Genomic DNA, 144,179 nt, shown 5'->3' on the forward strand with positions numbered 1-144,179 from the left:
TACAAGCCCATGCATTTCATAAAAATCTAACTTAAAATTGTTAGGAAACAAAATTTTAAATAAAGCATATACAGATGTTTCTGGGTGTTCAAGTGGACTGGTTAGTCTAGAGAAATATTATTTGCAACATATGAGCAGAAGCATTGAGATTTTCATGTGACCATTTCTTTAGCTCTTCCTCTTCCACTCCTCTCATGAAGATAAATCACAGCTGAATAACTCTATGGATTGAGTCATAGGCATAAGCTCATAGCTGAACTCATAATTTCACTTTCCATTGGCTACATATTTATAGTACATCCCTTTTATACTGTTATTAAAAATAAAATAAATAAGACTACATTTTAAAAATGTAGGCAGTATAACTACTTAAAAAATGTCCTTTATCCATTTAATATGCTGACAAAAGTAAAATTTCTGTCTACCTAAATTCTTTTTTATGATTACAAGGTAATTCTTGTAATTCCCAAATGTTTTTGAAAATTACTAACTCTCATAGAAAATTTGGGTATTTCTATGTAATGAAACCACTGGAGAAATCACAGAGAAGATGCAACAGATTAACATGAAATAAATATTAGAGATAATATTTAAAAGGCACACAAATACTTCAAACACATACAGTTTCAAATCTTTATTGTTTTAAAATTCTACATGTCTTTTACAATTACAATAATTTGTTACTTAAATGACTCTTGTATGGTTAATGTACAATGAGTTTTTTCCTGAAACTCAACCATGAAATACAATTTCATCAATATGATTTTTCTAAATAGATTAATACAAGACTTCTGTTTTGTTGGGAAGAACAAGTGCTTCACTTTGAACAAACGGCACAGGTGTCTTCCCTTCAGAATCTGTGTGATCAATCCATCGAAAGTGCTTTTGAAGATTGCAGATCTAACTGTGACTGATTTTCAAAATCAGTCCATCAAATTACAAGGGTTTTTTAACATTAAAGAGCATTTTCATGTAATGAAACAAGCTGCAGTAGTTATTTTTATTCATCTACTGAGGCAAACTCATGTTGAAGAAAAATTATATGATTATCTGCATGCAATGAACACCCTCTTTAAATAGTTGATGAATTTTACACATATAAAGAATCTGTTAAAGAGTGCAAGTACTTTGATAATGATTTCACAAAAGGACATATGCTGGTAATAATGGTAACTAACATTTAACATCTAAATACAAGCTAATGTATATTTAACAGGCAATTAACATGGCAAACAAACCATGTTTCATGTGGTTGCCCTTCGAGAAAATGAACTCATTTGGTCCACACTCTTAAAGTTATCTGGGTAAAAAAATCGAAGCAGTTAGGGCCAGAGTTTTTGATGAATTTCTTGTTTCTAAAATGTCACCTGTTAAAAAGTAAAAGCAGTACATCAATGATGTATCTTGTCACATGACCTCAGTATAAAAAGATGGCCTGGTATTGGGAGCGATGAACGAGCACTGAAGGATGAGTCAAAAAAAGAATGGAGACAGAATGAACTAAAACATTGTTTTGTTATACTTTCTTGTTCCATGGTACAGCTTTCACTCTGTAGAATTTTGTACCCAAAGGAACTTTGAATCTGTTTTGTGCCTATAAAAAAAAGAAAAAAAAATTTAAATGTGGGATTATTCTACTGATTTTTGTGTTTTTAAGCCGAAACTGATTCTCATTATTCAGTATTCAGGAGACCCTCAGGAGTCTGGCAAAGCTCTGGGCAGTGTGGATGCAAATACCTAACCCACTGCTCACTCACCTCTTCTCTGGTTCCCCTACTCTTGCTATTCACTGACTCAAAAGAAGAGCAGGAATAGCAGAACTTAGGACAATTTCCATCTAACTTCTTATGCAGGGAGAATTTGTCACAAGTGTTTTTGATGCCATTATGATTTTTTGCCTTTTCTTTTATACCCCTTTTACATACCTTTTTATAATTTTTTTGTATTCTTAAGTGTTTTTTAGCCTACATTCTTAGACTTATTTGTCAAGCTGGGAGACTACACATCTTAGAAGTGTCGTAGTTGGGGATCAGAATGCCCCAGACACCAAGGTCCTCTCCAGAACACATTTTGTAAACTGAGATAGAACCATCCAGGGGAAGGTTCCTTGGGGAGAGGGGGCTCACTCGAGCCTCTCACTGGGGAATCTTTGATAGATGTGCTAATTAGTAAGACCTGTAATGTTATACCAAATCTATCGTGGGTGTGCATTGCAGTGTGCATTTTAGCGCATTCCACCTGGACGTGGTGCACCTAAGGATCCTTAAAATAAATACCGAGGTAAAACCCCTTTTTCCCTTCTAACCGTGTTTGATCCTTGATTTCAAGACCAGGAAAAGGCATCATTACAAATATTAAAATTGACTTTTTCTCTATTAATCATAGATGATTTTTCATTACTATTTTCTTACCTTTTTTGCCTGGCAATATTCCTTTTCCATCACTTTTCCTAGCACCCAAGGTCTCCTAGATGCACCTGATGCTAAAGAGAAAATATATTTAATATTTTGGATAAGCAACTACAGGTACCAGGATATTACATTATATTTTCATTAAAAGCAGAAATTCTTTAAAAAACTCAGTTTTTTAAATAAATAAAAACATTAAGTAAGATCAAGTTTAAATGCAACATTTTGGTGGCCCTTAAAACAATAATTTGCAGTACCTAAGTCCACACCAATTTTAACCTATCACAAATACAACTAGTGTACTGAATTTCATTTTCCCCACTTCCCTGATGCAGGAACAGAATGAAGACATGGTTTCCTGAAGTACTGAGACAGAGACAAATGTGTCCCTCAGGCAACTGGTGTGTTGTTTGTTTTATGTGCAGTTTTCTCAGATTTGAGATTAACTCTGTTCAGCAAGTGGTAAGGAATGGAACAAGCTAAGTCCATTTGAAAACAGGTCAGTGAATTAGCTACTCATAGTAACATACAAACTGAAATGGCTTTTACCTTATACATGTAAAAAACCAGCAAGGAAAGCCTACCATATTTCACACAGCTATGAATGCACTACTAATGCCACAGCTCAGAATGTATTACATCTGCAAGCCAGACAGGCACTTTCCCCTTATGTTTCACAGATGACACATGGCACAGATCCTTCAGCAGACTCAGAATTCAGTTAGGCCTTAGTGGTCTTCTGGATACTACACAATTAAGATCTATCATCTTTCCTCGTAAGTGCAAGCTACAGTGAGCTTGCTCAGGGAAATTATTTGGCAGCTTGTGACATGCAATAACATAGAAACTTTCACTGATAAAGTAGAATTAATATAAATTTTCTTTTGATGCATATTCTTAGACATTTCTACAAAGTTGGGAGCACAGGTGAGTTTGCAAAAAACCATGATAGCTCAAAGATATTCCCATGAATCCACTTCATGTAGCTCGAGGCTTAGTGCAAAGCATCGTTATTTTTCCTCATTTAAAAAGATTTCAATTTAGCTAAGTTTAGATAGCTGCCAAAAACAACCAATAAAGAGCCTTGAAGATTAAGGGAGAAAAAAAGTAAATGTGCCAGCAACCTGAACAAAAACAAATAAATACTGAAAGTCTTCTCTGAAAAATTTTAATAAATACTATCTTAACTTGGTGGAAAAACTATGAGCAAAAATATTGCTTGCAAATTCCCATATACTGTTGTCTACATTTTGTTATTTATTATTCATGCTACTGAGTAGACAAAGAAGCCTGATGGGAACGTTAACATACTCTGTGTGTGTACCAAATTGGCATTTTCTCCTTTTTTTTTTGTTTTTTACAGCTTACTTTGAAGATGCAGGTATTTTTCCCTACTTTTCCAAGACCCTAACATCTATATAAATTTTTAATTAAACATGTTCTGCCTTGAAAAATATTTTGCATCAGAACAAGTAGCAAAAGCTACAACGACAGCTGACAACTATCTATATTACATGCTTCTTGTATTTATCACATACATATTTATAAAATCACTTAGTGTTAGAAAGTTAAGAGTGTTATTTGTAAGAGGAGATAATAATTAGAAAAAAATCTGACACTTACCACACTCACCTGGTTTGAGATCCAATGCAGCAAGGGACTCTGAGTGCAAGAAATACAAGGTTGGACTAACAGTAAACAACACATAGTTGTCATGCCTTTCGTCCAAGATAATGAGAACCAAATCGCCAACCTGAAAACTGGGGAAAAAAAAAAATCACAGAACTTAACTAAAAAAAAGCATAGAAGCTTGAAACTACATTAATTACACTACATTTTTTCTCCCATGGATTGCCTGAGACAGACTTAGTTGAACGGTAACAGACATTTCCACTTGCTGCGCCAACTTACATACATTTCCTATTTTCTGAAGTCAACAAAAGCAGGCTATCTTTAAAAAGTGATTTTGAGATGTTCTACACCCATCAGCTCAAATTATTTTTCTCAAAAGACCTGTCAGTTTTGCTTTAAAATATAATCAGAAGTACCTAACAAAATACTAATGTTTCGATCTTGCATTATTTTTATTCACTGGTACTTCAGTTCACCATCACTGCAGTGGTGTTTACAAACATTCTTTTGATGTTTTAAACTGAAGCCAATTTGAACACAGAAAAATACAGCAAAAACATTTATGCAGCTTTCAATCTTAAAGTTTTAAGCACACAAGACAAAGAAGGGATGAAGTGTTCATCTTTGATCAAATGATGAAAAGCCAAAGAAACACTGTGGCGACTACGTAAAAAGTTCTAAAACTCTGCTTTTTCCTGACACCAAGGTAACACAAGAAGCCACCAAGTTCTCATGCAAAGTTTCAATAACAGAATTCAAAGAACAACTTCTGTCTCCAAGCTTCTTGTTCCACAGTGCAAATGTCTTACAAGTAAATTATTCACCCATTAATGAAATGAAGTCTAAAATGGCTACAAATTAAGCATTAGATCATGAGGGGACTCTAAGAATAAATATTACTACTACTTTGGGGATGAGGGAAGAAGTGCAAAGAAAGTGAAAAACTTCCCCAGAGAAGGAAACTACAGATACACAGTCAGTCAACTGAGTAAATTTAGAGAAATTTAGGTCATCATCTTTGATGTTCATTTTTGGATTAAATAAACAATACTCCAAACTTTTCTGCCTGGACTTATTATGAAGATAGGCTATAGTGACTTAAAATCATCTCTATTAGACAGATAAATTCTTCTTTCACAACATTTTCCTCCCCAAAAACTACCAAGACACTTGCAATTTTCAGATGCTAAAGGGAAAAAAACAATTCTTCAAGTGCTGACTTTGTTACAGCAAAAATGGAAATTGGTGTAATTCAATAAACATTAACAGAATAATCTGTGCCAGTTTTCTTTCTAAAAAGGTTTTTTATATTAGTAAAGTAATTTATAAGCCTAATATTAAGAAGTTGTTTGTAGCTTTCATATTTTAAAAGAATACTTCTGTTTCCAGCAACAATTCTACATGCAACTGCTAACAGATTGAGAATACCTAACAAAATGTTTGAGTTAATTTTATTTCATTCTGTCAGAGCAAGCCAAGAACTTTGAAAACTTCAGGAAGGTAAGACTTCTCTTGAAATATAATACAGCACTATGCATATTCAGAGTGAACAGATTTCCTTCTACCTTTTCTTAGCATGACTTCAAGGTTTAGGTGATGGCTGAATTATAGAGATCTGTGCATCTTTTCACCACAGAGCAAGAACAGAAGAATTGTAACATTAACTACATACTTATTTTATTGAAAACATATCCATCTATTTATATGAAATTTAACATCTACTTACTCTCTAATTGCTATTTTTTCAGAATGTCTTGAGGATACTGACGACATGCTTTGGGACATCTATAAAAAAGAAAAAAGCTATAAAGTACTGGCAAGCTATGATGAAATGTATATTGCAGGTAAGAATATGGGAAGGTAATTTTTGATCAATTTCAAACAGTGCCTGTCTTGCAGATTTTATACTCACTCAGAAAACCCAACATACTTTTTGTCATCCTGTTCTGTATTAAAGTTTGGTTCTTTGTGGTTTGTTTTTGGTTTCCACTATAGTGCTTTTTCTTTTAACAGCTACCCTTGATTATGAAATTTCTTGCATAACTAACTTCTCCCTCATTATTTAGAATGGGGAAGTGCTTTTCAGATCAGTGCCAGTGAAGATTCATTCTGAGCACACACAAGACCTATGATCCATTCTAACACAGAACCCAAGGGCATTAGAAAAAGCTGATGGTAGAACACTGGAGTTTAAACATGTTTATTACAATTAAACTCTAGATGTTGAACTCAACATGGTCTCTCAGTTTTTCTAGGCACTGTCACAAAATATAAAGCTTATTGTAATAAACAGAGCAGCACTCTCTGGAATAAAACTGGAGTCTATAATTCTTTGTTTAATAAGACCAAACAAAGGCTTCATTATGTGAGTTTTTGGACATAAGAATTATCTCCTGTATGTATAATATTTGCCTTTAATTCTGTTTGAATTAATTAATACTGATACATGGGCCAACTTTCAATAGGATAAACTAGACCTAAAAATTAATAAAAGTGTACACACAGTTTCTACAATAACTATCATAACCTGAAATGACAATGGGTAACACTACTTCTACCTCTGCAGGAATACCTGTCCCAGTGGAGGCAAGTAGCTGGAGAAGCTGATCTGATATAAATGTATCTGTTCCATTACCCTCAGGTAACCTCCTTACAAAAAACAATTCATAATTGCTCCACAGAAACTCTGACTAGAGGTCCTGCAGATTTTCCATACATTCCTACTTCCTGGACCATTGTTACATGCTATTCAAATCTAGATTGCTCATACTTGAAGTTTAGCACATGATTTTTCAGCTGTAACTCAAATATTGTTCCCTAGAGGGTATTTCCCCCCTATTGTCAATCTTGCCCCCGGCCTTCCCCAGAGGCAGTACCAGCCTGTCTTGGTATGAGCTTGAAGACTATTCACAGCTCATGTTCTTCATTTCTTCAAAGAATGGGTCCAAACTGAATGCAGTATATCACAGAAAGCTCTCAAATTCTGAAGACACGTTCAGCAGTTTTCTTTACAGGATCCAAATTCAGATTTTTTTTTTTTTGTTAGAGGCTACTTTTCTTTCTTGAAAAAGTTGCAGCTAGCATGAAATTTGTCAAATTTGCTTAGACTGTTCACAAAAGTGTTTGAGAGGTCTCTTCATATATAAAGACCAGGTATTTTCTTGCTGTTCTTTAAAAATGGAGTAAGTGTTAAATTAAAACACAAAATAGCTTGATTTCTGTATTTTTCCTTGATTTCTAACTACAAGAATAACAGAACAAATTAGAATGCTGAGAATAATTCCATTAAAACCTAGTAACGAATGTTTTCTGAGTACAACTGTAATAGCCTTTAGACTGAAAAAATGTTTCCCTTTCTCAGTAATTCATTTACTGTAATAAAAATCCTGTAATAACATTTCAAGTATTAAAAGGAGTTCCTTTTTTGTTCCTTGCAGAAGTAACCCACAAGTTCCTCTGCAAAAGCCAGTAACCTATGAAGATTTTCTTTTTCACACAGAATGCCTTCTGACCTCCTTATTTCAAGTATCTCAATAGAAATAAATACTGGTATTTAAGTGTTGATGCATATTGCAATTTCAGAAGTGCATTTAAAAGGAAGGGCAGAGCGAAAGAAAGATGAAGAGACAAATAATAAACTTATCTATGAAAAAACTCGTTTTCTAAATAAGGAATTGAAAAGATAAGAAGTTCCTACGCCCAGTTAGAAATCAAATTTGAATCACTTTAGAGACCAATGAACCGCCAATTTCTCCTACATGGTTTTGTATTAATCATAACAAGAATAATCTTCTATTTGTCTTGTACACAGTGTTTCTTCCATTTTATTTTACTCTGAGATGACAAGAGATCGAGAGTTTGATTCAAGAAATCTACAGAGAGGTTTAGAAAACTGTCCAATGTGTTTTGAGTTTTACTGTAGTATGAAAACTACACCTAAATAAATTCTGTGCACTGCACTGACATTCTGAATTAAAAACGCTCCTTTAAAAATTATACTTTTGGATGTCTTGTTATCCTTTCTTACACCTGGTATGAAATGTAACTTCCCACTACACAGATATCAGTTCCTACCAAACTTCTAGGTATCACCTGTCACTTAAAGAAAGTGAGATCACCATGGCCAGTCCACCCAAAGGATGTGTCTGTTTCCTATACACACAGGAATTATTTTAAGACTTAAAATTGAGACCTGCTAACAAGGATAAACTGGGAATAAAAAAAAGGAGAAGAATTTATAGTCCAGGGCCCTCTGTCACTACATTATTTTTCCTTCCATAGGCATTTACTGTATTTGAGCATTTCATATGGTGGCTGCCTGAACTTCCAGCTGCTAGGCAGAATTAGTTTCACACCTTACAAAGCTGAGAGGTGCAGTTTTCCCCAAGCCAATCTAGAAGTTATTGCTAACATTCCCAATTATGCTTAAAGTGCAGGCATATTTACATTCTTGTAAACTGGCCTTTGATCTACTGTTGCTGAAAAATGAGACATGGTGCCCTGGAAATTAACACCCCCTACCCCAAGCCTGGATGCTCTGTGTTCTTTGGGAAGAAGTCACTCTCTGGTCCTGTGAATCTTTTTCCAGGAGAAGACTAAGGTCAGGTACCTCTGGAAGGTTATGAGGTTATCTATTTACCACTTGCCTTAACACTTATAACATTTCTTAAGTTAATAAAAAAAACATTTTTAGATTTTAACAAACTTAAATTTTTAAGCTTGTCTTATTTTTTCATAAGGCTTAAAACATGCATTGCACAAATACTTACCAATCTTTGATTTAATCTCTTATTTTCTTCTTCTTTCAACTGCAAAGTCTAAAAGAAAATCTTAATCTGATTAACTGGTTATTATACCTCATACAGTACAAACATAAAAAAAATAGTTATTGGATGACTAGAGCCCAACTACTTGCATAATACCACATCTTTCAGTGCTATAACAATCATCAAAGTATCTTTTGAAAAAATACATGCAAAAAAAATTTAAGTCTAGCAATTATCCCAGTACTACAAAACCCACTGCTAAACTATGTTTACATCCATACTCATACTTTTCTTCCAGTTAGAAAAACATGTCACTGATAGAATGGCAAAAGAAATGTAATGTATTACTATGTTATAGCTTCTGCTCATGACAAATCCTATATAATCAGATGACAGAATAAGGCATGTATGTGCTTGTAGTCAAAAACATCCAGGCAGCTGCATCATACCGTCTCACAATCCACTAACAGAAAGCATTCCTGTTCTTTATTTGGTCACAGATTTTAATCCAAGTGATCCTAGAAAGCCAAAAGCTAAAGACACCTTTTTTCTTTTTTTTAAGTAAACTTTAAAAGACAACTGAGATGAAGATAGATATGACTGAGCAGTTAAAAATTACTAGAATCTGAAATACTCCAATGTAACTACTAGGGGTTAATCTCACATTTTACCAAGAATAGAGCCTACAACACCCACTTCCATGAGAAACTAGTCAATCAAAAGAAATTGCAACTTTTTTTTTTCTACAGAAATTCTCTGGATCAATGATCTGTCACTCCTAAGAAGTGGTATTACACTGGAGTCATTCATACTAAAGCCTACATAAACACAACAAAGATAGGCCAAGAGTAATCTTTTAACTGTTATCTTGAATTACTTCAGTGAATTATACTGATCCAAGAGTACAATGAAAAAACATTCCCTGAAATCACATTTGTAATCATACTCATAATCCTTGCAGACACTATATTGCATCAGAGTATATAACTGACCACAGCACAACTTCACATGTACATATTTTTTAAGTATTTAGTTGTAACACTTAACCTCACAATCTACTCACTCTTTCTAACAACATTATCCTCTGCTTTTCTTCAGACATATGGACATTTTCACTAAAAGAGAAAGAAAATGGATAGGTTAAAAATGAAATTTTTCTTCATATCAAATGTTATCTTTTCCATACCCACCTGCCATTGTCACTCAGTGAAGAGTGTTATGTATTTGCTAGCACAGAGGGAACAGCATAGAAAGAAACAGTAAGAATCAGCATCAATATTTCTGGTTGGTGTTTTGGATATTTTTTTTCTTTCAACCAAGGAGGTTCTTTACTGCAACAAGCCAGTGAATTTTCAGCAATCAATTAGTTTATCAAGCTACATGGGGGCATTTCTTGGTATTTTGCATCATTTTCAAGACATCAGGATGAAAGATACAGCTCTGCATGCTTTGACAGTTAACCCCCAATATTGCAATTCAGCTCCATGATGTCCCATTTTCCTAGTCTGTAGCTTAAAGGCTACTGGGGAGTAGCCTGAAGTGCCCTAGTACGCCCTGGTAGAGACACTAAAGTGAACTTGCTACTTGTTGCCATTTACGGGCAATAAACTGGGCAATGGGGCACAATATAACAATGCTAATATCCCACGTAATTTCTTAAGAACATAGACAGTAATTTGTAAACCAGTTATAATTTTAAAAGCAGTTTAATAGGGGAGAAACAATTTATTTTCTAGTCCAAATAGATTTGGTTGCAAAAAGAAAATTGACAAGTTTTGGGACAAAACATGCTATAAATCCAAGCAAAATGCTCAGCAAAGCAAATAGATTAAGCCATACCAATCATTACTTCATTTCAGTTAGAAGGCTGTTTAGCTCTCATGTAATAGGAAGCAGTCAACAGAAGCCTGTAAAAGTTTCTGTCTAATCATACACTGCACCGTAATTTTTTTTTGTCCACAAGCTTTATTTTTTTTGTACATCTGTTCTCAGAGTGCAGGACTAGAATGATTAGAAACAGCTCTTTTTCTAAAGATAGGATACATCCTTGTTTTATTATCAGTGCAAGTTTAGTTTGGCAAGCACAAACTGCTTTCATCCTCACTTCCACAAAGCTATTTAGTGCTCTGGGTATGTGATTGTGAGTCAGGCAGCATCGGTTGTGATGGACACTGACTAAACTTAATGTAAGTACATTTAACAATTCTGCTTTTACTCCTCTGGTAAAAACCTTGCTTCTCTTTTGTGTTTCCCAGTCAGGTTCATTACTTCCATGAAAAGTATGGAGAAGTCTGGGGTTCTTCAAAAAGCTAGTAGCATTGAAGTGAGACACTGTTCAAAAGATACACCAGTAACATGCAGCCTCCCAGCTCATTCACTATTACAGTTTTTCTTCTGTTTGACTTCCATTTTGTATACTTAGATAAATTCTTTTATGTCATGATTGTGGTGCCAAGTTTTGCCTTGAGGCTGCATACTTCAAAGTCATCAAACCCACACATTCCTGATGATTGTGACACACATTTACATTTAAAAGAATATTTTCAGAAGAGCATCAAAGGCAGGAGGAGAGTTAAACATGCTCATCTGTACTTCACACCACCCAAGAGCACACATTTCCAGAAGGAGAGCATGCTCTGAGTATTTCTACTCTAATGACCCATACTTACTGCACAGCCATCATACTGGTTTCCATCGTGGAGTCCATTCTTCCTTCAGCCCCAAAGTCAGCAACCAATCTGTCTGTGTCAGTGGGCACATCAGCTGCACAGGCTCCACAAGCTTCTGACACTGCTGCCAAGTAGGTTGATGGAGAAAAATTACTACTTCTCAGTTTATTAACTTCTTCTTCAAGCTTCTTCTTCTCTTCAAGTAAGCGAGCACGATCTTCAGAAAGTGTTTCAATCAAATCTACGACACAAATAAACAGAATTTCTTTTAATTACAGCAGCACTAAGGCTGAAAACCAATCTGTAGAGAATGGAACAGTCCTATTCAAGAAGATGAATACTTCTTCAGAACTTTGCTTACCCTTATCTTTTTCTTGCTGTTGTGTAAGCACTTTTAATTTGTCACTAAGATCATTAATTATGTTTTCTTTTTTCATTTTCTCTCTTGCCAGAACAGTGTTAAAGTTGGTCTGAAAACAGAAAGGAAGTATTACTGAAAAAATAAATGTACTGTAAAAATGTAATACAAAATAGTACAAAAGCATGCATTTCAGTTTTCTGCATTATAATTAAAAAAGAAATTAAAACTTTTTAACTTATTGCTTTGGTGAAGAGATAAAATGCCTGTACATTTTATTTTTATGTTTCTCTGTTAAACCTTTTTTTAATTAATTTCATTTTTAACCCTCTAGTTCCCGCAAGCCTGATACATTAATTTAAAAAATTCTAAGTTGTGGGTTTTTATTTCAATATAATACTTTATATTCCAGTTAATGTAAAACAGTTGAACATTCTATATTTGAAACAGTTACTTGAAGGATTAAAACTATTAAGATAAATCTGAACTGCATCGAGATATGTGACATACAATGAAAAAGAAAAATACTGTTATCAATACACTAGACACTGAATTAAAAATACATTTCAAGTCGTGCATTAATTCTTCAGAGAACAATTAATTATTGCAAAAGGTACACACGAATCCTGGTTAATAGCTTGAATAGGTGAACATAAAAAGAGGCCAGCATAGCCTTCAGTACCAGTCTGACAAATCTTTCTACTTCTTCAATCCTCCTACTGACCATTATGCCCTAGGCCCTTTTAGGGTGCTGCTGAAGAGACAAAACCTGCCAACAATCATCTATTTAAAGGATATTTCAAGTTAATTTTAATTTTTCTGTGAATTTTAAGATTGTCTTGATATATGTCTATCAACTCTCAGTCTTAAAATGCAAACTATTTGGTGGGCTACACACCTTTCATAGGGCAGAGCAGCCTTTGTTATGTGTCTGCATAACAAAACTCTCATACCACAAGCATAAGTGACACCTCTAAGGAAACTTCACAGAGGAAAGAAAACAAAAACCAAAAAGGACAGAGGCAAAACTAAATACCCAAAACATTCAGTAACCAGCAGAGCCAGTGAAGTGAACTTTCAGCACTGACTGATACACCGTTTTTCTGGGTTTGGGGTATTTGTTTGCTTTGGCTGGAGTCTGTTTGGGGGGAAGGTTGGGCTGTTTGTTGTTTTTTTTAAAAGTTCCAGCTTTCCCTGGAATTTGTTGTCAATGCCTCAGAACCTTCCCTTCCATGCTCTGCTGAAAAAATGAAGAATACTATTAGATAATGGGGAAAATGGAATACTGAGGAATACTGCGATGAAAAAATAAATCTAATGATTACCAAAGTAGGAAAAAATTCCTATTAGATTTACTACATAAGGTTAACTCCAGTATTAACGCTTGAAGGCCAAGAATTTCAATAATATTCCTTTCTTTATAACCATCTGTAATTTTGTGTTCCCTGCACCCAGTGATTCATAGCATTCATTCACCAAGCTGGCTGATCACCACCCTGTCTCTTTGTCCTTATTTGATCCTACCACAGCCACAGTAAGGAGAGGTGCTTAAAACAGAAAATCCTTTCTCAGTGTTTAAATGCAACAAATCTGTAGATAATAGCTGTTACTAACAGAGATTTAATTTAAGAACTCAAGACTCATCTACAGAAACTAAGAGGCTCATGATGTTCTGAAAGGAAAAAATGCATGGATACAGATGTAAAATATTAATCCAGTGCAATGTGATTTTGTATCAAGATGTGGCATGCATTGTGGCTTTAAGTTTATTATGTAAAATGCAACATACTTTGTTTGAACCTCAAAATACACCATATTTATGCTTTGAACCTCGAAACACCACCTTGTCCACACTAATAAACTTTAAAAGCCAGTAAGCAGCATCCCAAATCAATCAGTATTTCAAATAATTAATTTAGTGTTGTCCACAAATTTTGTAATAACTGGTATCTTTCTGCAGTTAAAGAGATAAATGAATATAAATTCCAAGCACTTAAGCAAAAGAAATCAGAAAAACTGAATCTGGATTGCCAGTTGTTTGATAATTGGTTTGGCCTTTTGGTTTGTTTTCAGTGGGTTTTTTTTGTTGTTTGTTTCTTTGTTTTGGTTATTTTTTAATGCTTAAATGTTTGATTCCATTAACACATCATATTCTGGCTTCAGATAAGTACACAAATTTAGAATGTGGAAGTGTTACACAGCAAAAGAGAAAATGCTACTCTAACTTCAAAACACCAAAAGAACACAACTGTCATGGGAGCAAAAATAATTTAAAAAAAATCAGCTTTACCTGCTGCTCTGCAGTGAGAGATGTCCTGATGTTCTGCATTTCTTCATTCTTTCTTTTCTCTTGCTCTTCAAGTTGCTCTAAGAACTTCATTTTTTCTTCCTGAAGCTTCTCCTGAAGTTCAGCAACTAAGCTTGATTCAGCAGTTGATTCAGCAGGAGGACTTAAAAGAAATGTTTAGGCTTTAAATTTTCAGCATATACCGAGCCCCACAATAAATGAAATAAGCACACACGCAAAAAGTGAGAAGTTTATTTTGACACATTATTTCTGAAATATTTAGTAAGTACTGTATTACAATTAAGCCATTACTAACTTCAATTCTACTTTTTAATCATGAGCATCTCGCCAATTCTTACTCTCAGCCATTATGTTTTCTCAGTATAGCACACTGGCTTTAACTTTGAAGTTTTGTCGTGGGGCAGAACTTTTGTTTATACTTTTTTCTAACATAACAGAAGGCGTGGAAAGTGATAAAAAGAACAAACAACGATCGACTTCATGAAGATGCTTAGTATGTCAAAATGCAAAGCCTTCAGAACTATCACAATGAAAACAATTCAGCAGTAAATCCGATGTTAAGGAATCCAGACGTGAAATTCCAAACTCTGGACTGCAGAACCTGAAGGACAGCACTAATGATCGTGAAGGAAACCATAAGCAGTCACAGAGGCAGGAAGGATAATGACCTTAAATGGCTTTTGAAACAATGCTACATAGGCCTAATATTTTTCAGCACTGAAGCAAAAAACTAACTGCACTCTTCTCTGTTTTGGCTTGAGTTATCAAGAATCCCCCCTGGAGAACTTTAGAATAGAGAAACCCCTTTTTTGGGCAACATTTCTGAAAAAATGTATTATTTAAATTTCCGTTATTCATCTACACTAGAATCATACTTAAACCATATTGACATTAAAATTAATCATATTTAGACCCAAAGCTCTTAGCTGAACTGTGCCAAAACAGGAATCATCTGCCTTTCAGATGGGCTGCCTGGACTACTGACTGCAAATGACAGCCAAGTAAAGGATACTGCTGTTCTGCAAAAGATGCTAGCACATTACCAGTTTTTATACCTCGTCACTGTAACAGGCAGTAGGGTTAGATATTTAATCTGCAAAGGTTTTAACAACTACAGCAACAGTGACAATGCCTAACGTTATTGTTTTCAAGATACCAAAAGCATATCTCTTCAGATTGGGGTTTCTTTGCAAGCAAACATTTGCACTATTCTAAGATGACAAAGGATGTACTTAATAATACTGTTACTGCTCTACCACATGGGCACATACTGAATATACAAACTATTGTGCAGCAGCTAAGCAATCAAAAAGCCCATAAGAAGCTTTAAATAAAAGAGTTCTGAAAGCCAGCTGAAGTTCTTGGAGTGGCTAAAAAGCCTTTGACATTCTAAAAGTCAGAAGTAAGATAAGCAGGGAAAAGAAAGTCATGAAACACTCAGGCAAATCTTTCTTTGTGCCACTGAGAAAACATTTTCATGCTTGATTAAATTTCAGTTTATTTCTAAATGAAGCCCAGATAAGAGAGAGAGAGCATGTGCTCTATGGAGAAGCTTCACTACTTATGATGGTCTGACAGAAGTGGCTGGAAGATACCAAAGCAGTAATTCAGTTTTCAAAGCAGTTGGGACTCCTATTTCACTTTTAACACTCTTTACAGTATTATAACTCTTTTAACTAACCAGCAGAGTGCTTCAAATTGCTTAAAAACAAATCATTAAAGAAATTGTGGCTTTCAGTTGGCTAGTACTACACAGTGTAGAAAGAGTAACTAGAATTACAAGTGCATTGCAGTTTTATTATCTTTCCTAATCAAAATTACTTCGTTTTCAGACACACCAAACCCCATTAATTTTTATACCATGGTAATGCATGGATAGCAAACCTTTCTTGCCTCTAAATATTTTTTTTTAGTTTTCATGGAAGTTCAAAAACTAAATTCCTGACACCAGTGCAATACCCAGGTCAAATTTAACAATCCTTTTCTCTGTCTGCACCTTCTGAATGGCTAATATAATACTAGTCTTGCAGAAAACAACATTTATCTGGCAAACATGCCAAATAAAAGTTGTTGTTACCATTACAAGTTAACTGCTAAACAATGAGTGAGGATAACAAATCAACTGAGTTACCGACAGCTTAGGGTTTTAGGAATTCAAAAATCAAACAACTAAACAGTGACTTTGAAATATTAGGACAGATTTACTTAACATGTATTCCCTTTGGAGATAAAACAATAGAATGTCTTGATTCCTAGAGAAAAAAAACTAACAGCAGAATAAAGGCATAAAAACAAGCCTTAGGAGGCAAAATGTATTTCAATGTCACACTAAAAATTAAATTACTTGGCAAAACTTGTAACAAACTAACAGCACTTCTTTAGATTGAAGCAGATAGTATTTCTTTGAAATACATTCTATGTTTTATCCAGTTTGGATAAGAATACACACAGCTGTGCTCAAAAGTTCAAATTTAAGTGTAGGTGGATTTTTAAAATGTCTGATGACACAGCTACATCTTTTTCCTGTTGAGTCAAGTTCTTCAAATTTCTACAATGCGTTAATACACAGAAAAGGAAAAGAACACAGAATTTATCATTTTTCTTCTCATTTCACTATATATCATTAAGTGAATATTTTCTTCAATTAAGAAGGGCTGTTCTTAAGTTTCATTATATCCCGATCTTAATTCAAAGAAGCCGTATTATCTTGATGCATTTTTTCATACACTGACATGCAAACATAGACACTAAAACAACATCATATAATGATGGATTGCTCCCATGTGAAAATCCTGAGGTAGCAGACAATTCCAGTGAAGCAGATATTCCCATTTCCCTTAAACTATGCTGTGGGACTCTGCATGACCACTCCTCTCCTACCTTTTTTTGTTTAACATTACATTGATATTTGAAAGTTAAAAGCTAACTGAAGTCTGTACTAATTTTTTGCAGTATTCTTGCTTTTATGCCGATTCTGTCCACTTTATTGATCTTTTCCCATTTCACATACCTAGTATAGCCAAATACCTGGGAAAAAGTTCCTCTATTAAAATGTTCTACAAACAAGATCTATCCAGTGCGTTGATTCACACTACAAGAACATAAATGACAAATGCTAGCATTTAAAAAAAAAATTTGTTACTAAGCATTGGTCACATTGAAAAATTTTACTATTTCCATTCTATAATTTCATCATCTAGGCTGCTGGCAGGCATTACAAACTGCTAAGTACATAAGAGGACACAGAAAGAATAATTCTATGCATTCTTGGCAAGGGAAAAATATATTTTTCTTTTTAAAATGTAAAATCTCTGCAGAAATTAATGAAGAAAAACAATGATGTTAGGATGTTCTTTAAGATTATGTTGCACCCTTGTATTTCATTATGAAGCTCAAACTGAAGGCCCTAAAATATGTACGTGGGGCAGCAAAAGTTAATGGAAGTCCATGTAACCATGGCACAGTTCTCAGTCAATCCTGTATAAATTCCCACACAGGTTTTCATGCCACCAATCTCACTAACCTGGTGTACAGTTAGCCAGTAAAGAAAGTTATCAGGCTAACCTAAAAGCCAGCCACTGCATGTTCTCACAGTGCCAAGACCAGAGCAAGGATGGGAAAGGAGAGAGGGGCTGAGACCAGAAAGATCAGAATTTCAAGTAACTTGCTATTGTGGAAACACTCCTTCAATGTAACATTAAAAGAATGAAATAGAACAAACCCTCATTGCTGTCTCAAAATAATACTGTGTTACATATTTTACAGTCTTTGAGATTAACTACAGCCATGGGAACATCACTACCTGGAAAATGAAAGTAACTTGTGTAGAAACCAATACAGATAATCACTATTACAAATACAGAAATTTTACTTACTGGATAGTGTGTCATGAACATACTACATTGACTACTTTAAAATACTAGGAAAACACAGTAACTTAATTCTTACAGTACCTCCGATTCACTTGCATCTCAAGTTGTTGTATTCTTTCCAAAAGCCCTTTTTCAGCTGCTTCCCTCTGTAATTCAAACTCTTTACAAGCAGTTTGTACTGCATCCTCTTTTTCACAATTGAGCTTCTGAATGAGCAACTGCCTGTCTTGCTCTTGGTTAGATACTAACAGTTCTTTCTCTTCCTTTAGCTTATGGATAATAGCTTCATATTTTTCCTGCTGCTCACAGAGAGACAACTTTTCTGTTTTTTCCTTCTCTAGGGCACTCGTTTCCAACTCTAACTTACTCTGTAGTTCTGTTATTTGCTCTGAAAGTCTTTTTTCTGCCTCAGCAGTTTTTTGATGAAGAAGCGTTACTTTATTTAATTCAGTTCTAAGCAAATTTGATTCTTCTTCATATCTATTTACTAGCTCAGAAATACACTGATCTTTCTCAATTGTCATCAGAGTCCTTAGTTCTGATAAGCCCACTTGATATTCATCACTACTAATTTGTATTTTATTGTTTAATTTATCTATCTCCTTTTTTAAGCTTTCAGTTTCCTTGTCAATTTGAGATCTTAAGGTCTCTTGTTGCTGGTTTCTGCTTTCTTCCAAAAGAAGCTTCATTTCATCAGTTTCTGCCTCTTTCAGGGCAAGTTCAACTTCTAATTTGCACCTCAAATCAGACAGATCTGAAACCTTGAGCTGTAACTCTTCTACTTGTTGTTGTTTCTCTTGCATAACTACGTCATGAGATTCCTGCATTTGTTCAAGTCTATGCTGGTTCTCTTTTTTTAATTTATCCAAACAGTCCTTGTGCTCAGCTACAACCTTCTCAAATTCCTGTAAATGCCTGGCTTGTAGGTTGCTTTCCAGTTCTTTTAAATGGCTTTGCTCTAAACTCTCAAGTTCTGCCCTCAGGAGTTGTAGTTGCTCTTTGTTTTCAACATGAAGTTTTTTCAAGTCTTCAAGTACTATTTCACGTGACTGTCTTAGTTCCTTAATTTCAGAATTTTGTGTCTCCATTTGGCATTCCAATTCAAGTAATTTCTGGTCTTTTTCATTCTGAAGGCAAACTACAGCTTCTTTCTCATTTTTTACTATTGCAAATTCATTGTTCTTAGTCTGAAGAACTTCCTCAAGGCCTAATAGGTCACCTTTTAACTTTTTGATTTTCTTTTTATTTTCTTCACCATCCTCCAATAATTTATTAATTTTAGTTTCATATTCACTCTTCAAACATTGTAATTCATTTTGATGTTTATCATTTAGTGTTTTTTCAAGTGAAAGTTTTACCTTCTCAATCGTATTTACTATTTCTAAGGAAGTACATTTTAAAGAATTAGAAAAGTCACACTGTTCTTTTTGTACAAGTGTTCTGAAATGGCAGAGATCTTCCTTTATACCTCTTAAATGTATCTTTGAGTCTTGAGCAATAACCCTACACTTCTCCACACAAACACTGAGAGAAGCATTTTCTGCTGAAACATCCTTTACACAAGAACTTGTATCTTGCATACGTCTACTGTCTATTGCATTGATAACTGAAGAATAAAGAGATTCCACCATCATTTCCGGGCTTTGTGGGTCACTTATTACATTAGGAGACACTGGATTTTCTTCTATTACAAATTCATTTACTGCTGACATAAAGTCAGATTCCGGACTTTCTGCTAATGAATCCAAGTCTAATGATCCTTGCTTAAGAGCTTGCTCCAAGTTCGGATGGGCAATAGTTTCAAAATCAAACGTATGAGCATCAATGCTGTCTGGAGACAATTCTTCTAATGGAGCTGGGGGACACACAGGAGGACACAGGGGACCCTGAAGACTGAGTGATGGAGGAGTTCTTGAAGAGGTAGCAATTGCGGTTCCTGTAGTACTTTCTATCCTTGGTGTGGTAGCAGATTGTGGCGATGCTTGACTATTGGAGGCCTACAAGTTATAAAGCAAGAAATAAACACTTAAAGTGATAAGCAAAACTGTTAATATTAAAAATTAATTTAAAATTATCAGGCAAAACAAGAACTTAAAAAAATCAGCCTTATTATTTGCAACAGTCCAAAATATGTACTACTAAAACTTAAGCAAAAATTGCAGAAAATCAGGGAGATCTTCCATTAAGTTTCAGAAAAGCATCATTTGTAAACACATAAATACTAAATGTTCACCTAGCCAGAAGTCCTATGTAGAGTGCACCCAACTGTATCTTACCAGTCAGAAACAGGCTTTGGTTCCTAACAGCCTATTTATTTCAGTTTTCCTAATAATTTTGTTACTAAAACATTTTTATTCTATTATTGCCAATACTATTATTGAAAAAGCAGCCATTTTTAAAATACACAACTAAGGTTTACAAAATCTTTACTACAACAAAACTGTTGTATACTAACATATCAAAAACATGTATCAATTGTTCTGCATGTGAATGTAGAACTAGTACAGTACAATGAAGGGCACATTCTAATTAAAAGCAACATTCTGACTTTTCAGAATGCAAGACATCACAGCCAGATTGGATTTTTTCCCCTTTCATGTGCTCCCATCGCTCCCAATTTTAGTCATTTTGCCTTTGGATACAACCAAAACTGATTCTGTAGCACCAGATCCTTCAATATTCACCTGCAAAGCTAATGGTTAGAATAATCACCCAGAATAATCTACGAGTAACAGCAGCTTGTGAATAAACATCAGTTAAAGCTTCTCCACCTTCATAGAACTGTCCCCAAGAAATTCTGATCAGTTGCAGTGATTTTGATCCTTAAAAGGTTAAAAACTTAATTAATTAGAAAATTGATTTGATTAGATAACATTTTAAATCTCATTATCATCAGTTATTGTTTAATACTATACCAATTATAAAACAAGATCTCCAGTTCCAGTGCATACCCTGCTCTGACCTGCATGTTCGAAGATCAGTCTCTGGTATTTCAAAGACATCATACATTTCTATATATTTCTATATTACCGTGGAAATTATACTTCAAGAGAATACTGCTGAAGTTTTATTTATCATAGCTGTAATAGTTGTAACTCAGGCCAAGTTACCTGCACTTCTGTGCACCTGCAATTCAGTAAAACTCCATTCTGAAATGCTTTAAAAAATAACTAACATCAGCCTTAGAGACTATGCAAACAGCCCATGTTCTGGGATGTTCAAGCTTTTTGTATGTAACAAAACTCAATTTATCTTACAGCATGATGTATCTGAAAGATATATTCAGTTACAGTTTTTCTTAACTTCACAGTTTAATAGATTAAACACAGTAAATTTACTGCTTGCAATTTTTTTTTGACAGAATAAGCAAAGTGTATAAAGTCTTCTTCCTTTACTACCTTTATAACTACCAGAACCGGGCACAAATAAATGATCAGCCTATACTCCTTTAGTATCTTATGCTATCACTTATTATTTACAACAAGGAATATAAAAGCCCTAATGCCAACAATACACCTGTAGATTCTTAAGACAAAAATATAAACCTTAAGCTTCAGCAAGTGCAGAACACATCCTAGTGCAAGCCAAAAGCAATGTACAGCCTCAGTATCCACCAAGGATGCATTCCTGAAAAAGTTTGTAATAGGAGGGATAGTGAAGCAATTTTTCCTAGGAAAATTACAGTGAAACACACACAGTTAAAATACATAAGGCAAATATCTGTGACACACAGAATTAAGGCATAAGCACAGGATCATCAGGATCACAAACTGGAACAGATGCAGAGTTTTCTGAATGTATCAGTGCTCTGAAAGACATCAGGTGCATTGTCTGTAACACCATAGCTCAACCAATACCTGCTCTTCCATCCTTCATCACTAAGAACTTGTTCGATTTTATTCATCTAAGAAACGTGACCATGTTGAAAAGAAACAGTTGCTGAACAAAAAGTCATGGGAATCTTTCTAGAAGAAAATTCCTCTAAGATGTTCAGTCTGAGTGTTGGAGATTTGTTGCTGGTGCTCTTCTTCAAAAAGCCAACACTGCCTCCAGCTGATAATTCTGGGATCCTGCTCGTGCCTCTTTCCCAAACCATCCATACTGCCTCCATGTGTTTAAAATGTGAGTCTAGTGCTTTTTACTATGTTAGTTTTCACTAAGGAAATTTCTGCCATCCATCGAATTTAGCCACTTGACTGGTGACAGTTAGTGGAGCTTGACAATAAATGTTCAGCAACAGAACTCCAAAAAACCCAGAAGCGGCAGACTTTGATCTACTGCTGTATAAATTGCCATTTTTTGCTTTCTCGAGCTTTTACAGTGATTGGAACTCAAAAAGAGACCCTATCGTCCTCTGTACCACACAAATGTTCTCTTAATGGAGATCCAGCGTGTTTAACAATTCTCGCTGTGATTTAAGAAGAATCTATTTCCAGTTTCAACACTTATCTGTTTAGCAGAGTTGCATTTGCACCTCAGCTTCCCCAGCTTTTACATCTTTATGAATCTAAATCATACAATAATTTTGAAATACATTGTAAAAAAACCTTGTGGTCATTGTATACAAAATACTGTATTTATGAAAAATGAACAGGACATGAGACAAATAAAAGGAAATGCTCCTTTTTAAATGATTCTATTAGCCAGGTTTAAGCATTTCCCTTGGGTTTAATTTCAGCTTGTTATTTATTTAAAAAAACTTTCAAAAATAGATGTTGAAGGGTACTCTGTATGCTGATACATGCCTGGGTTCAAAGCATGCTTCAAGTGACAAACATCTACCATTAATAAACTAGAGGTTCAATAGTAACAAAAACTAGCATCACAGCTATTAATAAGCACACTCTAAAAAAAGCACTTTAAAGACTTTGAATATGGGAAAGTCCTACAGAAATCCATATGCAAAGGAAAGATGGTGTCTACAAAATAAATTTTGGCAACCCTGCAGAATCATCCCAGAAGGTAAAGAGTAAGGACGTACCATAAAGAAAAAACAAAAATAATTGTCACTCTGTGGAACAATAATGAACTCTGTTTCCTCATGACCTGGGGCTGTAACATGCTACATGCCTCAGCAGTGGCTGCTGTGAGCTCGGTGTCTCGTGAGCGTACCAGATCACTGCTTAGAGAAGAGTTAAACCCCACATTTTGAGTGGCTGAAACTATATAAAGACTTTGTTTACTGTTGCTCTTTCCGTGAGAAGCCTGTGCCTGCCATCTAGTCTGTTTCCAATCTACAGACAGCAATGTATGCACGTCATCCACTAATTTCTGAAATGACAAAGGAAGAAGAGTCAAGAGCAAACAAGAAAAAAATAAAAGAAAAGAAGAACTAATTTCCAGGTTCTCAGGTACTGCAGGATTACATGCCTTGTTCTAATTATGTTACTACAAAAAACATAGGGAATGGGGCAATTCTCTGAAAGATTACAAGCAGTGTTTCAATTTCAAACTCATCTAGAAGAAATGGTAGGTTTATGATCTGATTTGAAAATCCAGCTTCTCTTTTAAGAAAAACTTTTAATACCAAAGGATTGCATATGTTAACTACCTACTAACATGGAGAAGACACCTTAGTCATCTTACCCAACTCCTATGGGCACCTTAGCTTTTCCTGGACATCTTTAACCCAATTGCTGATCTTCTTAAACTTTGCATTATGAAAATAAGAGGGCACAGCAACATCTTTGATATGAGGCTATTAAATTACAAAGAATAAGCAGAAAGTCTTAAAAATGAAGAGGTTTCAAAGTATTAACAAATTAAACAAATACCCACAACGTTGTCCTTTAATTATTCCAATGTAATACTAAAGTAAAAAATAATCATTAACATTCTATGAACTTGAAAGCTGAAATAGTAAGAGTTATAGGGACACTTGGAAAGAAGTACTCAACACCCCCAGTAAGGTATTTGATCTCCTCTGACTTGTTCTTTGCTCGCTTGTCTGCAGTCACAACTTTTCACTCCTGCCTAAAGCAACTATTAAAAGACAGTTGCTGGAGCTGATGCAGTAGGATGAACTTCCATTTGATCAAGACAGAATTCAACTGCTGCACTACCAGCTACCCGGGGAAACTATCCCAGTTCAATCTGAAGAATCAGGCTTCTGCTGCCACTGGTATGGAAAGGGAAACGCTGTGGTTGAATGTGTGTCCTTGGTAGAGTACAAGAGTAATAATACGGGCAACACTCAACACCTGCACAGTTATTGCCAACTCTGCACCAAGTTGGGAGGATTTCTCAGTTCACAGCCAGAACACGTGGCTGCATGAAGATCTACGCATCTTCAGGACAATTGTTACATGTTTGCTCATCCTTCTAATTATTTACTGTGAATTCCCAGCAATACCAAAGATAAAAAAAAGGAACATTTAAAAAATTACTTCAGTAATTCAACACAGGCAAAAGTAGTATAATTTAAAAACACACTTCTATATTATCTTAAGAGCAAAGCAACACAGAGAAAGACCTTGCGTTTTTCATCAAGTAGTAACAAGAACACTGTCTTTGAAAAGAAAAAAATCACTGACAAATCTGTTTGCTCCAATTCCAAAAAGAGTTCAAATGAATCACTGAAATGACACACAGAGATGGGCATTTTCAAGATGACATCATGAATGGCCCAGCTTTGACTGTGCAATGCAATTTACTCTAAGAAAAGAGACAATTATCCAAATCTGTCTAAGCATCTGACATTTCTGTGTAAGTGAAGAATCCAAATTGGTCAAACCACAGCAAAAGAAAAGAGTGGGAAGAATATTTTCCTGATTTGGCAAACATCTTTTTCTGTACTGACAGAGACTGATAAAAAATTCTCAGAAAAGCATGTCTGAACAAAGAAGGAGAAACTACAAATACGTTAAAAAGGCATATTTCCTGTTTATTTTCCAACAGTTATTATGCGTATTTTTAATTAAAACTTAAATTTCACACTCTTCTGACATTGCAAACCTTAGTGAAAAAATTAATTCATCGGAACAACTGTCACTATCCTGGTTTCTTACAAGATAAATTTCAGGATAATCCATGATGGGAGCGAACTTCTATATTTTAGAGCAAGGTCTGTTGTAAGGGCACGTTCAGAAAACGCCAAGATTTCACAGAATTTTTTTATTTCCAGCAATTTCAATGGCTAATACAATGGTCAGGCCCTAATATTCTTATTCTTAATTGCTGCTCATTTGAAAAACAATCTTCATAAAGAGAGAAAATAGCTGGGAAATTACTTAAGTGACACACCTTTTCTATGTTACAGAACAAAGAGCAGTCCAGATTTCGTATTTTACACAAATAAAAGATTTCCAATAAATCTCCTGTCCAAACCCCAGAGAAAAAAATAGAGAGAACTTCATCTCACTGGGTATAAGCAGGAAATTGCTATTCAAAATTAAACACGCCCATAATCTTAGCTGTTACATAAGATGCTTCCAGTCAGCCAAGTGCATACAATTTACACCACAGACCATAGCACAGCTCCTCCCAAAAACCTACTGATTTTCTACAGCAAAAGAAACCCAATTTGAAGCAGTCAACTTCACAAAAAATCTTAAGCATTGCTAAATTCACGCAGAGTTTCCCGGAGAGAGGCCACAGTCAGAAGCTAAAAGGAACCTATCTGGTGTATTATGAAAGTTAGAGGCTGCATGCACAGAAGCAAAAGTGATTGGCAGAAACACAGTTTCTAGGGGAAGGAATCTGTTTGACAGGCAGTGAAACTAGGAAGAGATCTTTTTACCATCTGTTCCTTCTATACTCAAAGAAAAAGACTGCACAACAGCCAACCAAAGCCCTAAAATCTTCTTAACTGCTTGTGCCAAAAGGACCTAAGAAACAATGCAGAAATCTAGAGAAGTAACAAATTCACTGAATACAAACTAAAGCAATGCAGGCAGAATGCACACATACTGCAGACAAAAGATTTGAAAATTATAGAAAACAAAAATATAAACAGTGCAATTCTATTTCCACAACATCTGTGGAATACAACTATCTGTTCAATATTCTTAGAATATTTACTAGTTTGCAGTTAGAAAGGAAACTTATGCAGTTAATCTTTACATCAGGAAAAACAAAGATGCATTCTAAAGTGTTTGATAAAACAATATTATGAAAGTATTCTACTGTTTTAAATATAACATTCTCTTTATTATTGATAAAGAAAAGCAAAAATACCTTTTGTTCATTCAGCAGGTCTGTAATGGTTTGTGACATTTCATCCAAACTCTGTGCTGCCTTGACCAGGTTATGTAGAGCACGTACATGCTGGTGAAGAGGTTCAAAGTCACAAAGTATGGGAACCCTTAAAAATAGTACAGGATTACTTTTTTTCCACATTGTTAGTTTAATATTCCAATCTATTAAATTATTATATGTATATTTCAACAACATTAAGCTTCCCTCTGTATAAGGTCTGTACTTAACGTAAGGTCTTAATTTCATTTATTTTATAAAGAAAAAAAGTCTACTAAGACCCCCTGGTATTTGTGTTTAAAATGAAAAACTTGGGAGCTTTTAAGGAGTGCATAACAATAAACACAATGATGAGCAAGTAATTCTAGTCTTTCCTCCCAAGGAAAACACTTCCCAGTAGTACCTAGAGTTACAATGACAGTAACAGAAGTGATTAAATCTCTAATTGAAGCACTTCTGTTTGCAAATTGCTCTATTCTTGTCTCCAGTTGGATTCTCTCCAATCCAGCTCTTCCTTTGAAGAAGCAATTAATTTTCTACTATTTTATTTCTGTGATAGGTAACCTAAATTAAACAACTGATTAATGTGTCGTGATCACATTTCAAGTGTTGCAAGATAAGCTGAAAACATGAAGTAAGAGTTCATTTAAACTAACAATACAGTAAAAGCAGATTAGGCTTCAATGTATTCTGCACTCTCTATTCAATATACAGGGCAAGTTGCATCCAGTGTGTTTTTGTAAAATTAAGATTTCTATTAATTGCTCAAACACAATTTCAGAAGATTGAAGCACAGTAAGTAAATTAAAACATCATTTTAATTATGCAGCTGAGAGGTTCAGTGCTAATAGAAAAGGACTCTGTGCTGGGCCTCAGTTTTGTTTATTGCCTGCTCTTTACATGTTAAATGAAAATACCAAAGAAAGTTCTGTTCTCAAGTTTCTTCTGAGATCAGCATCTACCCAAGGTGTATGACAGCTTTTGCCCACTGGAGTTGCAAGTTCACCACTATCCTCTGTATTTTCACCAAATGCAACCCCGAGCCCAGAAACCACGAGGAATATGACATAATCCCACCTCTATTGCCATCAAGTGGAAAGCTATGTCACTACAATTCAAACCAGCTAAAACATCTTAGTCAGTGATTGGTTTTCTGACAAAAACAGGGTAAAATTCTTCCTGAACTCAGTAAAAACCTCCAGGAAGGTTGTAAAATTCTCACAAATCAAAATATCAGGCAAACATTAGGAAAAAGATCCTACAGTTGCACTTTTTTCCCCACAAAATTGATGAGGAGCAAGTCTAGGAGCACAAGAGAAATTAAAATGGTACATCAGCTATAACATGACCTATGGCAAATCCACTGTCAAGCTGACTAAGCTCACTACACTTGTTAACTCCACCAACACCACCATAAAGATAGACAGGAATTCTGAATAAAAAAAAGAATGCCAGTCCAAAATACAGGTGAAAAAGCAGTGAATTCAGCTCATGCCTTATGCACCAATAACAGGTATTAGGCTGACACCATTGGTGAACCTGACAGATGGCAGCAAAGCATCGTCCTCTTGCATTTACCTTTGTAAATGCAATCCCAGCTTTTTGCCTTGGGGGCAAAAAAACCAAAACAAAACAAAAAAAAAAGTAATCTCAGCAAATCTCTAACTGCAGATCTCTTTTAGGAGAAGGATGATGATACATGCAACATCTGAATGTGATCATACTGATAGATCTCCCCTCCTAGGCAGAACAGAACTTGCCACTGCCCATTTCTGGCCCATTATTTTAGTTGGTATTTCTCCCCCTTGACTGCTCTGAGTTTGGAACCTCAGGCTAACAGTCCAAAGTTCCAGATAAGGAACTAATCCTGTAAATTGCTTGTGAGACAAACCAGTAGCTTTCCTGTCTGCATATGCATGTCTGCCTCATGGTTGGGAAGTAAGAAACATATAAATAGAGCTTCTACTCAAAATGATGTATTTCCATAGACAGCAGAGGCACTTAAGAGAATACACTTTTTAGTAAAATCAGTTTAGTAAAATCAGAGAAAAAGTAGTAATTGAATATAGAAGATCTCTATGATCTCATGCTGAGCTAAAGACATTTATTTTATTTCCTCCAGAACACCACACAACAAAGAGCAAAAGAAAAAAGGATCAAATCTCATTCTGATCTGACAAAACCTAGTTATGAGTTTATTTCAGTTTAAAACTGATGATGATTTGTTTTTTTTGCTTTTAGCTATGAGGCAGCTCAAAGGAACACTCAAAATCCTTTACATCTCAATACAGAATAGGTATGCACAAATCATCAGAGCTTGAGTATATAATGTATATGCATTAAGTCAGTGAAGTTCACTGCTTAAGAATGGTAACAGATCAGAAAATACCCTTGTCTGTTTTTATGGAAAATGACTTAAGGGGGTAGAAAACTGATGGGGATGGGACCCCCAGGAGAGTTATTTCTGTAACACACAAAGTGTAAAAAGGTGCTTTACCTGAGTAATGGCTGTACTTCTGAAGGACAGAAAGACTGCAAAAACTGCAAGTCACTCAATGAGATATCTGGAAGCTCACTGTCAAATCTGCGAGGTTTTCGTGTCTGCAAAGAAGATGTTAATTTACACATTGTTGTAAAGGTAAGTATTAGATTACTAAAGAAGGATTTAAAAGAGCTTCATAAATAACACAGAAAAGTTAGCAGTAAACTGATCTCTTTCTCAAAAGATTTTTAATTTTTAAGAAACCATGTCTGGTCCTGTTCCCCTAAAAAAAACCCCTTACATTTGTAATGACTAACTATCCATAGTGCTTGGGCAGCAGTAGAATAGAGTATTTCAGTTGGAAGGGACCCACAATGAGCATCTAGTCCAACTTCCTCCCTACTACCAAGCTTCATAAACATTATGGACATGTTTATAAGTTAAGGGATAAGACATGGCACTGAAGATTTATTGTGCTGCTACACATACAAATATTAATTCAGTTCAGTATTTGAAACATTGAAATGAGGAGTGTTCTTATTTTCAAGTACCCTTTAAATAAAACACAGCTGCAAAGGAAAAGCTGAAAAGGTTAAAAAGGCGAAGTGAGATGGCAACATTAGAATCAGGGAGTTAGCTTGCTTCAATTAACCAAGCTATATCAAATCAAAGCTAACAGGCAATGCTTAATTACAATGCCCTCATGTTATCAGCCAATTATGAGACAAAAATGCTTCTCCACTCATCCAGTGATTATCAGAAAACATGGAAACCTTTTACTTGCTTTTACCATCCAATTAATTTTATTGTTCTATTATTCACAAGGCAATTAGATGAACAAATTATTCCTCCTCGCTTCTTTTTTCTGACCATTAAGAACAGGGTTTTTTTTTCAATACCACAGACTAAAAAAAGACTGCTAAAAAGGAGAGTTGACATTTCCTCTCCCACTGCACTGTTACAAACCAATGTTAATATAGGTCACCTGAAATGGCAAGAACACTAGCTGCCAGATTTTCATTTGTGTCACAGCAATGTGAAAGGCATATAGCTTCAATGAATTAAGCTCAGGTTTTTAATTTATGAAACTATATAGAAATTAAACAAACCCAAATATATGAGTACATACACAAAAGGATGGAGGCCAGGAGTCAAGTCCTCTAAACAAACGATTCCTTAGAAAGGACTTCCCTGAAGAAAAAACACAAACAAACAACTTATTTAAAGGAAGAAATGCAACATTGTCTCAAGAGAAACCAATTGAAGTTACTGCAGTTTAATAGCTGAAGTACATTTGAAAGAACTACTACTTATATTGCTGATTACATAAAATTGCAAATGACCACAGAACATCAGGCAAAACCCACCATTCAAGCAGAACTCCCTTCATGGAAGCCTCTTTTTCCTTAATGTTCACACAGGCAAAAGCTTCAACTTATTTTTGAAATTTTCACTGTAATCCTCCTCATCGCCTTTCCAAAAAAATTTGATAAACTTTTGCTCAATTTTCTCATTTTATCTGTCTATTCAGAACATAAGTTGCAGACTTTGCAGAGAAAGTAATCAGAATTCTTTGAGCAGAATCCTTATTTTTAATTTTTTTTTTTCAAATACTTCTGGTGAAGGTCTTTAGACATGGGTCTTAGTTCTTAGATTTTTCTGGAGTAGTACAGAGGAACTCATACCAGGAGTCAAATATTCAGTAACAGTTTTAGAAGTGTTATTTAAAAGAACAATAAAGCTCACAAAGTATGTTTAAGCACAAACTGCATTCAAATGTGATAATGAGAAATCTTATGTTTTACAAACATTAATCACAACTTTCATGTTATTTTGGATAATCTATATGAAATAGTTAAATGATTTTATTGATAGAAAAATATTTTGTTTGTAATAGACCAGCATGCACATCCTACTTAAGTAAATTTTTTTTTTCAGGTATTGAAATTAGAATATAATGAAAATATTTTAACTACAAAAACAAGAGATATACTTCAACACAGGTCAATTTCACAAAGACAAAGTACTTACTAAAGAGTTTACCAAAAGATTCCCTTTTTGCCTTTTCAGCTTCATATAGATGTTTCCCATCTTTTATTAAAGCACCTGCCCACTGTGAAAGGGGAAAATACGTAGTTAGTTGTAATTTATATGCTGATACAAAGGTTTGGTCACAAAGTTTTATTTACTTACCTCCCTGTAGTGTTTTATGAACATTTTTCTCCTCACAACCTCAACAACAGCTAAACAGTACATCTGAGGAACAGTGCTGAGAGCCTCTACAACTTTGACCCTTTCTAGGAGCTCTGTTACAAGACGAAGCAGTGCTTGTAGTTTCTCTCCATCTTGGTCAGCATGAAGCATTACAAAACAACACCACCTACAAAAGCAGATTACACTTTAGAAGATCCCATCTTAGCAATTTTTTTTCTCATTTAGATTAGATTAGCAACATGTCTGAATGGAAATGAACAATGGATGAAATGAACAATGCCATCATTTCACATGGGACAACAACAAGCTAACAAAGTACCAAGCTATTCAGAATTCAGTAGTCACCTTGCAGATTTCCATTAGTTTCTCACAGTAGAATATCCACATTAGTGATCAAAAATGAACATCTACCACCATTTGAGTTAAGACATTGTTTTTGACAAGTTCTTAAGCATAAATAACCTTAGAAATAGTAATAATACAACTTTCTCCAGTAGAATTTTAAAAAGCTGATACATCCTGAGAAAAAAAATGACTACTTTTTGTTTATAAATCTTAAAAATACTTATTGAAAAGCTTTAGCAGGAGGTATTAAAGGTCGGAATGCTGTCAAAGAAATAGGAACACAACACTGCTTGGGAAGTTCACACAACGTACTCACGCACTACAAGCAACAGCCCTTGGAACACAAATTCTCATATCTTGTAACTGCATCTTCAATTCCCTTAATCATACAATCAATAGGTAGATTTCAAGCACAGACACCAACATAATTAAACCACAGGGTAACTACTGAGAAGGTAATCAACTGGTGTGCTTGAGGAGAAACATTACAGCAACTTTGGCACCAGAGAAGACGTAAGGTGGAGGTATATCCCACAAGTAATAAAAACATATAAAATTGCTTTTATTGACAGAACTGAAGCAAAAGTGAAACAACAAATAGAAATGAGTCAACATTAAGCAATCAGGAATATATACTAACAGAGACACTACAAGATATGCACTCTTGACTTTTAGTAATGATTTCCTTAAGACACACAATCCTTAAACACCTTGCTGCAAGTGGAAGTAACATGAAGTTGAAAAGTTTTAACTTACTTCAGTCTGACTTGCAGATTATTTGCAAGCTCCTGTTTGGCAGTGGTACATTTCTGTTTAATATCTAACAGTTTTCTATGATTAGTTAACATAATCATCAGCTGATTTGCATGACTCAAACACAAATCAGGTAGCACAGAAGGATCTTTCAAGTTCTCAGCTCTCTTCTGATTTGCCAAAAATCCCTGGAGGAAGAGAGACATTTGTTACACAAGCTTTGTGACAATCAAAAAGCATGAAAGTGATACATCTTCTCTAAGAATGCAAGTATTTTAACAAACTTACTGCAACCATTGAGAAGTATAACAGAATGATATATGAAGAAAAAGCAAGTGTCAAAGCTGCTTTCTTTCCATTCTATAATCCAGTCCAAACCAATCTTGTTCTGTATTTCACTACCAAATAGTTACCAACACAACCCTAATAGAACTTTACACAACTAGCCAACACCAGTGAAAGACCACAAAATTTAATGCAGCAGAAACATAATTACTAGGATGGAGGGGATCAACCATCATTCAAACTTCTGCTAACAACCATCTTCCTAACTTCTGGCATTTGCAAGATTTGACATCAACTTAGAGCATGTTCAAGACTACTGTGGGCTAAAGAATTTGTATTTCTTGCATAAAGAAATTCACACATGAATCTAGCTCTTCTCGAGAGCCAAGATCACAGCCACACATCTTATTTGCATGCAGAATGCACCCTTACATCATAAGTAAAGGAATAGACAATTTATAAAAAGAAATGGCAAGGATGAAGATTTGAAAGTTGAAGTCTCTGCCAAGTCTTGAAAAGGTACAAATTCTAAATTTACAGTAGCATTTAAACAAGGTGACGAAGTCTCTTTCCATCTGACTGTTAGGTTTTTCACTCCAAAGTGGGATTGGTAAACTTGAGGTAGGCTCTTCAGCCAAGTGAAGAAGGAAAAAATAGCTAAAAGCACCGCTCACAATATAGGGCAACCAAGCACAGGGATGGGAAGACTAGCTTAGCCATCGCGCTAAATTCCCTTTGATTTAGCACTGGCCTATAATATGAACACCGAAAGACCGAGATTTAGCACAAACTTGCTTCCAAACTTACTCATTGAATTTTTCTGGAGACAAGCTCCACTTTTAAACAATGCTGACAGAAGTACTGATAGCACCCACCTTTACATACCAGACCAAAGAGGCAACAGGGAGCCGGGGTCCTACACAACTCTCAGCCCAGCATTACCCTCCTCAAAAGAGGAGGGTCTAGCTCCCCTCCCCCCAAAATTGGGAGGCAAGATGGATCATTTATTCCTACTAATAATATACCAGTGTGCAACCAGGAGTAAAAAACTCATGCCTTTCTTCAGAGTCCCAGCTCCAAGGTCATGGTGAAAATCTGAACATCGTCATGTATTGCCAAATAGACCTTGATTTACTTTCAGTAGCAAACAAGGCATTAAAGGACAATCTTAACTATCAAGTTAACTGAAGCTCTTTACAGAAACTGTATTTAATAAAATAACTTTCATATGACACTGGAGTGTTTTTTGAAAATAGGAGCTACATATTTGATATTTAAAATAGTCTTTAATTTCTTATCACTTAAAATTACACTGTTCAGTGAAGGCACACTCCTCTCTCTCCTCACTACAAGACTGATGATCAACCATTAACCTGTTCCCTGATCTTGTATCACTGAGTGACAAATTACCAAGAATTCAATATTCCCTTCAAAATTGAAACTGACACACTTAATTCTTGTTCCGTATATCCAAGCAAAGTTCTATTTCCTAGCTGTAGCTTTAAACCATGTGAAAACATGACAACACGATGTAAAAACTGCCAGTATTTAAATGTCAAATTATTAGGAAATAGCATCTTATTGACCAACCCCAATGGGATACGTTGAAAACTATCTTGCATAATCACATGCAAATGTTCCATTGTAATTTTAACAGCATACACACATGAAAAATCTACAATTGTGTATTACCTGAGCAAGTTCTTTTTGTTCATTCACCAGTCTGCTGCAGCTTGCTATCATCTGGTCCAATGCATAGAGTCTATCCTCAAGACCTTTAATAGCCTTCATGTTCTGATTATCTAGTTTGGCGATAGTTTGGCGACATTCTGCCAGAAAGGGTTGGATGATCCTTGGATCAAGCTAAAAAAAAAGTTTATTAGTTGTTGACACACTGAAAGGTGATTTAATTTAGTTAAATGAGGTTTTTTAACCTCAATTTTTTTTTTTTAATCGAATGTGTGACTACTTCTATCATCTGTTTCAGAAGTCTGAGTAAATGAGTATGTGGATTCTGTATCACAGCACGAATTTTTCTGAAGTATTCCAACCAGACCATCACTGAAATCTGAATCCTTACAAAGGGAAGAGACACTGGTTGAGGGGACAAGGCGAGGTGCAGAGGGAAGAGGCACTTTATAGCTAATGGGCAGTTTGACCTGGGATAGAGTCCATACGGCTACAATCAAAACCAATCATGAACGCGACTCAATGGAAAGTGCAGAAGGGAGGGTAATGAGAAAAAGCTGCAAGAACCATCAATCTTTTCCCACTAAATAAATGTTTTAACTAACTACTTAGACAAGCAGATAATTTCCAAGCAACTGGAAAAGACCCCATAGAAAAACAGTATAGTTGTCATATTTTTAGCTAGAGGGTTTTTTCCCTAACAGAAACACATTTTAAAAGTTATTTCATAATATTCCTTCATAGACCATTGTCCAGAAAGAAAGAAGTATTTGAAACATTAAGAGTCTACCAATGTCCACAGATATTAAGGGTTACTCTTCAAGCTTCACTGTAAGAGTAGTAAATTAAAATTAAGAGTTCTAGAAACAACATAGGTAAGTAATTGCAACATCTTATGAAGGTCAGTGTAGTGTAAACCTGCAATATATTAGTCATGAACACAGTAAAAACCATTAGGTGTTACCAGAAGATGAACAAATTTGCCCAAATTTATCCAAAATGCTTATGGTATTTTCTTATATGAGAATCTAGTGAAAAGGATGCTATTTGTGAGGTCACATTGGCTGCCACAGCACTGGCTTCTTTCATCAACATGCAGGTTTTATCCCACTTACAGAACACACAAATCAACCTTCAAAAAAGAAAGCATTTATTTGACTCAACAGTAACATAAGTAAAAGTGTTTTTCCCCTCAATCTACCACTTAACTAAGTTTTCACACACAGCACTTCAGTCTGGAAACAACCTTCTTGGGTTCTTGGGGGGGGGGAGGGAGAGAGGAATCTGGGGAGTAGAAACATTTTCAAATTAAGGAGCACCTATAAAGAATAAATCTTCCAGTTACTTCAAACAAAAAAAAAGAAAAAAACCAACCAACCAACAGCTTAATGGGAAAGTACCAAAAACTAGTAATTAGCCCAGAACTCCTTAGAATAAACAACCAGTGCAGTTATTAATGTGACAAAATGCATCCAGATTCTCTGAAAACAAAGGTTAATTTTTAGTATTTGATGTCTTATGAATCTTGGTCTTTTCTCAAGTCACTTGTCCATCTTCAAGAAACAGAAGTATTTAACCAGATTGATTTTACAGGATTCACTTCACCGCCACCCTATTCAGGATTACTCCCTGTGACATCCTGAATTAGTCCACTGCAGCATCCAGAAGAGTTTCTTAACAAACAAAATACTGAAGAACAATATGGTGGGGTTTTTCTCTTTTTACCTTCTTAAACTAATGGTGTTTTATCTCTTTTTACAAAGAATGGCTATTCCTCTCATTCTTTTCTAGCCTGTTTCCTCCATCCACTCTTTTCATCCCGTCTTTAGCCTAATTGCATCTGCAGGATCCAGCTCTACTTTCATTGGTAGATAATATTGCTCTCCTCATCTTTTCAAAGTATCTTCCTTTTCTAGCCTCTTACGTAAATGGCAACAACAGCACTTAACAAAAACATCTGGTTAGCTCCTACTTACCCAGTGCTTTTACTGTAGCCTAGGTTTCTGCAATTAGAAGTGTCATTTTGTAGAAACATCTAGAGGCTAGAACCATCCGAAACTTAGCAGCACTCTGTGCAACACACCAGTTATGCCACGACTACCAGTAACAAACGTATAAAGCTCTTACTCTGGTGCTTTAAGCTTTCAGGAAAATCTTACCTGAATTCAGTTTTTCAAATAAGAAGTGCAATCACAAACCATTTGTATGGTTCATATTTCCAAGAAGGAAAGGGCATGGGGAAAATGCAGTCAAAACCATTTTTAAAAGTTAGTGCCATTTTATTCTATTATTCTAACATTTTTTATACTAGAGTGTCACCGCAAACTGCAAGATATTTATTTAGGATTTTCTTTTCCTTTTCAGCAGCAGCCCACTTCTGTTTTCAACTAATTCTAAATCAATGGTAAGTAAAGATGCAATCCTTTGTCTGTGCTGCTATCAAAACAGAGTAAATTAATGTTTTCCTAAGGAGAATCAGGAACGCTTTACTTCAAAGCTTTGGGGTTTTTTTGTGAATCAAAATGGACCAGGACTGATCAATAACAACTGCTCTGGTGAGTCAGAATACTCTGACTGAAGCATTTTCCCCACCTGCCAATTCTGCTTATGTCAAGAACACAGAAAGAAACTTCATTTTTTGCAGGTTCAATCACAATTTTTCACCATAAAAGTTGACTAAAGTAACAAAACAATTACAACAGTCGAAAATTTCTGCCTAATCTTAGATAAGACAAGGACAGAATAGACAAACACAAGACAGCACCTCTAAAACACGTGGTATGTGTCAGGTAAGACTACAAGCTGACCAAAAAACGTAGAGTATGTACTTAACCAAAGTGTTCTTTGCATTTTTGTGTCTTTTGGATCACTACAGTTTATTTGGAAGCAATTGTTTAATGTCCATCTCTTCAAATACTGATTTTTAAAACATACTACATTTGTGTTCTGTTAATATTACATAGAAATTGAATTTATTGTCTCACAACCCACCTAGTGCGTTCTGTTGCTCCTGTTTTAAAATAGTAGAAAGTACCTTACAGCATTAACTAAACAGGAGAGAGGACTGTCTCAGACTTCAGCAAAATAGGAAGTCTTTTACAAAATCAATTATTGTTTTCACTAAAGAAAAGAAAAACTTGTCATGTCCAATCTTTTCCTTAGCCTTTTCTGTACTACTAAAATCTTAGACAGCCCCTAATATTAAGCCAAATTCTCCAATTACTTTTAAGACACAATTGAAATATCAATGTACAGAACCAGCCAGACCATGATGTTCTCTACAACAGGTGGGTTTTAGAAATCACTGATTCAGTCTTCCAGTCCTACCTTAGAGAGGAAATAAAGTGTCAAAGACAATATAAATTGTTTCCTTTGTTCAACCTATGTCGTGTTGCAATAGTATATTATACATACGAAAACAAGGCTAGACAATGCAAGAAGTATCAGCTACAGTGAAAGCAAATGAAGGAAAACTATAGGCAAAAGAATTTTAAAAGGTTTTAATGCTCACTGATTAAAATGATAATTTTGAAAGTAAAGTGAGCACTGTTGTATTCTTCCAGCAGAAATATAAACAGACTGAGCCCTTCTGAGCACATCTGTATCAGCTAATAAAGAATGCAGAGATATAGAATATAAATTTATCCCAATTGACCATATGAATTTGTTCTATATTTTAATAAAGGCTTATCTATTTTGAACTCAAAGAACATTAATTTTGGTCCAGGAAAATCTTTACTTTTATTATAAACATAGTTTCTATGAAAAAGGCAAAGAAATAATGTACCACTTTGCTTATACACTACAAGAAGTTTTTGGCTTTCCAAAATAAATGGCTAGCTGAGAAATAAGCAAGATAACAAGCATTCATTGTAAAATTATGTATCTTCCTAAAGATCAGATTCTTAACAAGCATTCATTGTAAAATGATGTACCTTCCTAAAGACTGGATTCTTAAACTCATAAAACACTTTCCCCACACTTATCCCTCCCCGGTCTCTGCTTTGGCCTTCATTAAGAAAGTTATCTGAGAAATAAGTTACAAAAGAGCTGAGTTCAGTCACTTCAAAAGCACCTCTATCTGGAAAAAAGCAGCAGCATTCAGTGGAATGTAATTTGATTTTTAAAAAATTATTAACTTACCCTGCTCATAGAATCAAAACATTTTCTGACCAGGGATTCAACATCATTAGGTCTATCTTGAACATTTATCCAGTCTAACAAAGACACATTGAAGGTAGGCTGATCATCATCTTTCAATTCTACTGACATTTCATTGTCCTGGACAGTAGCATTTTGACCAGATTCCTTATCATCTTTTACATTTTCAGGCTCTGGGCCTTCCAAAGCTGAATGTTCAACTGACTTGCAAAATGACGCTAACATTGATTTACTGTTCACTTTAGATATATCAGGATAAAGCACCAATTCAGCAGATTTCCCATCCTCAGTTTCTTCACTTTCTGCTCCTCCGTGTTCAGGTGAAGAATCCAGTCTTCCTAAACACTCTCTGTAACTATGTCTTGTCAGGCACTCCAGCAGTGGTATCTTGGCCATGATAGAAACAGCGGAACCCAAGCTTTTATTAAGAAGTGAAAAGAAAAACCATCAATATTTAGAAGCCAACACAACACAAAATCTTAGCTAAAAAAATCGCAATATGAACTGCTATTCATTTTAGAATTGAAGCAGATTTCAAAGTTATTTTGCAACTACCCTTTAAAACTACTGTGCTGAGTACCAACATCATGGAAAGACAGCTAAAGAAATCAGAGTTTTTGCTCTTTTCCACTGCTGAGTATGACATCTTCTAAACTTCCACTCTTATTGGCTACATTGCAATGAAAAGTTATAACTCAAAATAAAAGTTTTAAGTTATATTGCAATGAAAAAAAAGGGTTTGATAAACTGAGTCACACCCACTTTCTTCTTTGTTTAAACGCACATCCGGGACTTATGTTTCCTATGACATGGATATCAATGTTTATTATCAAAGCTTTGAGTGTTCTCTGTCTGACTACTTTTGCAGAATTTGAATAGTTTCTATTTGGTAAAAGCTATGAAGCTCAAGGGTTTTTTTTAAAGATAAAATATATTTATGATTTTTTTAAGTGTCCAGTATCTATGTATATTCTGCAAAGAAAAGCACTCATAGAAACACCACAACACTATAGTGCAAAGATGTGAAAGATTTTCTTTGAAGTAACACCCAGAGTTTGCAGGACACAAGTACAGACACACATACACACACAATATATATATCTAGATACATGCCCCCCATCCCATTCAAAGGGATACAAATTCACTCAAAAGTTTGTGTTATGACTTCATATTTTCATCACAGATTGTACTTCTTAATATCAGTTCAAGTTATTAAAAATCAATTAATTCAAAAGTGTAAATAGGTATTTAAAAATTCTAATGTCTAAATTTATTATCTCATTTTTTGTAGTGCACATGTGGAATGACTCCAGCTCTTAAGCAGCTGTTCATTAACAAGTTTATCTTTCACATAATTCAATACAGGTTTCTTTGTGCTGATAAATGCAAGGAAAAATGTCAGTTAAAATAGTAACTAGCACAGAACAAAAAGAACACTCTCCATGACACACAATCAAACAAACACATGCTTGTTTAATCAGAATAAGCACCAGACATAAAACACTTAAAAAACTAAGTTTAAAATAGAGTAAATTTAGAGATTAAGAATGAATTTAATAGTAAACCTACTGTGTAAGTTTCAATTTGATATCATCTATGGACTGCAAATAGCTTGAATACACATTTTCAAACTTGAAAAGCAGCTTTTGATAAGAGTATGTACAATCTTCCAAGTTGGCCATTATGGCAGCCCAGCCTTGATGCTGAAGATGTTCATCATGTACAAGACCTTCACAAAAGGAGCAAAGCTTCTTGGCAACCTCATACATTTCCTGAAAAAAAAAATCATCAAAATACAAATCAAGCTATTGTTGTAACTTTATTGAAGATTTTAACATAAAAAGTATGAAATTTAGATAGCTCAAAAGTTGTACACCTTAAAACGTAAAAAAAACCCTAAACTTTTTTTAATTTAAGAATAAAGGAAGTTAATTAGATGACAAAAAAATCAAGTACTATTTATTGAGAAGTATCTTCAAAACAGAGAGGTGAAAACTGTAGTTCCAAAACCACCTTGTAAAATTAATTAAATGCTGCTAACATAAAATACTCAGGGCACACACACAAGAATAATAACCCTTGTACTAATAATATGATAGAAAAAACTGACAATCAAGGTCCAATAAGGAGAACCTTTCTGATGAGCCAAGCAGAAGCTCAGAACAAGACAATGAACTGCACAGTCAGCAAAAGTGCAGGTGGATCAGATGCAAGAAGAGATGCATGAGGAAACAGCAGGGCAAATAATTTAAGTCTTTTATTGATTAATAAACCAGATGCAACATGATGAGCAGCAGTACAGTGTCCACAAAACTCTAAAACATACCCTGACACTTGGCATCTGCAAACCAATGTGGAAGTTTTTCTGTTAAAGTACTGGATGACACAGAGGCATTTTACTCCCATATGAGGGTGAGAATTTACCACCACACTAGGCAAAGTTAAAAGAGAGACCTACATATCGTAATTACCAGATCTTACTAAAAGTGTATTAACAGCAATGCCCATTATAATAAATTCCAAAGTTGTAATTAGTAGGAAGAGCAACTATTTTAAGTTTAGCAATTTAAGTAAAAGGCTGTTCCCCTCAAAGGACCTACTAAAACACCAAAAAGTAATAACAAAAGTCATGCAATAAATCCTTCAAGCTCAAAACTTTACCAATAACACACTCCATGGAAAATATATTCCTGAGCATACCTGTACTTTAGGTTTTAGTATCTACCAAACCTACAAGAAAAAAGTCTTTTCGCTTTTTGAAGGTTGAGCACACTTTTAAACCAGGACTGAACACAACTTTGCTGTGCTATCATAAATGTGAGAAAACCATGCCTGGAAAAACAAGTTACACAAAATACAGTGAGAGAGTAGTGTTAAAAACCTAATACACCTGTGTATTTCAGAATCCATTTGCTGCTGAACATATGGTTAGCAGCATATATGCACACTCAAAAAAATTTGGGGACCAATGACACTTACCTTCTGAAATAAACCACTAAACTGCATTTTAAACAAACATTTTAAACAAACATTTCAGAATTCATATTGACAAAACCTGAAAGTTATGAACATCCTCCCTGTTTCAGAAGTCCAAGCCCTGTTTCAAGCAGCTTGACAAAATTCTACTGTCCTTCAAATTACTGATAGCTAAGCAGACAGTGAATATACAAAATACTTATATATGCAACTGCAGTGAAATCCACAGTTGCTCTTACAAACTCCTATCACTTTGTAGTGAAGATGTTACTTGTCTTGTTTTCTGAACTTTGGCAGCTTCCTGTGCATGCGAGAATGATGATTTCCGGTTTGAAAAGAATGGTTATTTTAATTGCTGCAGGAACTCTCACTTCCTAAGTCAAAAATCAACCAATAACACAACTGGAATGGTATCCAGACAATGCTGAAATCTGCAAGTCAGTTTCTCCAGATTATCCCGAGTTTGGCTATAAAATTTAAATGTACATAAGCTGACCAATGCAATATTGACAACTTGAACAATTTTTTACTTTCTTAAATTCACTTCATATACAAGTAATGCAAAGGCAAATTGCACAGCATATAAAAAAAGCAGAATTACTGCTTCCTCAGTAATCATACTCAGAACCAAAAGGACAGGCTGTTTTACCCTAGGATATACCAAAAAAGTACACCAAAAATATGAAGCTGAAAAGGTAACTGAATGTCTCTGTTGCATTCTAATCACACCCTGGAAATATACACAAACATTTGACTTTCAACTCACAAAAATCACTCTCTTCTCAAAGTCAACCTTCCTCCAAATGAGGAGCCATACCAGTCCAAACCACTATCAGCCACAGTTCCAGAAGTGAGAGCATATACAAAACCACACATTAGGTTCAAACAGTTTAAAACAGCAGAAGCCACCTACAAAATCAAAACTAATCATAAAATCCTTTTATGCAGTTCCTCCAAATGAGTATCAACGAGGCAAAGTAAAGATTGGACTCAGATCTTTCTTTAAAAGCCCTGAGCAGAGGTTTTTGCCAGTTCTATTTTTCCTTTGGACAACCTCACTTAGCACAGCACAGATCAAATGTTTAACATGTTGAAGTATGCACTAGGCTTCATATGACCAAACTTTCCATTCTGAGACATACTCTTAACTAGCGAGCAGTGTTTGCTTTTTCAGCTAGATATATTTATTGTGTTCACAGTAGAAGTCAAAAGTTACAAGTTAGAGATGCCCTATGAAGCTTTATTATGTATCATGTTTGATACTCCTTTCAGAACCTAAGTGTGGCCAAGTTAACATTTTAGTTTTAACAAGCTTGTTTCCCCAGATAAAAACTTGCAAACACAAAACAGAAGTCGCAAGTAGAATAAAAAAAAAATCCTCATAATTGACATCACTTGTTACACAACTGATAACCAGCACTGACACTCTGTATCTAAGAGTCTAACCTGTGTCAATTTACTCAAATTTAACCAAACCAGGAGCTCCCGTCCCAGCAGTCTGCCTCCTAGAAAAGCAAGAGCAAACAACAGTACTTCCCGGAGCAGCAAATAATTATTTGTTAATTTTTTGGAAACCTTGTAACAGAAGGACATACTAATAAGTGTCAGAATCTCTCATATAAACAGATATGTGCCCAAAGGAACTATTATATAAAAATACCCCAATACCATCTAAGTATTCAGCCAGGTATTCACCGTCAGATGAGCTGCAGCTTCTTACGGCATACACAGCAGATGTGGACATTAAAATAAAAATCCCCTTATGAAAGCCATCATAAATAGTGCTCATAAATAATCTCAGTCATAAGCATTGAAACATACTACGTCTCTCAGAGATAAAATATTTTTTTCTGAGCTAACTCTGAGATCAAAATTCAATAGCGTAGTTTTTTTCAGGTATCATGTTTTCAAAGTTACCCATATGCTAATAGACTGCAAATCAGATTGTACAAACGAACAGACACATTTCAGGGCACATATGCAAGGTACTACAACAGCACCCCATATTATCATCCTCTCAAAGTTATTTTTACACGTGTCAAGGAAATTCTCTCTAGTTGGTGGGAGTCAAACTGGAGAATTCCATCTGCATGGATGAACCTGAATGCAATTAGAGTCCACAGACACCAAATACTGCTTTTGATGTTGCTTTCTTAAGCCATATCATGAAATAAGCTCATTACATTCAAATAGTAAAGAATATTACTCTGAATTCAGGAGGTTCCAAACAGATGGTTCTAATGAAGGTCAAACCACACGGAGTAACTACTTGTCCACATGCCAGAACTGTTTCAGTCTTAGACTATACTAAGCAGATACCAGTGCATACAGCAAGAACACTATGTTAAACCCATATTTTATTTGCTTTGTTTTAGTCAACCCTGCTTTCAAAATGTGAAAGCATGCAGCAAGAAAACAAAGTGGAAAAGTTGTTTTGTTTCCTTTGGAGTACCTGTGTAACTTAACTTTAACTTTTTTCTTTAAAGTTATGAAATTAAAAGCTACACAAATGCACCTTTCTTATCTTTCCATCACTTCTGAAATAAAGCCTCAGGTGATGTGGCTTCTTGTTCCTACCTGTTGTCTACCTCCACAGACAACATTTTTGTGAGAGGTCTCTGGCCACTTTAGAAGGATCTAGACCTATAAATTTTATATAACTGTATGACTCTATGCAGGAAAGAATTAAGCAGCTCTCTGCTAAATGAATAAATTCTAAAAACCGAATTATGTCAGGCACAGAAGTAAAGGCCTGCAATCCAACATATGTTTTAATGCTTCTCAGTAAGGTTGCCAGCTCCAGCACAGAAAATGAAGCCTGCCTAACAACAGGCTTGCTTTTGTCATTGACTGTTCACAGACGCACTCAAGTCTTACTGGCAGACACCCAATGGTTCACAGAGCACAAAAGTTAACTTCAGTTGCCTTGTAGGGCTACATTCATCCTAGTGGCCTACAGCAGCATATCTAGAACACCAACCACTTCACTGCACTGCTGGAATGAGCACCTAAAAGAGCACCACTACCAGGATAAGAGTACCAAGACCCAGACTAATCCCCACTTGCTGTTATGTTGAAGAGTAAATAAAGACATCTTCCCTACCCAATTTTTCAAGAAATCCACAGGGCCACCAGAATGCTTTAATCTTTGGTTGGGTGTTGTAACAGAGTGTTTAGTTGAATTATTTCCTTTGAGAACCACAACTTAAATTCAGGCAATTCTTCTGATTATAATTAATTCTGTTTTCTAGGTTTCAACCAAAAATCAGTAGAAGCAACAAAGTATGTTTTATCTAATGCAGAAATTAACTGGTGAAGTGTTTAGCATCAATTTCAAGACTTTGCATCCTACTGTCATAACTCTGCTCATCTGAATGAGCAAAATTTGACAAAGGTCTGTTCGTCTTAAGTGGTTTTTGGACTTGCCTCTAAAGAACAAAAGTTCTCAAGAAATGCAGGGTTCTTTCCATTCTCTAAAACCTTGTGGTAGAAGGAAATAAGTCATCAAAGTCCTCTACTGCCATGTGTCTGAAACCCTGTAAAAGGGACTCCCTTACAGCTTTCAATCACCATAAAAATCAACCTCAGATCAATAAAAATGATCCTAAAAATTCCACAAACTCATACACTGTAACAGCAGATAAACACTAACAACAAGGAACTGTTACCTTATTTACCAAAACTAGTAACCAAGACCATTATCTCTAATGCATACACAGCTAAAACATTAGTGAAGCTCTTAGATTAAGACACTTCAAGATTTCAGTTTTAAAACTTGTAATTTGAACAGTTAACTTCACTGTAAAGGAGACTGATATTTCATGGCAATTTGTCTCCTGTCAGTAGACAGCCGATTATTCCATTATTCTTTAATATCAGTCATTTTTGGTGACTGCATCCTTTGGATATTTGTCCACACAGTTCACGACTTATTTCCTACTTAGAACATACTTATATCACCAGCATTAATACAGAAAAAGTTATTTTGTTAGTCACAGCTTAATGACTTTCTTCAGTATTACTTTCACCATTTCTCTCTGATACTACAAGTAGGTTTGGAGAAGTCAAGTGACAGAATTTACCATCACAAAACTTACTGAGAAGTGACATAAACCACCAGTCAGGGAGTCAAACCATGGTATAAGGTAAGTGTTAACTTCCATTAGCTTGATTCCAAATCACCCAACTCTTTTCTGTCAGATTAATTTTTTAAAACCTTGATCTAAAGTTCAGTTACAAAGGGCAAACAAAATGCTAGAGTAGCGTTTAGAAAGATCTGCCTTAGAGTAGATCTTTCATTATACCTTAGGATAAACTAAAACCTACTCCATATTATCCCACCCAGCTCAATTACTTTAAAAGACTGAGACTGATCACTAACCTGAGTTACAGAGAAATTTGGACTTCTCCGGAGGAGCCACAAGTGCGTCTGACTATTAGACAAACTGTGGATACAATATTGCTGCTAGCAGGAATTTTTCTTGCTTCTTTCCAGTCCCATGAGCTACTTTTCTCTCTCCCAGAAGATATTAGCAGAGTTCTATAAACAATGAACACCTGCGACCTTGAAAAGCTTTGTTTATGCTACGGTAGAAAAATATTTTGACAATGGATGTTCAGGATTTTAGCCAATCCACACAGGGGGTGGCTGATCCTTTGACCAATTAGACTATGAAGAAAAATGTCTCTAAAAGAGTTTGTAAAATAATTTAATAAATCAATCTTGCTTCACAATTCCTGCCTGTTGGATCTCTCTTCTCCTCCCTGCCACTGTGGCATACTGTAATAGACAAATAATTTAGCCAAAATTAATTCGGCCACACAATTGCTTCAAACACTACACACCTCGAAGAATATTCATACTTTAAAGTAACTCTTTCCAGAGAGTCTCAAAGCAATTTTCTAGTAGAAAAGAGCATTTCTCTAAATAGTAGATCCACAGCTTTCAGGAAGCATGACTATACTTCTTGGCTTAAATATTTGAAGTGTTTGAAACTAAACCAAAAATGATCTATGACTACGTACTATGACTACAACTGTGGTTTTACACAACCAAATGAAATGACCACACAGTTTCTCATCCTCATTTCCACTTCTCAAAGAAGAACTGACAGGAACTGACAGTTTGATCATGACAGCAGCAGCATCCCATGAGATGTGAAACATACCCACTAACAAAATCCAAGTTTTCAGTATCCCTCTGGCACAAATGACTTGGGAACTTCAGTTATATCACTAAAAAAAGAATAATAAATAATCCTTTCCTAAAGGCTAAACTACCAGAAATCATTTTAAGCAGTGGTGTTACAAGACCACAAGATTAGACAAGACTGACACGACACCACTTATTGCACAACATACTGTGTAGAGAACAGCTTGTCTTCTCAGCTGGTGTGCATGTAACTTTTGCACACATTGTGCACACCTCACTGTCCACATACTGCAGCTCAAGGCCAGAACTGTTAAATTGCAAGAAAGATGGGAGACCAGGCTAGCTGTAAAAAGGCAACCTGGAACCCTTCAGGCAGAGAGATCTCAAAGGTAAGTTTTTAGCTCAAGAAAAAACAGAATGCCAAGACATAAAATTAAAACAGGCTTAGAAAGTTGATTTAACTGAGCTTTTTAAAAAACATATAAATACAGACATCATATTGCAAATGACAAAACCTGTGGCAAGAATTTCAGTTTAGATGGTAAAGGAATGAGTTAAGGAACAGATGTAGCTTCTTTAAAGCTACCTAATCTTTATACTGTGAATTCAACATAATGACATCATGGGTAGTGAACAGGAACAAGCAAATCTGTAATAGATTTTAAAATCACAAAAATAAAAAAAAATTGAAAATGGATGTATCTTGATATGACAAACACAGTACCATGGAAAACCAAACACAAGGTAAATTCCCCACAGGAATGATTTTTGGTTAGGAGTTATGAAATCTAAAAAAAGGCTACCTGTAAGTCAAAGAAATTAGTGTTACCTGGGGGAAAAATGGCTGCTTTTACATCTACTTATACCCTACAAATACATATGCAACAGGCCATAAGAATGCCAGGACCTCCACTACGAACTAAAACACAACTTCTAGTTATACCTGATTAGTAACAACAGATTATGGGGAAAAAAATGCAGAAAGCAAAAGCATAGTTTAAGTCAATAATGATCAAGTTTAGACAGAGAAAAAATGATGGAGAGGCCATAATGGCACAGATTCATAAAAATACTTGCTAAAGGAAGCTCTAGAACTACTTTCATTGTGAAGAAAAAAATTAGAACCCATATATCACTGTATGTTTACAATTTCTTATCAAGTCTGATTTTACAGATCACACCCTATAGCCTCTGGGCAGAGCAGATACCAGCTTAAATAGAAAGCAGTAGCTACCAAATATTCTCCCCTATTTTTACAAAGTTACACATCACTACTTCTTGATGTTCATGAGCAATAATTTAGAATGCAACCTTTATTTTCCCACTACTCAACATTATCATCATGTATTAGCACCTGTAATAGTAGTAAATATTAAGTAATCAAATTTAATTAATTAAAATGCTCTAAATAATTACCACAGGCAAAAACCTCTCCATCATCAAGTACTGCCATTCTGCTTTTCTGGTGAAGCAGGTTACCATTTCTCTAGAATTAATAAAAAGACAAAGCTTGGATTTTTAATGTCTATTTTGCAGAAACTCTCCCATACAGTACTGTCAGTGTGGCTTTGGATGCATCAATCACACAACTACAGAGGTTCAGAGCCTTTCTAGCTCTCTCCAGATCTTAACTGATTCTGAAAAGGATTAATATCCCATGTTCTTTCTTCCTCCCAGGCAAGAGGCTTATGGTGTACCTTGGAGACGATTAATGCTTTAACCACGTTCCCAGTCCTCCCTCAATATGCTTCAAGCAGGCAGCATGAAAAACTACTTCAGTACAATACCGCACTACTTTATACAGTTTTCACACCTTGGTACATCTAAAAATCACAACAGAATATTTACTAGTCTTTCATCACATATGACAGATTTGTCAGCCCCCTGACATCCCAGAGGTACTCATTTTCACAGCCTAACACAGAGCCTGTGGCTTTAGAACATTTAAAATCTTGGATACAATTAACTGTGGATATAAAGGTGAAGCAGATTTACAAATATTACTACCTATTTAATCTTTAAATAGTTTTCCAAGTTTTTCATGAGAAAACAAATACTATCACTATAGCCATTTTATAAGCAGGGAAGAACCATCAAAAGTGGGGAACAAATAATAATCTTCCTGAAAATAATCTGCAGGCTAAAATAAAACCTCCATTTTACCTGGATCCATGTTTAAAGACAATTCCTTCCCCCTGCTTCCCCCAGTCCTGCACTAATACTAATAGGTGACATTAAGTATGGAAAGATTTATTTTCTTCTTGCAAATCAAACTCAAGATCACTCTCTCTATATATATAAACTTTCCAGTCTGTAGCATAATATTAATAGTATTACAGACCTGCCTCCAGAATGAGCCAGTAAAGATCTAAATAACATATTTAAAAGCATAAACACTACAATAAACTTGCATGCTCTGCATATTAATATAATCATCAGAATCATAGGGGGAAGATTAGCCAGTACCAACAATTCTTTTCAAGTCTAAATAGGAGTATTTTTTATAAAACCCCTGGAATAAAAAAAAGCTTACTCTGGAGGGCTTAAATAAGTTCCATCATTGTATAGTAGTTTTACCAAACTGAAAGCCAAATTAAGAATCTAAGACCAGAAAACAGGGCATGGAATAGAGAAACCAGATTAAACAACAGTGAGAAACACAAGACTGAGTATCTAATCACCTTTCCCTTCCATAACCCTCAACAAAACACAAAGACTATAGCAATTACTACAGCCTCCCTTCATATCAAATCAATGTTAAGTATTTAGAAGCGATCAGTCTTGCTTACTTTTATAACCTCCTCTTAATACTTCACAAAAAATGGTTTTAAAGCACTTTCAGCTTCAGCTGGTAAAATCAGAACCCTCACACTCTTCACAGAGCACAACTGAAAACCTCCTACTCCTTAGCTGAATTCACATTGATATCCACTCTTCTCTATGTGACAGTCATATGACTCACAGACACCTAATAACTCAAGGTCCTATTTACAAAGTCAGCTGTAACTGTCAACAGGTGGGGGAGAGAGAAAAAGTTTACTGGACTCAATCCTTGCCTTAAATCAGACAGTACATCAAGGTCACAGTATTCTGGAGAACTTCCTCCCTTCTGACAGGCCAGAACGCCAAGAAAGAAACCAAAATCCCTGTTCTACATGCAACACTTAACATTTTTCTCTGAATTCTACTGTACAGCATTAAACCCCAGCACTCCAAGTGCTAAATGTTCTTCTGGACTGCACTAAAGTTGTCACTGAAACGAAGAAGTTTTATTACCAGACAAAACATGTATCACTATTCATTTTGTGTGAAGTGCTCCACATAAGTATTCTGCTGCCAGCCAATGGAAGCTTAAATAATCTTTAGAGATATGAAAAATATTTAATCCATTTAAATGTAAAATTTGAAAAGAAAATTAGGAGAGTTTTTAACAAAGAAACACAATCAGTCCAGCTACTGCAGGCATTGTGTCAGTGTCTTGAACATGCATCTGGTTTTTACTGCATGCACACTTGGTATCTTACTGGCCATCTTGCAGGGAGCGAGTTTTCCCTACCAAAACAACACAGAAATAACCAAATTGGAATTCTGACCACTTTGCAAGTGAATATATGCAATATGCAAGGAAAAGGCAGTATTCAATAATAGGCAACCTGAATTTTAGGAAAAAGTTTAGTTTTATTAATTCCTCACCAGTTGTTTAGACATATATCATGAAACAGAAGTTTGGCACGGTGCTTTTAAAAATTATACTGTTAATTTTCTACTTGAGTTAACAACATTTCCAAAGTTACTTTTCTCATTTCCAGTTGAGGTAGACTGAGGACACTGAAAATAAGGCAGTGCATTGAAGCATGGTCCAAAGCAACCCGATTGCTTTTGTTTTGCAAACGCTGCAAACATACACATCCAAAAGATGTCTTACACTACAGTTTTGAAAGAAGCTCTGAACATGCTGAAGAAGCAAGCACATTTCAAAATTTACCTTGAAACTCTGAGACAAAGCCTCTGAAGAATACATCACCACTAATACACCATTCTTACTGCCTTTTAAAGAAACTATTTCATATTTTACATCAAGCTTTCCCTCTGACATATTTTCCTTTGGTGTGCAAATACAGTAACAATCTACTTACCACAGCAAGCTGTGTTCGTGATGCTACTGTATGAAACACTGCAGGCATCATAAGAGATTCTTCTACTTTCAATTCCATCTCATTCTCTGCTGAAAACGTGGTTTTGGGGATAGCTGGTGGACGTTCACACAAGATCATTTCTTTGTTGAATAAAAAAATTGGGTTGGTGTCCTACACTCAAAAAGGAAAGGAAACCAAACACTGAGTGAAGGGAACTCACTGTTGAATCATCAATGATTTCCTCATGTGGGTAACATGTCTTGAGAACAAGTTAAAATCTACATTTATAAGCTGAATATATCAACACTGTTTCTCAAATCAAAGAAATCCAGCAAGCAACACACTACAGAAAAATACTTAAAAATCCCTTAGTAATAAATCTTTTTCTTCCCCTATAAATGACAGTTTAGGCTAAGAATCCAGCATGCACTTACTGTTCCAGCACTGTAACTACACACTCTTCTGTCTGGTGCCATACACTCTCCTCCATTGACAACCAGTACTTGGTGCTGAATAGCAATCTTGTACTTTGTTTGAATTGCATGTTTCAGATCAGCCACACTAAAAAAAAAAAAATGGGAAGAGAAGATGATGCTATCAGATTACTTTTCCCTCTCATTTTAGGTATTTCTGTAAGAGACACAGGTGACTTGTCTGTGTCAGAGTAGAACATTTTTAAAAGAAACATTTTCATTCTGCACAATGACATATTTCTAAAGTGCTGTAATGTGTTGCATTCTGGATATGCAGCTAATAAGCTATCAGCTAAAAGAAAGCAGCCTCTGCATTGCTGATAAGTCACCAGCAACATTTTTTCCAAGATCTGTTACCATGCTGAAATTCTGGATTAAGTCACACCAAGCATTTAGGGTAACAGCTGTAGAAGTCATATTGTGTTTGTTGAATTTATACTTTATGACCAAACAGCTGACTTGCTAAAGCCCTAGAAGACAAGACTATTAACACTTCGTTATGCATAACATAAGCAAAATTTCACCTAATAAACTCTGGCTGATTTAACAGGAAATTTAACAATCGATATACCTGCAACAAATTAATATAAACATCACAGACTTTAACATAGAAACAGTATATCAATAGACCATCCCTGGTTTTAATTCAACAGCCTTAAACATTCAATTCTAGCTGACATCTTCACTTTACTGCCTATTTTAGACACTTCTAGACTGTGTCATTAAGACACTCGTAAACAGCAAAGTAAATGAGAATTTACTAATCTGATCCAGTTACTGACCCCAGCTAACATAACACACTGTGGTAGCACCTGTGCAAAGGCAGAAAGAAAGCTTCTGAGTATGAATTGAATAATATAAGCATCAATAGTTTTGATGTAACTAGCAGGAAATTTAACAGTGTTACTGTTACTTGAAAAAGATCATAAAGATCTGTTATTTAAAGCAACCATGATTCAGCATGACATCATAAATTCTGTGATTCATTACAAACCTCTCACAAGCACAAGCTTGTACTTGCTAGCTGTGTTACAGTAACCATTCACCTATCACCTCCACAGTCTTTAGGAAGGTAACTTGGCCTGTCCATGTACAAAGAGACAGACGAAGAACCCAAGAAAGTTAGAACTAGAAAGAGCAACTCTATATATACAGATATACAGAAGAAGCAGTTAAACTGTTCGACTGAAGAGTCTTTGATTTTGTGTGGTTCAGTTGTTGGACAGCTTCCAAAAAAGAACCCAACTGAGCAAAAAGTGGGCCCATAACAGATTATTAGGAGCCTGGCATGGCAGCTTTGATGCTGCACCTCACTCACCATGATTTAGAAATGTAATGTCTAAATGTATCAGACAGCTTATAGGTGTGTGGGCACATCTATAAATGACACAGTAGAAACAGAATGGCTGAAACACTATTTTATGCTCAGTAATACCCTGACTTTCATCTGGCTTTAGAGAAGAGCACACTAAAACACTCTAGTCTTTTTCACTCATGAAAATTACAAACAGGAATTCAGGAGAAAGGAAACAACGGATTTGAGAACAAAATCCATGGTAGAAATCTTTTATGCCCAATTACTTGCAACATATTCATCGCTGATAGAATATGAAGACAGCAGGTGAGCTTGGCTCTTGCTACCCCCAAGGTGTATTGCACATGAGAACAATGAAAAAAGGATACAATACAAACCTCTCTAAAAGCATCTGTACATTTGCAAGATGCTTTTAGTATGCAGTGAAAAAAAAATACAAACAGTAAACTTGTTGGGACGTCAGCATGATCCTCTAACACTGATCACACTTCAGGCAGTTGGGCATTCAGGAGTTCGTGTTTTACAAATAAAATCATCTAAAACAGTTTGGAGCCTTACAACATAGGACAGAATCCACTTCTACCCATCTAAAACATGTGACAAAAACCTTCATGCCAATTCTTTAGGATCCAATCTAAAAACATTCCAGAGCACACATTTTCTTCAGGATGAGTGTACTGACAAGAGAAAGAACAACCTGCAGAACTTCCTCTATGATGCCAGACAGTAAAAAATAAACCATTTATAGAGAAATCCCAAATAAAAATACTATTCAATAAAAGGGCACAAAAGATCTGAAGTCATTCTGACAGTTCTTTCAAAAAGCACCAAACACAATACCAGACTCAACAGGAGCAGGTCAGCCTCTGCCACTGACCCAGAAAGTAAATAACTTCTCTACTCTTTCATGGAATTGCACACACAATCACCTGGCAAGGCACTGAAAATGCTAATCACAAAAAAAATGAAGAAAACAACCACCAAAATTCACTCAAATACAGGAAAACCTAGAAAAAAACTGCACTGACATACTAAAAAAACCAACCTAGTCTTCATCTGTCAAATATTTAATATATAACAAATATGCATACTTTTAAAATTTAAACAATACACAATTAATTTACTCTCTTACTTTTGTACAGCAAGTTCAGTATCAAACGTAAGGGTAGTTCCAGTGTTGACCAAAAATACATATAGCTTCATGATGATTTCTTTAGGTCTCTGAAGTTTGTAACTTCCACTGCTAAAATCATTTAGAAACTGAAACAAAAATTTCAAGCGTTAGTTTCACAGGAATTATGAAAAAGACAAGACACATGCTTTTGAAAACACACTTTCAGATATATAGTGGGTGAATACATCAGTGCTCACATTCCACAGCTCTTTATTCATTACCAAAGACAGAGATGTTGTTCCTCTAGCCAGAAACATGAGCAAAGTAAGTCTCTGCATGTACAGACAGTTAGGAGAACATGTGAGAATATACACTGAGAAGAATAAAAGAAACTAAATTAGAAAAAAATAAGAAAATATGACTTCCAATTGCAGAAGCCATCATCCCAGATCATTACGTGGCTTTTCTCAACTATGAAATACCTTTTTAAAGCCCCAGATAGTAATTTCCAGACATCTTTTCTAGATTTTACAAACAGCAGCACTATCTATTAATTCCTCAATTTACAGCCACTAAGTCTATCTGCTCACTACTATCCCTGTCCATACTTTTTCACTCAGAAATTAAATCATTGGCAACAACAACAAAAAAAAACCAACCAAAAAACAAACAAACAAGCAAAAAAAAAACCAAATAAAAGAAAGAAGGCAAAATTCCTTTTTGTATTTCTCTACAGTAATAGCTTTAAAATTTTTTCCCTGTTACCAGCATTAGCTAAATCAGTAGCTCCTTTCTTTGTTACCAATAGCAAATATGAAGCATTCAAGCAAGAATGTGCAGGTCAACACACATTTTCAGTCCTGTGCCCTACAAGACCGTGGACGAGTGACTCTACGCACGTGTTTTTCCAGTGTATGTGGCAGATGAAAAATATTAACCTGCCTCATAAAACACTGAGACTTAATTTGAGATTTTATCACTTAAGTACTCCATAATTCTGAGCCTTTTTCTCTTCTCCTCCTTAGGAGCTAGGAAGCTTATGAGTAATTTCCACCACACTACCAAAGCTGCTGCAGAAATACAACTAGCACTGCAGTCACTAATAACCTGAATTTTTTGTGGAAGGAATGATGAAAAGTTAAGCTGTAAGTTTTAGCCACTAAGCAATATTCTTTTATCATTGTAAAAGTGACTTTTTGGATTAAATTGCTACACAGGTAATATAAGTTGTCCCTCTTTCTTTGTAGTATTAATAAGACACACATACAGGGTCTACACAGCTAATATATTACTCGAACATTCGTCTGAATTTGCATTTATGTCTTTGCCTACACATAGAAAAATTTACAAACCACAGAGAAAAATAACAAATGCCATTAATATGAATAGGGGGGAGAGGTTTTATCAGAATATTTATTCCAGAAAGTCGTAAGAGTTTTCTTACAAGAGAGCAGCTACCCTCACACTTTTCAAGCATTCATTATAGTCCTAGTTAAATCATACATTTTCACAACAAGGCTTCAGAAACAGAACTACATCAAATAAAAAAGGACCAGTTAAATAATTTTATCTGAAGAGTTTTGTTGTCCTTACACCTGAACTCTACTGTACTCAGTGGCATCAGCTTCCTTTTGTATCAGAAAAAGGAGAATATACTCTATAAACTAAGTTATTAGATAGATAAAAACTGCTGAACACCAAGGACAAGCTGAAAGTTCCTTATTTTATTAATAAATTCTCTCTTTTACATCTAAACATAGTAAAAGGCTTGTATAGTACCTAGTTTTCATATGAACATTACTACCAAAGCTAAAGTGGTATTTGAGAGAGAATGTGCCCAACAAATACATGAAGTAAAGTTTTAATTAAGCATTTACCCATCCAAACCATAACACTAAACCTAACAAAAACACAGAAAGAAGAAACATTATTAAGATCAACAATATTTATGACAGCATCTGCCATACATCAGGAGTCTCTAACTTTTTAACTTCAGGTAAAGAAAGAATTACCTTCAGGCACTATACAGAGCTACCGCCTTCTTCAAATTCAAGAGGAGAGTAACTGTGCACATTCGCTTTACTTGATTTTTGGCAACAGAGTAGCATGGCTGTTCAAAGCCAGAGAAAATCTGCAAAGAAAGGATACAGAATGCAATTATTAGTAAAAAATTATTATTAGAATGTCAGGGTTTTATGGCCATAATTGCATCTAATACAGAAATCAGTGTATGTTAATGCCAGAAGAATAATTACGTGATAATTGTTTGGGGTTTTGTTAATTAATAATGCTATCCAGTCACAAATTTGCCCAGAACTGCTATACATCTGAATACTTTTGCTCATCATTTTTGTTTAAAATAACTACTAATCATACTTTTGAGTGTTTACAAGGAGAGAAATTTAGTTTGCTATAAAGAAATGTTTGCGTTTCCATTAACTGAAATTATTTTTCAGAACTGGTGCAGAAGGTTGACGTGGTGATGCTGAGAGCAATAGAGAAAGTCTTAACAAGGCAATTTATCTATGAAACAAGGCAATTTATCTATGAAACAGCATTGAAAGATATACATGCTACTACTGTTGAATGAAGAGTCTTATCCTGCAGCTGTCTCCCACAGATTCCTTCAGGAATCAGTATCACCTTCCTTACCTGAAACAAGGTAACCTATTTTGCTAAGCCATTCACCTACTTTCAAAACATGCGTTAGACTTATTTATTCTATTTTTTTTTAAATAACCTGAAGATTCCCAGCTGCTTGTCACTGCGTCTTTGCCAGGGGCTTCTCTCCCAGAACTGCTTTTTAAACTACAACGGAAACTACAACAACCAAAATGAGTCAGATCAGCAAAGGTGACCTTTTTAGGCTATCCTAGTTCATTTTAACTGTTTTCAGTTAAGTAGCAGCGCCAAAGGAGAAGGAGCCTTGGCAAAGAACATGTTGATGAGCTATTGGGCTCAGAGCAGTGAAGCAAGTGCACAAACTCCAAACAAACATTATTTCTATCATGTTAATGCCCTAGCAAGCTTCTGAGAAGATGATCGGGCACTATAAAGGGTGATAATCCACTACTAAAAATAGGCTTGCTGAAGCCTGAAAACCATTAGAACATGTAAACCATTTTATACAACCTATGCTACTACAGACAATCAAAAACACTTCATTCCATATTTGAAAACCTTGTAATAAAGGAAAAAATCATTTTATGGTCATGGAACAGAAGAATTCTTTTCCTCCCTTTTGTCTGCTCCCTCTTCACTCCTATGCAAAATGCACACATAACATTTTATCAGAAGCAAAGGTACAATAAAAAGGAAATAACCAATGTGTTTAAGTGCTACCACAAGAAAAATTTAATTAAAATGTCCTCCTCCAGTTTAGCTATCAGCAGTCAGTAGTTGTACTTGAGCAAAATGAATTTATGAATACTTTCTTTAGATCAAAGTAATGCACATTAACATGAAACTACTGAAACACTTCTGCCACAAACTAGGAACACAACACAATCTCTGTCTTGCAACTCCTTTGCAACCGTTAAGAAGACAAAAAGCAAGTGCTGTTTCTCAACATTTCATCAAACAATGCTGGGGGAAAAGAACTGCAATGACACAGGCAGGACAAATCTGTATTAGATTACTCTTTGGGAAAGAAAAAAAAAAGAAAGTAGAATTCACAGAATTCCACAAAATTCACCCACTCTCAAGGTTGTTACAAATTTCAGCGAACACTTTCAGGAAGAGAGGAATCATGTAAAGCAAGGTTCCAGAGAATACATGCCTTGAACAACAGCCTCCCCTGCAAGATTCACTGATGCCCAACAAAGACATACTGCAGCCCTCCCTCCCTTTAGCAGGAACTACATCAAGTGCCTCTCTCCAGCTGTCCTCACATCACTGGAAGAAAATTAATTTTGAGAGCTCTCCCTAGTCTTGCATCTCTGGACAAAATCTGTCTGACTGTGTTCAAAGTGAAAGATAAGTTACAGAGGGTATACATGAAAACCTACCACAGTTGCCTAAGTTTCTTTTCTTTCAAAGGTCAGGTTATTGCAGACTATTACAGGCAAGGTCAGCTACACATCACGAATTGGCCTTTGTTCCCAACACAAATTCTTAACGCAATCTTGGAGCAAAGTCACGCCATCAAGCTTCAACAGAATATATCCAAACACATTTTATTCTTCTTCTGTTTTTATTACCAGAACAGGCCATTAGGAGAATGTCAGGCTTTATTTATTTTTAGCTTTAAACTTTTATGGAGTGTTACAAGTTTCAAAGGGTTTTTTTGCTGAAATTATTTTAATTCATCTTAATAGAGGTTGAACAACTACACTATCTGACAGCTACTGAAGACGGAGCTGCTACCTATGTAATGAAAAAAGACAACAAATGGCTAGTCCACCCCGATTATTTGTTTAAACTGTGTAACTTGCAGCATTAGATCCATGCTAGATCCTTCACATTATGGGATAGAAGTCTCTATGACCAACTGCCACGAATTATCAATAATATAATTTTAAAAAATAGATGAACATTTGAAACTTTCTGTAACAGCTGCCAGAGCAAACAGAATATGGTAGGCATTAACACAAGAAAATAAATGAGATTATAAAAATGTAAGAATGGCACAAAGTATAAAAAGTTTCCGTAATTGAGAATAAGTATATTGTCACATTAGCTATTAAACCACCAAAATCAGCTATGAATACATTGTGCTGGTTGTAATATATATTTCACTGCTCTACACTGCATTTACATTGCAATGCAATTACTGCAATCTTTTTCTGTATAATATAAACTCTTCAACAACCAACTACTTTTGAAGTCAGTGTTGATCAATACTTTCAACACATGTTTACAAGTATTGAGATGTATCTCAGTTCAGGACATGCTCATTGTTATATCTCTAGAAGGAAACTAATATCTATTTATGGACCCTTCCTTTTCATCATTATAGCACAGGCATCACAGGTTTCACAGCACTCCACAAATAATCCTATGGCTACATTAACCATCCATTTCTGCCCTTAAGTGCAAAATCCCTGCTCCTAATTATCTAATGCTGACTGTTCCATTGTTTCATGGAACAACTTCAAGAACTTCACAAACTCAAACCCTGAATCATGGCATTCAGAGTAGGACAAAGAAATCAACATTTATGCTGTTTGGGTTTAATAGGACATCCATCAACCTCACTTAAGTCTTTAAGTTCCCTCTGTATTATCTTAATTGTTCGCACTCATGCTTCTGACATCTCATTTCCCAGACTTCCTTTATAATCTGGATTACAAACTAAACTTGAGCAAACAAAGATACTGATAAATTTTTCTTTAATACCATAGAATTTAAAATGAATCATGCCAAAGTAATGGCATTCCTTTAAACTCAGTGGTGTAAAATGCCATCCACAACAGTAACACAAACAGTATAAGGTACCTTGCTTCTTGTACCCAGGGAACAGCAGGGAAGTGCTGCTCCACATCTGTATGCTAAGTGTGATACTTATCAACACTTCACCTGCCAGGTCAGATACAACCAAGAGGCCCAAACTCTTTTTGTCCTGTGTGTATCTCAGGTCAAAAAAAGCCTGAAAGTAGACAGTACTAGCTAAACTACCAGATCAAGGCAAGTCTGTTCACAGTGCCTGCATTTTCACACTGCTATTAGACATTCACATAGCTCTGTGGGATCATCACCTGTGTGCTGCTGATACAGAAGTTTCACTTCCCTTACTGCAGAGGTGCTGAGGCTACACTACAGGCAACAGTGTCTCCAATATGAGTCATAAATGTTACCCCCAATTACCACAGTCAGGAGTCTCACAGGTCAGCACCAGAATTTCTGCCTGTTGAAAGGGCAATTCATCTGAGGCAAAGGCTGACAAGTCTGTGACATGCTTAAAAAGCCTCAAGTGCTATTCCTCATTCACTGAATATCTTATCTGGGTAGCATCTCCCCTCAAGGCTAATATACCTTTATTACCTCTCGAGCTGGAGTTAACTTCAGAGCACATTAGCATGTTATTAAATGGTGCTTCATTTCCATACCACAAATCTTAAGGTTTGCCTTTGAGATGCTGCAGTTCCTGTGATTTCACCTTTCAGAGCAGCATTTCCTGCTTCACCTCAACTTAGGTATATGTATAATAGACAAAGGTACAAGACCAGTGCAGAATATTCCCTACAATTAATTTTGTTTTCTTCTATAAACCTGCCTTCTACCTCCACTTTGTTTTTATTTTCAAGTGCCCCTTTCAAAAAATGCTATTTTGCTCCAACTTGCAGACCCCAAATCTGAGTATTTTATAGCACATAAATCAAAGGAAAATGAAAATAGAAACTGAAGCTGAATTTAATGCAACTAACACCTTTCTTCACATTAGTTGCAAGATTCTCTCTAAAAGCAGGCTTCGAGAAGCTTTCTTCAATACTGAATCCAACGCATCTAACCAGAAATACCTAAATTTTGAGAAACATTACTACTACCACCATCAGAAGAATAGAAAGAATGACCCCATTGTGAGGGCACACATTCTTTAGTAAGGCTTTATGCAACAGAAATGGCTATGTTTCTAAAATACATATGCAAATGCATACCATTTTCTGGATAGCCAACTATTGAAAGGAAATATGTTTTAAAAGGCACTATAAAAACTTAAAAAGAAAAACTAAAAAATAATAATTAGAAAAAAAACCTAAGCTGTGTGATAAGTGAGCTCCTCCTGACCCAGTTGCAGAGAATAATTTAATTCCCCTACTCCTCCAAAATAAATTTACCAAGCAGACCACATTTAATCACCAAGATATATTACTGCAGGTGGAGATCCTATCTCCCATTACCACCTTATATCAAAGCCTATAAACCTCATGCTCAAGCCACACTGTAGTCTTAAAGAAAGGCTGTCAATCCCTGACATCTGTAAGGTGCCATCTGGAGCTCTATTTATACTGTGTTGAGATGTGCATCAGGCACAGAGGCGGTTACTTAATTACAGCATCTCCAACAGTCACTGTGCTCCTAACAGCTCTCAAACTCAGCTGCTGGTCAGCAAAGCTTTTCCACTCAACCCAAGAGCCGAGCTGCAATCCCACAGAGCAACCAGGACACATTCCTAAGCTTCTACTTCCCCATTCACTAAAGAGGAATTTCAAAAGTCACTAATTCAGTACTTCATAGTCTAAGAGGCTTTTCCCCCCTTCCCCTCCTTTAAGATGAATAATTTTATATAATACTAACCTAATATTTCAGCTACATACAGCCATCATATTCAGAGTTGCTCCTACAACTCGGAATTACATGGAAGCTCCTCATTCAGCTAAGTAGGTGCTGCAATGCCTTCAGAGATCCTCAACAACATCAAGGGCAAAAGAGCAGATCAAAAGCAAATGCATCTGGGCAGGCAAGAAAACACTGTGCATGAAAGAGTAGCTTTGAAATCGGTGTGGCCCAAAACAATGCAGCTTCTCACAAGTTCAGACAAAATTTACACCGTGAATTCTAGGAATGCGATAGTTTCAAACATGTTCATGAGACAACAAGCACATTTTCAGGCACTGTGTCATGATTCCATATGGACATGATTATAAAGCTTCAAATCTGATGGTTAGCATCTATTTACATTGCTGTTTTCACTGATTTGAAGAGCTGCCAAAACACAATCCATGTAACAGATCAGACAAAAGTTCTCCTCTTCCAACAGTAAATACAACTTTACCATATTTTTCAAAACTCCACATCTCTTGCACGATAGAAAGTAAACACTTCTGTGCCTCAGTTAACAGGTACAAGTCAGAAAACCAACCTAGGATTTCTGACAACCTTATTGCTAGGAAACAGCCCACAGCCTGTAGAAGTAGCCCTTCTCTTTCTTTCCTTTTTTTGTTTTTAATTGATGGAAACAAGCCTTTCCACAGCTGTCTGCACCTTAGTTTTTGACAAAGTTAACTGACGGTTTTGTCAGATTTTACTTTTTTTAATGTATAATTTTACCATTTCAAAGCATTTGTGGAGAACAAGCCTCCCTTGAATTACAGAGATTAATACATTCTCTTTGCAAAGATTGGTGCTCTCAGGTACATGGAGCTTCAGGTGGTTTTATTCAAGTTACTGACTGACTCCATAATGGTGGGAAGGTTCTTCCTGTAGGCACATACTCTTTAAAATAATTAGCATGTAAAATCTTCAAGTGTTTGCAAACAATTCTGCAAGAAACAGAAAACAAATTCTATTCTTTCTTATGCCCAACTCAGACAAGTCAGCACCAACGCTCTTCCACTAACACTCTCTGATTAACCAAGGCCACAAACTCTGCTAACAGAAAGAGCACTAGACTTATGAATCCCTTTCCTCAGCCAGTTCTTTTCTGCTCCTTTCCCTGCACCAACTTTCAGTGATGCAACTATCCATATTTCTATGGAATAAACTGGATTATTTTGCTGCATTAAGTTAGAAACAGCATGCTTCCCCAGGATCCTGATAGCTCAAATTGGTTCCGTGATCTGGTTCATTACACAACTCCACAAACTGCTACACTTCAATTATGACTGGAAAGAGGCCAATGAATACAGAGGATACTCAATATCACAACCATCATTCAAGAAGAAAAGTGAAAATTTTCAGAAGGCATCATTCACATTTCTAACTGCCCGTGCCATCCTCAGTTACTAACAGATCCCCTCTTAGAAATGGAAACCTAGTAAAAAACCCCAAACTAGTACCCTCTTAAAAGCAGGCTAAAATAACGTAAAAATTTACAATTACTACAGATGCAACTGAGGACAGATTTTCTCAAAATATAGTCTAGGAGGCCATTTCCCCTGTTCTTCCCTCTTCAGATACAACATCCTAATGCTACAACTTTTTTTTTCTTTTATGTGGAAAAAAAGAAGAATCTTGGCCAGAACTATTTAAAAGATGAAAACATAGACTGATTAAATGGCATTTACTTTATAGGAATGAAAACACTACAGATGGAAAAGAAAGTAAAAGATTGACAATAATGAAATGTAAGGCAAGTAAAGATCCTCGTGATTTAGTCTGACTGCCTACATAAAAGTCACAGGTTCTTCCTTAATTTCTATTCATAAGCAATCAGATTTTCAAATACCATTAAAGTTTTCTAGTAATAAGGAAATCCACTACTGTCTTGGTAAACTGTTCAATTGATTTGAAACATCCAAACTTGTTTCAAATTTTTCTTACCCTATACTAATTATAAAATTAGTATTTGAACTTTCATGATCTAAAGATGGAATTTACCAAATTTCTCCTTTTGAAGTTACTTATAATTCACATGTCATCTACCAACCTCCTCCTATTTATCAACATTCTTTTCTTTCCAGTGGTATCTGAAAGAGGTAAGTAAATGGCCATCAGCAAGATGCAGCACTGATATAACCCCCAGTCTCCCTAGGAATACATATTCAGCAATGTCTAGATTCTTCTCAGATCAGTCTATTACTCTTTTTGGATATGACATATTTACAAATCACCTTTGGATCTCTACTGGCATCAGTTTGAAAGAAGATAACAGCAATGTGCTGAGAAATAAGAAAAGCTGCACGATTGTTTGAAGAATATTAAATTGTCTCTAATCTCAAGAAGGTGTTAGTTCTAATTTTCACCTGCCCTTCTTTACCTTTCTGGAATATAAATCTTTGGTAGTTTAAAACAACTAACAATGTGCACTGATAAATTCTTTTATACAGTGTTACCAACTAAAGAGCTATACAATCACCAAAGAAACCCCAAGAAAGATGAAGAAAAACACAACTTACAACAACTGAGGTATTACAACTATACTCCTGGCTTACTGAACCCTGGTTGTCCTGTTTAGAGCCATAATATGCAAGTGAAAATGTTGTTACAATACACTTGCTTTTCGAAATTTATAGGTATTTTACCACCAAGCCTTTAGTATAAAAAGGATACACATTACCCCTCCCCCCCTTCATTCAGACAGAACTGAGAATTTTGAGTCATATTTTCAAACCATTCACAGGGTGAGAATCAAGTCTCTTTCAATCAGTAGACAACACAAGTACTTGCAAAGAATATTTTTAAATAGAGAAGTCAGCTTGAATTTACTAGTGGAACACTTACAATATAGCATAAGCACAATGTATTAGAAGAGAGCTTCTAGTACTGTTACACAATATATTCTTATATAAGCATCTTCACTTCATCTGAATTTAATAAAAATACACACTGTGGAGGATGGAAGAAAAACTATATAAATAAAAGCACCATTTTGTCAGTATGAACTGTTTATCCTAAGCCAACTACAATAAATAAGGGTAAAATCTTCAGACTTTTGACATACCAGCACAGCTACTTGGCATCAACAAACTCAAAATAAAGTTTGAGATAAACCACTGACATTGAAAGTCCCTGCAATATTAGGAGAAAAACACCATTCAAATAATAAAGAGCAAAAAGTACTGCAGCTATACCTACAACACAAAAGAGCATTACATGTTCGGTCATAGAAAAAGAAAAGGCAGATAAGTCATTTAAAAGATAAATTGAACACTAAATCAAAATAGAATTTGGGAATTTAGCAACAGCTACCTCAAACATTCAAAAATCAGACCTCAGCAAAGTGCAATTCTTACAGAATTTATATTTTAGCTTTGTTAAGGGTGGTATGATTTTTTGAATCCATGATGTAAGTAAAACTTTTCCTATAATTAGTTCTTCAATACTGCATTCTACCTCTAAAATACAAACTGTTTTCAATCTGTTCAAAATGAAAACAGCATACTGGCCTGTCAAACACATCGTCAAGAAAAATAATGAAGATTGATGCTTCATACAGATACTAGTTCCACCTAATCCCTCCAAATAAAAGCAACATGCAACTGAAATACTGAACACACAATTTCACTATTGCCACCACAGCTTTCCTACTCTCCTGAAAAAGCAAAAATACTGTTTCAAAAGAAAGTCTTAAGAGGCAAGAAAATATGAGCTATTTTATAAAGAGAAAATAAAACCATGTTCTGAAGTCAGTTAAAAACCCATTAGAACATTACTTAGGCAGAGCTGCTCTCAAATATTCACACACCATTCTTCTCATTGATCCTACAGCATTACACAGCAAGACAGATGCAGGACATTTGGAACCCAACTAGTCAACAAAGCAGTTTTACATTTTACTTTCCACCAACAAGTAATCAACACAGGTCAGAAAGAAATTCATACAGCCCTCAAACAAGCCTTTTTTGTACTTATTCATAGAAAACAGGCTACCACATTCTACCACAGCTTATCTTCTAGATGCCCAAACTACTAGAGCTTTATATATAGCACACCATAATCATATCACCTTGATGTGATAAAGACAGCAGGCCCAGCTGCAAAATCTGTTTCCAAAAGAAAGCGTCAACATCTTGGATGAACATAAAAAGCTACACTGAGCTGTTGCTTGAGCTGGTAGTTTGAGCTCAGAACCACGGACTGCAAACCTGAACAACAAAAGGAAAATACACACCTGGAGATGGACAGAAGACAAGCAAGCATTGCCCTGGCAGCCCCAGTGTTTCTCCTGACCAGCCCCATCTCAATGTAAATGTAAAATGAATGTAAATGTGGGATCAATAAATTTGTTTTGATATTTCTACTGACAGCTTCCAATAATTGGTATTGAAATATTATTCATGTATTATTAACAATATAGTTATGCTTGAATCCTATTAGAAAACACCAAGTATATCCACTTCCAACCCTGCTTACAAATAGAAAGGATAGAAAGAGCTGGTACATGGCTATGATGCCTTCCACCTTGCCTTTCAACTGAACTACATTAAAAAAACTGAAATTTAAATTAAAATTAAATAAAGAGTGGATCTGCACTATGAATTAACTCATAAATAGTGACTTTCTCAGTAACCACAGAATGTTAATTAGCTCACAAAAATAATTGCTAGCCATTTCTTTATCACCATTAATTGTGCTATAGGCTTTTACAACACACAGTTCATGTGAGATCTTTCAACTTGTACACCAAAATCATTAGTCTGGCAAATCAGCTAGAAAACAGCTCTAATTCTTGCAATTAAATTAGTAATTTACATATTAATGATTTTTTTTTTTTTGCCTGTTTGGTATCAATCCTGCAGTATAATACAATAGTATTATGTAAGTTGGCATCTTGTAATTAAGTGTTTGCTACTCAGTAATACTGATTAACAACTTTGCATCAGAATGCTAGCTATTAATAGGCTCCTTGAAAGCAGTAAGGTATTTTTTTATTAAGGCATTTTTTTGTCCCCTCCTCATCTTCAGAAACTGTTCATATAATGTCATTGAGCTGTGGACCAAAAATCAGGAGCACAACTTTTTTGAGCAATATTGCAAATGCAAAAGGAAACACATGACTGTTCGGGCACTATCCAAATGACTGAAGTGGCTCGTGTGACAATTGGGTAAGCACACTATAGTTTTTCATTTCAACTTCTTGTTTTCACTTTACCTCAACGTGCTAATGAACCCATCCTGTGCAATATAAGTCTTAAGATCCTTACATCACTCTAAGCCAGTCTTTCACAGAAAGCAACTGCTAGTTTAAAAGCAAATAAAGACTTAAGGACACACTGATAACATACAGAAAAATTCTTTCCAGTGATCCCACTGTAACTGCCACTCTCTTATCAAAAACAACAAATCAACATGTGCTACTCCCTTATCCCCAACATACACTCTATCCTCCATTTAACCAAAATAACTGAAGTTCAGTCTGGAAATTATGTTTGCCACCTTAGCTTCTGCAAGGCTATGTCACAGCTGTGTTCAGACAACATGCAGGGACACACAGTTTTTTTAAACGGACACCACAAAAGACCTCAAAATAACCCTTGCCCTCTTCTCCGGTCAGAGCACAAACCTGCTGTGTACACTTCTAATTATAAATATAGTAACCTGACATGGGAGAGAGACAGCCCCTTAAGCAGGATCTCAGAAACTACTAACCCAAATCTGTGCTGAGCACAAGTCTAGAACAACACAATTAAGGCTAAGATAGATTGCTATTTTACAATCTACAAAACACACAGCTACTTGTACAAAGTGCACAACAACAACGTACTTCCAAAATTGCACTTTCAAAGCACAATTAGGTCTATCTTACAATAATGGATTATCCCAAAAGATCCCATTTGTATTTCTAGCACTAAAACTGGCACAGCTCTAAAGACCCTTTCCATGTGTTCTTCAGCAAGTCATTTTCTTTACTACTCTCAACATAACAAAATAAAGCCATATTGAGTTCCAGGCAGCATTTAGAGTAAGTACAGATATATTCTCTGCACACTTTAAACTAAACTTAGTGATGTTAGAATACCTAAATTCTTTCTTGTTAATATTTGCTTCTTGGCACAAATGGTTGTATTAGACCACCAGAAAACAGTAAGGCCCTTTCTTCACGTGCTTCATCTTTTAAAAATTTCCCAAGGTACTACATACTAAATATTCTTAAAATTCATAACTTACATACACCATAAATGTGCACGTTTTCATTATTACTAAGTACTTCCATGAAGTATGGAGATGAACTTTTTAGAAGGGTATGTATGGGAGAAGACATGGGACAATGGCTTTAAATTGAAAGAGGATAAGTTTAGATTGGATATAAGGAAGAAATTCCTTAGTGTGAGGGTGGTGAGGCACCAGAACAGGTTGCCCAGAGAAGCTGTGGATGCCCCATCCCTGAAAGTGTTCAGGGACAGGTTGGATGGGGTTTTGAGCAACCTGGTCTAGTGGAAGGTGTCCCTGCCCATGGCAGGGAGGCGGGAAATAGATGATCTTTAAGGTCCCTTCCAACCCAGCCCATTCTATAATTCTGATTCTATTTATATTGTTACTCCTCACAGTACTTCTCAGCTGTATAAAATTCAACTGTATGAAACACACACCTCCAGAAGTGTTAAGTCCTTCCATAAACCTAACAGCACAAACTACTTCTAACACACATATACGTGAAGAGAAGGAAAAAACCCCAAACCTCAACCTCTTCATTCTTTCCCATAAAGAAATAAAGGTGAAAGCTTAAAATATGAACCACAAGAAATGGCTCATGGCCAGGACATACCATCAGACAAAAACAAATGACACAAGAGAAAAAAAAGCTATGGTTATATGAGGTCTACACTAACATTTCTGGGTTTCTCAGGACCAGAGACGACTTTTTATTTCGTGACTAGACGACGTTCAGTGAGAAACATGAGCACTACAAAAATCAGCTCATTTAATTCTCCCAGCATTTATATTAGCATTTCTACCTCTGGATCTCTGGCAGCCAGTACTTTGGGGGTCAGTAAGAAAAGTGAGCACTGACCCACAGAACAGCCTGAAAGTTTACCAAAGAGCCGTAAGGAGAAACTGAAGGGAAAATTCATTACAGGACACATGCTTCCTCGGGAGCAGGACCAAGTAAACAACCGAGGGAGAGGAAGAAAAACGTTTGTAAACACACAACGCTCCGGCACGGCGCTCGCCCGACCGCCGCCAACGGCGAGCACGGAGGCGCTGCCAGGCTGAGTCATTCCTTGTAGTAACTTCACCGCGAATCCCTCGCCCTGGCAGCGGAGCCCCGGGCAGGCAGGGAGCACCCCGGCCCAGCCGGCGCTGCTCCCCTCTGAGGGCTGGCACCAACCGCGCCCCCACAGCAGCTGCGCTGGGGGCACCCCGCCGCCCCGGGACCGGCTCCAGGCGCCGGATCCCGGTCCTACTCGACCCCCGCCCCGCCGCCTCCCAGCTCTTTGTCGCCCGCCCCACGGGTACAGCCCTGCGCCCAGCGCCGGGACCGCCGCCCCTCGCCAAGGCCGCCCTCCCGGTACCGGAATCCCCGCCTTCCCCGCGGCTGGGAGGGGCTGAGCGGAGCGGCGGGGGGAGCCCGCACAGCCCCAGGCAGCGTCCGCACTCACCCCCGGGTCCCGCGCGGGCAGCGCCGCTCATCCTGCGGCGGTGGCGGCGCGTCCCCCCCGCGCCGCGCGGCCGGGCCCGGCGGCTCCGCGGGGGCGCGCAGCGCCTCGGCGGGGCCCGCGGCCGGGCGGGGAAAGGCGGCGGGCGGGGAGAGGCGGCTCGGCAGGGCGGGCTGGGGGCCGCGGACACCGGGGGAACCCTGCCTGGCGCGGCCGCCGCCGCCGCCGGTGTTTGTTGTTGTCGTCAGCCGCTTCCGGCGCGAGGGCTGCCGGGAGGGGGCGGCCGGGGGAGGGACCGCGCGGCGGAAGCGGCGGCTCCGGACGGGCGGAATCCGGGAGGGGTCTGGGGTGGAAGCGGCCCCTGAGGATCATCTGGTTCCTACCCTGTGGGCAGGGGCACCGTCCACTAGACCGGGTTGCTCAGAGCCCGGTCCACCCTGGCCCTGAATACTTCCAGGGATGCGTTCAAGATCATCCCACCTTACTTCTGGGCTGCCAGTTCCAGTTTCCTCACCACCGTCACAGTAAAGAATGTTTTCCTGGTATCTAATCTAAACGTATTCTTTCTCACTTTAAACACATTCACCCTTGTCCTGTCCCGACACACCCTTGTAAATAGTCTTGCCCCATGTTTCCTCCAAGTTCCCTTAAGATACTGGAAGGCCACAATTAGTCATCCTGAAGCCTTCTCTTTTCCAGGCTGAACAATCCCCATTCTTTCAGCTTTTCCTCGTAGGAGAGGTGCTCCATCCCTCTGACCGACTTGACGGCCTCCTCTGGACTTACTCCAACAGGTCCATGTCCTTCCTGTGCTGGGACCCCAGAGATGGATGCAGCGCTCCGGGTGGGATCTCACCAGAGCAAAGCAGAGAGGCAGAATCCCCTCCCTTGCCCTGCCAGCTGCGATGCTTTTGATCCAGCCCAGGACATGATTGGCTTTTGGAAGTCAGACTCTTGGCCTTACCTGAACAGGAAATTTCTTCAATTTCATTTTAATCTGGCATGACGAGATCAAAAGTTTAGGAAATCTACAGACAGACTTAGATAGGAGATCAACTTGGTCAGTCCAACCAAAGGATGTGTCTATTTCCCAAACACACAGGATTTTTTTTTTTTTTTAAACTAAAAGTTGAGACCTGCTAGCAAGGATAAATTGGAAATAAATAGAAAGAGAAGGATTCATAGCATGGGAATCAAGGGCTCTCTGTCACTATAGTCTTTTTCATGCCATAGGCATTGACTATTATTTCAGTGTTTTAGATTATGGCTCTTTGCATTCCCAGTTGCTAGGCAGAATTTAGCAGATGTTCAACTCATCCCTGCACTGGCAGGTGAGTGTGGCCCCAGGTGCACTCACTGTCCAGACTGGGCTCCACACTGCCTCCCTCCCTGTGAGGAGGGTGGGTCCTTGTGGGGACTCTTTTGTATCCCACAGTGATCAGGGAACACATGGACCATCAAACAAGAATGTATGGCCCAAGATTTTCCCTGGGTCAGCTCTGTAGATTGCTTAAATGAAACTTCATGAAACTTCCATGAAACATGATGGAAAGGTATCTTGAAGGAAGGAGAGCTTTTGACATAAAGCAGTCCACAAGCTGTAGGGTGGGAACCAGCCTCTTACTCCTGTCTGAGAAAACAAGAGTGAACCTTGCACACATCACTTTTGGTTTCTGTTTTATTACAAGTTTCTTTAGAGGCTTAACCCACAGAACTTTGGGTTGAGGACATTTCCCCATAAATCAGAGAAGAGTGAATTGGAGAGGAACAGAAGCAAGGGCTTTGTTTGGCTCAGAGATGCAAGAGAGGATCACAATGCTGGCATTAAGGACATCCTCTAGCCAAGATCCTTTGAGAACAGCATACAGCTGGATTGTACTTTCTCTGCTGCCTACCTTCATCTCTCCTTCCATAACATACACCATAGGCAGCAAGTCGTGGCAAAGCATAATGTTGTGGCCAGAGTATATTCAGATATGGAATATACTCTGCAAATCAGAGGAGGATTGCAAAAAAGAGTGCAAGCATGCCATGGTCCCCAGCACAGGAAGGACATCAACATGCTGGAAAGAGTCCAGGCCACCAGGTTGATTAGAGGGATGGAGGATGTCTCCTATGAGAAAAGGGTGAGAGAATTTGCTTTGTTCATCCTGGAAAAGGCTTCAGGGTGACCTAATTGCAGCCTTCCAGTACCTTAAGGTACTTCTCACAAACTGGATCAGGTTTATGGTTTTCACATTAAACTTGTGAATTAGCCACCTCTGCTATGTTGGAGAGCTTCCTGCCTGTTTGACACATTAAAGGCTATGTTGAATAGTCACAGCCTGTCTAGAAAGGAATTTCTTGGCTTTTTAAAGAAAGGCCCTAGTTGCCACCTTGTGGCACCCCATAAACAAGTACTCCCCAGCTCTGCAGCTTGTTGGGAGATGTGTCCAAATTCTGAAAGACACCTTTGGCTCTTCAGACTACAACAATGAATGGAGCTGGGAAGACATCAGTACTCAAACAGATGTAATGGGAAATATAATACAAGATTCTATTAAAGCAATTCAAGGCAGCTTTCTGTAATATAACACTGATTATGTCAAAGCTGTGTTATTTTAGTTCTATAGATGTCAACTTCTGCATTTTGCATCTCTTAAAATGGTCTTCTTAATTTTTTTTGACTGTGATGAAGGACTAGCCTTTAGTGTGAAAGGAATGATATCCAGATAGAACTTGACAGAACAAGTGCCATGCATGCTGTAATCAGAGGTCAGAAAACCCCCTTGAGGTTTAGTAAGCCTGAAGCACGAACAAGTCTCATTAAAATTCTCTTGTGGAGAAACTACTGAGAGCAACCTCCTGAAGTTTGAGAAGCTGAGACATTGGCAAGAGAAGCAGCAGCATCTCTTCCAACACTGAAGCAGCAGTGCTGACAGAGCTTGTAGTTTTCTGTCAAAGCACCTCTGCCACTCAGGCTCTCAACAATTGCATAAATGAGGCTTCAGGCACTTAAGCACAGTTCTGGTTTTTACAGCACGTGTGGGACAACTGTTGATTGATTTGAGAGGCAGCTCAGGCAGGACTGAAGCAGGAACTTCAGTTCTGGGGAGTAAGCAAAGTGCTGCTAGCAGAGCAGGTTGTTCTGGCTTATTCTTGTAACGTTTCATTATGTTGCTTCCTCTCAAAGTGTTCCAGAGCCACTTCATGCCAAACAACTAATTACAGGGTTTTTTCATGAGTCTGTCTGAACAAAACCTAAAATTTAACATTATATCTAGCACTTCTATCCTAAAAAAGCAGCATTTTATGAAAAAGTGTTTGCTCTAGGATATAAAAAAAGAAAGCATTGAATCAGGGTTACTGAGAATTCTTCACAGTTTCAAAGTGCTGTACCAAATATAGGTTATTATTCTTTCAAGATACTGTTTAGGATCCACCTATATATTTTTTCACATTCTGTAAAACAACCAAGAAGGTTGAAGGAGTTTTTCACTGTGTACTTTTAATTTTGGGTGCTAAATGTGGTATACTGAAGAATGTGTCTCTTAAACTACATATTTATGCAGCTGTAGTGAGAGAGCAAAAAGAGCAGGCTGCTCTTCAAGGGAAAGCATACTGGGAGCCCAGGCTGGCAGCAAGGGGCATTGTCATAGACAAGAGGCACAGTCCCACAGTATCAGTGAGGTCTGCTGACAGTTTTTTGTATGATTGTTGTCTGCCGTGCCAGTAATGGACCAATACGGTCACTATTTATTTAGTTCCAAATGTACTTCAAAAACCACATCTTCCTATTTTCTTTAGCTCTGCTTGCCATAAGTTCTCACTGTGTACTTCTGCTTCCCTTACTGTTGTGTCTTGGTTTAAGCCCAGCCAGCCATCAAGTACCACAAAGCTGCTTGCTCACACAGCTCCCTCCTGCAGTGAGATGTGGAGGAGAGGCAGGAAAAAATTGTAAACCACATGGGTTGAGATATAAACAGTTTAATAATTCAAATTAAGGAATAGTAATATTAAAATAATAATAGTAATTGAGACAACAAAAAGAGAGAGGAATAAAACCTGAAACAGACAAGCAAGGCCTCAATCAGTTGCTCACCACCCACTGACAGATGCCCAGCCCTGCCTTGAGCAGTGGTCAGTCCCTCCCAGCCTCAAATCCCCCCAGTTTATATACCAAGCATGACATTCTATGATATGGAACATCCCTTTGGTCTATTCAGGTCAGCTGTCCTGGCCATTCTCCCACCTGGCTTCTTGTGCACCTGCTCACTGCCAGAGCATGGGAAACTGGAAAGTCCTTGGCTTGGAGTAAGCCATGTGTAGCAACAACTAAACCATCCGTGTGTTATCAACATTATTCTCACACTAAAAAAAAAAAAAACCCACAGCACTGTACCAGATACTAAGAGGAAAATCAATTCTGCCCCAGTCAAAACCAGAACACATTGCCATCTTCATTCATTTCCCTTGATTTTTGTCTTGTTGGGGCTTCTTTTGTTTGGTTTTTTTTTTCTTTTTCTCTTTTTTCAAATACTGGAAAGAACTATATTCATTCCCCTTCTAGATCAGGCTGATGCTTTAAACCCAAGTTCCTTCCTTCTCTGTTAATGCTTTGTGGCATCTTGCAAAATAATCTATAACAAGTATTAATTTTCATTTTAAGTCTTCCTCCAAATAAATAAACACTTCAAAACCCAGTAATTTTTAAAGGACAAAATACTGTTCTGACCTGGAATACGCAAAGTAAACACCAATCTCCAGCAACAAAGTGCTCCTGCGTGTTTTGAGAGAGACTTCAAGAACTTCAATTATCCTTTAATATAGCCTGGAAGTCCATGGCAAACACCAAGTCCTATCTCATCTCTTGCTTCTTGTCCAAAGCACTAACTGGTCCATAGGCAATCACTAATTTGTTTTTGAATGGTCAGTGACTCAAGAGCAGCTGATGCCATTTTGAAAGCATGCCACTCCCTCTGACCTCGTTATGGATCATTCCTAACCAATGATTTTAACATCGTGTGGCTTACCAATGTTTCGGTAGTTCTGACTACACAAGTTTTGAATTCATAAGTGATTTTTCTTGTTTACTGCCAGAGCTCCCTGCAGGAAGGGAATAGTTAGGTTCAATTTAACATCTAGGTCATGAGATCAGTTCTTGGTCCTGGGCAGAAATTGGCAAAGGACATTTAAACTTCAGATAAAATAAGTCAGAATAGACATACTCTCAGAAGTGGTTAAGGACAGAAGCTCTCAAGGGAAAACAGGCAGCTGAATAATCCTATAAAAATCCCCTGCTGTGCATTTTCATTTAAGAAGCCCCATTTGTGTAAGGGACCTTCCAATACCACCACTTCTCCTCAGCACTCAGATGATAATGAATGCAACAAGGTCAAACAAGCATTACAGTGAAGACTGCATGGAACAACAGTAATACTGTTAGTAATATTTATAGAAAGTTATAGTTGTGTAAGCATTACTGAATATTTAGTGTTACTGAGAATAGAATTCCCATTTTTTACTGTCTATCAGCTTTGGGTTTTCATATAAAAGCACTGAAGTCATGTTCATAAAAACCATAGAGTGGTTTGTATTGGAAGGGACCTTAAAGATTATCTAGTTTCAACTCTCCTGCCGTGGGCAGGGACACCTTCAACTAGACCAGGTTGCTCAGAACCCCATCCAACCTGGCCTTGAATGTTTCCAGGGATGGGGCATCCACCACCCCTTGGGCAGCCTATTCCCGCATTTTAAGACCTTTATTGTGAAAAACTTCCTTATGTCTTAGAGCTATAGTAAGGACTGGAGTTAGGGAGATGCTGGCGAGCAAATCAGTATTAGTCATAGGCCTGTATTCCATTTTTCCCTTTTTAAAAATGGAGGATTTTCTACCCCTTTTCCAGTCAGTGGGAATTTCACTGAACTTCCATGACTTCTCAAATATGATGGAAAGTAGCTCAACCACTTTCTATGCTAGTTCCCTCAAGACTCATGGATGCAACTTATCAGGTCTCATGGACTTGGACACGTTCAGGTTCCTTAGATGGTCTCAAACCTGATCTTCTCCTACAGCTGGCAGTTCTTCATTCTCCCAGTCCCTGCCTTTGCTTTCTGCAATGCAGGTGGTGTGGCTGGAGCACTTGCCAGTGAAGACTGAGGCAAAAATATTTGTTGAGTACCTCAACCTTCTCTGTATCCTGGGTAACCAGCTCCCCATTCCCTTATGGAGAGAACCCACATTTTCCCTAGTCTTCCTTTTACCACTTATGTACCTATAGAAGCTTTTACTGTTGTCCTTGAGATCCTGGGCCAGGTTTAATTCTTTCAGGGTGTTAGTTGTCCTAACCCGATTCCTGGTTGCTGGGGCAATTTGTCAGTATTCCTTCCAGGTTACCTGTCCTTGCTTCCACCCTCTATAGGCTTGCATTTTCTGTTTTTGTCCAGGAGCTCCTTGTTAATCCGTGCAGGTCTCCTTGGTCACATACACAATCATAAATCATCAAAATTAATTACATAAGCAGGTATTTCAGTTGAAGAAGTTATACCAGGAATTTGTTTGGCCTGTACTGCTAGAAACCTGCTGTATTTTCCTTTTTACAGTCATGAAAGAAAATATACTCTCTCCATTTACAAAATAGCATTCTAATGATCTTTCTGGTCACAGATGACATACTCTGATCCTTTCATGATTTGCGTCACTCACTCTCCTGATTTGGTAACTATAAAGACAGAATTTGTAAACCAAGGGGTACAAGTTCCAGCTTCTCCCTTAGCCCTGCCTGCCAGTGAGCTTGTCTCTCCCTGGAAGAGTATGGGAACCCAGATGCAAATGTCAGTGCTCTGCCAGGAGCAGGGGTTTTAGGCATCTCCAGCTGAAACCACGGGCCACGAGTCAGCCAGCATCACAGCAGCTGGCCTGGAAATGTACATCAGCAGGCACTCCAGAGAGTTAAACTCAAATGCTTCTAGACTATGTCCACTCCTTCTATATTTAGCTTTTAATGTGCAGTCTATTTTTAGAGGCTAGAAAAGTATGGTTATATTTAATCTGAGTCACTAATTTAGACATTTGGGGTTTTTTACATTTTGTTAATAAGTACTAATTGCCTTTTTAAATAAGCATCTACATTCCCCTCTCTTTCCCAACCTTTCTAGTAATTCAAACTAGAAATTCATGATACAGAAACTATTTATTTAATGTATTTTATTAATATATTTAAATAAACTACAAAGAGCCTTAAACCAAATAAATAAAATCCACTTTGTACTTACATAAAGATGAATTGATGAAAATATGAAAATATAATCCATCTATTAACATATTTAACTATTTGTCTTTTGTTCTGGTAACTTAAAGTATTCAGCTCTTTTTCTTTCACTTTTATTTCTGAATGGAATAGAAACAAAACCATCTTCCTTTTTTACAGCTCCCAGGGTCTGAATTCAAAGAATTAGTCACTGACCTCAATTAACAGAGTAAACTGAAATTATGGACTAAGTACAGTGAAATGGCAATTCTTTGCATTTCCAGAAGAGACTACACCTTTCAAATATTCCTAAATACATAGGTACATTATTTTAAAGGATACTGTAGGAGTAGACTAATTTAAACTAGGTTTTAAATCATTTTCAAAAAAAACAAAAAAAAAAAAAAGAAAGAAAACTGACTATTCTGAGTGCACTTGCATTCATTACTCATTCTTAGGAGCTTTTTTATATTCATTGATGAGATCAGGCGTGGGTGCTGGTAGAGTCCTCTTTCAGAGCTTTGCAGCTTTGGAATCTGCTCTTCACTCGAGCTTTCCAATACAGCAGCTCAGATGGCTGCTGGTTTGATTGCATCATTTATGTTTCCTATGTGTTTTAAAAGCATGTATAGTTCATGTTCAAATCTGTGTAGACAGGAGATTCTTTAGATAGATGGAGATTGTGGTAGGCTATTTTGCAGTTAGAAATGCCAAAGCTCTTAAATTACTGTCTTTCTAAAATAAATTTCTAAAGTTATCTCATTTAGTACATTTATATGCCAGTGTATGAAGGACAACCAAATAGAAACTGACACATACAAATCTCTAGTAATTACAACTTACTCTCTTCTACTGAAAAAAGCAAGTTAGAGGTAATAAAGATCAATACCTGCCTAATTATTTGAGCACAGGAAAGAAAGAAAATTGTGTCAAAACTGTAATGCCAAGTCTGGCTCGCTGGAGGGCCTAGTGATGTACATTTCCAGGCTGACGTTGTGATGTTGGCTGGCTTGTGGCTTGTGGTTTCAGCTAGAGATGCCCAAAATCCCTGCTCCTGGTACAATATTCCTGCTTCCTTGAAGATCAGTTTGGGGTTTTGTTCTGTTCTTTTTTTTTTACACTTTAGGTACAAAATCAGATTTGTACATAAAGGTTGGCATTGTTTCTTATTTGACAGGGAAGAATCAGTAGGCATTGTTTCTTATTTGACAGGGAAGAATCAGTAGGCAGTATGTGCTTTACTCAAATACATAATTGCAGTCAATTAAAATTTACTGGTTGGAATCCATTTTCACAAAACCTTTCTGTTCTTAATCCTTCTATCTGTATTAACTGAATTGAACCATTGGCATCATAAAGAACAAGTGTGTTATAGACATCAGCTCAAACTATAGATTAAGCAGTTTTATCTATATGCCCTTTTTTAACATTTCCCTGAAATTAGTACTTCCAGTCTTCTGAAGTTTCCCTGATTTTCACATTTTTGTTAGTACTAACTTTAGTGGACCACAGTGTAATACCCCAAGTTAGCTCAACTTACTTAAATTCTATGTCTGTCCAAGTGCTTTCTTCATTAGCAGCAGATAATTTTCATGTCATTAATAGTTTCAGCATTTTGTTATAGGCTCAATGTTTAGTTCTAGCACTCTGGAGGAAAAAAAGAGCAACTGACCCCTGCCTTGACTGGCTATGGACCATGTTTCATAGCTTTGAGTTCACATTACTCCTATCAGTTTTTCCTTTCCTCTGCTTTGTTACATAACATTGATTAATTTTGTTACTGCTGTTGTTTAATTTCAAACTGTACATTTACATAAGTGGTGAATCTGGAAAAGCTCTTAGCCGTAGCTCTCCCCCTAGATTGTGAAATTTGGGCCTTTTATCTGCTCATTAAATCCTTTTTAAGATAGTCAATTTTCATCTACATTTTAATTTGTATGCGTGTTTTCAATTTATTTTTCTCAGTACTTTGATCTCTGGAAAATTAGTCAAAAGTAGTTGTCAAGTTTACATATGCCCTTTAATCTTAACAAAATAGATCTGTTTTGAAAGTAAAATAAAAAATGTTGGTGGTCACTGAACAGTCACAAAGACTCAGTTAATCTGGATTTATCTGCAAAAGAAATTGTTGGTGGGTTTTTTCCAGCTTAGTTATAGGTTATTTTTTAAAGACAAAAAATAAATTTTAAAAAGTCTTTAAAAAAACACAGTGCTGGAGAAAATGTCATAAAATTTTTTGTTTATTATTTCTCTACCCACCCGCTAACTCAATGTATGAGTTTGCTTAGGATGCAGAAGAGTAGAAACCCTGGTCTGTCCCAAATACTTCTTATAATCTGAGCCTGCCTAAATTTGGGGTTGCATTATGCTCTCCAATGCCATATAGGAATTCAAGGATTTCATGCAATTATCTGTAATTCAGAAATTCTCCAGACTGCCATCTCAAAAAACCTTTTATTTTCCACACAGCGTTAAGATCATTGTGCCTATTAACATTTTTGTGAAGTGTATTCTAGCATGAATGGGGGTGTTTTGTGATTTTACTGCAGACAGCTAACCTAAGAATGAACACACACTGCTAATGCTATATATGGGATTTCAGACCATCAGAGCAGAGCAGAACTTGCTTTACACAACTGTAGGAAACATTGTGGTGCTCAGGCAAGGCTGCAGAGCCAGCAAAGGGGAAATCCATAATGGGCCTACCCAGCCTGAGCTCTGTGTTCTTGTAGCTATGGCACCACAGTGCTGCTACCAGTTTACAGCTAGCAGAGACAAACCTCTGGCAGGAGGTCTTATGGTGACTTTAACTACAGGATTACATTTCTGAAAGTCTGTGATAAAAGTAATCTCAAATTGCAGGTAAAGATTGGCTAGAGTATTGCACAGGTGCACTCTGAAAAAACCAGCACACCCACATTGATAGAGAAAGTAGCAATAAAATGGAGGCATTCAAACAAAACCAAAGTGATAAAGAGCACAGGAAAAGTCTTACTGTAAGGAACAGCTCAGCAGTGTGTTTAACACTGTTGTTAGAGAGAAAAAAAGAAGGAAATATTAAGAAGGAAAAAAAAAACTGAGGTGCAAGTGAGAGTAAGCAAGATCCAAAAGTGGAATTAGACACAGAAACGTTACTCTCTTCAGTGCTTGGTGACCAGAGGAAGCCCTGGAAAACCTCAGAAGACCACTTTGTAATTTGAATTCTGTTGTGTTTGGAAAGTACCCCTCAATTGTCAGGTAAGCCAAACAAGGATTTCACAGTGAATTTCATATGATCTTTTTAGCTATCCTGCTGTGACAATTTGTTCCTAAAGACAATTTTTCATATTTCACTGAAGGTGTAGACATTTTTGTTCAGTATGTAAGAGAAAAGAAAAAAGATCCTGCTTCTTAAGTAAGTGCAAAAAAAATCTAAAAGCAAGGTCTGAGCTGTAAGAGTAAGGCCAAGAATTCTGTGGTGTTACCAAAGACAAATAATGCATTTCCTCTCAAGCCTCAATGGGCAATTGGTTTAGGTCCCAGTATTGTAATTTTGTCATTTTATAACCACATTTGTGTATCTAGGCTTTTTCTGTTCACTCTCATGGCTAATAAAACCAATATACCACATGGACATTTGCTTGTGAAGGGGACAGTAATGGCATGAAGGTCACCTTGGAAAGCAACACTGCTTTGTCCCGTCTATGCAAATGGTCCAAAATATGTGTGTCCAGCAATAGTATGAAATATAATGTCTTCTTACTTACTCTTCCTCTTGGAATTTCATTCACTATCTCCTGCTCCCCTTGTCCTACCTGTCCTGGGCTTATAAGGCAGCCAGAGTGGCATCTCACCTGATACATAACCCTTGTTCTTGAAACAGGTGCAAAGAAGAGTACAGAAAGTTACCTGCCGTATCATCAGATACAGACACTTCCAACCTAAACAGCATTCCACTACTTCTTTTTAAACTGGAGAAGTAGCGGAGTGCTTCTGGCGCCGTTAGCTTTAGGTAACAGACAAAACTTTTTTTTTTTTTTTTCTTCAAAGGAGCTTCTTCTGCGTTGCACTAATAACTGAATAATACAGCCTAGAGTTCCATGGATGCTGTGGTTTATTGCTAGCGAGAGTATTTTGCAGTACTCAAACCGCAACACTAGAGGTCATTGCTAGTCTTTACATTTTTAATCTGTCTGAAAGCAAGTCTTGGAGCTCTCCGTTGGGTGGTGGGAGTTACTTTTTAAAATTCTTTAAGCATGCATGGTGTGGAGTATGTCTGGGATCAATATCCACACAATGTATGGTTTCATAAGTTTTCACACTTCGTTTTAGATTTTTAAAGAAATTTTTAAAAAATAGATCCTTTAATTCTTTTTTCTTTTTTTTTTTTTTTTTTTTTTTTTGATATTCTGGGAATAAGACAGCCATCCCAGAACAGACAAGAAAATATATACATTAAAAAGAGCAATGGTCTTAGCAACCTGCATGCCAGTCCTATGCAATTTATTTATGTCTCTCTACTTGGTTCTTAAGTATTTTTCCAATCTCTCTTTTAGCAAGGATGGATATAGTTTTCAATATTTTTCATTAAAGGCCAATATTAGGAATATCTACTGAATTCCAGTGCAGAATATCATATGTAGAACCCTTAGTGAGGCTAGGAGAGTTTTCAGTAAGTTATTTTAACTTTATTTGATTTCTTTTAAAGTCAAATGATTGCAAAGTTGTCTGGAAGTCTTTTACCATTTCTAGGAGTTGTATCCTTGAATATTTCTAGTGCCCTAGTAAACAGCAAGCAGCAATCTAGAGGTCCAATGCAGCATGACATCAAATGTTTAAGTGCTGATACAGAGACATTATACTAGATACATATACTTAATTTCACAAAGGATCGAAGTTGTTTGAACTGCTTAATGGATTCCAAGTTATGTTCCAATTGAAAATTATTGTGTTCATAAAGCAAAGATAACCATAGCAAAAAAAAAAAAAAAAAAAAAAAAAAAAAAAAAAAAAAAAAAGAAGGAAAATTTTTGTTTGTTTTCTTGAACAAAAATTTAGGTGAACAGTCATCTCTGGTATGGTATTTTCTATTAAGTTCCAAAATTGTTACTAGATTTTCTTTCACCACATTTTAATGCAAGGAAATTATACTTCAAATTTATAGAAGAAATTGTTTTCTTTACAGAAAATTAGTTAAAATATTTTCAGAACCATAAGCTAATAAAATTTTGTTAGTTACTAAGTGACAAAATAGGAACAGTGTTTTCTTGCTCACTTAAAGTTGGTCGATGTTGTTGGTTATTTCTAGACATAGTCAATACAGGAAAAAATTGAGTTAAGTAACATTAAACAGGCTTAAACCTTTTTTCTCCTTACCCTTTTAAGTTCAGTATCTCCCTTAATCAAGAATGTTGAGTTTACTTTACTCTTCCACTAAGTGCCAAATAAATATTATGAAATAAAATTTTTGTGAGGGCTTTATTTTTTTTTTTTAGTCTTAAATTGTATGGACACCAATCCAGATTCCTTCAGCTGAACCTGTAATAATATTGCTGCCACTTCTACAAGGATGAGAAGATTAATATAAAACCATTCTTTTTAATATAAATCCATTCTTTTCAAAATTTTAAATCAGTGCAACATTTACCTGTTCTTCAATTATCATTATTATTATTCAAAGAATAATTAGTGGGTTCTTGTTGTTATGTGTTTTTTGGTTGGTCTCTTGGGTTGGGTTTTCTTGTTGCAAAGGCAACTTTTTTACATATGATTTTTAGAAATCACCCTTTTATTAATATTTTTCATGTTAATAAATTGCCCTTATGTAAATTTGAGTCACTTAGCTTCACTATACTGCCTTTTGCCCTTCGAGTAACGTTTATGAAGGGAACAGGTAATGAACATTTGGCACCAAACTTATATTCAAGAACAGATATTAATGCTCTACATTAAGTTTGTCATTCTAAGTATCTGGTGCCATGGTTCCTTGAGGCTAATTTTACCAGGACTAAATAGATTAACAACATCTCAGGTTATTTATGTTTATTTTGAATCCTGTTTCCTTTCAGATGTGTGAATGTAGTCCTCACTTTACTCAGAATAACTTGTGCAGTATTTGAATGTTGCGAAATGAGAACTAAATTTGGTGATGTGTCTGTGGCAAGAACATGGAGGTAGAAACAATAGTTTCATAGGATCTTTCATTCTGAAAACTAAAAAATATTTCCTTGAAAAGGTGATCAGATATTTTAAGTGCAATATTGCTAATTAAAATTATAAACATGGGTGTTTACGAAGAGTAAGGCTTAAACATATAAGCTATGAATATGGCTCTGTTCTTCACTGTGCAAACTAAAACAGTGCTCCCTGAAATACCTCACAAATGCCCTAAGAGAGCTTGACTCAAACCTGCCATGTTTGTTTTCTTGCTACTTTATGTAGAAAAGATGAACAATTCATGGGAACATATGAAATATGTTTAATGCATGTTCTTGTTTGGGCAATTACATTTTTAGTTGTTTTTGGGGGGTGGTTTATTTAGCAATATATTCTAATGATTTTCTTCACTAGTAACTTATTTCTTCTATTCAAATGGACAGACATATTTTGACTGTGCTTTCTTCTAGCTCACAAATCCCTTAAAGCCCTGACACAGCTGAGACCCTGTGAAATTCCTGTTCCCTTATTTTCTGTAATGATGTTGGTCTTTAAAGCTCCGGATTTCCTCTCCATTTCATGTTTCCTTGCTGGTCAGGCATGTTCAGCAGCATAGACTTTTCAAGACTGAGCTACTTAGATGAAGAGAAGTAGCCCTTGAATATCTGACTTTAGGAATCACTTTCTGATTGAAAGTTTTCAAATCAAGTTGGGAAAAATTAGTTTTTCATTCTTCTGTGCATTCTTGCATTCTTCTCTTTCACCAAGCACTTGCAGAAAGTATTTTTGCACACACTAGATGACAGTGAAAGATAGTAATTGCAAACAAGATTTTGATAACTGATAAATGGAAACACTTATTCTGTAAGTTTATGTGCTATGATCACTGATGTTATTTATGGTATTAGATATTTTGCATATAAAAAGGAATATTATCCATGTTGTCAGTTTTGCTTAACTATGTTTTTGTTTTGGTATTTTGAATGTTAATGACATAATCTTATTTATTTTCTTAGAAAGTTGTGGCATGTTTAATTCAAAGATAAATGGGATTACTGGTTTTGTGACACAACTGAGAGCCAAACTTCTACAACAGAAGGACAGGACCCATACTGCACTTTCATTTCATATTAGACTTGAGAGAAGAGGTTGATAACAGGAAAAAAAAAATAAAAGTAATAGTACGTGCAATAAAGAAACAATCTTTTTATTTCTAATTACCAGATCTTGATAAGGCCAAAGATTTTTTTCTTATACTCAGTGGCTATTTCTGAAAATCACAGCTTCTGGGTGAAATGAGCTTGTGCTCTGGCTCACAGTCATTTTAAAACTAGATGTCCATATCTGAAAAATAATCCAGTATCCAAAACCTTGGATGTTGAATATTTACATCAACTCCTGGTATCCTATTCAATTATTTCCAAGTTCCTTTTTCCTGCATCCAGCTCACAGCCACAGCTAAGAGAGCCAGATAAATGTGAAGTATAGTCTGGTAAAAGTCTGCTTTTGACTTCTTTATTAGATCAAAAAAAATATTCCATTGTAAGGAAAGAAAATGAAATTTCGCATCAATGACAGTCTCATCATTAAGGACTTGGAAAACTCGATTAAAACAGGTACTTTGTCTGCAAATTCAAATGCAGTAAAGCCCTGCAGTCTGAAAAAGCATTCATCTGAATTTTTCTTGCCTTGAGCCATTCCTGCTATCAATAATAAATTCAGTGTAATAATAGATGAATAAAACCACACTTTTTAATAAGCACCTTTGGCAAGAGCAATATACAGACAGTCAAAATAGTTAAACATGTGGCGAAGACAAGGAACTGGCAATATATTTCTGGTTCAAAGGAAAACAAGAAAAAGTAATAGGGCAGACATAAAAGACATGCTTTTCACAGTAAAAATTGAAAAGTTACATAAATATATGAGAATGGGTCCCAGGACACCGCATTTTAGATGGATGAGATAGCCTACCAGAATTTAATTTAAAAATCATGATGCCTTTTAGTAAATGGAGACAGTATGTTTTGGAAAGTTAAATTGAAAGTACTAGTTAACAATCTTTGTTACAAACATATAGTTGGCACTGAAAAAAGAGCCTTCTCCAGAGGTTTGATCACAAAGCCTTTTCCAGATCTCAGAATACTTTGGAGTGTTCTGATATGAGGTCTAGACTGCCTCTGGGGAGGCAGGTCTAGACTGTAGAGGGGAAACTAGAAAAGACTATTTCCTGTCTTATTAAAAAGTGACAACTTTACACCCAAGATATATTTCAAGAATATTGTGGTTTTTATGAAACACATTCTAGAGAAAATGACAAACAGAATTATCTTATTATTCACTGATTTCTTTCAGTGAATCTAAATCAATATGTGGATGAAAGTATGTCTTCTTTTTAGCATACCATTATTTAATTGGTTTCAGGATAGTGGAGTAGTATATTGAGTACAATCGAGCAGTGTGAGTTGTCTTGATAGTACAAAGAGCTCCTCATACCTGGCAAGAAGCTCTTACTGTAGCACAACAAATAATCTGAAAGTGATGGGTGAATTGCTTTCTTACTGTCACACTCAGGTAAGTTTAATGGTAAATGATGATAAAAATGCTGATTTTAAAAGTCAGCTAAAAAAACACTGAAGAGAGGACTGATTATTTTCAGTCAAGGAAACTTTAAAGGAGAATGAAGCATGCTAAACCAGTGTTGCTCCACATTTCTCTCTCTGAAAAGTAAGTGAAACTAAACAAACACAGAGATACCTTTCCAAGCCACATACTATTTTGCAAGTCAGTGAGGAGTCCTTACAGAAGTCTGCTTAAGGAGTGTCAAAAGTCTGTCTGTGTTCAGAGGTAACCTGAAAATGATGAAATGACATTGCTCCAGGGCTACAGACAGCCAGTCACTGTCCAGATAGCAAATAATGTGTGTCAGGGACTTTTGCCTGGGAATAATCACCTTTTGCTCAAGTTTCATATCACAGGCTTAAAAAAGATAAAACTGTTAAACAGAGTCATGCTTTGGGCCAGGAAGTATTCCTGGGAAATGAAAATAGTCCAGATGGTTTGTGTCATCATTTGGAAAAGATTCAAATTGAAGGCATTCCTCACATAATGTTGTTGTAGGCATAGAAGCAAGTTAGATACAGAAAAAGAAATGTTTCATAGATAATGCATAAAATAATGACAAACTCAAAACTTTTTAATGCAAACTTTTTAAAGCATAAAGTATCTTTTGACAGAACAGGAAACTTACTATTGCATGGACATACAACCTTTCATTTCTATGCTCTTGTGGTAAATAGCAGAGCTTTCTGACCTCTAATATGTGGTACAGTAATGCTGTCTCCAGTGGCACTTTTTATGACATATATTCTCAGAGAGACATTCTGAGTCTGATTTATAAAACTGCTGCAGCTACTACTGTTGAATAAATGTCTGGGAAAAGCATCATTTGTTCCTCCATTTTGGGTGTTGGAAATAATTGTGGGTGTTTCTCTCCAGACTCTTCCCCATACACCATTTTCATGAAGAGGGACTGGGGTACATTCCTTACTACACTCAGTGGGGATTAACCACTCATTTCAATAAGGTTACATTTTTATGAAGACCTATATTCATAAATATCAGTGTAATGCAGTACAGTAGTGCCTGTGTCATAGTTTTAAAAAGATAGACAGTACACAGAGCCCTTCAACTCTGAGGCAGACTAGTTGTAAGCATAGTGGAGTGGAGTGCCAATAGGACATTCCCAAAGAGATGCTGTAGATGTTCGGGGAAGTTTGACTAAACAAAGTAAGTTTCAGCTTTGCAGCTGTTACATTTATCTGATAAATCACCACAGCCAAAATGTGTCACTGGACAATGAGTGGCAAAGAGTAGACAGATTGTGATGGCTCTGTTGTTGGGTTAGCTGAAGGCAGTGTTTAATCTATTTTCAGCAGTTCTAGGGAGGCATTTATTGCTTTCACTGACCTTATCAGAGTGATTAAATGTAGCCATTTTTTACTTTCCTGGGAAAGAACAGATACCCTCTCTGCTTAACTTGACTTTAGAATCACAGAATAATTTAGTCTAGAAGGGATTTCTTGCCTTGTCCAGTCATCTTTTAGGTATCTTCAAGGATGTGGATTTCACATCTTTGGTAAACATATTTCAGTGCTTAACCACTCTCATTTGACACTGTACCGTGCTGTAAGTCAAGTCCCTCCTGATGGGAGAGAATTTGCTGAAAGTCCTTGCAAGGAGCTTCAAAGATAAACTGAGAGTTTTCCTTGAGTTTCAATGCTTCCAGATAGTTGTTTATTAAGTCTTATCAGAGGAACAGAGCCACTAGCGTGACCCAGGTACAGCATAGAGCACAGAAAAGCAGGAGTCAGGCCTAATTATCAAGATTTACATAGCCTTTTAAAGATATTTTAACCAATAATTACTAAAAACATACATTATTTTCACTTTCCTACCAATTATTCAGTAACACGGCCAGGAACTGCAGAATTTTCTATCCAGTCATCCCAAACTACTTTTGCTGCAGAATATGGAGTAGTAGAAGAAGGAGAAGAAGGTTTACAGAACAACAACAATCCTCCATTTTGATATTTTTTACTCTTATCTATTTACTACAAAGAGAAGCCCAAAACCTCTAAATTTTTCACCCTGTGACAATCTTACATAGTAGTCTATCACCTAATTCATACCACTGTATTTTCTAGTTCTTGTCTGACTGTTGGTAATTTTTTCCAAGGTTTGAGGCTAAAACAGTGTTGTTCAGGGGGGTAAGAACCCTTAAAAACAGGCAGAGAAATATTCTCGGCACTCTGGGTTCCTACATCACTTTTACTTTTTGTTTTTCCTTGTACCTGCAGAATTTCCCACGCTCCAGCTTTGTGGCTGTTGCCTGTCATTCTGTGCACTTCATAGAGAAGTTGGAGTGAGAATCTTCTGCAGGCTGCTGTTACATAGCTGGAGATTAGTTATACTTTTAGTCTTCTCCAGACTCAGAAGTGTGCTACAGCACCCCAGCCATGTTAGAACTTTTCTGCTGGACTTTTTTTGGTGTCTCAGACTCTCTTTTGTACTGGGGAGGAGGGGGGACACAGAAGAGGACAGACTTACTTGTGCAAATACTGACTTTAAAGCAATAATCCCTTCCCTTGACTTCTTGCTAATGCAGCCACATCATCACTACAGGGGCACACTGTAATTTCACCTAAATTCTTGTCTAACATCATCCCAGGCTATTTTCTGCAAGACTAATCCCCAGTCAGCCACAGCCTAACCTGTATTTCTGACTTATTTGGGACTGCACATCCTTTATTACATAGAGGTAATAAAGCACAATAATTGATTAAGAAATAAGATAATAAAAAATCTTGACATTTTTTTAAGTAAATCAGCTCTAGTTGAGATTCCAAAATACTGCCTCATTCTTTTACTGAGACTTTATCAAATAATTTCGTGGGTGATAAAAGAGCAGAGAATTTTGCAAGAGCAAATCAGATTTTTCTCCAGATTATATTTGAAAATTCTCTAATTTTAATTTCAGTGTCTTGACAGATCATGAAGACTAATGACAGTAGGAAGTTTTGTTACAGAACACATATTTTTTTAACTAGATTTCATAAATACAGCTTATTTTTAATGAAAATAGAAATTGCACTATTTAAATGAAAACTTACAGTTTTAGAGTTACAGCTAAAAGCTGAAAGCCATTTCTAACCACTTGCTTCATAGTTCAGCAAATGTGTTAATTCAGATGGCAGGAACTGTAGATTGTCTTGTAAAACCTTTATTTGTACCAAGCCGTGTGTTTGTGGTTTCGCTTGTAAAACCCCAATTTGTATCAAGCCAGCTGCTCAGCAACAAGGCTGTGCCATCAGCTGGGTTGGTATAGCAACAAGTGTTTGGGAACCTGGATAATCTTCCATTCAAACAGCAGCACCTTGGAACTGGGACAGTGAGAAAAAGCTGCTTTTCTGCACTAGATGAGACCATGGTAATGGAAAACCTAAATATGTAATGTGCATGTATGAAGGAAAGGCACTTCCACTGACTAGATCCGTAGGTTTGACTTGGCAAAATGTGTAAAAGTTGAAAAATTTGCTTGAGTTACTGAAACACCTAAAATTTTGGGGAAGGAACAGCAACAGTTTTGGTGCTAGAGCAACTAGCACATGAAATTCTTCCTAGTGGTATCAGGCCAATAAATTCACTCAAGCCCATAGTTAATTCTTTCCAAATTGCTGCCTACATGGAAGCACCTAAAGCTAGCCTGAAGGTTCAAAAGCAGCCACATCATGAGAAATGAAAAAGTGGTACTGTAACTGTGACAACTTGTTATCTTTGTTATTCCATCCCTGAGTATAAAATCTATTTTAAAGTATGTTTTTCCTGCCCTCCAGAAATTCACCCTGCTGCTAGTAAAGGTGAAAGAAGTTCAACTCGGTGAAAAATAACTTCTTAGTATGGAAAGTCATGCTCGAGTTGATTTAGAGATGTCAAAATAAGGGATATCTGAGAAATAATTGTCTGAAACAATTTTGTCTTCCCACATACATAATGGGAAACAGACTGGATACAGACAAAAAAATATTAAAGGGGGAATATTAATTAAAAAAAAATCTTTCTTTGATGAGTCTAACTAATAGATAAAATTATTTGCATAGCTTCTTGTTCCAACCTTCATAAGGGATTTATTAAATTATATACTTAGAGATATTTAAATATCTCTAACTATTAAAGGTAAACAAGACTGAAAACTCTAATTATACCCCTTCAAATTCCAGCCTTAAAGAAATGTTCTGAAACAGCATTTTCAAACCCATTCTTTAAAAACAAAACAAACACTTAAATTGAAGATCATTTTTGAGAAATAAGGGGAATATACTGTAGTAACATAGAGTTTGCAGAAAGGAGCACAGATAGGAGAGACAAAAGTGGAAGAAACAGCATTACTCTGTATAGCTATGGCTGAAATATAAACTGAGTATGTGCTACTGTCACAAGTCATGACTAAATACAGATTTATGGCTACATTGTGTGAGCAAACCAGACCTCTTTCCCTCAAAACTAAGTAGGTAACCAATACTAATTAAAAATCTGTGTCTTACTTCTGCATGTGTTTGATCTAAAAGAGCTAAAAACCTGACCATTTATCTAAAGTTAAATTTTACAACAAAAAGTCAGTTGAATGACTTTTAGAGTTACAAAAGATTACTGAAGAGAAAACTTTATTTTATCCATTTACAAGTAGAACTATATTTCACGGTGAAAGTATTTAAGGATTTCTTTAAGGAACAACATTTACATTATTAATAAGAAATATGTCTTCATAACAGAAAGGTATGCTACATGATTTTAGTGAGGCATTCACATGCTTTCTCAGTATCTGGTGAATATGTTCAGTGAGTGTTTCATCCTGGCTTGAGAGGACCTTGGAACTGCACGTTAATGTGAGCAGAAATAAATCATCTTAGATTGTCCATCTTTTACTTGTTGCCAGGAGATTGCTGCTATTTTGAGATATGCAGTCTTCAAGACAATTCAATAATCATATCAAACAGCAGGAAAAATGAAATGTGCAGAAGAACTGAGGAGACTAAATCAAAGAAAAAGTACAACTTTAAGCAAGAGAAAAGAATGTTATTAGGAGTTATATAGTTCTGAAAAGTAAAGATGGCCCAATATCTACTCCATATTAATCTTTGCAAAAAATGTGCTCAGGGAAGAAGACAGCATGAATTAATATTAATATCCATTTCACCATATATATGTATTTAGGAAAGTCATAGTTCCAGTTGTTCAGTAACAGATACATCCATGAAGTCTGGAAAGAAATGGAGTGAGGGAACAGGAACCTAAGAATTTTTTGATAATTTTGTTGAACCTTTTATGTTCATTTGGTTTTCCAAATATTTGAAATGGAAATGCAGAATCAGGAGAGGATCCCATTAGCTGGCTGCTTCTTCTAGGATGATAAGTGACGAAGCAATGTGCAGTATGAACCTTAACATCTTCAAATTTCAGTGTTGGTGTTCCATTAAAATTAAAATTAATTCACAGTTCACAGCTCTCAAAGGATAATTTCAGAAGGGGAGATTCACAAGCACTTATACCTCATAAGCTCATCATGATGAAGGAAAATCGTGAGCTTATACTTACATATCTTTGAACGGTCATGTCAGCTGTTGCTCCAGTTCATTGCTTCACTTGCACCACGACATGGAGCTGGGTGATAGGCAAAGAACAGGGACAAATTAAAAATAGCCTGTTTTCACTACTGGTTTAATTTTCAGCCATGAATTTTCTCTTCCAGTTGATCACAACATATTAATAAGACCATGGGACAGGAGCAGGGATTAGGGCTGGAAGCAGCCTATTCTTTTATTGCAAGAAATAACTTAATATGCTGGTAACTGTACTTGGAGGTTTGGCATAATTTGGCATATGGAATGTACAAGACATGGGAATTCCTGATGAAACACAGCTTCAATTCTTCTGCTTGGGAACCTATTGGAAGCTGCGCGGGACGGGGAGCCTGGATCCCCGGCGGAGGGAGCAAGAAACAGAAGCCAAACCAATATGGTTGAATAAATGCACTCCGTTTTATTAGCAGTCTAAAGGCACTTATATAGTATACCAGCTTGTTAGCTCCTAAGTGGCTTAAAGCTTATCAAGACACATTTCTATTTCTACATAATTGGACTACATTGGCAGTTTTCCACAGTCTTGTTATGATCAAAAGAATTTTGTGCTTGCCTCCCTCGTATCGCTCCCGGGTAGCACAGCTGCAAGTTCTTTACTCCCTGTATGTTCTCAGGCCAAACTGTTTACTTTCACACAGGGACTTTCCCATGGAAAATGTCTCTCACACACAGAGGCCCAAAAACCTCCAGCCCAATTGCTTGCACAGTTCTTTTATTGATCCCAATAATTCTATTCCCCAACAGGAACCTGGTAAAAATGTTTTCAGGTTGCTAATTTTCTCCACTAGTATTTTTCACCCCTTGAGATCTGCCTATACAACTTGATCAAATCATTTACCCTCTCAGAACATGACCAGGAGAATTACAGAGGACACAGTGACTGGGTTTATAGGGAACTGAAAAATGGAAATCCCATTCTGCAGAAAATTCCAAAATTAATTTTACTTTTGTTCTGCATCAAATCCTACCCTAGCTCAACCAGAGGGAAAAAGTCATGGTACACCAAGGAGCTGCCTTAGATACTTGGCAAGCTGGGACAAATTGACCTCTTGGAAGACTGAATGTGTGAATGAACAACAATTTTCATTAAATACAATAGCAAGTGACCTGGATATACTGATTAATATTGATAAAATATAAAATTCAGACTACATTTTGAGTCAGTACAATGCAACATTTGTGTCATTTCTTAAGAGGAATGCCACTGAAACATTTTGGGTTTTTTTTCCATATGAAACCTTATTGCTATTATTAATGAAGAGGGGAAATTATTAAGTAAGAAATTAGCAGAGATCTTATGGTAAAGAAGTTACATTATCTCTCTTCTTGTTTTTATTTGATTTTTTTGATGCCTTTCAAAATGCATAAATAGAATGTTCGCACATAGGCTCTACTATCTTCTTTAGCTCTCTAAAGCATCATTCAGATGTTTTGGAGTTTGAACTACTTTTCCTTTAAGTCTTTCAGAGTTCTTCAGGAAGAACTGAAAACCCTCCAAAGGACAGCTTGAATCTTTACCTATCCTGATTTTATGTCTATAAACCATATGCAAGGCTAAGTATGTGTGTTGTTACTTCCTGTGGTGGAGCTGAACAGGATATGCTTTACCAGGTCCATGTAAGTGACTGACAATGTCTCCATGGGGAAAAGTACTCCTGTATATCCAGGCAGCACCTCTCTTGTTTCATGTTGTGCCTGTACTCTCTCATACTCCCACTTCTCCATTATGAAGAACCAGTCTGTTTCTTCTTGGGATGGTATCTTGGGTATTATGTGTGAAAGTAAAGAACATTTTCTCTATTTGTTGTTAGTGTGAAAATGTACTGTTTTTATTGTACATATGGTTAATGCAATCACATTTCCTGTGATTTTTGATGATGGTGCAATTTTTGAAGAAGACTAGGAATACACAGCAAATAGTAATTCTATTATTTCCAGGGGACCAAAACAGACTTGTCTACTGTTAGATATATAGTGCTATTTGTTAAATAACTTAAGACTTCAGCCTAAGCTCACTTAAGTCAAGTTTATTTTCAGTAAGGGATGCTGTTGTATCTTTTCTACTTCATCTTTGATGAGAGGTGATACAGGAAAGTACAACAGGTCTCACAAGAATACTCTGACTGAACAAGTGAACGTTAAGATTAGATGTTTTATTGAGGTAACATTCCTAAAAGTTACCAAAAAAGTAAACATCAAATGTTTAACAATGTACAGTTGAGAATTAAACTACACCTCCATGCTGGAGGAAGTACAGCAAGGCAAGAACCCCAGAATCATCAAGGTTGAAAGAGACCTTCAAGATCACCTAATCCAGCTGTCAACCCAGCACCACCACAATCACCCCTAAACCATATCCCCAACTTCTGCATCCAGGCGCCTCTTGAACATTTCCAGAGATGGTGTCCCCACCACTGCCCTGGGCAACTTATTCCAGTGCTTGACGACTCTTTCAGTGAAATGGGCTTTTTTGTACTATGTAATCTGAACCTCCCCTGGGACAATTTGAGGCCATTTCCTGTCACCTTTCCACTTGAGACATGGCAGAAGAGACCAACCCCCACCTCATTGCAATCTCCTTTCAGGTGGTTGTAGAGAGTAATGAGGGCACTCCTAAGCCTTTGCTTCTCCAGCTTAAACAACCCCAGTTCCTTGAGCTGTTCCACATAAGACTTGTTTCCTAGACCCTAAAGAAGGTGCCTTGATTTCAGGCTTAGCTTTACCACTGCTCAATCCATAACTTTCTAAAGGTTAATAATATATGTGTTTTTCCAAATACTCCAGTTGTAATTTCATTCTGCAGATTGTGCATAAGCAAGAAACATAATGTTGACATTAACTTCAGCTTCTTAGAGCTCTGATCATGTAATACAATTCAGCCAATCTGTCTGTGTTCATGAGACGAGTTGAGAACATATCAGTGTGTGGATGTGTTTAACCAGACACACCCTCTGTGTGAACCAAGCTGTAATGCCCCTGAGATTGGCAAGAGACTATCCACTGCAAGTGCTGAATAAAATGTTCCTGTTAATTTAACTTAGTTAGGATATCTCTTTAAAATAATGTAAAACCTATTAACTTCAATGGTGGGTGTCTGTGTGTTGGAACAAGAAAATTAGATGAGTCTCACACCATACTGTCTAATTGAGTGTGGGTAGAGAGATAAATTGTATGCACTAAACCAAGTTAGGGTTGTTGTAGGCTTTGCTTCCCTGTAACTTTTTGTCTGTCACTGAAAATTGTGGGGATGAAAATGCTGCAGCCAATCAGATCTGAGTTTTGTTTTCTGAGCAAGCAGCAGATTAGCAGTTTTATTAACAGTTGCAGACAGGTGGGTTAATCCTTTAGTTCTTCCTCATATATATATATATATTTTGTGTTTCTAAAAAACTATTTACATTGTCCTGCATATTTTCATTACAAAATTAACGACCACTTGCTGTTAAACAATTACTCCAATACCCAAATGTCGACATGCTGCTGCTGGATCTGGAAGCTGAAAACTGTTTTTCAATATGGTCAGTAAAAAGTGAAAAGATGGTTAATTTTTAATTTAGAAAGACAAGCCACAATTCAAGGTGAATGATTTTTTTTTTTTTTAATTTACCACAGAAGTGTACAAGACTGAAGAGGAGGAAAATAAAATTATATAAATGTGACTGGAAAAGGGGAATTATTTTAAAATATTTTAGCATGTTCCAGAGAAGGAAAGTGCTTTTAATTAAAATCTGTACTTGCTGAGTTGAAAAGAAAACTGTGAGAAAAAACTCCAATACATAGCACATGGGAAATAGAGGCAAGAAATTCAAACTGATAACAAGGAAATGCAAATAAAGTTGACGGTTACAAAGAGAAATACATGAAAATTATGCCCAGGAAGGTCAAGAATAAGGCATTTTTTAATATTTTAAAAACACTAGAGTCCAATTGTAGTACAGTTTCAATAGAGTTGGCACCATCACAACTACCTTTGAAGAAGGAGCTTTATGTAGGGTAGTTGGAGTAGCTCTTTGTCCTGGTTCCAGCCAGGACAGGGTTAATTTACAAATAAGGCTGATGTGGTTTAGGAATGGTACTCCCCAATTTAGTGCTTCCCCTGAGACTCTCCAAACCATGTGTTACTCACTTGCACCCCACTCCCCCTCTCTCTCCCTGAAGTGAGCTGGAGAGGGAAATTGGAGGCACAAAGATCAGGGGTTGAGATAAGAACAATTTACTGGAAACAATGAGATAAGAAAACAAACAGTAACAGCACCAATACTAATGAAGAGGATACAAGAAAGAGGCAAATGATTCCCACAGAAACCCCCACAATACCTGACCTCTCCCTCCACCACACTACACCACCCAGAAGGGAGCCCTTCCCCATCCAGGAAAGTATACCACATAAAGTGGTATACAATAACTTTTGTGTCCCAGCCATGTCCCCTCCTAGCTGCTGCAAACATTAATCCTGTCCTGGCAAGAATCAGGACAGTTTTAAATGTGCTTGAGAAAACAGGTGAAGGCACAACTATACATTTGTGTACCCTTGAGAACTTTTCTTGCAATGATTCTGACTACAAGAGCTTTCCTCATAGCATGGTTTTAGGGATTTTAATATTGGTAGGAATAGATTGACTTGATATGTCAGAGGAATCAGGATCTATTTTATCCCTAGAGACCTTTTTAAAAGATAAAACAGTGTTTCTGAAAACACAAGGCTGCAATAGTACAATAGAATTGCAATGAAAATTCCCAGTGCTATTAAAATTCCACTTAACCAGAACTTCCATCATCCCCTTCATTTCTGAAGTAGACCCATTATCTTCTGCAGCTTAACCAGATGCTGTCCTGTCATGAAATGGCTATGAGGCTTCTATTTCTTCTCTGGCCCTCAAATAAAATTCCTGTATTTACTGTCTCTTTCCTTATACCTAGGAACAATTTTAGGTTATAGCATGTGCTTTTATGAGAGAATCTTTCCTGCAGTTCATGCTGTTTTCCATCTAAAATTGGACAAACATGACTTTTTTTCTCTCTTAATTACAATTACTTATAAAATCTTATTACTATTGCATGTTGGTGGTACCATATCTTTCTAAGACGTTGGCTATGAAATTTGGACAGGTTTCACATGAGCATGTTTTACAAGGCTCAGTGAAAGCTGAATTCATGATAGTGCTGATGCATCATTCAACACCCATCCCACACTTGGAAAGCTCAAAGAACAGTCCCAGACCATGTCTCTTGCCTGTGCCAAAAAACTCCACACTTTTAAAATGGAATTTAAATGCACCATTGGCAGGTGGAAGGATGATCAAAAGTCCTTATTCCATTTTTGATGGGTAGTATTCCGTTTTTGATGTGAACACTCACATTGCATAAGAGTGTTCATTTATAACTTAGTCTCATTCAGAGTGTCATCCTCCCAAGTCCCATCATTAAGACATATTTGATGCCTTGTGAGTTTCTCCAAAAGGAAAAAGAGAACAAAATGTTAGCAAAGGATTTGTTAGGGGGCGGGGGGGGGGGGGGGGTATTATTATTAAAACATAAAACTTGTTCAGCAAGGACTGAATAGGCTTAGTTTCATTTCAAGCCTTTCACGAGTGCTTCTGAGCAGAACTAACTTTCCAGTCATAGCTTCAGATGATCTGAAACCTCCCTGGAGAGGAACACTACCTACCACAGCAAATGTGCACTTTTTGCTTCCTCTCAGTACCTTCTGACACCCAAAAAGGGACAAGATCCTCAGTCTACAGATGTCGACTGTCCAGATGTGTCCAACTGCCTCAGTGAAGGATTGTGACAAATGCCTGCCAGGTCTAAGTCGTGTTCCCTGTGGTTCTCCCAAAGAGAGCGCATTAGAGGTAACAAATACAGACTTCAAGGTCAGGTTGCACAGGCTTTGACCAACCTGATCTAGTTGAAGATGTCCTCACTCATTGCAGAGGGGTTGGGCTAGACCACATCTAAAGGTCCTTTTCAACCCAAACCATTCTATGGTTCTATGATTCTATAAATCTTCCCAAAAGGCTTTGTGTTTTATTACTTGCTATGGGGTGGGGGATGGAATTTTTCTGTAGCCAGAAACCCTTTCTGCACATTCTTTTGCAAGACTTTGCTGCTTGTTGCAAACATGCTGCTGCTGAAACAAAAACACATCAGAACAAACAAACAAAAATTTGTGTTTACCTTCAGTCTCCCTACTAAAAGCTTCTTTTTGCTTGCATAGCTGTTTTCTTAGGCAGATCTTACCCGAGGTCACAGCTCTTTCAGGCTCAGCTGTCTTGTTCCACAAGAAGCTGAACTGCATTTTCACACAGAGAGACTGTGGCAGGGGCAGCCTGTGTCAGTGACTGCCCTCCCTGCAGCTCTGCCCACGTCTTCCCTGTACCAAACACATCAGTTGTCTGGGCTGGCTGGTGCAGACAATCAGTAAAATTTCTCTTTAGAAGATGGTGCTTCCTGTGAAGCAGACAGCTAAAATGTCTGAAACTGTACATAAACGGTTAGCTTTTCACTGCTGCATGAAATGTCTTTGATGAAGAAGTTGCTGATTTTATTTTCTCTCTGAAGAATAAAATGAGGACCACGGGAGATTCTCATAGGCACAAACCTGAATTTAAAGGCAACAAAAGTGTTAGGTTTCACACAGTTTTGTACAACCAACCTTTTTAACAGTATTGTTAAGAGGAATTAATAAAATTAAGTACTCATTTGAATTGCTGAAATGCATCAGTGATACTATAAGCTAGAAGTTTAAATAAAAGGTTAATAATAAAAGAATTTGCATTTGAATTGCTTCTTACCATTCAGTGGAGGAATTGTATTAACTTTTGGATTTTGCATAATTTTTTGTGAATGTCCTTCTAAATATTTTTAAACTTTCAGGCATGAATTTCTAATTATGGCTAAGGAATTACTTTATGAAAGAATTTTATTATTTTTTCCCACGCAAAAGTAGTGGCAATTTACTAGATGCAAGAAATTTAGCCTTAGAGACTAAGAGGGAGGAAAAAAGAAACCAGCCCATCTGCTTTCATCCATCTGGTAAAGTACTATTATATCTGTGAATAAGTGTAGTGCTGTCACCATGAGCATGAGGAGGGAATCGGCCTCAAAAAATGGCCTCAAGGAATGGCAAGTCAGCTTTTCAGATCTACACAAAAGATAATTAAGGAAACTGAACATAAATGCATTTGTATATTATACATAAATATATATTATAATCAGATGAAGATGTAATTTCAAAATGAAATTATGCTTCAATGTAACTGAAATTTTTTATAAAATTATCTTTATGTAGGCATGAAAATGCAATAGAAGAGTACTGTGACAATTACCTTTGTGTGACTACTGCCTTGTTTAATGGTCCTTGTCCATTAGCGTTTTCCAAGCCAATGCCACGGCATTTTATTATTTGAGTTAGGCATGGATCCAATGCACTTAAATACATGCAGTGTTTCAGGACTGAATCTTGCCTCTTTCTTGCAAAGGCTTTGAAAACTAAACCCCTTTAGAGGGAGCAAATTACGGATGCACATCAAGTTAGTTGACAAAGGCAGTATACATATACAAATTTTGTCTGTATGTGGGGTAGTTATAAAACCATGTACACTGAGTTTTTGAACACACCCAAAGAAAGCTAGATGAGCCTGAAAAGCCAAGGTGAGGGTCCCTAGCCAGTGCATGAAACCAGAAGCACCAAATCTACATTTCACAGCAGAAACAGTAATTTTCACAGAGTAAGCAAATGTCCTGTGTGCTCTCATTAACTGTCACAAATAGTAGTGAAAGAAAGTTAACAAAATTCAAAATAGGATAAGAGACACTGAAAAAATATGAGTGTTACAATGGTAAGAAATGGAGAGAAAAATACCTAAGATGTCTGAGGGGTCCATGCTTCTGTGCACAACAGTGTCTTACCATCTGCCACAAGGCATGGTCTCACTGGCTCTGAATTAATGTTACTGAAGTAGTGTTGCACTATCCTACTGTTCCTATGGAAATGCTGAAAATGCCCCAGCAGTCCTCTTCTCACAGAGCAATTCTGAGCCTTACAAGGGATATTTTATGACTCATCTGCTTCACTCAGATGCCACCTTTAGGCAAGTTGGCTGGTATTTTACAGAGAGCATTTAGGCACAATACTACGTGTGTACCCTGCCAAAGACAAAGTCAATGCCACCACTTAAATACACATTTATAGACCTGAGACATTACAGCATTCCTTTAATTTTAAAATTAAGGGTCATTATATGAGGAAGTAATAAGTGTCTCTTAACTAACCCTTCTTTAGCACCTACTAAAGCCAAAGAAAAAGTCAGAAGTTCTGACTTATCTTCAGGTAAGTCTGACGATTTGGATGTTGCTTAAGCCAACCCTTAAGCTGTGCATAGCACCACCTAGCACATTTTTAAAGGTTTGTTACCATATGATGCACAGTATTGGAAATAATACAAATGCATAAATGCTACTTTTTAAGCCTGATTTAAACCTGCATATCTCAAATCACCTCTTAAGGTTTTACTAACACTGGTCTGAATGCAAAAAAAAAGGTCTCTTGACCCCAAGCAACAAAATTTAAGGAAAAGAGAAGGAAACAGATATTGCAGGAATTGACTTATTTAGTTTGAATATTTTTTCCCTAGAAAGACCATAAAAAACAGATATAAGATTTGTCATGTTTTGTGGTTTTTCCCTTTTTTAGTTGTGGTATCCCTGAAAACCATGTGTCATGGCATCCCATTTTTCTGTGTTAGTCACTGATAGATCAGCCTCAAAACAGTTTTAAAAGCACTCCCACAAACACCAGAGACCTCATAATCTTCAAAAGCTTTAAAAAGTTTTATGTTACACCTCTTTTGGTGATCATCAATTCCAGAAAAAAAATATTTTTCACTTTGCTTTTGGAAGTTTTATTTTGCTCATTCCAGTTTAGTCACTTGTGGAAAAAAAAAAAAAAAAAAAGAAAGAAATCAAACAATTCTGTTGAATTCTGTAGGATTTAACGCTTTCTAACAACATTTTGTCAGTGATTTGGCTGTTTCTATAATAGGCTCTTTTTTCTTTTTTTTCTTTGTTTGAAACATCAGTCCCCACATGAAGACTAAGCCCTTGGCCAGTTGTCCTACCTTTCATCATGTTAGGCAGTGTGTCTTGGATAGTGCTCTTATTCCAAGCTCACTCCACAGATGCAAGTCAAAAGGTTTGTTTTACAGGTTCCTGTTTTCCATCTGCATCACTGACACTCCTCAGAGCCCTTCTCTTTTTCTGCTCCAACTATTTTCTTGGTTTTCCACTTGAACAACTCTTGGTCATCTTCTTATTCTATTAAAATACATTGTTTTGTGTCATACTGATCTGCAGTGCAATTTGCAGCTGAAGAGCTAATAAAATGAAGCACCAAATTAAATACTTGAGAAAAAATTACTAAAAAATTATTTATGGTTTACGTAAATTCTCACCTGTAAAGAAAAAGGAAATTAACAAAGCAAGCAAACAACAGTTACAGCTTACTGCAGTAATGGAGTACTTTAAATTTCTTAATGCCCATTTGAATTATATACCTCATTGTATACAGCCTAGGTATTTAAACTTTCACATTTTAGTGAATATTACTTATCAATATTGTATTAAAAGTTTTCACAAAAAAAAAAAAAGAGAAATTTTAATAGGTGCTTCAGGCTCTCTTCTATTTGGAAAAGTGTTCCAATGGGGTAATTTTCCTTCTGGTGACTCTTTAAAATAGGAGTGAATTTGTAAATACTCAGAAGATATTTATAGACTATGTAGCTTTCAGGCTCCAGATTAGAACAGGCTGCAAGGTCTTGTGATCAATTAAAAAGACTTTTAGTGGCTCCATTTTGGCACTGCACAAATTTAATCCACTAAATCCATGCCTTTACACTGAAAAACCCAACTGGGATATGTTTCAATGTCTGCAGATATTTTGGTGGATAACATCAAGCTTGGCTAACCTCTATTTATTGGACATTCAAGATATCACAACAATTAGCTTGTTAAAAGTTCTTGGATCAATTCCATATATGTGTAATCAATACAAAATTACATACACAGACAAAAAAAGGAAAATTTTATAAGGTCATTTGGATGGAGGAGAACAACTTTTTCTGCCAGATTTTTGTAATCTAGTCTTGGCAGATTTTTTCTCTATCATTTGAAAACAAAAACTGATTTTAAAAATTTCCAAGAATTTCCCAAGCATAATGAAGTAAATGAGGATGTTGTGTTTAAATGTGATCCAGTCCTATCCAGTTGACCAGAGTCTGAAGAATCTTTCTGTGGTGTGAAATGAGTTACTCTGAAGGCTACCTGAATTTACCAGCAACAGGCTAAAAAGACTAAGCAAAGTCATTGATGTGAATTGAAAGTACAGACAGTATTTTAGAGACTCTGATTCTAACCTCCCCATTAGGCTAGAAATTATGGTTCATTTCTTTCTAGTTTTCAGAAGTTTAATGCTTCCTGGTGAGGTATTTGATGCTTTGTTTACAGGATTTCTCTGTTCTCAAGAAATCCTGCTGTTTTGTTCTAGTATTTTCATAAAAACCAAGAGCATATAATGCATAATACAATTAATTTAATTTTCACTAATGATTGCCTTCCATATAAACCAGTACCCAGCCCCCTTATTTTATGCAGTCCTGCTGTGCTCGGAAATATGTTATATATGTGTGTAAGAAATAGACCAACAAAATAGAGAACTGAATTTCCATAAACATCTGGCATAATTAGGATTTCAAATAAAACATATGCTATATTACCATGGCACTCATTTGATGGATATGTGAGTAATTAAAAAAATCAAATTTCTAAACAGACTTATTGTGGAAGTCTATCATTGAAATAATAAAAGCAGTGAAAGATGTTTTCTCTTGTTCAGAATGCAGTATTTGAGAGCAAGAGAGGCTCGGGATCTAAATCTGTGTCTAAATAAAAGGCTTTTGGCTTTTTTTGAATAAACTTAATTCTTGATGTTACTTTTCTTCTTGTAGAAGAAAACCAAGAGTTGGAACATCACTTTTTTTCATTAAACTGGAATTCTGTTTTTCTGAAAAGGCTATTTGAAAGTGGTTTTGGAAATTGTTTTCCAAATTGAAAAATCTTTTCAAAATTTAATTTCAAATCATCAAGTTGAAAAGACAGTAGATTCTATCAAATATACCTAAACTGATCTAAAATTTATCCAAAATCAATGGTTTTCTTTTCCCTCCTTCCTCCTCCCAAATTGTGTTTAAACTTCTTTTCATCCTGAATCAAAACACTTCATAAAATCATGGTAATGAATGGTTTGGGTTGGAAGGGACTTAACTGATCATCCAGTTCCAACTCCCCCATTATGGGCAGTGATCCCACTAGACCAGGTTGCTCAAAGCCCCATCCAAACAGGCCTTGAACACCTTCAGGGCTGGGGCATCCACAGCTTCTCTGGGCAACATGTGGCAGTGTTTCACCACACTCACAGTAAAGAATTTCTTCCCAACATCTAATCTAAATCTCTCCTCTTTGCAGTTAAAACCATTCCCTCCTTGTGCTATTTCTGTACTTTCTATATGACTGCTGTTCTACAGTTTCCATTCTTTTCATCCTATGACAGTGGCAAGTAGAAAAAAACATCTATTCAATTTAAATTACATACTCTTCTACTTTGAGTAAAGAGGAATGCTTGACAAGAGGATTGTTTTATATATTTCCTCCCACACACACTGAGATTTCAGGACAATCACATCAATCAGCTTTTTAACTTACCTCACCTCCAGCCCACTGCCTAATAGAATAGTGCATAACGAAAGGCACCGCTCACTGTTACTGATCTATCACAGTCTGCACCCCGGGGTTTGAACAAATCTTACCCTGATCCTTCACCTACTTTGACCTCAGTGTGAGTGTCACTTTTCACTTTGGTCTGCAGGAGTCTGAAGGTCAACAAATACTCTTCCCCAACTAAGGCTCTTAACCTTGTCTAGAAAACAGCAGGAAAGGACTCACACTTCTGAATCTTTCAGTTTCAGACCTGATACACTAACAGGAAGACTCCATTCCTTCCCTCAGCACTAATATCCGTTTACTTTTAAGAGAGACAGATGAAATTTTTACTAGTTGATTCTAATTCTTATTCTACACATATATAGGAAGATATCCTTCAGCAATTCAGAAATGATGACAATCTTCTCTGTCCTATCCCTGAGCAAATATCCTTGTAGTGACAGAAGAAATGGGAACATGTGCTTCTACCTTGCTTCCCTAGTTGATGGCTCAGCAGCTTAATTTCATCCACCTTCACCAGTGGCAAATCTAATTGAGCAGGCATTTAAATGGTGCAGTGAGATGTGGGATCACAAATCATTGAGGCAACCTGTAGTTTACCCAGTGCAGCAGGGAGGTCAGCTGGGTGCTCAGCCACACATTTCTCAGGGCCCTTAGAAAATGTCAGAAGATTGTCTCTGAGTACCTCATCAGCAAATCAGCTAGAGTGGCAACCTGCACTGTGGCAATTAACAGGTCATTGTAATTACTTAAGAATTCAGTTTATCCACTATTTTAAATTTCCTTTTAAAGGGCAGAAAAGAAAAACTTTACAGCTGATTATGTTGTTATCTACCTAACTGTATTCCAGAAACAAGCTCAAATGCACTGAGAGGGAGTTCTGCCTCTAAAGTTCACCGGATACCTCTCTGGTATATGTAACAGTATTCAGCAGTAACATTGCTGAACAAGTAACTAGCATATTTAAACAAGTTGGAGATCCACGAAGGGGTCTTTTCTCTCCCAGAAGGGTTCTGTCTAGAATAGCCTGCCTCAAGCTGTAACATATTTGTTGGAACACTAATCCAAAAAATGTCTCTTTACCTTTTCTGCTTGATTTACTGTTACATCTCCCAGATTCCCAGCACAAACCTAAACAAAGTGATTATATGGTATGTTGTTTCTCTAACAACACATCACTACTCTTCCTTCAGCTGAGAGACTTTGAAAAAGAAATTGAACATTCTTTGTAACCTCTGGGTTTAGGGACCCACCCATTGCACTGAGAATCCTGCCCTGGCTGACCTGGCTTTGAACTGGGGGCTGGGTTGTCTCCAGAGCTGCCTCCCAGCTCGGCCATTTGGGGCTTGCAAAATAGAGAAGACCTAGATTCAGGCCTCTGGTTTGAAGATTATCTCCATGTTTTGCAATAGGAAGATGTGGTTTTAACTTCCACATCAAGATGACCTGCCATGCCATGGTATCAGAAATCATAAGGATGTTTGTTCATAGATATACCTCCAGAACACCAAACAACTTATTGGGGTCACTGTTAAAGTGAATCAAAATCTTTCTTCTGTTTTGTAGCAGTGACACCTGTCTTGCCTTCATAGAGTTAGAGTGCAAATAGATGCCTTTCATCCAACCATTTGTGTTTGGCTCTCTGAATGACTTCCTGTTATCTAGCCTACAATGTATACATGAATTTTATTTCAGACACATCCACATTTTCAAGGTGCAGACTGATTAATTTAAGATCAATTTGCAACACCAGACAGATGATAAATTAAATGTGGGCTACACCAGGATCTATATACATCACTCATTTTCCACCAAAGTGTTTCTCAGTTTGAATGGAGGATTTTCTCCTGTGTATCCCTTAAAGAGGACACAGTAAGCATTAGCTTGTGCTCTTGGGTTGCCTGTCCTGCGAGGGCACGGGGGTGGGGGGGAGGGAACAAAGAGAATTTTCTAACCCTTTCTCTGAAGATGACAACTGAAAATAAAGGCAGTATTTCAGTCTGTTATATCCTTAAAACTTACTCTTCTAACACAAGGGCTAACATTATGAAACTAATGAAATACAAGTCAGCTATTTTTCCTTACTATGTCCATGAGCCTTGGCATTTTGTGACACATATTTTTCTTCTTTATTGCCATTTTCTTTCTATTTCCTCCTTTACTCCTTACTACTGTATTTCCAAATGTCACGGGGGTTTTTTTTGCATACATGTGTACACATAGTGGGAAGGGAAAAACTTTGCAAAGGTTTTTAAACTCTTCCATTTTCCTTGATAGATATCATAACTAACATGGAAGTCTTGAGATCAGCAATTCAATTTCCCACATCCTTCATGTTTTCTTCTATATTGTCTCCAAGAAAAGAGCTTTGGGAAACCTTCCTTCTCTGTTGGTCAATTCCTTCATACAATAAAGGTTTCTTCAGAGTTAGTGACCTTCCTTCTCCACCTCCTGGTCATCCAAGAAATCTCCTGTAGTCCAACAAAGAAAGAATTACTGACATATTTTATTCATTTTATTCAGTCTTATTATTTATCAATGATCTAAGAAAGGACTCTAGTCTACTAAACCTATTTTTTTTCTAGGACTGGTCTCTTAAAATTCTCTATTTTTATACTCACGTAAAAAAAAAATCTTTAAAAATAAAAAAGGCAGTACTGCAATCTTCTTGAGGTCTGGCAATTTCTTACACTTAACAGCATATTTTCTTAAGACAAAGCAAAGTTTACAACTTTTAGCTAAGTTAATTACATACTTAAGATATGTACCTCTAAACATGATGTGACATCTAACTTATTCTAATTTTATTATTTAACCTGGTTTAAAATTTGGCAAATGTTCATCCCTATGTCAAATTTCATTCCTAATGGATTTTGTTTACCAGTATCGTGGGAAGCTTTTATTGTCTCAAATGATCAATATGGGCAATGTTTCCAAGTACTCCTACACCTTCCCTTTAATGAGATATAATTCACCTCCTGTTTATTTAGACTCTCAATATTTATGCATAGTCTTCTTTCTTATTGAGTCATTTATATTCATGGTGGTGCAGCTTCTTCTTTCTAGGATGTACCACCCTGATGCATTTATTGATTTCCCCTAGATGCTTTGATTAGCAAATCACTTATTTCCTTATTCAGCCTTTCTTAATTTTCTGTCTCCCCCTGGTAAGTGTTTAATTACAGATAATACTTCCATTTCCTTGCTATCCATTAAATTGTCATCTTCATTTCCTCTTTTTTGTTCCATGTTCATTTGCTCCCCTAATTTAAATTTTTGACCACCTCTAAGCTATGATATCTATTTTAGTTTTCAATCTTCCCACCTTCCCCCTCCAGACAAAACTTCATCCTACTGAATACCTGTTGTGCTTTTTTAGGAACCTGCTAACTTTTTTTACCATGGTAGCTACTAATATGGTTAAGGGGAATAAAATTATTCTTCCCCTAATTCTGAATGTGCATGACCAGTTCAGCATAATAACCTTTTCCTGGGATATAACAATTAGTGCTAGGATCTTTTAATGTAAACCAGGCCTGATTTCAGTACCTAGCTTTCAGTACCTCTTCTAGGTGTCTCCAGTCTAAAAGAGCAGGAAGCTTACTACAAACATACTGTAAACCCTTGAATTTCTGGTGGCTTCTTCCATCATCAGGGAGTCACTGTTGAGTCTCTGCACATGAAGGTATTCCCACCACAGAGAAGCTGTATTACAAATACAAGATACTTTATCTCCTCTAAACAAGAACATGTCCCTTTTCTCTCTTAAGACCCTTAGAAGTGGTACTGAGTAGTTATCTACATGCTTTAGTGTTTGCAAAGAATATAGGATAAGCAAATATTAGGAATTCATTTTCACATCTGGAATTAGACAATAAAGTTGCAAAGGTTTAACGAATAGGTTCACAGAAATAAAACAATCTGCAAGTTTTCATCAGTATCAGTGTTAGATCTCCCCCTTCTTGTCATCTAACCACAAGCTCAGCTCTGTGTCTGCTCTCACATAAACCTTAGGACTGACATGCTAAAACAGTACTGCAATCTGAGGACACAGGTAAATTCTAAACCTACATCTCTCACTGCATTTTTTTTTAATATTTTTCCCTTTTCCCAGCATCAAGATTTCTGAGAACATAAATCAGCCAGGACTTTGAACTTGACTTTTCCATGGGAAAACATCCTCACATACCCAAAAATTAAGAAAACATTATTGTCTAAGTGAAGCCATCTATAAACAGATATAAGCCGTTCATCAATCTTCTGAGAGCAAAATGTTCTTTCCCTCCTGGCAGACAGAGATTGAGCTCTCAGGAAAAAAGCACGTGGTTATCCACCAACCTATTTATAAATTGTAAATCTGTTACATGCATATATATATATACATATATACATATATATATATATACACACACATTTATTTATTTATTTATTTATTTATGAGATTATATGGATTTTTTTTAATTGAGCTATGGACAATAGTAATAAAATGCATTTTTGGACTGATGACTTCCTGACCTTGGTTTGAAGCCTTCTATGGCAGACACCTCACATTTTCCTACAGAACAGTACCTAATCTGTTTCACTTCATTGTCTATGGCCAGAGGAGCAATACTTTCATTATGCTTTCACTGCACAATCAGTTGCTGCAAAAAGAGTGTTTCTCTGACCCCTTCCTTGCTAGCTAAGTCACAGAATATTCAAGATGGCAGGGACCCACAAGGATCATCAAGTCCTACTCTTAAGTGATTGGCCCATATAGGGATGAAACCCATGACCCTGGTGTTATTTCTGTGCTCTAACCAACTGAGCTAATCTCATGGTGTATCTATTCATACCTGCCTGTTCCTGCCCATTCCCAGGGCCCAAAACCTCTAACATGTACTTAGAAATCTGCCTTCTTTCCAGTACCAAACACAAGTCATTCATAAGCAGTTAGAGAAGAAAATATTTCTCAGCCTTTTCTTAGAGAATCAACCACTGTAAATGTTGGTGGTGCCAAGAAAACCTGCCAACCAGTGATGAGTGAAATGATTTATATGTAAAATAACTGGTAGCTACAGCCCACGACAACAGGAGAATTTTCTGCTACTCCAGATGCCATATCAAATGGGAATTTCATTTACTACCTATCTTCTTTATTTTGTAACTTTCCAGTTGCAGTAAGAAAACCAAAAGCAGTTATAAGCAATTAACATTTACTTTACTTGATTCTGAAAGTTTGATCACACTTGCCAGTTTAATCTGCATATAAACTGATGGCCTGGCAAAACTGGCCTTTGCAAAAAAGCATATGGTAGAGTTAATCACTGTGAAATCCTCAAGGCTTTGCAAATCATTGGAAAGGCATCCAAGCAAGCTGCTCAGCAACATTAAATCTTTGCAGCTATATGTTAGGTACCAAAGCCATGTTCCAATATTTTATATCACCTTAAACTAAAAATCATCTGTCATAGATTTTGAAAAAAAAATTATTTTGTGTTATTCTGTATTTTTATTACTGTCAAGTTCTTTTATTTGTTATGCATAGGAAATCAGAGCTTATAAGTGGAACAGTTTCTGCATACTTATTCACAAATAAGTATTTAGTTTTATATATAAAATGCTTACTATGAAATCAGTGATTACTGAATTTCTCAAGGTATTTCCCTGGTGATTAATTTTTCTCTTGGCAATTATGGTAAAGCCAAAGTTTGTACATAAGGCCTCTCACACTGTATATGAACAGAGACATGTCTGTGTAGATACTGGACTGAACTGGTTCTTCTGAATCTCATAAAAACCTAGGACAAACTTTTGCCAGATCTATACCAATAACAGTGTCATGTGAAACTTCCTTCTAAGATGCATTTGCTTAGGGTAGTAGCAGATTTCTTATCCCAACTTCTTGTTCTTTATATCACCATCTAAGAGAGGAATGTCAGATGCTTCCAATTTAAGCATTAATCATAAAAGCAGAGGGTATGGGTACTACCAGTCTATTTTTTAAGGTGGGGTGAATTGTATTTTGCAGTTTCTTAAGGACTGAACAACACATGATTGAACAACTCAGTTTTCAGGCCTACAAATTCAGCTTTTTCAGAATCCTTCTCAAGCTTCACTGCATCACCTCACAGAGATGATTTGAAATTCATGCACAATCTACGTTTTCTCACCTTCTCACAAATCAGACAACTAGAGTTTGAAAATGCAGCTACAGAATTAACTCTTCCTAAGTAGTTCTCTGCTGGCAACTGGAACTGGTAATAATACGGGAAAAAAATAGTCTGGGCAGGTTTTGGCCATTTTAGTAAAGAGCATCCAAAAACCAAAAATGTATGTTGGCTAGTAACCAGGTAATTTGCTCTCCTAGTGACAGGATTAGAGGCAATGGACACAAATTGAAACTCAGGAGGCTCCTTCTGAACAACAACAAACACTATTTGACTGTGAGGATGACCAAGGAGAGTCACAGGTTGATCAGGGAGGTTTTGGAGATTCCATCCCTGGAGAGAATCAAAAGCTGACTGGACACAGTCCTGATTCTAGGTCACCCTGTTTCAGTCAGAGATTGGACCAGAAGCTTTCTAGAGGTCCCTTCCAATCTCAACCATTCTGTGATTGTGGGAACCATTAAAGAATTAAATACAGTTTTGTCTAGCCTGTGGCCATTCTCCCCTTTCTCAATTCTGCAGGAAACATTTCAGTCTAGATTTCTCATTAAAGTCCTGAACTCTCCTTGGTTTTATTTTCTAAAGGCAACTGGAAAATTTGTACCTGTCACACCACCAGAATTATATTTTCAAAGTTATATGTATTTCCCTACACCTGCAAGTCAAAATACAAAATCTTCAAGCAGAAAGGAATCTACTGCCAAAACCTACAGCCTGGACAATAAAATTTTTAAAGAAAATAATTATTCATATATTCTGAAAAGACACTATTCAGCTCCCTATGTCAGGAAAAGTTCCTAGAACACATTTCTTTGTCCAGTTCAGTGTTATAACTGAAAGTTGCTTCCATTAGTCAGTGAACTTTTATGCAGTTTGATAGACCTTACCATTAAGCACTTTTTCTAGTGTTCAGCCTAGATTGCCCTTTGCTTCATTTCTTTCCATCAGTGTTAATTATAAGTGTTTATAGCCACCAACAGTTTTTCTTCCTTCCTGGTGCACACAGTCATTTAATAGCTGTGTAATGATTTGGGCTCATTTGCATAATGCTCAGTAACTCTTTGCTCTATCAGAAATCCCACTGACTTCAACAGGCTGCAATTATTGAACCAAATCTTCCATTATGACATTCACTCTTAAGACCAAAAAGCTCAGGAACTGCATTTAAATCATGGGAATTAACTCAGAGTGGCTCGTTTTGGGATCAAGTCGGCAGGAGTTTTATCTTGTAGTTGAGTTCAGGTCTCCCAAGCAGGGAAGATGAGGAGAAGAAGGTGGACACCTTGCAGAAGAGAGAGCTGAAGTGCCACATTTATCAACTTTTAAGTAAACAGCATGATGTTTGGAATTCCCTGATAAATTGCAGCTGCATAGAGCAGTTTTCTATCTTGGAGTCCTGAAGTAGATTTAAGTTTTGTGTCTGATGCTGCTACTGATAATCTATTTCCCTGGACTTGAAATAATTATTGCTATCCAACAACTAGGTTTTTTTACTTTAACACTCACAATAGCTAGGAAATATATTTTAAGCACTGTAATTAAGGTAGTTTAATTGACAGCCCAAATGCTAAAATCTAAACAATTGAAGATTCAACATCAGTTTAATTAGGCCTCAGACCTGCATTGTGCATGTCTGTAATTATATTCTGAATTTAATGGATAGTTATTATAGCAGATGCTACTTAAAACTTATGAAATCTTTTGAGCTGATATGCCTAATTGAAGTTAAAAACTATTGCACGGAGTGTTATAAAAGACAATAACCATTTTATTTGTTGAAATATTGACATTAAGAACAATAAAGGAAATCCATCAAGTATCACAAAATGTTTAATCACTTCAAAAGACAAAAAAAGACAAAAAAAATTTTTTTTAAAGGCTCTCTTTATACCCTATAGATAGAATTTTGAAAAATTATACTAGAGTTTTCCATGCACAGAGAAATGCAGAAATTTAATGACAAATTTAAAAGGCATCACTAAAAGGCAACTCAATAAATTATTTTTTGTCTGTTTCCTGAGAAAAGACTCATGGGGTAATAACTCTCATCTATCTGGGAGGCAGAAAGCCTGTAGGCTGAAATTACCTACAAGATGATATGAACTATTGTGTTTTTTACTCCAGAAAAATGGCACTTCCATCTAAAAAGACAGTATTGAGAAATTCATAAAATATAAACTTCATCATTCATAATCTTAATGAGTGCTGAGCTTTTATTCTGAGCTCTAGCCAAAGTCAAATTGAATTTCCAGACAAACCATTTCTACCAGGTCAGTATCGAAGGAAAAACCATGCTGCCAGGACAGCAGGGCAAAATGGAGGTAATTAGCCTTCACAAAGAGGGGTCCCAATAATGCCTACTCATTGTTCTAGGAAGTGAACAATTAGATGTGTATGACCTGCTATGAGTACACACGACACAGCTTTCCACATGAAAGACACTCCTCTGATGAAGAAATTCCATCCATCTTGTAGAAGACTTCATCAAGCAGTGAAAAGGCTGGATAGCTTTGTCCTGTCCTTGACACCAACTATTGTTTCCTTGTTTATAAAGGAAACAATATTTATATTTTATTTATAAAGGCCAATACCTCTTGTACAAGAGGAGGGAAAATGCCACTCTTCCCTTTCTCCCTCTACACACCTCTCAGACCCTGTTACCTACTCTTTATTCAAATAAGCTGTAACAACCAGGGTCCTCAGCAGAGGTATTTATCTGCACTACACTGTGCAAGGAAGGCGAATTTTTGTAAGCTACAAAATCATGCTTACAAATACCTTACCAATAACCTTGCAAGTTTGTCAGACCTGTCAACTTGTACCATCACCGTAAGAAAGTGGAAGAAAAGAGTAGACTTTAAGGAAGGAAGCTTAAGAACTCTTTACTTGCCTTTAATAATCAGAGAAGCTGGAGGCCTTAGGACTTGCTAAGTAAATTCTGTTCTAGATGATTTACAGAAATACTGCAAATAAAAAAAAACCTCTAAGTTTGCTTCAAAACACAGTCCTGAAATTCAGCTTTCAAAGTGGCAGCAATTGTATTAGATGTCATCTCATCATCAAAAAAAAGGCCAAGTGTTCAATATTTGGGACCAATTGTATTCAAAATCTTGATCCATGTTTTGAAGTTTGTGATCAATATGGAATCACTTTAGTGTGCCACAGCCTCAATAGGCATTTGGCGACTTCACAACAGTATTAAAAAACAAAAAAAAAATTAGATATGCAACTGTGAGTCCAATGGTCAGAAAAGAGGTGTTTGAAGTAAACAAATAGATGTGGTTTTTGCCTGTAAGCCAGAATTTTGTTATCACATAGTCAGAGACAACCTGGCACAGACATTCCATTTGAAACTTCAAATCATGTATATTTTTATCCTATTATGTTCTTATTTTCATGTCTCATTCTACTTTCAATAACCAAGCTCTTAGTCTTTAATCAAGCTTCTGGAAATCAATGTCTAGCAAAATGATTTTTTGTTTTAAAACAGATGCATGCAAAAATGTTAAATCTTCCTTCTGGCACTTTATTCAACAAATATTAAAGAATATCACAGCTTTCTTCATGCCTTGTCTATTTTTTCTCAGCATAAGCAAGCTATGCTAGACTGACAAATTATAGATAGTGCCTTTATAAGTGATCTACTGTAGGAAGCATAAAAATACAATTAGGATAAATCATTTGAACACATTCCTTCATCTAAGAATGATAAGCTGCAATATCTCTCCATCTGTCCTGTTGACATCTATATGTCTCACACACTTGTATCTGAAAATTATTTCTTTCAAGATTAATCTGACTACATTAAGCATTGTTTAAACACAAACCTTTAAACTTGATTCCGTGCTTCAAAGTATAAAATTAGTGTTGTCCTTCAGAATTATTCAGACATTGAGAAGGAGTTTCATTTATGAGCAGATGAATCTTCCCACTAGAATTTCTGAATATTTGTTTTCCGTCAAGCTGGCCTCTTAACCACCTCTCAGTTTTCTGTTGATTGCAGAATTATGCCACATTTCACAAGTAATTTATTTTATTCTGTCAATATTTACCTGTGACACCGTTCAAGCTGTCCAGTATTTACTCAAGATCTTAACTTTTCTGGGAACAGAGACAGAATGTTTACTATCTCAAAATCTTTGACATAGGTTACTAATCAAAATAAACATATGCTAAAAAAATGAAAGAGTAATATTTACCTTTTCTGTCAAAATGAATGCAAGACTTCTCTCACTTAAGCTTATTTCAAAAGGTTATGTGCACTTTTAGAGTTCCAAAAAGGGGTTGTGACTTAATAGTAGTAACAGGAGCCAACTGGGAAACCATGTCCTTGTTTCCAATGGAAAATATTTGTTTTATTTGTTTTCTGGAAGAGAATAAATATTTTAAATGAAAGGCAGATTTCCCAAAGAAAAAAAAAGATAATAAAATGTGGAAGAAATGTAAAATATGTAGGAAACCAGCAAAAGTATGGATTGGCAATGACTGGTATTTAACAGTGAATTATTTGGTGGGATGAAGGACAACACTGGAAAGAAAAACATTTGCCTGAAGAGACTTCTCTATCACAACTCCTGAAGGGTGGGAATTGGGATGGATCTGAATATTTTTGTCTGTATTTTTTTGCATAAGACATGCACCATGTTGATGTCAGTGATATTTGCTGATAAACCTATGCTAGGAGCACTGCCAATACAGATAAAAATGAAAATATTCCATAGGAAAAATTAAGGGGACTTGATATTTAATTACATTTTTTGTTAATGCTATAAATGCCCACAAGTTTGAGGTAACTGAGAATGACCTGGATATGGCAGGCAATTTCCAACCACAAGTCAGTATTATGATCAACCTGTGAAAAAGACAGATGTTATTCCAAGTTGCTTCCAAAGAGTCAGTCATGAAGTTCAACATGTGATGTGCATTCAAATTATTACATACAATGAGATCATATAGATTCAAATTATTGAATTAATTGAAATTTAAAAATACGAGACCTATTAAAAGCCACAAAACCTCTCATAATTTGTGTGGCCAAATGATGAGAAATAAGAATCCAAACATAGAGTGAGGAGCTAATGTTTTGAAGATACTATTTCCAATACCTGTTCCCAGAAAAATTTTGGAAACACTTTTGAGGCAAAAATTCAAGTTACAGTTCAGGCCATCACTGAGCAGGATTAAGCTGAAAAAGAAAAAAGAATCACAAGCAAATCAAAGCTGGATTTTTCTGGGGGAATTTTTTATTTATTGTCTGCTGGGGGTTGTTGTTTGAAAGCAGAGACTGTAGGAAACATGAAGTGCAAGTTTTCAGAAGGCAGCTAAGAAACCACTTCCTGAGACCTGTTACTATACAGAACATTATATGTTGGAATTTTATTGTTGCCCACAGTATTGCAAAATTACATTCCCTGGAACATATTAATTTATTTGGAGTTATATGAGGAAAGAAAACTAAGGTATTGCATGTTTTTTGAACAATGGTATATTATAGAAATTTGTTGCCTTTGGGAAACATTCTGTCAGAAATTCTTCTAATATTCAATAACATCAGGTGGGGAACAAAACCTGTGAGGCAGGAACAGGTTGAGCTCAGAGCTACACTGTGAAAATCACGAAACTGGATTTCACGGTGTAATGGCTTCCCTGAGCCCAACTTCCCCAAACAAAGTTTCCCAGATGTCATCTATTCCAACACAGGCTCTCTATTCCCACCATTTTAAAATAAGCAAAGGAAACTCACTAAAGCAATATCAGTTTGATTTTAAGCATTTGATTCATCTCTTTTAGAAGAATATCATGTGGAACAATTTGTGCAGCAGATTTGAACTTGGCAATTGGCCCAATTCAGACATAAAGAAAGTCTGTACATCTAAAGTCATCCCAGAATAGGTAGGATGTATCTTGGATATCAAAGAAGATATGAGACATATCCCCCAGTAGTTACACATTAATCTAGTTTGTATTCTTGGGCTCCTTTCCCTCACTACTCTCATTTCACCATAATCACTTTAAAATCTGTGACTCTCTGATAAATATTAAGCAATAGTTCAGACAAATCCTCCATTTTCACTTGTTTCTCTGTAGTGCTTGAATCCCCAAGTCTACCTCAGTCTTAAGCATAGTCCTGTGCGGTTTCTGACTGTGTATTGGAGAAAAAAAAAACCCAAAAGTGTCAATAAAGTTTTAGTGGCAGACCTTAGCTTTGAAGACATTTTTCTGAAACTACAAGTAGTTCCAAATACACCTGCATACAAATTGTTTATTGATTTCTCTAATACTCCCATGCAATTTTTCAGACAGTTGGAGTTACTGAACTTATTTCCAAGGAATCCAAAACTATATTCAACATATGAGACCGAACTAATAAGTCTTTTTCTTGCCTTTCCCATTTCTTCTTTTTTATGTGTCTAGAAACAGTCTTTCCAAAATATTTTCTTTTACCATCGTCTGATCAACAGAAACCAAGACAGTAAGTAAAGTTTATAACTTTTCAATGAGCTGAATCCACTTCAAACTAGTTTTTCAGGTGTATGAGACTAGGAGAGATGTTCAGATCTTACCCTGTAGTATCTCACTGTAACAAAGCAGCATTCAAATGTAATTTTGTCAGCTTCTGACCATCCAGATCTGGCCTAATCAGGACAAATTAGAGCTCCTATTGGAGCTGGAGTTTGTTTGTTCCAGTAGGCAGTGATTCCATGGGTCATGTTCATGTCTGAAACGATGAAAACATTTGTGAGAAGCATTGTAACTAACTGAAATAAGCTTTATAGATAATCTAAAAAAAATTATTTCATCCTAGTAATATGACGAGATGTTACACCATTCCACTTGTAAAGGAACTCTGCAATAAATGACCTGTGATTCACTAGAGAACCTGAAGTTCAGATAAAGGATTCAAATGTTATTTTGAAGTCTTGTTTGACCTATTGCATTGGATTGGAGAATGGAAACCCTGGCCTGCACCTGCTCCTTTCTTCTGAAGGCAATATTTCCTTTGCCCCTTAGTACATGTGACAATATGAAAGTTACATTAATATTACCTCTGTCGGTGTTAAACCTCAAACTTTAATTTAGCCAAGCCAGCCTGTGACTGATGACTGGTGAACCCACTTCCATACCTACTCTGAATGGTGGTTTAATTGCATTTCATTAAATTGAGTACACAAATCAAAGCCCCTAGGATTGGAAAAATTTTACTGAATAACCTACTTCGTGCCCAGGTATTCTGTAAGATAGGACTGATTTCAATTAGTATGTGCAATAAAGGAAAAACTGTGAGCAAACAGACAAGGCTGCAAAATCAACTATAAGGATATCTTCAAAATATTTCTTCTCATATTTTCCTAGCAAATGTTTTGGATAAACAAACAAAAGAGAAAAAATGGTTATTTAAGTTTGTGATTTTCTGGGTCTGAAGCTATCTCTACTTCTGGTCATAGTACAGACTGAATGAGAGCCTCCTTGCTTTATTTAGGTGACAGATTATTACAGTAACAAATGTGAAAACTGACCAAAAATGTCTGAAGATGGCAGAGGCTGATGGAGCTGGAGCACATGTGCTTGTTTCCCTGTTTGTTACAAAGTACATTAAAAGTCAACGGAGGAGAGAAAAGGTGGAGAGCATCATCCAATGTGTTGAAACACATCACATCTCCTACAAAAAGGTTGTCTGTCTCAACATCCTTCTGCATTTCCATTTCTCATGACTATATATGTCCTTACCTGTTTCCTTATCTGTATGCAGTCACAAAATTGACTGGTTTCTTTTACACTGAGTCTCTTTTAAACTAGTTCTTCTGCTCACACTCCTAGGAAAAGCTCTCAAAACCTCACCTTACAAAGATTAGGCAGAGGCTTTTGCGTATTCCAGATTTTTTGTCCGTTTCTCCCTCATCTAAACTCCCTCCTTTAAATGTGTGTGATTAGCCTTCAACAGTACCATTACCCTTACTTCTGCAAGTAATCCTTCTCACTGGACATGGTCCTACTCTGAGGCTCAGACCCATGACTGATTGGCTGAAAAGCTGTCTTACACAACAGGAAAATTAAAAGCTCACATTTTCTCCTGCACTGTGTACCTCCTCCAATGTGGGGGGAAAAAAAAAACGGAGTGGAAAAATCAATAATGAATAGTTTTGCAATTTGTTCAGATGCAGAGAATTTCTCTCCCAGTACCAGGAACAGAACTCAGAAACCATTTTTTAATCAACATAATAAAGCTTGGCCTCATTATTCTGCCTCTATGAATTCAGTGCTTTTGGTATACTGGCATTGTTGCTGTTGGCACCTGCAGCTTAAGAGGCTGAATTGTAAGACCAGCTATTTAAAAACATGAGAGGACACAGGATCTGTACCTTTTTCCTCGATACATTCCTATATTTTCCGTTTTTTAAATGTTTTTATGCTAATTATTCCTTGGCCAAAGCATTGAAACAACTTATTTTCTCCACTCCACAGTGGTTCCCCGAACAAAAAGCTGCAGTCCTGCTTGTGTTCATCATTTGGCCCTCTCTGGTTTATGGAATTTCAATCTGTAAGGAAACTGCAGTCACATAAAAGTCAAAGTTATTACTCTCTATCAAAAAAAAAAAAAATAAATTCCAAGGCAATTGTGCTATTTTTGCTGTTAATGATCTTAATTCAAGGTTTTCATCAATGCTATTATAGTGTAGATACAAAATTCTTCCTATGGGCTCTCCAGTGGCTTTTTCAGAAGATAAAGAAATTTGTAAAGACTCCAGGGATAAACTTTGCCTCAAAATTACAGTCAAAACTAAATAAAAGTAATTAGCAACCTTTTACTGTCTGTTAGGTCTTCACATATTCTGACTTGAGCCACAAGAGATGGCCAAGTCTATTTGTCATTATCATTTTGTCTGAGTGTGTCTGTGGTTCTCCCAGTCTCCAGATTAATGCATTGTATTTGTCAAGTATTAGCTGTCCTCCCTGGATTTCAATGCCCTTGTCTTAGAATTCATTTAATTAGCTCAGGGTGCAGGGGATGGGGAAACAAAAAAAGAAAAAACTAACAAATGGGGGGAAAAAATTAAATAAAAAAACCCAACCAAAAAAACCTTGTGAGAACCTTAAGAACCCTGTATTTTATAGCATCCTTTATATATAGAGGGAGAGAATATATTATAGATATATACTTTATACATATTTTCCATTTTCAGTTATGTTCCTGATTCTGTCTTCATACCATAATTTTCCTGTAAACAAAGTATTTCCAGTATAGTGAATATTCTCAATTGTTACTAAAAGAGTGAGTTGTATGCTTGAATAGTGTTTTGGGAGTAAGAAACAATATTTAAGGTCAAAAGTTGTCTGGTTTTTAAATTCTGGTTTTGGTTTTATGCTGCCATACATGTAAGAGGATTTTCACTATGATTAAATTATCCCAGAGAAAAACAGGATGTGAACTGGACCACATGAATTTCAGAGCAGACAGACACAACCATCTGATACCCTACACAACTGTCACCCAGTTATTAGGTGGAGGAATAACTGTGCTTGTGGAGCCCCAGAATTTTCCAGATACTGCATTTATGAAAAAGTTGGACCTTCTATTATGATCTTTTGAAAAGGGTAACAGGACAATTTACCACCATTTACTCCTCTACTATGGAAACTATGAAAACTGGGACACACAAAAAGTTAAATATTCCTAAACATAGCATATAAATACAACGGCACCTGAATGGAGCATGCCATTTTCTATGAAGCTTCTCAGTAATTCATTATATTCTTCAAAACTTGTTGCAGAACTGTGAGGTTTCAATGCAGAAGTTGATTACCTCCTTAAAGAAAAATGAGGATTTCACTAGAACTCCCCATTCAAAACCTTATATAAAGTTATATATAAGGGATAACTTTAAAAGTAAATCAAACTTCCAATTTATATCAAGTTGCTCAGGGCCATGTCCAAGCAAGTTTAAGCATCCCCAGTGGATGAAGGCTGTACAATCTCTCTGGTCACCTGTTCCAGTGATTGTCCTGTCTCATTGCCAAAATATTTTTTCTTGAACACATCAGAAATTTCCTTTCCTGCAAATGATGATTGAAGAGACTGAAATTCCTGCATCTCTAGCTTCAAAAATCCTTCAGGGCACTCTGCTCTACTGCTGCTAAACCTGTGATAACAGTTGAGAAAGGTTTTAATAAAAATAGAGAGAAAAGAGGCAGAGAACTGGGTTGAGGGCACAGATGATAACTGCATGTTTCCTCATTTACTCCTTGGTGGGACCACACACACACAATTGGGTAGCTACCAACAAGAGAGATGTGAGTAGAAATTGGCGTTTCAAATGTTGACTGTTTGACTCCGGAGAGTTTATTTTATCTATTTACCATGGGTTCTTTTGAAGTCCAGCAGACTGTGGAACCCAGAAGAAGACAAAGGTTCTGAGATGCCCCTCTAACCCCCCTAAGTTTTTAGCCTGGTGAAGTAATTCTTTGACGTGTAGTAAAAGAGCTTGTTGCTGTGACACTGATTGCACAGATTAGTGTACAACCACTGATGCAGCAGCATAGATCAGTGAGACTTAGGCCTTGGCTCCTGATGTCCAGCCACAGTAATCAAGTCCCAAGAAATTCAGGATATATGTCTAGCAAACATGCAAGCTAACACACATTCAAAGTTTCAGATTTTAAGTGAGTAGAAAATAAAGACATTCTGTATCTACAGCCTTGATCAAAAGATCATCGGTTATACACAGTCTCAAAGTATTTAATGAGTTACATGTGGCTATATTAGATACACAGATAGACACAATACTGTAAGGAAATGAAAATTACATTAGTGTGGGTTGTACAGATTTATTGTATTTTAATTTTGACTAAATTTGAAAAGAAATTAAATAGAAATAATGAGAAACTTATTCCAACATTTGTCCCACTAGATACCTCGTAATTCTTATTCTGTGATTTTAATATTGACATATAATGAACAGAAGTTACTTCCCAATGTGGTTATCTAATACCACTACACCCTCAACAACGCCCCTAAAGTAGTTGAGGCTCGTGAAAATTATGTATCTAGTTCTATTTCTTGTGTCAGAATAAGAAACACTCCAGAACTTTCAAAATACTGAGAAAAATATGCTACATTATTCACAAATATTTCTTTCAAGCCACCAGCTCGATTTATGCCAATTTATATCTTACAGCCATTTCAAAACTGTGCAAGTCTCCCCCCAGTGACACTCCAGTCCCAGAAGGGAGAAAGGCTTGAAGAGCAAACATTTAAAGCTGAGCTGAGTTTATGCTTCACAGGAGCACAGGGCTTAGAAAACAGTATGAAACTCTGGCAACAGATCTGTTTGCCTGTGAAAACATGACTGAATCTTTTGAATTACTGAAGAATAGCAACATGGTAAATCACTGCCTGTAGGCAGTAATTTTATTGACCTGTGGAGCAGGAGATGGTGTGACTGTGCTGTTCAGCCTTACAGTGGGCTGTGACAGATGGGGGCTGTGGGGAAATTAAACCAAATGATGGTTTGGTGCCTGAGCTCTGAGTGCTGAGATGAGCACATCAGAGTAACTTTCACATTAGCTGAGGGGAGTGCAGTAGATCTCAGCATTGCACCCAGTGATGCTTTTCAGCTTTTAAATTTTATCCCATGAACTACTTTGGCTTCTAATGAGAATTTCTTTTTTCCTCAAACAACATAGTACAACCTGTTCCTGCAAGTCTTATTGAAAAATCTGTTTATAGGAATTGTTCCACAGCAAAGGCAGAATGTTCATGAAAGCCCCAGCCACAGTGAGGTGTTCTGTTTAACAGGAAGTCCCATTAAATTTCATTTTTGATACAAAGAAAAAGTGTAAATATAAAGATTTATAGCTGGGCAATAAAGAGAATAGAAAGATACATAAATGTAGCAATAGACAAATATGTATCTGACTAAATTATGGTGTTATATTCTTGCCACACTAAAAATATTGCAGGCATTTTATCCTGAAAACTCAGGTGATCCTTTGAGAAAAGTACTGCTAACATTCAGAGGAACTCCTGCTTTGGTGATGGATACTCATGGAGAATTCAGGACATCCAGGAAGATGTCAATGAACTATTCCAGCTTAAAAACAGCAGCACTGGTTTATTGACTGGTTCTGTGTATGAGGCCTCCCAACAACCAGGTTGGCTGCAAGTCCTACCAAAACAGCCAGATTTATTGACTCTGCCTGGAGTTTCCAGGAGATAATATAATTGCTTGTAGAAAATCCAGACTGCCAGTCTTTTCCAGTCCCATATGAGTACCTGGGTACTACTTTCACCCAGCTACAGATATGATGCTCCTCAGAAAAAAACACTCAGGCAACTAATCTGTTGAAGTTGAAGGAAGAATTCTTCCTGCTAGCAAATACCTGCTACTGGTCACCTCACAGGACTCAGAGTAATCCCTCAGTGTTTAGCTTCATAATTAAAGAAAGAAAACTATTTTCATGATTCTAAAGCTCTGGTATTTAGTATGGTAAACTAATATTCTTTTCTGGCAAGTGTTCTTCATTTTTAATCATATAACAAAACAGTAGTTTGTTTCAACAATAGGAAGGCTAGATAAGACAAGCTGTTGTTCTAAAAATGAGTCACTGTCCTATTATTCTGGTTCTGAGGCCTGAGGACAAAAATATGCCATTCATTCTCTATAGATATCCCAATACTCTTCCCAGAAGTATCAAACTAGATAAGACTTCTTTTCTTTGTCAAAATACTTTGGGAAGATGTCTTCTAGTGACTTTTTTATGATCTACTTTTTTTTTTTTTTTCCCTCTGAGGCCATGAAGAGGAAGAATGAGCACACTGTTTAAAGTGTTGGCCAAGCAGTCTAGAGTGGGCTCCAGCATCACTTGAATGCCTAGACATTGCACCAGTGTGCAGGTAAGGGTGTGGAAGAAAAATTTCCTCCAACAACCCCACTCTAGGTGCTGCTGTTGGACTCTGGACATTTTGCATATCTGGAAAAGAGCAAACCAAACTGAAATGATGACACCTTGAATGATGGGTTCTTGGTTTCAGTTCTATGACAGTATAATAGCCTGAAAGGAAAAAGCCTTCATTTTTAACCATAGAGTGGTTTGTGTATTTGACTTTCAAACTCTTTTTTATTTACCAGGTTTCCATTTTAACTATTTTCTATCCACAGTTGATTGCTGAGCAATTGTTCTCTGGGGCATACAGATAAGAAGGGTTTGGTTTCCCAGATGGCTCCATAGTGGTGTTGATAACTTGCAGCCTGTGGAACAGCTACGGGCACTACAAAGAACATTCAAGCAAAGCTTTGCTTTCCTTGCTTTTCAACTTGCTCTGAGTAAAATCCAACTGTAAGTAATGCCAGAAAACACAATTGTGACAAATGATATTTTGGAAAATAATTTGTAATGCTACTAGAGAATATCACTATGAGAGAAAACCATTGAAAGTCTAAAGAACTGTCATCACCCAGCTGCCTATTCAGGCATCTCCAGCATCACAACTTCTCCATGAAATGCTATTTGAGAGCTATTGTAAAGAAAATGAGAATATCTGCACAATACTTCGCTGTAGAGCATATGAAAAGTTTCAGAGGACCATTCATTTGCTGCACAGACAGGATGAGCAAGGAAGCAAATTACTTTTAATCAAAACCACACTAAAATATCCTATAATAAAAGGGTGGGGAAAAAAGTAATCTAAGTGCAGACAGAGAGATCCTACACTAAAAGACTGATGTCTGTATTTTACCAATCTTTACCTTTTTATCTTCGTTTTGGAGATAGAAAATCATTCATTTGATATGAAAAGTGATTTAAAAGGGCTCTAGTTATCAAGTTACAGCTTGCTAGAAACATTTGTAGCTGGGTGGTGACAAATTTGTCAGGTTCAAATAGCCCTGTTTATCTAAAGGCAGACATTGAATTCAGAGTTGCAAGCCAGACAGTGCAGAGTTAATAACCTTTGCTTGCCAGCAATCTACTCTTTGTACTCAGGAGGCTGATTAAATGGGAGTGGTCAGCCTGCAAGACTGATAAGACTCAAAAACACAGTCTAGGCTTCATCAAGGGGAACAGCATTTGTTCCTCACTTTTGCATTTTTATTTTACAGAAAAGCTTGTTTAAATTCTGGATTAATAAATTAATAAATAAAAGGACATTTCAATTGCTATTGAAAACTGCTCTATTTCACTGCAACATCATCTGTAATTATGGAAGAATAAAATAACAAAAAGTATAGCCATATCTTTATTTTCTCAACATCCATTGATGTAAAAGTGACAATTTCTCATTAACTAGTATCAATACTGATCTCTTTTTTTTGTAAGAATAATAATAAAATTACCTATTCTAAATTCCCCTTTTTAGAATTCTTCAAAATTGCAGCATGAAATACTTTCTTCTACTCAAATTCTAAGCTGTATCCTATTTTTGGTTGTATAATAATGAGTGAGAAAATGTAAAAGGTAGAAGATTTGCTTCCCTTGAAAATACATAAACTTCACAACCACCACCATCCTTTTTAGATCTTCATGCTACGAACCCAGCGTTGAACATTAACCTATGATTAATGAACAAAATATTAATAGGGTTACATAATTCTGAAGAACACCTCGTTTCTGTTGCTTTGCTGAAGATATGTTCATTTGCATAACTGGATATTTAGGAACAAGGAGTGTAAGTGCAGCTGGGTTTGGGTCTGCTCGGAGGCCCATTCAGCCTGGTAACGTGTCTTCAGCATGGCCATAGTTACAGTAAGGAAATGACATCCTGTGGTTCTCACACAACAAAAACCAAAAGTTTAAAACAATCTTCGCATGAATATAATTCCAATAGGACCACAAAATTAATGTGGACCTGAAAGAAGGATTCAGCTCTGTCATCTTCAGAATTTGCAACCACTCTGCAGCTAAAAGGAGGAAACTGCAGATATTCATGTGACTATTCCTTAATCCTGTGCAGATTGTGAAATTCAGGCTTGACAGATTTCTTAATTTTTAGCTTTTAATTTCTTAATTTAAAACAAGCCAAAAAAAGGCCAAATAAAGATGTTGGTAACTTACCTCTCCCTATAAAATACCTTGCAATGTCTTGTTTGCATTTAGAATGAAAATATGTTATCAATAACATGATTCCACTGAAGATGTTGGTTTGCCAGAAATTAGTTTAGCTAATACTTTTAGCAAGTCATTTATGGTATTAATTAAGTAATTTAAGTATTTAAAAAACCTGGTTCTAACATATTGCAGTTTATCTTTGTCTCATGAAAAAATTAGCCATTAGGCAAAACAATTATTTTACTTTATTTGAAGTGAAAACTGAGAACAAAAGATGGTAAATTGCTGATCATCATGGATACCTGCTCCCTTCACAATACAGGTACTTTTATGGTACTCCCTTTGAGGAAAAAGTGTAAATTTTCTGATAAGATGCTGTTCTTTTGGGGAAAAGAAGACAAAATTTTAACATCTCCCTAAGCCTCAAGAAACCAAGAATAAATTATTTTTCACAACATGGTGAGTGGAAAAACTCTGAGATGTATGGGGAGGGTGGGTAGAATTTCAAGGTTTTTCAATCATTTGACTTTTTTTTTAGATTAAAAATTCCAGTTGTATGCAATTACCATACTAACAGAGCTAAGTATTGCTGCTTTTGGGTAAGGTCAATCTAGATGTTCTAGAAACAAAAACTCTCCCTATGAAGAGTTCTAGATTTTCCTAGACTATAATATTTTATATTGGAAAAGGTGATTTTATGTTAAAATAATTGGACATGAGAGAAAGCAAATTTTCCAGAAGGAAAAGAAAATTCCAAAGACAAAAAAGTAAGCACAGCCATGTCCCATCCAACAGCAAGCAGTTATGGACTACTTTGCTTCTTGCTAAAGAATAATGTTGGTTTTAGCACATGACAGTTTCCTTTTCAGGACAAGAGGATTATTTATTTCTAGTGTAAATCATCCAACTGAAAAAGTAGAACCTGTTAGTGATGAGCAAACAGCACTGTGTTTGGGCATGATTAATGCCATGAATCCCTCCTTATTTTACTCATAAAAAGGGAAAAAAATAGATGTATGAAAGACAAGAGGAGGTACAACACACTCTAAAGTGAATTTTTAAATTTAGGTCTCGTGCTGCCTTGGGCCAAGGATGAGTTCTGAAATGTGCTTTTACACACACTGATTTAGCTAATTCCAGGACTTTTGCTGCTTCCAATCCTGGAAATACGAATCCCAGCATGCATGGCATGGGTAACTGTGACATTCAAACGGATTTACACAGGCCACCTTATCTGCTTTACCAGCTGTATACGGTCTTTTACATCACAGTGCATTCCAAGGCAAGCAAACTTCATTTCCATCATAATTGGTGTAGAAAAGAGAGTGTACAAGGGGAGCATCTGTGCAAGGTGAATAAGACATGAAGGGGGCCAAGTCTGAAATCCTCCCAGAATGTGGCTCTCTGATACTCTGTATCTAAGGCTAACCCTCCTCAAGACTCACTGAAACCCTTAAAGTTTCCATTATTGCTTATTTCACTCTGTGGAAGACGAACATCAAGGAGCATTATCAAAAGTATTAATTAATAAATCAGAGTGGAAGACAATAAAAACCACAGAGAAAATCAAATTGCATAATATTAAAAAGAGCTTGGTAATGTGGTAAACAAATGTCACTATCAATCACTTTAAATGAGGGACATTGCATCTGACTGTTCTCACCCTGGCTTAATGGTGTACTGGGAGGCAACTGTGGAAACACTCCATCAGTCCACATGCAAGGTGATAAGGATGGACAATGACAGAGTGCACACAGTCACTGCATTGGGGGACAATGGATTTTAAAAAAGCTGGTGGAAGAATGGATCCCACTGATTTCCTTTTGCCTCAATCCAAACATGGTACACTGAGATTCAGTGGGCATGTGAAGCTTGATGAAGTTCACTGGAGATTTTGACAGGTGTACAGAATGTCTGTCCCCATAATAAAGTTCTTGAGTTTTGTTTGTTAAGGCTTTGTTTTGTTTTGAATGATGCAAAAAAGAATGTTTTGAAGGATTATTTATTTCTTTGTGGTTTCAAAATATGAAACAAATTCCTAAACAAGGTATTTTTTAAATAGTTTCTCCTTTGAAGATGTCAAGGTTTTTTGGTTTGATTTGGTTAAGAAATGAAAATCAATACCTTCAGAACTAGAAATGTCTAATTAGTTAACAGAAAGGCTAGCTTCAGAAGAGATGTAGTTTTGCTAGTGGAGCTAAGGGGGGTCTGATGTCCTCCTTCACAGTTTTACTGACAGGAGCCAGCATGGTACAGTGCATGCTAGTTTCCTGATGTAGAAATGTTTGCACAACTGCACAGTTCTTCAGGACTCCCATATTTCCTGAAATCTCATGGATTTTCTAGTCCAAATTAGATGTGCTCACCACCTAGTGCAGTTAGGGTTGTCATTACTATTATTAACCTTAGGAACTGGTATTGTTCAAGAGAAACAAGAACTGCATCCCGGGGCTTTTCAGCACGGCAGTCCATTGCCCTGTCCCCAGGCGTTAAATGGTACTGATCAAAGTGGGGCTTCACAGCAAGTAGCTAATTCCTACTTGGCTCAGGATTCTTTTCCCCCTAAGTACTAAAATCTATGACTTGCAGAATGCAGAAATTGGCATGCAAACAAAACTGATTTGGGATAAGCAGTGTGTAATCATTTTGTCTGCAGAAGGAAAGTTAACTGTTATCTGGAATTAGCATGATATCTGAAACGGACAGTCAATGTGCAGATCCACAGTTCAGTATTTCTACCTCTAGAACACACTAAGCCAGAGAAATCACACCTTAAAAGCTCTGTCTCAAAAGATATCTTACTGTATTATAAACAAAGATCAATATATATTTGTGGATTTATTTCTTAGGCACTGTCTTGCTGCATTTCACAGCATTATTTAACCAAAAGCATAAAACTAGAGACTGTCTAGCTTTAACCACCATTCAATAATCCCACAAGTATTAAAGGCTACATCCTTACTCCCCTTCCCTGTGGATTGTATAAGTCTATTCTGGTATTTGTTCCCAAAGATTGGCAAGCACAAGGATGGGTTCTTGGGAAAAGTAAGGATGGGTTCTTGGGAAAAGTAAGAATGGATTTAGGGTAAGCTTTTTAAACAGCTTTGAACTACTGCAGTCTATTAGGACTGAGATTCAAAAGGCACAAAATTATGCCTTCACATATCTTCACATTTTATGTAAAGATGTACTGGCCAGTGCTTGTCAATATTTTTTCAGCTGTTTATGGATTTTTATATAATAATAATAATAACAATAATAATAATTTATTATCAAGAAGTCCTCTGGAAGAGTCTATGTTGGCTTTAAAGTCACTACCAGCCTATGTTGGAAACTCTGGTTTGGTTGATAGATTAAACAAATCATGGATTTTCCCAGTTGCTGAAGCGCAGGGTAAATACTTTTACCTGCTCATCTGTGCCTCACTGAAGTCACAGACATTAGTAATTTTTTTCATTAAGCTAAATTTAAGCATGATTTTTTTCTCCCTACCTTCACACACTCCAAAGGAGCTAAAATTTAAGATGCCACGGACACGGGCAACAAAAATGATTATTCACTGGTATTCTCATTCTGCAGCTGGCAAATGTGAACATATGAAATGTGTAGTTGCTGATAATGGTACTAATGGAACAGATGTCTCTTCATATTGAATCTGGCAAAAAGTAAAAAAAAAATGCTGGATTTTTTCATCTGCTTCTGTGTGATACATTTGATGCCCCAGTGGACATGTTAAGTAGCAACACTTTTTGAAGATTCCTTGAGAATTGGCATCCTGACCATGGGAAAAATACATAATCTTGGAATGAAGAAAACTCTTGGCATTTACCACCTTAGCTTAATTTTCCCCTTCTAAGACCTAATTTATTCTAAGAATAAATCCCCAGCTTCAGCTAAACTGAACATATTCCCCATTTTCCCTGCGTGCTTTTACCCAAGTCTCCTGCCATCTTCCTTCACTTCCTTGAGTTCACAGGATACCATTTGATGAGCAGCTCTGTGGGACAGGCCCTTGGCTATCAGCACCTGTGCAAAGCCACGAGTCTTGCCTGCACTAGTGAATTGGGTAGACCACACCCTGCAGTGCCAGAGCACTGATGCTGCACTGGGCACCAGCCAAGCCAACGTAGCAGCCCTTCTGGGCAGTGTATTCCATGCCTCCAAAGCTACATGGCAACAAAGGGTTCTTTATGAATTTTCATATCAAATTGCATCATAACTGAGAGCTGAGCATGCCTGTGGAACTCTGGCTCACTGGAAACATGGCTAAAAAGTGGCAGAAATAAGGTAATGACTTTTTAAGTATTTGTGAATGTATCCTTTCCCCTCTGGTGAGACAAATCTGAGAGGTCTGTAAGGCTCTTTTATGCTCCTGGTGAAGTTCCAAAGACTGTAAGTATGTCTTACTGGTTAGAATTAGCAGCCAGAGAAAATTAAGAGTTTCTTATGGCAATGTTGTGGGTGTCGAGTAGGGAATATCCTCCTTAGGATCACTTGGAGGGGGCTGAAGCAAAGTTTTAGAAATTATGAAAAACTTGAGACTTGGTAACACAGAACACATGAAAATACATGAAAAAAAAGAAAGTGCTAAAATGAAAACCAGAAAGGAAGATAAGCAGATTTCAAGGACTGTAAGAGTGAAGGCAGCATTTCCAAGGAGCTTCAGATTCACAGAGAAACCTGACTTACTGTTCCCACTGACTTTTGATCTACGTTTCATGCAGCAGGTTAAGAAGGTGAGACCAAGAACAGCCATGGACATGTTGGAGAGAAGGACCTGGAGCTAATACTCCTTCCTTTTCAGTCATGTTCCTCCCTGACCTACATCCCCACTTCCCACTCTGAGACACTCTGGCACCTCTTCTGCCTTCAACTTGCTTCATTTGCAACCAAAAAAAAAAGGTGCAAACAGATGCTTTTGGCATGAGAAAGCTTCCAGACCACCTCCTCCACAATCCCAACTGTGATCAGCCTGGGTCTTCAGAGTTCAAGCTGCTCCCATTAGCTACTCCCTATACAATTTTCAAGCTGTTTTTAAGCTGTTCACATAAGTAACCTCAAAAAAACTTCTGCTATTGCAGTTGACTAAACAAGGCACCATTGATGTGCTCTAGAGTATTATAGTTATCATGCTGTTCACTATAGAAAAAGGAAAGTTCATGTTACCTACTTTACAATGCTAAAATATGATGTGAACATATTCCAGGCATACAAGAATCCCACTTCCTGTGACTGAAATAAATGACAGATCAGAATTTGCAAGGAACAAGTTTGGCTGGCAAAGAGACAGAACTGTCAAATTTCTCACTTGGGTTCATTGCTGACAGACATTGACTCCAGGCCTATGGCTCCACACACATGGACACACATAAGCTAAACAGCACCCAGAACAACAGTAACCTCACCAAAATTAATTATTCCTTTTAGAAGGTGAAATAGTTCTACCAACAACATTATTTTTTCAATCTGAAGTTTCCCTGATGTGATGCCTCATTATGAACTTTCCCTGATGTTTTGTCCACTTGGGCCAGCCACTTTTCCAAAGCAATTCCGTGGCACTTCTCAGGAGAGGCCAAGGACCATTCTTAGTGGGCAGCACTCCTCAAGCCAATGATTTGGAGACAGGATTTAGCACTAAGGATGCTCACTGTTCACTCCTATAGGCCTCAGTGTCTGAAAAGTAATAAATAACTCCAGATAACAGTTCATTTTCCTCATGCAGACACAAAAATTACACATTGCAAATCCCACATTAGGTTGGCTTGCATGCCAATTACTGCATTCTGCAATTTAAAGTTTTATATTTTAGCAGTTAGGGAAAAAAAGAAAGGGAGTTTTCAAAACCTGAGTATTCAATATGAGGCAGAAATAGCTGGATGGTGGGTTCTACTGCAAATCAGAATAGTTAATGATGTACCCATTTTTCACAGTCTTGGCCACAATCCTGACTTTTTTGCCTCTTTATACTGGCTGGAAACATTATGGGTCCTAAGGACAGATTTAAATAAATTCTGTGCTTGCTAGCCCTGAGATATTCTTTCCAGAAGAATTCCTGGCTGCCTGGCGCTATCCAGATTGAGTTGAGGATGTCATGAATTTCTCATTTTTTACTAAGAGAGGAAAAAGCCAACTATTTTGGGAACTCCATCTGTGTTTAGTGCTACCATGATTAGAGACGGAAGTGCTTGAACTGTCTCATTCCTTGTCCTATAAAAAGAGTTATCAGCAGAAAGGGCAGCATACAGGTTGAACAGACTCCTGTTTCTGTATCAAGAGGTTGACTGAGGTCCTCCTGTTTGAGCTGTCTCTGAGAAATGCTAATGGTCCAAATATACTCCTCCTCTGGCTCTCTACAATATACTAGTTTTCACAATTAACTTCAAGCCTCCCCACTCTACCTTGAAAATTTTAAAGTTTTATTTAAACATTAAAACAGGCAGCACAAGAAGAAACACAACTTAAAATTGATCACAATTATAGAATGGTTTATATTGGAAGGGACCTTAAAGATCATATAGTTCCAACCCCCTTGTTATGGGCAGGGACACCTTCCATGTTGCTCAAATGATAGGAAAGGTTATGTCCCAGGACAGAGGGAACAGAAGTATTCCTAGGCTGGACAGAGGAGATAGAAGTATTCCTAGGCTAGGGCAGTCCAGCTGGCAATTTAGGTATATTAGTCCATCAGCAAGCATATTGTTCTGCGTTTACACATGGTGGGAAGAAGAGCAGGTTGGAATAATGTATCCCATAGAAACCACAGTTTACCTAAAACCACTGTCATGCACACAAGGCTACATTGGCCTAGCCCCCAGCAGCTGAGAATGCCAGGGTTCCTGTGAATATATGGCAAACTGAAGAATAATAGTCTGTGTCTATGCTTGGCATAGACCTAGAACTGGTCAAAGAGGTGAAAACTGATGTGGGCCTAGTTACTAAGTGGCCTCAGGCTACAAGTACCTGAGTCACTTACCAGAGCAATTAAACTTACGACTGCCAGGCTGAAGCCACAGACAGACAACAGAAGCAATTGCAGTCAAGAAGAAATGAAAAATTTTCAGTCAAGGGCACTCATCACAAAATGGGTAATAGTATTCCAAAACTTCAGAGTCTTGGAAACGTAAGTAATCAACTGTTGAAAAAGTTCAACGACTTCGGTGGGGGAAGACATTGCAGAACAACCAATATGATTGATAAAAGCAAGCTCTGTTTATTAGCAATCCAGAGGCACTTATATAGTATCCCAGCTTGTTAACTCTTAAGTGGCTTAAACCTATCAAAGCGCATTTCTGCTTCTACATAATTAGACTACATTGGCAAGCTTCTACTAGTTAGGTTATGATTAAAGAATTCAGAGTTCAACCTCCCTTCTCCTGGTCAGTACATCTTATCTGCACAGCTGTACATCCTCAAAACTCCCTTTTTGTTCTCAGGCTTGTTTCTCACACAGGTGCTTTCTCATGCAGGCAATTTCTCACACAAACCTTTGCTTGCACAGTTCTTTTATTGATCCCATAATTCTATCAATGACCCATGCTCCTGATCCTCTAATCATTCTGCAACAATCAACAGTGCATGCACAAGCAAAGCATGAAACAGCAAGTACGGTGCTTGCTATTTGCGTGGCACAAAGTTTAATGGTAACATGAAGAGTTTAGAAGAAATTATTTTAGATTTCTGAGTCAAGTGCTAGAAAGTCCTTGCATTTCAGCTCACATACAGAAATCATTCATTAGCTGGAGGGGTTTCCAACCACTGGGAGCTGGCAGAAGGGGGTTTTACCCCTCACGTGCTGACACAAAGAAGCCCGGAGGTCAACGCTGAAACCCCTCTGGAAGGCGGCACTCAGTGCCCAGCACACAATGAAACGGGGCAGAGCTCCTCACCCAAAGGGCTGGATCCTCCTGTCGCTGTCAGGCAGGCACGCAGGCCAAGGCAAAGAAGAAAGAGAGGGGACTCTCCATATGTGTTCCACACAGATCTACTCCTGTAAAATCACAAGGACAAAGAGGCCAGTTGGTGGGAGGGTCCAGGGATCTTATACTGGGTCCAGAATAGGTGGGGAAAGGGATCCCAGCCAATGGGATAGAGACAAACAAGTGAGATTGACAGGAAGGGAACGAATGGGAACAACACATAGGAGGGACTCAGGGAAGGATCCAATGGGGCGTCGAGGAACAAGGAACTTTCTAGAACTAATACATATTAAAAGCGGAAATGAATATAGATGACTTCATACATAACACAGGGAGGCAAAGTATTAACCAATGAGGGGAAAACGTGCAAAAAGCAGAACATGGGAATCATGGGTTCTCACCATGACTGAAGTTACATGCTAAACTTAGGGTTGCTAGCCACCACAGCTGGTTGCCTGAGTTTTCCTCAGGAGAAAGTGGCTGAAGTCACCTGTACTGCCACAATTAACCAGCATCTAAGCAGTAACCTGGAGGAAATGGAGACTACTTATAAGTTCCTCTGTATATGTATAAAGGCAGTGTGATTTCCTTCCTATTTTCCTATTTTATGTTTGTCTAAGATGTAGATGCTGCTTCTTCATTTATTTCACAGTTTAAATGATTTCTTAGTAGGTGTCTTTTACAAAGTTGACCTTCTGTCTTTCCCATCCCACAAAAGTCAGACTGTCTGTGATAACTTCTTTTCATAGACCTCTTTTCTTCCATTTTTTTTCCAGTCCTCTCTGCCTATGAATTGGGTTTTTTTGGGAGATTTCTTGTTTGGTTGGTTGGTGGGGGGGTGGGGGGGGGGTGTTGGTGGTTTTTTTAAATTTTATTTTACTTTGGGGGGTAGTTCAAAAAAGAAATCTCTGGATTGCTTTTAAGCATCTCTGAGGTTGGTTTTCTCGCTAAAAACCTACAAGAGTTTTCGTCTTCTTCTCCTACATTGTATTGCCAGAGCATTGCCTTAGAGGTACATAGACTTGTTCTTCATGCTTTATGATGCTTTGAATAGCATGGGCTTTCTGATAATGTTCCTGATTCTGGGAAGGCTTTTTGTAGCCTGAATGGGGTGATAAACACATCATGGCTAAGGCAGATGAAAGCTAAGCATGACCCTCAAGACCAGAGTTGGCTTTGCCCCAGCAGAGATGACTGTCTTTGCCTCTGGAAAGGGAGTAAAACAACTCACAAAGTGCCAGATGTTGGTGGTTCACAGACTAAAAAAGCTTGGAAGTATTTTATTTGAACACTTAACTAAAGGGAAAGCAGTGGGAGAGCAGTGGGGTAGAAAAGGTTTGAAGGAAAACTCAACTCTCTGGGACTGATAACTTTGGCTCGATAAATGTTGTAAAGAGAAAACCCACACCATGTAGTTTCATCATTATATCCAATAATCAGTATTTGCTATTCTGCCCAGCTCTCTGATTTTTATTTCAACAAGCTTTTCTGTAGCAGGAAGCTTTTATTCGCCTTCAGCCCCAAGCAGTCCCACTGATGGTTTTTTTTCCATTTAAATATCTTTGTTACGTGTATATTTAAAAGATATTATTAATTATTTACACTATTTCTTAAATAAATGTCTGCAATAACAAAATTGTTCTCCTGCAAAATTACTTATTGAGATATGAAGTACTGGTGTCTTCCTGCTCCTGTGTCATGTTTAATGCAGCGAGCCAATGGTTAAGAGCAAAGGCTCACCAACAGCTCGTCTTAGTGTGCAGCTGGACACCACAGCTGCCAAAGGTCTAATTTAGGTGTTTTCTTTGAAGATAATGTAGATCAGTAGTGGGAACTTGTGGGAAACTTCACTCACTTGAAAACCAAATGATAAAGCAGCAGCCATGGCTGCAGAACAGACAGGGACGGAAGAGAGAAGCTTGCAGACCCTCCTGGCTGGCTTTCCTGCTGCAGGCAGCATCATCACACTGTGGACCTTGAGATAATGCACCACTTCTTGAGACTGTATGGACATCGATGCAATCTTCCCTGTATAAAGTGGAACACACTATTTAGACACTTAGGGATAGTTTCTAGATAGTTTGAATGAAGGGCTTTCCTCATAGACAGCTGTGTACTTGTCCCACAGGAAACTGAGGTTTAAATGTCATGCTTGGAACAGCAAAAAAACACAGAGAGAGGGTGTAAGCTGGCACCTACTGGACTGCCTGGGGAGTCATCAAGAAAACAGACATTAAATGCAGCAAGTACAGAAACATGGGCCTTACACAGGTGATAAACCTAAGATCAGAACTGTTTCCAAAATACATGGACCAGCTCAATAACAGCAGCCTCATTAGTACTTGGCTCAATAACATGCTGTGGTTTAGGAATGGTATTTCCCAGTTTAGTACTCCTACTAAAAAGAAAACCACTCCCCTCCCCACTCTGGCTCAATATTTGCATTTGACACACTTGTGATATATCCTTTTGATATATCAAAATTCTATTTATCCTTTCTAACAAGACTTACATATCTATATATGGATTTTTTTTCCCAATCCAGTCCAAAAAAACTTTGTTCCTTATTTGAGAAAATTTTTTATAATTGTATAAGTAAAATTAAATTCAAAATATTGTGAAGGTTACATTGAATGTATTCTTTGATGCCTTGTCTTTGAAAGGGTGTTCTTGAACCTGAGGTTTCTCCCACATGTTTTCTTACTCCTTTTTATGACTTATTAACTTAGAACAATCTTTGTAGTAGTAACACCCATATATAAAAGGATGTCCCATTCTCTATGTTTGATCAGCATTCCAAGGTTAACAGATGGAGATTTTATTACCTCTTATCCTCAGTTTTACAGATTGCTTTTTAAAAGATGAATCCAAAACACACCACACTGGTTTCATTAATACAATGTACTGACTTTGTTGGTCCTTGTGCCTTATTATACACTCAGTTAATATAGACATGCTTGGAATAAAAGCCAATATAAAAATCAAGAAGATGTATGTGAAACTCTAGACTGAAGACACCAGCTCTGAATAATATCAGACAAATCAAAGTGCATGCTGTGGAAATTTAAACAGCATGTTAAGAAAGAAGATCTGGTATGCTATCAATTATGGAGCTGCACTTCAGCAATTGCTGATCAATCTTTAACAAGTTTATCACCTTTCTGGAGTAGTTTTACCAAATAGCTGCCACATTTCAGTAGCAAAATTCTTCTTAGGAGAATTACAAAGGTTATGTGACAGTTACGTACTAATTCAGTCCTATGCTCTGAGAGCTTTAATAGCGAGCTAAGAAAACCAGCTAAAGATGAGAAACAGTTTAAGAGTGCGAGTTTGCATGCAATGACAAGTCTGGCAGAAGGAAAAAGCAAATTCATTTGACTGTGTTTCCATCAGCTAGGGGGAGGAGTGATGCATCATGATAGACTTGGTATATAAGAAGAAATTCATAGTGCCCAACAGTGTTTTTTAAATGCCGGAGAGTCTGCCCAGGGATTGTGTGCTGAAAACAGTAAGAGTTAGGATTGGCTATGATGTCTCACCGTGGCAAAGCTAAAAATTCGAACAAGTTTTTTGGAGCTTGTACAGAGGATCTTAAATATCTTACAGTTTTGTTGGGTTTTTATTAAAGATCTGCCTTGGAGAACAATAATTCCATAAGTTAGTGACCTTAATAGTGAAGATAAAAAGCAGACATTTCTATTTCATCATTTGTAGGCTGAAGAGCACTCAAATCTTCCAGAAGTTTTGATCAAGTTTGGACAGATGCATTTTGTATTGCAGTTACTTCTGTTCTGTTGCTAATTTTTTGTCTTGCAAGTGGATTCCTTTTCCCTGATAATTTTAATGTCCTTCCAATTCTCATGTTAGAATAGCAAAGTCAATGAGGAATTTATGGAACTAATTCCCACTACAGCAAGCACAGAGTCTAATATAAGGCCATCAAAAAGTTTGTAAGAACCTATTGAAATGAATGGGTTTAAAAGAATTGCTAAGTTCATCTGACTGATGAGGCAGGACATTCTCTTTCACAAATAGATAACAAAGACAAAGACATGTGAGGAATACATTGAAGTTCAGTGAATTTTTTATTACAAAAAACCCCAAACCCCAAAGACAACAAAAACATGCACATAGGGGTTTTTGTTGGATTTTTATTTTATTGTTATTCAGCTACTACTTTTGCTTCTCTTCAATTACACTTGTTACACTTCACTCATATTGTACTGATTAACTACACACACACACACAGAGATATATGTATACACACACACACTTGGGTTTACAACAAGCTGTTTAGTTTTCTTTTGTTTTAAAAAAGCTCACTGCTACCAATCACATTTTAAAAGAGCTCAGAATTTATTTCTGAGGCCTGCATGGTTCAGCTGCTCGCCACCTGCGTGCCCTTCCAGCCCACTGAGGTCTAACACTTATTCACACTGATGCAGTGCCAGAAGTCAGCTGCTCCCACAGAATGCAGCTGTGGGGAACACAGGCAGAGAGATTAGTTCAGTCTGTGGGACACAAGCTCATCTTACTGGGGTGATATTGAATTGAAACCAGTAAGATGTGATAGACACAGGTTGATTACTTGCTGAGTAATGCAGTGCAAAAGACACCATGTGCATATCCTCCCATAACTGCTTCCCAGTGTTCCAGTCCTACCTCACAGGACTCTTTATTTCTCCAAATACTGAGTTTGCAGAAGCCTGCCAACCCTGGCTAAATCAAAACAATCTGAGGCTTTGCCACAGGCCTTGTTTACTGATGCAAAACTTTGCTTTGATACTATCACAGACAAAGGGCATATAATAAATACCAAAAAAACCCAATAGAACACACCACAAAACAAAAAACAAAAACCAAAAACAAAACAAAACAAACCAACCAACCAAAAAAAACCAACAAAAAAACCCCAAAAAAATACCAACCATGGGCCAAATGGAAATAACTGGTCCTCTGATCTCAAACAGATGAGGCAAAAGGAAAGACAGTAAGAACTGTGTTTGTCATCTCTAGATAAAAGACACTGCAGTGTTCACACATGGAAAAGCTCATCACAGGGGACAGAAAATGTTCTGTTCTGAGCTTTCATTTGGGGCAGGAAAACAACCAAAGGGTTTACAATCACAACAAAATGTCAGGGTTTGAGGAACAGATTTTATAGAGCAAATTATCTGGAGAAGCTGTGGTTCTGCCATCACTGGATGTTTTTTGAAAGAATTCATGCAAGATTGAAAAGATTGATAGAATTTGTGAAGATTGGTGTAGAGAATTCTGATCTTGATGTCACCTGGCAAGTTTAGTCCTTTATACCTAATGAATAGCTCTATTAATCCAACATATTTTCTCCCTCAAGGGCAGGAGTCACAGAAGGAGACTCTGATGTGAAAATTTTTGAGCTCCTCCACATCTATGCATTGTGTTGGCAAATAAGTCAGTGCCAAAGGCAGAAAATGAGTGCATGGCAGAAGCAGCACCCTAGCTCCACTACTGAGCTATTTTCTGTACTGATTGATGAGGCAGTCCTTCTAAGAAAATTATGTGGCGCCTTTTTCCCCAATTGAGATGATGGAAGTTCTTCAAAACCGACCCAGTTCACCACTAAAATGGATCTCTCTCACATGCATTTAGCCCACAGGAGAAAAGGATATATTCTAAAATTCAAACATGGATCAAATGAACAGAGAAGGTACAAGACTTCTAGACTCATTATGATGCAATCTCAGCTCTTAGTGGCAATTCATGAAGTAATTTTCTCATTTGTTGCTCATCTAGGTCACCAGATAATGATACTGAAATACAGCAAAGAGCCAATTATGATTTAAACTGCTCAAAGAAAATGACATATGACTTCTTCTAACTTGGACAGCATAAATTGCTTAAAGCATTCAGAAGGAAACACAGTCATCACTATCTTCTCATATGCTGTTAACATGCCAAATGACCATCTGGTACAACTTTGTCAGCCGGCACAGTTCCACCAGAGGTAATGGGGTCATAGTTAATTGGCCAAGAGCTGGATTTGGCCTACAGTTTTTAATGGCTCCTAGAGAAGCTGCTGTGGCTATCAGTCTAAACTTCCCAATCCTGACAGTCTCACCTTGTAGAAGTCATCAGGTTATTCCTAACATTTCTCATTTCTCTTTGCTTTCAGCTGAAAGGCAGATGGTCTGTGTACCTGCTGAGACATTGAGATACATGCTGTGGCTTGGACATATCCACAGAAAAATAGAATTTCTAGGTTTATAGTAGTCAGCTATAAACTTATAAAGCCCTTTGACTGCCTTTCTGGGAAACTGATGTTATAAAAGGGGAAAATAATTACTTTGAGGGCTGTGTATAAAACCTGATATCTTTTGATGCCTTCAAACATTACATCAGTATCAGCAATGAACACCTGACAGTAGAGGCAAATTGTTTATAGGTGTGCTGTACAGACAGCTACAATTCCCTGAGTAATGACAGCAGTCCACATAAGCATCAGAGATTCATTAGGCCCAAAATCTATTTCTTTGGCTACCAGGAGAGAGGAAAAATGCAGATTCCTCCTAGTCAGATTTCTATTAGAATTGCATTTTTGACCTGGCACAGTCAAAAAACCCAGACATTAACTCCACAGAGTAAAGTTATTGCTAAAGTTAGGCTATCTTTTTCTGGGAAGAAGAAGGTTCCCAGTTCAGGCAATGTTAAACTGAAAGGAGGGGGGTGGGTGCAAACACTACTGTGATAAAATTTTTGCACACATTAAGGTTAGGTTACCTCCAGCACATGCATGTTACCAAGAAAGTGCCTACAAAGGACCAGTATGGAAGAATTCCCCAAGAAACTTCTCGGTACTCAGCATGATGGGGCACCTCTGTCATACTACTGCTGCAGTATGGGGAATAAGCACATTGACTTTCCAAAGCTATATTCACTTTCAGACAACTGTGCCTAAGACTTTAGGTCACAAAACCAGACTCAAATGCTAGCTTCTAATAAACTCCATAGCAAAGGTGACATTTTCATTACTTGGATTGTGAAACTATAGGCAAAAAAGGGAAGCAAAACTCCATGAGGAGCCTGCAGCACAGTATTTATGTCATTCTCATGGGAGCACACAAGAGTGTGAACACCTTTTATTCTCAAGTATTTCTGTAAAGGAAGTAAAGAATCACAGAGCAGAGAGTGTGCTCTGTATGGTGAAGTATCATTTGCTATACAATGTAGCTAGTAATATGAAATAAAATGAGACAGCTACAAAAAATCATAGTTACAATGAATCAAAGGTACTTTTCTTGTCCTTTTTCATGTATTTACTTAATAATTTATTAGCTTGGGTTTTAAGATCGGTGATATCCTGCTGATCTAGGTAATTATGCACCAGAATACGGGACAATCAGACCCAGGCTGTGTTTATCTCTCTCCATGGTATTAGCTTACAGATAATAAACAGTTATGCCAGTTTGCCAAAAGATGCATGTATTACATTATTAGTAATTTTTTAGTAATTATTGACAATTAATGTGGTCAGTATTGCTTGTAGCATCAAAAAAAAAAAAAAAAAAAAAAAAGTTGTTTACACTTCTGATTTTAGAGATGCAAAAATTTTGTCAAATGTATTGCAAGCCCATAGAATTCTGTCACTGAAAAGGCAACAAAAATGAAACTTAAGTTAGATAGATTTTATACTGTGTACTTTTCAGGAAAAAAACCCCATGATAATCAGGAAAACTGAATTATCCTCTTAAAAAAGATTGTCTTCCCAGGGTTATATTCCAGTTTATTGCTACCACAGCATGAAGGAGTCAAAGTGTCAGGCAGAGGCACAGGGTCTACTGTTCATCCATCCTGCCTCTGAATCGCACATCCCGTGAAAAAAATACCTTTTCCTGGCAAGATGCCAGAATCATAGATTAGTTTCGGTCAGAAGGGAACTTTAAAGGCCAGCTAGTCCAACCCCCCCTCAATAACCAGGGGCATCTTCAACTCGTTTATGTTGCCAGAGCCTGATGTACAGCATCACGCTGCCCACGCCCCGCGCCGGGACAGTCCCGGGGCCAGGCAGGCGCTGAGCACTGAGCTCTCAGAGACAGCGAGACCAGCAGATGCCACCTACAGCTGGGATTTTTCTCCCCATTGCTGCACTGCCAGACCTCGGGAAGAGATGTGACTTCAGGTAAACGCACAAGTCTCTTTCCAGCTTCCGACTTTTAAACCATCCTCTCTGCTGTTCGCGTTACCTGTCTCTTGCTGCCCAGATGGAGACGGACACGGCTGTAATTCTCAGGATCGAGCAAAGAGAGGCACCGGCACACCCGTCCTGCACGGACCCCGCACTGCATCCCGCCGCTCAGGGAGCCGCACCGCCGCAGCCGGGCTGAAACAGGTCAGTGCATCCTTGCTCCACTTTCAAAGTGCTCTGTGCAGTCGGGAACGGGGTGGGTTTTGCTTTTTGGGGAGCATACCGAGGACACCGGCCCCCCCAGAGGGCAGGACTCCTGCCGTGGGCGCCCCGAGGTCGGCGTGGAAGGCGACAGGGTCGGACCTCTGGGCTCCCAGGCGAGCGCTGTCACCCTGCGATGGTCGGTCACTTCAGAGGAACCCGAGGCTGAGCGCTGACCCTGCACGGCACTCACCTCTGTGGGAGGAGGGAAGGGGCAGCCTCTGGGTCACTTGGCTACTGGCTAAGCCCTTGGTAATCTTCCTTTGCTCCCAACAGGGTGGCGGTGGGCAGCTTATGTGAGATTTTGGCTTTTGGATGTGCCAGAGGAGACAGCCTTGCAAAGAGCAGAGGTCTCACCTATTTTTCACCACTTCCAGGTCATCCTCACCACCACTGATTCTAGCCATCCTCTCCTGTAGCCATGGAGAGTTCCTCCCTCCCTGAAATCAATTCCTCATGTGCAGACTGCACTGGGAGAGGACATGGGGGTCTGAATGTGTCTACTCCTCCACTTAGCCCCAGGTACTACATCACAGTGCTGTCATCTACTCAGTCATCTGTGCTGTGGGACTGACGGGCAACACTGCTGTCATCTATGTAATCCTCAAAGCACCAAAGATGGAAATGGTAACCAACATCTTCATCCTCAACCTGGCCATTGCTGATGAGCTCTTTACCTTGGTGCTGCCCATCAACATTGCTGGCTACCTGCTCCTGCAGTGGCCCTTCGAAGAGTTCATGTGCAAGCTCATCATCTCCATAGACCAATACAACACCTTCTCCAGCATATATTTCCTCACTGTCATGAGCATTGACCGCTACCTCGTTGTGGTGGCCACCACCAAATCCAGGAAGATGTCCTACCACACCTACCAAGCAGCCAAAATTGTGAGCCTCTGTGTCTGGTCCTTTGTCACTGTCATCATCCTGCCCTTTACTGTCTTTGCTAAGATACACAAGGAGCAGGGGCGCTCCCAGTGCGTCTTCGTGTTCCCCCACCCCAAGAGTGTCTGGTGGAAAGGCAGTCGGATCTACACCCTTATTCTAGGCTTTGTCATCCCAGTGTCCACCATCTGCACCCTCTACACCACCATGCTCTGCAGACTGAGACATCTGCAGCTCCACTGCAATGCAAAAGCCCTGGACAAAGCCAAAAAAAAGGTGACAGTGATGGTGGTTGTTATTCTGGCTATGTGCCTGTTCTGCTGGACACCCTTTCACCTTAGTGCGGTGGTGGCCCTCATCATGGACATCCCACCAACTCCACTCGTCATTGGGATTTCCTACTTCATCACCAGCCTAAGCTATGCCAACAGCTGCTTTAACCCTTTCCTGTATGCCTTTCTGGATGACAGTTTCCAGAGGAACTTTCGCAAACTGATAGATTGCAGATCCGCCTCATAAAGCCAGCCCAACCCTCTGCCCTGTCCTGTGTCCCTCCTAGAGTCACCTGCTTCTCCTCGGTGTCTCCAGTCCAGAGAGTGCTTTCTCTCCAGTCTCCTTGTGATGGCCCACAGGGCTTCAGGTTGTCTCACTACCCAAGACACGAACTGGGACCAGGTGCATCTTTCTCAATTGTCCTGCACTCATTTCCTTAGCACTGCTTTCCTTGCCCTGTGTTTTTGGTTGGTTGGTTACTCAGTTAGTTAGTTAGTTAGTTGTTGGGCTTTTTAAATTTCTTCTCTCTAATGTGCTTTCTGACCTAGGTTTGGAGCTGCCACAGGTCTCTTTTCCCTTTTTAAAGGCATTGTTTTGTGAACTCAAGACACATGACTGTCTCAATCACCGGTGATTTGTAAAGCTCAATAAAAGTGCGTTACCAACTGTCCTGCTTAATGATTCCTCAGTCTCTTTTGTACCTACAGGACCTGCTTACCCAAAGTCTTGCAAACTTAGCAATATTGAAAAGGCACAACTCCAGAGGATAAGGAATAAACCAAGGTATTGAGGTCATTACGTTTTACAGGGGACTAAGATAAGGTAGTCAAAATCCATGATAACATGTAACAGAGATGTCAGTCTGGATTTAAGGAAAAAAAGAGCAAGTCCTCCCTAATTAATAAAATGCACAGGTGTGGGTTAGGAGCCACTTGCTGCAGAAAATAGCTTAACAGTGCACTTGGTCATAGTTTGCAAAAAAATGCAGCTTTTGTTTATATCAGAAGTGGTGAATACTTTATCATTTGTCATGTGTTTATGGGCTATTGCACTTACAGATATTTAGTTTGTGGTCCTAGAAAACAGAATCAGAGGGTATCTTCAGAGCCAGTTACCTTTTAAGGGTTTGAAAAGATCCTTCTGAAACATGGAGAGTATCCTGACTTCTTCCCTTAGAAATCACAAATAACTTGCAGTGGTTAGGCTACTTTTAAACTATCCCTCACATACTTGTATTCCACTTCTTGGTAAGATTTATTAATATTTCTCTTAAGAAGGAGAAGTGAAAAAAAAATTAAAACAATACCCAAAAGAAAGTTTAATTTTACCTGAAGCAGGAGAGAGAGAGTGAAAGTTTCACTAGAATTCATATGTCCAAACACTGCTTGAGGAGGTTTTTTCCTCCTGTCTCCTCTTTTAGTCCTCTAAGGAAATCTGCAAAAATGTTGAGGACTGAGAAATATCTGCAATCACTTAACATTTCTCTTCTTAGAGGTGTTCACTGCACTTCCTGCAGCAGATGCTAAATCAAAGTAACACAATTTTTTACGTATTTTCACCTCCTCTGAAAACAGAGAGATAGGGAAATGTGGCTAAGGAATTGCATTTCCACTTACACAGGAGGGCATGATGGTTTTCAGGAGGCACATAAGGATTTGTATGACACATGCTCAAGTTTGCAGGTTGCTCCTGGGAGACCTTGCACCAGGTCCTTTCCCACTGCTGCAGTTTAAAGATCTGCCATAAGCATATGGAAAGTTTCCTTTGTGAAATCCTTCCACAGAAACTCCAAATAAAAATTTACTTGCAGATTATAGCAATTACGCACCCTGATACTTTATAACAACATATAACTGGGTTGACACTTAAATCATTTCTCCTTATAAGACATTAATATTCCCTGGGACAGTCAATGCTAAGTTCAACACCCAGTCTAGCTGTTATGGAAATGGAAGGACTCCTTTTGGGAATGACAGTGTTGTTCTGTCTCATTGGAGGGTGGATGATTTGACTTCCATCAGACACAGAAGCTGGCCTTTGGAAGAGCAAGCCCAAAAGGTGTGGAGCACCCATTTCCACACTGCATAGAAAAAAATGTGCTTCAAGAACCGGTGTCCCACACTTTATCTTTCTGCTTGAAACAAAGCGTAATTAAGTTTTCCCACCAGCTGCCTGGTGGTCAGTCACTTGCCATGGGGAAAGAATTTAGTCTTTATGGGCCAAGTAGCAAAATCTTTCTTTGTTTAGGCTGCTGCTACACACACCACCTCTCTTTTATTCTTTGGTCATCATGTCCACAACAACATTATTTGCTTAAAGACTGCATGCAGTTTAAAAAGTAAGCAGCTTTATTCTCAGAAAAGACATTTGCAGCACCGTTGTGCCCTCATTGGTGGTGGTACTTCTCTGAAAACTGATGAATGCCAGTTAAATAAAATTCTCTGTCAAACAGTGACCATAGTGGCACAGATTTGAACATTGTTTGTGATAGTGACCACCTCAGTGCTTTGGTCATGCTGCTACGCAGTTACATTTGTCTCATCACCTGTCAGGGCTTCTTTTTACCCCAGAAATATTATTGAAACTTTGGTAGCTTTGTTGTGCTTCTGAAAAACCTACTCTGTCCCTATACATCAAACACATCTCTGAGATGCCAACTGATAGTTACGGTAAGTTATAAGAACAGTCAGATTTGTATTCCATTTTTATCTAGCTTTGAATACCAAAATTTTAACTGTTCCTGAAAAAATATAATCTGGTTCAAGTTTTTAAATAAATAAACAACTTTCTAGTCTAGATCAATGTGGAGACGGTTCTTTAAAATCTTTGTATTTCTCGGGAAATGGGAAGGCATTTTAAAGTATGCCTTTCCTCTTAGCTAATGTTCCATTTCATTGTCTTCCCCATGCTCACTTTTTGTTTTCCTAAAGGGAAAATATGAGAAGAATTGTCTATTAGCAAATTTCACTTCAAAGTAACTTGGATTGCTTGTCTTTTTTCTAGTAGAATCATAAAAATGCAAACAGAATATCACCTGTTCTAAGCACAATCCTTCCCTAAATTCCTTCTCATTCTGAAGCCACATCTTACCTGTTCTTAACAGTAGGGTGAACATCTGAGAAGAATTCACTGTTTCTCCAAATGCCTGGAGTTTTCCCAGGGTTGTTGGTCACAGAGCAGACTGAGGCTTGAGCAATGCCCATCTCTGACAGGGGTGTTCAGCTCAATTTCCTGCACTGGGCAGCCCCCACCTTGCACAGCTGTGCTGTCTGCGGTGTCTGTGACGTGTCTGGGAGCCTATGCCACTGTAGGAATTGCAGAGGAAGTTGAGTCTGGAGAGCCTGAGGAGGGTCCTGAGTGTTAAGTAAGGCCTCCTGGCACCTTGCAGAGCTTCAATATGAAAACACAATACTTAGTTCTTGCTTTAGCATATGCCTGTTTTGTTTGGGAGACAGAACATTCTGGCAGAGCCTAAATGTGACCCAAACCAATACTCAGAAGGAGAGGTACAATTTTCAATCCTGCTGGTCAGCAAGGATGGCTTGGTGTTGTATAGATGGTAAACTTTGGCTCCCAGAGCAGCAATGGATGATAATATAACAATAAATTTGCTCCCCTTAAGCATTTCTTTTTTCTTTTTTTCTGGAGGAGGAGTTTATGCTCCTGTTCAGCCCATGTTTAACCAGCAATAATGAAATTTAAGAGTGTCACATTGGGAGACAATAGAGTTGCTGTAAGGAAGTATTTTATAGATATGGAAGTATTTTATATGCATGAAAATGAGTAAAATAAAAATGAATTCATTTTTTCCACAGCATAACTATAACTTGCAACTGATATTGCAGATATTTGATACAGACTACCAGAGGGAAAGCAGAGAAAATAGAAAAACAGTTGATATAAATAAATAGAATAGAATTAAATTTTCTGGCT

General features: G+C 37.1%; 2 protein-coding genes across 4 annotated transcripts; one reads left to right on the forward strand and one right to left on the reverse strand.

The window, feature by feature from the left end:
* Window positions 1–619: 619 nt before the first annotated feature.
* RB1CC1 (RB1 inducible coiled-coil 1) lies at window positions 620–73,038 on the reverse strand. Of its 3 annotated transcripts, none has more exons than XM_069004738.1 (24): window positions 72,934–73,038; window positions 55,314–55,432; window positions 53,320–53,447; window positions 50,834–50,960; window positions 50,400–50,570; window positions 39,705–39,907; window positions 38,118–38,553; window positions 33,978–34,148; window positions 32,004–32,188; window positions 30,882–31,068; window positions 30,720–30,801; window positions 29,818–29,879; window positions 28,704–28,807; window positions 26,189–26,315; window positions 18,095–20,010; window positions 14,124–14,283; window positions 11,837–11,945; window positions 11,476–11,716; window positions 9,870–9,921; window positions 8,810–8,857; window positions 5,767–5,825; window positions 4,032–4,168; window positions 2,412–2,482; window positions 620–1,594 (listed from the first exon to the last, which is right to left on the reverse strand). In XM_069004738.1, exons 3-24 carry the CDS (start codon window positions 53,388–53,390, stop codon window positions 1,517–1,519), a joined length of 4,797 nt encoding a protein of 1,598 aa, XP_068860839.1. In that variant the 5' UTR covers window positions 53,391–53,447; window positions 55,314–55,432; window positions 72,934–73,038; the 3' UTR covers window positions 620–1,516. The 3 variants fall into 3 exon arrangements, with proteins under 3 accessions (XP_068860839.1, XP_068860840.1, XP_068860838.1); XM_069004739.1 differs by lacking the exon at window positions 72,934–73,038 and adding an exon at window positions 68,223–68,325 and having other exon boundaries at window positions 4,041–4,168; XM_069004737.1 differs by lacking the exon at window positions 72,934–73,038 and adding an exon at window positions 68,223–68,325.
* A 66,471-nt stretch (window positions 73,039–139,509) lies between these two features.
* Window positions 139,510–140,516, forward strand: NPBWR1 (neuropeptides B and W receptor 1). Its single transcript, XM_069005966.1, is given in 2 exon segments — window positions 139,510–139,624; window positions 139,627–140,516. Coding segments are annotated over 2 exon segments (981 nt in total). The 3' UTR covers window positions 140,493–140,516.
* The last annotated feature ends 3,663 nt before the right edge of the window (window positions 140,517–144,179 follow it).

The sequence above is a fragment of the Aphelocoma coerulescens genome, chromosome 2 (assembly GCF_041296385.1).
Source record: "Aphelocoma coerulescens isolate FSJ_1873_10779 chromosome 2, UR_Acoe_1.0, whole genome shotgun sequence".
Lineage (NCBI taxonomy): Eukaryota > Metazoa > Chordata > Aves > Passeriformes > Corvidae > Aphelocoma > Aphelocoma coerulescens.

Excerpts from the sequence above, each read along its gene's own strand:
- RB1CC1 (XM_069004738.1), bottom strand. The coding sequence starts at position 53,390 with ATGAAGCTATATGTATTTTTGGTCAACACTGGAACTACCCTTACGTTT. Across the intron at positions 20,011-26,188 it reads ACCTGCTGAATGAACAAAAG|GCCTCCAATAGTCAAGCATC; the intron begins GTATTTTTGCTT and ends TATAACTTGTAG. Across the intron at positions 1,595-2,411 it reads AATATTGCCAGGCAAAAAAG|GCACAAAACAGATTCAAAGT; the intron begins GTAAGAAAATAG and ends TTTTTTTTATAG.